Source organism: Lontra canadensis, unplaced genomic scaffold (assembly GCF_010015895.1).
Source record: "Lontra canadensis isolate GAN:19392208 unplaced genomic scaffold, GSC_riverotter_1.0 scaffold239, whole genome shotgun sequence".
NCBI classification, from domain to species: Eukaryota; Metazoa; Chordata; class Mammalia; order Carnivora; family Mustelidae; genus Lontra; species Lontra canadensis.
The window spans coordinates 23,385-149,322 of record NW_022631233.1 but is presented as its reverse complement, the minus strand read 5'-3'; the positions used below and the strand labels follow the sequence as shown (position 1 = coordinate 149,322).

Here is a 125,938-nt window from a genome sequence, read left to right as displayed (position 1 = left end):
ATCAACTGTTACTGTGATGTGATGTGCTTCTGTCCTTGGAAGTCTTTCAGGAGCCACCCTGGAAGCATCCCCCAGACAGGAGGGCAAGGAAGGGACTGTGGAGGGAGGCACAGGGTGGGGAAGGTCAGGGCGGCCCGTCCGGCGGTTTGGACTGGGTGGGGGCACGTGCAGGGCCACCTTCCCTGTGGGAAGTGGCCTGTGCGTTTACTGTTCTGGCCTCCCCCGCCCGCTTCAGGAGGCTCTGATGTGACAGGAAGTGGGGGTCTCAGGGGAGAAGGTCAGCCCCATGCTACCCCTCCCCGTTGAAGCCCTCGAGGAGGAGGATGGCAGCTGGGCCCGCAGGGCGCGCGTGGATATCAGCATGGGGGACATGGAGGCCCCCGTGTAGCCGCCGGGAGCACAGACCCACGTGATCAGCGGTGGGTGGACAGCTGGGCACTGGCGTCTCATGTCATCCCTTCCCCAGGCGGGAAACGCCAGGGTAGGGAAGGTCAAGGGGCTCGCTCCAGCCCCTTCCCTGCATCTGCCAAGCTAACGTGAGGGAGCGGGCCCTGCCTGCTTGTCGGGTCTGAAAGGAGCACTGACTGCAGAGTCTGGAGCAGCCCCTCTGCTCTTCCGCCCTTCAGGAACACCTGCCACCCGTTACCCATTGATCCGCAGCACTGATGTGTCCCGACGACGCACGCACTCTCATCCCTAGGGGGCGGGAACAGAGACTGCGCTTTGTACCTCTTTCAGTGTTAAACATTCTAAATTTACCGTTTATGTGTTTTGCGTCAGGAGAACCAATGCATGGTGGTTTTTGCTTTTTTTTTTTTTTTTAAGATTTATTTATTTTAGAGAGAGTGTGAGGGAGCAGGGAGGGGCGGAGGGAGAGGGAGAGAATCTCATGCAGGCTCCATGCTGAGCAAGGAGCCCCAATGTGGGGGTTTTGGAGGAACTCGATCCCCCCCTACCCTGAGATCAGGACCTGAGCCGAAACCAAGAGTCAGACACTTACCCCACTGAGTCACTCAGGTACCTGTGGTGATGGTTCTTTAAATCCATGAGTGGATGAACGAAACAGGAGAAGCTGTGCTGGGATTACCAGGCAGACCCCCCCAAAACTTTAATTCCTCAGTTAAGAAACCCCAGTTGTCGTGAGTCCTGACGTGAAATGGCTGAGGTCGCAGGTGAGATTCACTTTGCTTTAGGACGACTGGCCGAAACGATGGCATTTACATGGCCTGCCTTTCAAGACCCAGCATCTGTTCCCTCTGAGAAGCCTTTTTAGATCAGTTATGCCTTTATTATTTATTTATTTTCAGGTGGACAACGTAGTGATTCGACGACCATATACATCACAAAATGCTCACCACGATACGCATAGCTGCCGCTGTCACCGTGTGTCAACGCGATTATCACATTATTGACGGTACTTTTCATCCCTCTGATGCTTTTCTTTCTTTTTCGGATTCTTGAATTATGCACGTGTACGTGTTAGATAAACTGATCATCTGAGGCACCGTCCTCTGGGATGTCCTTTCTCTCTCCATCCCGCCCTGAGAGACCGGCCATGGAGGCTCTGCATGTTCCCAGGAGGGATGTCCTTGGGGTGCTGGTGAACAAGGGATAAGCAGGAAGAGAAGTGCAAGGCCACGCCCATGCGAGGAGGGGCCCCCAGGGGGGCTCAGAGCCGAGGGAGAGGGAAGAAGGGGGCAGCCCCCTGACTGCCATGTCCCCCTTGGGGCATGGAGGGACAGCTGCACCTTACCCCTCTGCACTTGTGGCGAGGGAAACACCGTAGCCCCCGTCAGCCAAGGGGCGGGGGTAAGGAGGCTGCAGAGTGACCCATGAGGACCACAGGACCAAACACCCCAAGACGCACAGAGAGAGACGCTGTAAAATGAGCCGCCAAACACGGCCACCGCCACTGCGGCTTGAAGTCCAGCCTGAGACTAGGGGTGGGGGGCGTTGGCCTGGGGGCGTCCTAAGCGGCAGGTCCGCAAGCTGTAGACAGTCTAGATAGGGGTCTGGGGAGAACCCTGAGGAAGGAGGGGGTTCAACAGGACTCCTGGATATGACTGAGTTTGAGCCCACAGTGACTAAGAAATGACCGCACGGAACTCGAATCCCCCTAGAGTGAGTTTTCTGCCAATGCAGGGCTCCAAGTCTGCAAACCAAAATGAGCTGTAGAACACACAAGGCTTTTTGGTTATATTTTGTGTACACCTGTGCAAGCCCCACCTATCAGTTATGCTGTAACACATATTCTAACTGGATGCAAGTATATGTGAGATGATTATGAGGTAGCTTTTTACCTTTTTGTTTTTTAAACAAAACTACAGACAAACATACTCAAAAGTAGAGATCACCGCATCTGCAGGGCCTCGCCCCTTCCTGGAGGCTCTGGGGAAGAACCCGCTCCCAGGTCCATTCAGGTGGTAGCAGGACCTGGTTCCTTATGGTTGTAGGTCTGAAGTCTGTTTGCTGACTGTTGGCCAGGACTTGTTCTAGCCGGTAGAGGTAACCTTGCTCCTGGCTTGTAACTGCCTTGCTCCGCTCTGAAGACACCCGATGGCCGGTGGCGTCCTTCCTACCTTTCAGCCTCATCTGGCCTGCTTTGTGCTTTTGCCTTGTTTCTTCTGCCTTCCTCCTCTGGCTGTCAGGGCCCACCTGCATTGTGCAGGATAAAAATCTCCGTTTTTAGGTCGCTAAAACTATAGGTAACTAATAACTATAACTAATTCTATCTGCAAAGTCCTTTCACAGAAGTACCCAGACCAGAATCTTGGAATCTTTTGAATGTAGCCAACTACCACGTGATCAGCACTTGGCCAATTTCAGTCACAAGCTTTTTTTTCTTTCTTTAATTATGGTGATTAAAAAAAAAAAAAAGAACTATACTGAGGTATACCTCACATGCCATACAATTGAGTTATTTAAAGTGCACATTTAGGGGCGCCTGGGTGGCTCAGTGGGTTAGGCCTCTGCCTTCAGCTCGGATCCTGATCCCAGGGTCCTGGGATGGAGCCCCGCATCAGGCTCTCTGCTCAGCAGGAAGCCTGCCTCCACCTCTCTCTCTGCCTACTTGTGATAAATAAATAGAATCTTTAAAAAAAAAAAATAAAGTGCACATTTAACAGTTCTTGGTATATTATATAAGAATATATACTATATTATTTGTATATATAATTAATATATATATATTAAGAATATATATTATATTCTTAATTTTTTGAGTTGTGGTAGAATATATATATGTGATGTGATAAAATTTGCCATTTTAACCATTTTTGAGTGTGCGTTTCAATGGCATTGAGTATCACAATGCTGTGCAACCATCACTACCATTTACATCTCAAACTCTTCCAATGACCCTGAATAAAAACTCTGAAACCATTAAGTGATTTCTCTCCCTTCTCCTGCCCTCAGCCCCGGTGACATCGAGTCTACCTTTGGTTTCCATGAACTTGCCTAATCGAGGGACCTCGCATACATGGAATCAGGTAATAGTTGCTCCTGGTGTCTGGTGTATCTCACTCAGCACAGCGACTTTGGATTTCATCCATGCTGCAACGTGCTGGGACTTCCTTCCTTTCCATGGCCAAATGTCCCATCACAGGAGTACGACACTTACTTATCCTTTCGTCTATCAGTGGCACCTGGGCTGTTTCTACCTTCGGTTATGAGAAAATGCCGCTGTGAACACTGATGGACGAGTAGCTGTTTGAGCCCGACTTCAATTCCCTCGGCTGTAGACTTAGAAGTGGAATTGCTGGATATGGTAATTCTATATTCAGATTATTAAATGGCTATCATCTCATCACAAATCACCCAACAGTAAGTCTTTTCAAACAAGATAAAGATTTTTTTAACAAAAAAAATTGTTTAATTTTCTGTACTGATATTTGTACAACTGTAAACTTAAGGAATCATCCAATACTTGTATAAATCTGGGGGAACAGTTAATAAGCACCTTCAGTGGGTTCCACAGTTTAAGAATTGACCATTTGAAACTTTTAGAATGAATCTAGTAAAATGAATAAAAGTTATAAAAACTATACAAAATCATGACAAACATTTGATATAGAGGGCTTGATATGGAATGATAAATACATTAAAAAAAAAAGCAAAACTAATTCAGGGAGCTGGGCTGGATAAAAGACCCACGTATCCCCAAATCATGTGATTCGGGGGGATATATTTGGCTCTCACAACAAACTCCAATTATCCAGGGAAAGGTTCTTTCCCCATCCAGGCACCACCGCGTTGCTGAAGCAGATGAGGACAGTGTGGGGAGGAGGGGTGGGCGGGGAGGAATGAGCTCGCTGAGCTTTGCAGATAAGGGCAAGGATCTCTGGCCCAGGGAGAAAAACAAGCAAATTCTTCCATGTCCTCAAGTGTGAGCGTTCTTTGGCAAAAGGTACCATTTCCTCTTTGGGATTATTAAGGAGCTTTCCTTGTTGCTGTTGTTAAATAGCCCTCTCTACTCTTTCCTCTTGACCAATCTCTGTGAAACCTTTCCGCTATGCCTTTGCTACTCCCTTACCCTAACCTTTCCTCTCACACCTGAAGTCCAGCTTTCAATTAAAAATTCCCGTTATTTTGCAACTCTGGGAAACAGCTGATAAAAGGTAACATTAGCTACTCATCTGGCCTGGAGATGTTTTTAAACACATCAACATGACAGATGGCCGTGGTCCCTTTAATGACACCAATGAGCAATCAAGGGTCTGGGTCAGGGGTATAAATACACAATCTGGTCCTCTTCGATGAGAAGACCGCCAGCAAGACCAGGAGCAGAGGGAGAGACAAAGGAGAAGTGAGCTCATGGTGACTGGTGGTCAGCTCTCACAAGGGTGGGGGAGGGTGAGGAAGGTCTGCGGGGAGGTCATCAACTTGGGGGAGGCGTACCAGCCCCCAGCTATGCCTAAAGTGAGGGAGGGGGGATCGGTGCCAGCCACAGGGCCAGGCCACTCAAGAGACCAGATGCTGGGATCCAAGTGCTTTGCGCAAAGAGGAATACGTTGGTCACCATTGGTGTAACTTAAGTAAGCACTTCCAAACAATCCTTACCCTCAAACACCTGACTCCACACCTTGAAATTCCTACCACCAGATACTCTTTTGACTGAAGGCTTTGCTTACCAGAGGCTACTGCTGAAATGCCAGTCACTTATCTGGGAGGGGCTTCTCCTTATGGCCCACAAGTGTCCACGCAGCCCTAAGACAGGGTGGGTTTTGAAGGAGGGGCAGGGTTTGCTCACTGTGATGGGGGCCTAGGGCAGGATGCAGGTGGGACAGAACTCAGGGAAAAGCCAGGGGTGTGGGGAGGGAAATCAGAGCACCGAGGGCAAAGAGGGGGAGGGTTAATGCCCTCCTTCATTCACAGCCTCGCCTCGGTGGCCCTGGCTGGTTTGTCAGGGAGATAACAGGATGGCAGGTGTGTCAGAGTGAGGCTGAGCTCATAAGGCCACGGAGACGGCAGTTCAGTCCTGGGGAGGCTCCCCTCACCACTGGGGTGCAAAGTTGGGGAAAGGTTCCAGAACACTGGGACGGGCATATAGTCCTCCCTTGGGAGGGTTTTCTGTGTGCAGGGGAAGAGGCTTTCCCATTCCGGAAGCCCAGGGCATATGTTTTGGGGGACAGTGAGGGGAACACAGTTGGGGCTCAGGCTGGGTAGGACCTGGGCGTGGTGGCCACCAGGTCAGAGAGTTTTCAGTCTGAACCCTTTCAAGCAGGGTGTTGAATATGTCCAGAGGGAATAAGACACTCTTGTCTTCATTTCCGCTCAATACAGTCAACCCCCAGCGTGTTGTCGGGGCAACGGCAGGTCCTGCTTCCGGGGGTGGCCAAGCAGAGGTGGGTGCAGCCACCATTGTTCACTGAGCAGTAGTTGTGACCTGGAAAAGGCAGAAATCAGCTCAAGTGCCCCCTGAGAGAGCAGCCCCCCTATGAGCCCCCTTTTTGGTTTCCAGGGGGCCGAGCACGTGGCTGCTGCAGGAACAGGGAATCCTCACTAGGATTTGCCAGGTGGGCAAGACTATCATTTCGCGGTTCCTGAGCCGGGGACCGTGCAGATTTAGCACCAAAGCTGCTGAACGGGACCCGGGAAGGCTTCTCCGGTTCAGATTATAACACGGAGCTGGGATTTCCAAGCACAAAGTGTGCAGTGTCTCTCTTGTCCCCTCGGCTTTGCACCGGGCCGAGGGGTAGGGGGTGCGGTGGTGGGAAGCTGGGGAGGACGAGCTCGGGGAGAGCAGGTTCTGGAGCCAGGCTGCCCAGCTCAGCCCCAGCCGTGCCTCTGTGAGCCCGTGGCTTGGGCTTTTCCTATGCATGAAATGGGCACAAGCCTGGTGCCCGCCTTGGGGGGCTGCTACGAGGACAAGGGAACGAAGGAGCACCCGGCCTGAGCATGTAGGGCTGCCGTGTGTGAGGCACCCGGCTCTGGCACGAAGCTCCCTGGGCGCGTTCGGGACTGTTAGGAGTAGCGATGAGTACGGTGGCTGGGGGGCCAAATGGACGGACTTTTAAAGCAGGAGATGGTAACACGGATGTTCCTGTTTGGAACCCTAAGACCACTTACTTCTAGACCAGCCCGAGATGCGCGCTTTCCCTCCCCCGGTCCACCGTCCCCGCCTCGTCCCCTAGCGTTTTCCACTTGGCTCAGCCACTAACTAATGAAGACCCATGATGGAAGGAACCGAGTCTCCCCTGCCCCGCGGTCAGGGCTGCGAGGGGCCAGACAGGTAGCGGCCGGGGCTGTGGGCTTGCAGCCAGGGCCCTCCCAGCTCCTGAACAGCAAGCACCAGCGTGGGTTACCTTGAGGACACTGAGACAGGGCCGTGGTGACTCCGTAGAGCCGGGTCTGCTTGAGGGGCTGGAAGGTATCGGCCTCTTTGGAAATCGCAAGATCTACGGTGACCACGGAATTCCTGCAGAACACCAAAAGGTGGAAGGTAAAGGCACATCTGCTGGCTCGAACCTTCTGTCTTCTGTGGTTTGGGGGACACACTGGAGGCCACACAGGGACACACTGGCCTGAGCTCCTCCCAGCCATCCCCCCTCCTCCTCTTCCGGAGGGACAAGCCTGCATCTCTCTGGCTGCTTAAAAAGGGACAAAGATTAGCGAAGCTCTCCCCTCAGCTCTAAATTCCAAGCTAGAGAAATGGCTTTCTCTCCAGATGGCCCTGGCTGCAGCCACTGGCGTGGTCTGACCCCTCCTTTGTGCAGGAAGGGGTGGGCGAGCAGGGGCTGTGAGAACACTGCAGTTTTAGAAGCGAAAGGAAGTAGGGGCATGGCGGGGGCATGGGGCCCACCCGCCGGGGGACCCCGGGCTAGCTCGCGAGGACAGAACAGACAAGCTCCAGAAGTCTGAGGAGGTGCCCATCCAGGAGCAAACAGACAAATAAAGGGCACCTCCTGCCCCCAAGGCACCCTCAGCCCCCGAAATCCTTCACCCTTCTCTCCTGACAACTGGAAGGGCAAGGCAGAGGGCGGGCATCTCTGGACTCTGGAAGGTCATGCTAAGAGTTCCCCCAGGGAAGGCTTGGCCTCCCAGAGACAGGGTGGCAGGGGAGGCTCCCCACCCCCCACTGACATACGTCTTCCAGTCTGTGTAATACAGATGCTTCCCGTAGCTGGTGACTGCGAAAGGGTACTGGAGCCCTTCGAGAACCTTGCGTCGTCCCGACTGGCCGGGCTTCAGACACTCCATCCGACTGGTGCCTGTGCGGAGCGAAAACAAGGCATTCGTTGTGTACCCGAGAAACGGCCCCTTTGTGTCAAGATGAGTAAGGAGGGCAAGGGTGAGAGGAGTCAGCACAATGATGACAGATCCTGGAGAACACATGTGACCTGCTCTTCTTGACAGTGGAAAGCTTTCTCTCTGCCCTGGTCAATCCCCACCTCTACAGGGGGTTGGGGGGAGCACCCAGATCTGGTTCTGATGTCGGCTGGAGCAGAGGGGCCTTTCCTTGCTCCCACCCACTCCTGGAGTGCCTGGGGACATAGTAGGACTGATGACACCCCCCAGCTCTCACTCAAGTCCCTGCCCCCTGAAGCCTCCCAGGCCCTCCCTCCTCGTCCTCAGAGCCCCTGCACCGGACACAAGATGCCCTCCTCGCAGCCCTCCCCAACCATGGCAGCTGACAGTGCTGCGAACAGCGCAGGAGCTCCAGAGACGCGGGGACGGCTGACCTTGCTCCCCTATGGAGCACCCGCCCACATCCCTTGCCTGAGGGACACCCCAGGGCGAGGGCGGAAAGCAGGACCAAACACTTTTCTCTTCCTTGGCTCCAAGTCCTGCCTGAGCCCGGAGGGACAGATGCGAGCGAGAGGAATGTAAGTCATGAATTGCGTAACAGATAACACTAGGATGAGGACAGGCTCCAGGGGTCAGCACACTTTTTCTCCAAGGGCCAGATGGTAATTAAGTTAGGTTTTGTGGGGCAAGAGGCAAAATTGAGGACACGGCGGAGGCATTTATGTAACCTCCTAAAATGTAACATTGAAAAATGTAAAAACCATTTATAAGACCCGGGTGGTACCAAAGCAGATGGCGGGCTGGACCCGGCCTGCGGGCTAGAGGTGCTAACCCCTGACGGAGAAGACTGAGAACTCGCCCTAGACAGTGAGCGTCAAGCCTAGAGAAACAATACGTTGCAGAGCAAAGATGGGAAGCAATTCTTGGCGGGGCGGGGAGTAAAAGAGCTCTCTCACACCGTCTTCCCCGTTACAGACACCAGCCCACAGTGGGTAAGAATAAATGTTTAAAGAAAAATAAAGCACTGTTCCAACCCCAGGAGTCAGGCCTGGGGCTTTTGGTCACCTGCGTCCACCCAGCAGAGCTGAGACGAGTAGGCATCGAACGCCAGCCCGTTAGGCAAGCCCAGGTCCTCCTGCACGAGAACCCTCCGGTTTGTGCCATCCATGTATGAAGTTTCAATTTTGGGGCTATCTCTGTTCCAATCCGTCCAGTACAGATTCCTAGAAGAGGAAAAGGAAGGGAAAGAGGCAGGCGAGTAATGACGGTGGGTGAGACGTTCACGGAAGCAGGTTTAAAAGAAACCACAACGAAGACATTAGCAGACATTCAAACACGGGATGGAGATAACAGTCTGGAGGCGGTAAGACAGGTCCTTTGCAAGGAGTCTTGGATTTGGCTCTCTGTTTGGATTTGGATACTCTGTTACCGGTGACTTCCCTTCCCTTCAACACAACTGACATGTTCCACCTCATGTTAATCTGGTTAAAGCAGTTCAAAAATAGGGCCCAAAACAGAACACCACAACCGAGACAAACATGTGGGAGTTCCTGTCTGCTGTCCCTACACAGGGTGGCACAGCACCGGCCACTAGGGAGGTGGCCATGGGGCCACAGAACTAGGGATGTGGCCTCGCAGGGAAGGGATCAAAGTGTGAAGCCACAGAGGGGCCTTGTGTGTAAGATTCAGAGCTTGCTGTAGGGAGCAAGAGAGAAAGCATCGATGGGATGACAAAACCCGGGAAGGGGTCTTCTGGGGGTCCATGGTGTGTCGGCCTGAGCCCCAGGGATATCCATGCTGCTTGATACCCTTCTGGGGCTGGTACAACTCAGGTACTGATCCACATTCAACTCAAAGGGAAATAACCAACTTCTGAGCTGCTGACTTACGGAGCCCCTTCCTAAAAGACTTAGAGGTGGAGCATGGGATCAAGTCCATAGTGGAGGGGAACAGGGATCAATGTCCTGGCATTTCCCTGTGCATATCTCTAAGCCACCTACTGGGACTTGTTCGTCCTGTGAGGCCTTCATGTCCGGAGAGCAGTGCCAGAGTTAGAGACTGACGCTTGAAACTATATTAAAGAGCAGCAGCAAATGGACTAGACGCGACCAGATTTCCACCACGTTACCCCTGCACAGAGTCGGTCACGATGCCTCTGGGATTCACCAGGTCGGTGTCAAAAAGCACCCGGCGCTGGGTGCCATCCAGCTTTGCAACTTCTATTCTGTCCAAGTGAGAATCTGTCCAGAAAATGTTGCGGCCAAGATGGTCAAGGGCGATGCCTTCTGGACTTCCAAGATCTAGAACCAAACACAGGACACTTCTGGGTTTTTTCAGCAGGTGAGATTCGGTTTTTCTGATTACTCGGTGTTATTTCACACAGTGTTCAATCCTTGGACTTTGGGAAAACAAAAGGGAATGTGGAATGCTCACTATGGCAAGTTAACCAGCATTCAAAGTGATGAATTAAAAAATGTCGCTCATTGACTTGGCAGACATCTACCCTGGGTACCACGTTGGGAACCAAGCCCACTATCACACCTCAGCTGTGGCCCTGGCTTCCGGGAGCTTGCAAGCTCTCGTAATTCAGACGGAGTTCTGGTTTTATGGGAACGTGGAGGCGGGACACCGGACTCAGCCTGGGGAGACCCAGGAAGGATTTCTAGGGGAAGTGACACGTGAAGCTGGCTCCCAAAGGACTAGTAGGAGTTTGCCAGGCAAAGATCCTAGATGAGGGCTGCCAGACAGAGGGACCAGCACATGAGTATAAAGGAAGATTGGACACAGCTTGAAGTGGACTCTATGTACTTGTGGGTGGCTGGAGTCCATGGGGGTGGGAGAACTGCCAGAGAACAAAACAGATTTGCCTTAGTCATTAGTTATTGGGGGAAAAGGGTCACCTCAGAGAAGTAATAGCAAGAAATCATAGCTTGTTATTTCTTTTCTGCAAGTATTAGAAGTACAAAGAAGGGGTGTCCATGATCACAAGTAACACTCCCAGAGTCCTTACTAGCTTGTCAGCGACTGACTTTCCAGCCAGGGTTGCCACACAACAAGCCGGCTGCGGGACGAGCCTTCAGTGCCCGTCTAACCTCACCACAAGTTCCAGGCTGCACTGATTCCCTGATGATGTATAAAAGCAAATTAAACATTAGATCCCAATCCAGGGTTTTATTTGTCACTTAGGATTCTGTCCTCTTACTGATTTGAGAGCTAAAGGTCACTTAGTACGGCTGGAAGCCAACAGGGGAAGAGGTCAAGGATGGAGCTACCCTAACCCAAGGAATCTGGGTTGGAGGAAATCCTCCCCCAGCATCTGAGGAATCATGTGCTCCTTTGTCAATGTGTAAGTGGTTCAGACCCTCAGCTCTCTCACAGCAGCCTTCCTTCGGTGCCTAACATGACCTTGACTGTGGATGTTGGAAACACCAAAGCCCCACCCCCCGGAAAGGACCCCTGCCAGGGCAAGTTTATTAAGAATGAGGAACAGCCCTTGAGCAAGGTTTTTATTATTCAAACCAGAAGTAGAGATCTGTGAGGTATTACAATATTTCCCATATCCCTAGAGAAGAAGGGGCAGCGAGTCTGACCTCTGCAGACCTCTTGTGTCTTTCAGACAAAAACCAGAATAAATCATTCTGGGGTATATCTGGGATGAGCACGTCCTCTGCCAGTGACACTGCAGAGTGTCTGGTGCACTCAGACACAAAGAAGAGTCAGGGGGAAAGGCTGTTCAATGGCACTATTTCACAAGACACCCAGGGGCACCCAGAAACCCCGTGTCATTCTGTCTCCTTATGAACAGCTCTGGTCCCTACTTCGAACCCAAGAGCAATCAATCTTCCTCCTCCAACCAGGAAAATACTTCCTTCTTCTTCTTCTTCTTTTTTATATTTTATTTATTTATTTGACAGAAAGATACAGTGAGAGACAGAACACAAGCAGAAGTAGGAGAGAGAGAAGCAGACTCCCCATGAGCAGGGAGCCGGACATGGGGCTCAATCCCAGGACCCTGGGACCCAGGCCTGAGCCAAAGGCAGTCATTTAACCAACTGAGCCACCCAGATATACCCGGAAAAATACTTCCTTTTGAACTATCATGCCAAAGAAGGGTCTGGAAAACCTCACCCTTTACTGTGCAATCAGGGCAAGAAGGCAAGACAGCAAGGCAGTATTTTCCATACTGCTTACATCAAGAGGGAACAGATTATGAGACTTATTAAAGATCTTTAGTTAGTTTAACTCAAGGAAGGAGAGAGATGCTTAGCATTTGGACAGCATGAAATAAAGAAGAGCTCCCCATTCTACCTTCACTCACTAGCGAGGCACCAACCTGTCCTGACGTGGAAATTTCTTTCTCTCTTTTTAAATAAAAGAAAATTGATCCCCAGTGATCTTGCCTCTACAAAGGTCACATTCTAGTTTCATTCTTTATTTTCACAGTGGACTTCTGCCTGGAATGTTTCTTACTGAGTTTAAAGCTTTCTCGGATGATTATCAGTTCCAGAAGCAACAGGAAATAGCAGTGATGACCTACTCCCCTCTTCCACTGGGTTCGCAAGTCCAACCAAAGATAACAGCAACATTTTTAACAGAGAGAGAGAGACAAGACACAAAAAGGCATTTTCAAAATTCTGCTCATTAAGCCAAACCACAAAAACTGGCAGACATCATTTAAGCAGCACCTTGACTTCTAGAAAAGGATGCGGGATCGATGTCCGAAGCTAGACATGTTTAACTCAGCCTCAGCTTGATTCCTGCTCCTGCCGCATCAGCTTTTGTGAAGGAGCCAAGAAAGGAAAAAAACAAAACAGAACAAAACAAAAGAAACTGCCGCACAGGCTGTTCCACACGCACAGGGACCCTTCCAGAATATCAATTTTTACAGAGATATTAAATTGGAAATTGGGAAAGCAACTGAATTCAGCCCCAAGTTGAAAGAAATACCAAATGAGGCTCAAACATTTTGAAGGTGTACCTTCGATTTGAGTGCTGTTCCTACAGAGGAAGCGAGACGATGCTATACAAGACCTATCACTGGCATGACAGCGTCTTTTGATTGAAAATACCTGCAAGTCAGCTGACGAGTTACTGATTTAGCAATACGTGACATTTGACCTTTTCAGTAAAGGGGAATTTATACAGGTCCTTGGGTCTTTATAATCTTGATAAAACATATCCACATAAAATAGTTATGACTTGTTGAAAGTAGACATTACAACAACGCACAGAGTCCTTGACTTAAATCGACCTCTGTAAGTTAAGGAATCGAGGTTAAGTGTTGAGGGGTGGGCTGTGCCAAAGTGTTAGGCGCCGTGTTATCAGTGATGCAACTAAAACTGGAAGGATACCTGTGAAAGCTCAGCCTGCTCTGCTGTACTCAGTCACAGGCGGTCTGAGCAAGTGCCATGGGGGTAAGGGAAAAAAGGCCCCTCCACCGTGATGTCACAGGTTTAAGTGATAACTTCTGACTTGAAAACTGTCTTGGGAAGAGACAACTATCAGGGATAATGTTTGCCAATATGCTTGTAATCCTCCCGACTTTATGACGCAGCTACCTAATGGAGCATATACCATAAGGCAGACATTCTGAGAATCAATTCTAGGCTCAACAGCCAGTTTTAATTTTATTCTTCTTAGGCTAGCAACAAATCCTAGATAAGGTGTTCACGATTTCATGATGAGTCCTTGGAGGGCTTTTTAGAGAAGGCTGGAAAAGGTGGTATCGAGGCCAAGAACCCAGCCCCACTCAAATCCCTATATCCTGTATGCAACCATACACCCCTTCTGCTCTTCCCCAAGAGCCACTTGGGCTGCCAGAAGCCAAACCAAGAAGGGAGAGTGGTGTTTGCTTGCCCACCTTGTCGAATGATGGTGGTTGGCTCTCCACCATGCAGACTGGCTCTCCCAATGGAAGGCTCACTGATGTCGGTCCAGTAAACGATCTTGTCCACACAGTCGAAGGCCAGTCCAATGATGACTTTATCCTGGAAGTACAGACAGCATAAGAATGGCCCACTCACTAGCATCTGAGTCACCAACGATGGTGGGAATCTTTCATGCGCTTACAGTCATCTGGACAACTTTTTTCTTTTTTTTAAGATTTTATTTATTTATTTGACAGTGAGAGAGAGACAGGGAGAGAGTGAGCACAAGCAGGAGGTGGGGCAGAAGGAGAGGGAGAAGCAGACTCTCCACTGAGCAGGGAGCCCAACGTGTGGCTTGATCCCAGGACCCTGGGATCATGACCTGAGCTGAAGGCAGGCGCCCAACTGACTGAGCCACCCAGGTGCCCCATGGACACCTTTTTTAATGAAGTTTCTTCAAGTCTTTAGTCTACTTAAAAATGTTTATTATTGAGGTGTAGTAGTTCTTTATGTAGTTCGGATGAAAATCTTTTGCATTATACATATATATATATGTGTGTGTGTGTGTAGGTGTATATATATTTCCACTCATTATGTAGTTTGTTTTCTCACTTTCTTGTTTGTTTTTGTTTTGTTTTATTTTCATTTTCTTAATGGCATCCTTCAAAAACAAAAGTTTAAAATATTTATTTAGATTTATTATTGTTTCTCTTATGACTAATGCTTTTTATATATCATCTAAGAAATTTTTATCTACCTAAAGATCTTTTTAAAAAAAGACACAAACAGGGCACCTGGGTGGCTCAGTCGGTTAAGTGTTTGCCTTCGGCTCAGATCATGGTCTCCAGGTCCTTGAATTGAGCCCTGAGGTGGGTTCCCTGCTCATCGGGGAGTCTGCTTCGCCCTGTGCCCCCCTCCCCTGCTCATGCACTCGCTCTTTCTCTCTCTCTTTTGTGCACATGTGCATACACACTCTCTCTGAAGTAAATAAATAAAATCTTTTAAAAAAAGACAGGAATATTGGAAAGGAAGAGGTGAAACCACTCTAAGACAATTTGATGGTTTATATAGAAAATCCTGGGGAATCTATAAAACTATTGTAACTACCAACTGAATTCAGTCCAAGGTTGCAGGGTACAAGGTCAATATAAAATGGTATTTCTACATAGTAGCAAAAAGTAAGGAATGTTTATAATAGCACCAAAAAAATAGCACGGAAATATTTAAGAACAAATATTTTTAAATATGTAAGATACTATACTGAATATTATAAAGCATCACAGACTGAAAATAAGGAGACTCAAATAAATGAAGAGAAAAATTAGTCTAATGGATTGTAAGGTTTAATATCGCTAAGATATCATTTTTTTCCTAAAGAGAGTTAGAGATTCAGTGCCATCGAGATCAAAATCCCAGCAGGCTTTTTTCCCCCGTTGGTAGAAACAAGCTTACTCTAAAATATCTATGGAAATGCAAAGTGAATACATAAAGAAATCCTACCACTCTGTAACAAGCCAGCCAGCCAGCTATGAAATGGGCAAAAGATATGAGTAGACATTTTTTTTTTAATTTTATTTTTTATAAACATATATTTTTTTCCCCAGGGGTACAGGTCTGTGAATCGCCAGGTTTACACACTTCACAGCACGCACCATAGCACATACCCTCCCCAATGTCCATAACCCCACCCCCCCTCTCCCAACCCCCCTCCCCCCAGCAACCCTCAGTTTGTTTTGTGAGATTAAGAGTCACTTATGGTTTATCTCCCTCCCAATCCCATCTTGCTTCATTTACTCTTCTCCTACCCCCTTAACCCCCCACGTTGCATCTCCTCTCCCTCATATCAGGGAGATCATATGATAGTTGTCTTCCTCTGATTGACTTATTTCGCTAAGCATGATACCCTCTAGTTCCATCCACGTTGTCGCAAATGGCAAGATTTCATTTCTTTTGATGGCTGCATAGTATTCCATTGTGTATATATACCACATCTTCTTTATCCATTCGTCTGTTGATGGACATCTAGGTTCTTTCCATAGTTTGGCTATTGTAGACATTGCTGCTATAAACATTCGGGTGCACGTGCCCCTTTGGATCACTACGTTTGTATCTTTAGGGTAAATACCCAGCAGTGCAATTGCTGGATCATAGGGTAGTTCTATTTTCAACATTTTGAGGAACCTCCATGCTGTTTTCCAGAGTGGTTGCACCAGCTTGCATTCCCACCAACAGTGTAGGAGGGTTCCCCTTTCTCCGCATCCTCGCCAGCATCTGTCATTTCCGGACTTGTTAATTTTAGCCATTCTGACTGGTGTGAGATGGTATCTCATTGTGGTTTTGATTTGTATTTCCCTGATGCCGAGTGATGTGGAGCACTTTTTCATGTGTCTGTTGGCCATCCTGATGTCTTCTTTGCAGAAATGTCTGTTCATGTCTTCTGCCCATTTCTTGATAGGATTATTTGTTCTTTGGGTGTTGAGTTTGCTAAGTTCTTTATAGATTCTGGACACTAGCCCTTTATCTGATATGTCGTTTGCAAATATCTTCTCCCATTCTGTCAGTTGTCTTTTGGTTTTGTTAACTGTTTCCTTTGCTGTGCAAAAGCTTTTGATCTTGATAAAATCCCAATAGTTCATTTTTGCCCTTGCTTCCCTTGCCTTTGGTGATGTTCCTAAGAAGATGTTGCTGCCTGTGTTCTCCTCAAGTATTTTGATGGATTCCTTTCTCCCATTGAGGTCCTTCATCCATTTTAAGTCTATTTTCGTGTGTGGTGTAAGGAAATGATCCAATTTCATTTTTCTGCATGTGGCTATCCAATTTTCCCAACACCATTTATTGAAGAGGCTGTCTTTTTTCCATTGGACATTCTTTCCTGCTTTGTCAAAGATTAGTTGACCATAGAGTTGAGGGTCTATTTCTGGGCTCTCTATTCTGTTCCATTGATCTGTGTGTCTGTTTTTGTGCCAGTACCATGCTGTCTTGATGATGACAGCTTTGTAATAGAGCTTGAAGTCCGGAATTGTGATGCCACCAACTTTGGCTTTCTTTTTCAATATTCCTTTGGCTATTCGTGGTCTTTTCTGGTTCCATATAAATCTTAGGATTATTTGTTCCATTTCTTTGAAAAAAATGGATGGTACTTTGATAGGAATTGCATTAAATGTGTAGATTGCTTTAGGTAGCATAGACATTTTCACAATATTTATTCTTCCAATCCAGGAGCATGGAACATTTTTCCATTTCTTTGTGTCTTCCTCAATTTCTTTCATGAGTACTTTATAGTTTTCTGTGTATAGATTCTTAGTCTCTTTGGTTAGGTTTATTCCTAGGTATCTTACGAGTAGACATTTTTCCAAAGAAGACACATGAATGGTCCATAAGTACATGAGAACATGAGACTATCCCTCATTAAAGAAACGCAAATCAAAACCACAATGAGACCCCGCTTCACTCATATTAGGATGGCTACTATTAAAAACCAGAAGATAGTTAAGTGTTGACAAGAAGGTTGAGAAATTGGAATCTTTGTACTCTGCCGGCAGAAATGTAAAATGGTGCAGCTACTAAGGAAAACAGTATGGCAGTTCCTCAAAAAATTTTTCTAAAAATTCTGCAGAATAACCATATGATTTGGAAATTCCAGGCCTGGTTTATGGTCAAAAAGAGAGACAGCAGAGACTTGAACAGAAATGTGTACACCCGTGTTCACACCAGCATTGCTCATGACAGCCAATGGGTGGAAGTGACCCAAGTGTCCATCGATGAAAAATGCATGAACCAAGTGTGCTCAGTCTGTGCCACGAATATTATTCAGCTTAAGAAGGAAGGAAATTTGGGGCGCCTGGGTGGCTCAGTGGGTTAAACCTCTGCCTTCGGCTCAGGTCATGATCCCAGGGTCCTGGGATTGAGCCCCACATTGGGCTCTCTGCTCAGCAGGGAGCCTGCCTCCCCCCTCTCTCTGCCTGCCTCTCTGCCTCCTTGTGATCTCTGTCAAATAAATAAATAAAATCTTAAAAAAAAAAAAGGGAAGGAAATTCCGACACCTGCCACACCATGGATGGATGGATAAATACCATAGGATTCCGAATGCATGAGGCACCGTAGAGGAGTCAAATCCATAGAGACAACAAGTAGACTCATGGCTGGTGAAGGATGGGGCTATTATTTAATGGGGACAGTGTTTCTGTGGGATGAAGGGTGGATGGGGGTGCCGGTTGCGTCATCGCGGTAAAGCAGTGAAAACGGTAAAACTACACCAAAGACACATACACTAGAAGAACTCAGTGAACGTTGATCCCGCTGTTTCAGGGCCCTCCCCTCCACTCGTCCTACCTCAGTGTTTTGCTTTTCACAGCCTCACTTGACATTGGGGCTCTGTCTTTGTCTTGGGCAACCATGACTGTCACAGGGGCTCAACCCCCTCCTGCACCCTGAGCACGTGCACCAGAGGACACGAAGAAAGAATGATGATTGCCCCGGAAGAGATTTATGCTTCCGAGAGGCAGCAGAAGAACACAACGGTCACTTATTCATTCTGCAAACAGTCCCCACGTGCCAAGCACTGTTTTGGCTCTAGGACCCAGCAGTGGGAAACAGGCATGTCCGTGACAGAGACAGCAGTTGCTGGTGTCGGGAGCTTACTCCCTAGTGGGAACAGATTCATCAGATACAGACATGTAAGTTGTTGTATAACTTATCCAGCAGTGCTAAGGTAAAGACAAAGCAGGACAGGGAGACAGCAGTGTGGACATGGCCAGGACAGCTTCCCAGAGAGGTGCCGTGCCAAAAGAAGTGGGATGAGGCGAGGCACGGAACTGCAAAAGTGCCGGGAAGGGTGAGGACTCCAGGCAGGGGGACGGTAAGTGCAAAGGCCCAGAGACGGGGATGTGTGTGGCGTGTCTCGGACCAGACAGAAGGCCGGACGGCTGAAGCTGGTGGGGGCCAGGGGTGGACGGTGATAGGGAATGGGGTGCGAGAAGTGGCTGGGGGCCATGGGAAGAACTGGGTTTTATTGCGGGTGAAGGGAGAACCCATCAGAGGGTTTTGTGTAGGGCAGGAATATGATCGGAATAGTCCGATCAAGGCTAATGACAACAGGTTTTGAGAAAAGCCTCTTCACTCCTTATGGGACTTGCGGGTCCCCCTCAACCCTGGCAACCCTGACCGAGTTGTGCCGGAAGCCCCCAGGTCTCAGGCCGGGTTTCTTGCCGAGGGGGTGGTCAGGATGGCAGATGAAACTAAATGGCTTTTCAGAAGCGTCCAACCCCAGAGAGCCTGGGTTAAGCATCTGCCTTTGGCTCATGTCATGATCCCAGGGTCCTGGGATCAAGCCCCACATTGGGCTCCCAGCTCAGCGGTGAGCCTGCTTCTCCCTCTACAGCACCCCATCTGGCGTGTGCTTGTCCTCTCTCTCTTGCAAAAATAGATAAATAAAATCTTAAAAAAAAAGCATCCGACCTCGAACAGACAAGTCTCCTGCTCACAAAATGCATCTTTGATGCTTTGAAAAGCTCAAAGCTGAAGGCTGTTTTTGCCTCAGGGCAGATACGAGGCTCTAGAGCTGATGTGCCAACCCCGAGCCACCGCACTAATTCGGCACAGCAAGGTGCGACCTGGGAGAGGCACCCAGATGAGACACCAACTCCTGTGATGCCCCACGCAAGGGGTCAGATGCCACGGTGGTCTCCGAAAGGCCTTCCTGCTTCTGCCTCATCCCCTCCTGGATGGGCGGGCAGCTCAAGTGGCCCCATCCAGAGATGGCAACTGGGGTCCCATGGAAATCACGAGGCTCCCGAGTCCAGGGGTCAAGGCCTGGGGCTGGTCTAACGACCCCGGGCTTGATTTTCCAGGTCCCTGAAGCCAGCTGTCGCGCAGGGCGGTTAGCCAGCACTCACCGGGGCGTGCAGCAGCGTCCTGGCTTCTGTCTTCTGTAAGCTGCTTCCTTCCAGGGGGAGACGCTCGATCTTCCCTGTCTGAGCGAAGAGTAAGTGGGTCCCAGGCGGCAGGGGGATCACCGCGGTAGGAACGGAGGGTCCTTGGTGAACCGGGGGAGCCACTGTACTCAAACCTGGGTGGCAAGAGAGGTCAGTGAGCAAGGCCTGCGTGCAGTAGGAACACACACACCAATGCACGCGCGTGGGCACACAGATGCACACACACCCGGGGTCACGCCACCTTCATGGCACCACAAATGGCACAACCACACAATGCTCACTGTACCTCTAAAAACACAAGGAGCGGAAAGACCACAGAGGGCATTTGTGAAGATGTTAAGGCAAGGCCCGAGGTTCATATTAAAGGTCATGTGGAAAGCGAAAACAAAGCAAGGGGTTAGCCTTCCCTTAGGAACAGAAATACTATAACCACTCCTGCCCTGCTTCAGACACATGAACCAAAAGGACAGCAAGAACAGCCCCCCCAAAACCCCTGCCCCCAGGCAGCTCACACCCCAGGGGAAGGTGCTGGGCTTCCCCAGGCTGGAGGGGCTCTCAGAGCAAGCTGGCCCTGCTTGCCCCCACAGACCCAGCCCCGTGAGCAGACACCCAGCCCGCCCGGTCTTTCAGGAACAGAACACGGGTCAGGGGCCCGTTCTTCCCGAGAGTCAGCCTCGCCTCTTAAGTGCTGCCCCTGAAGCCAGCATGACTCCCAACTCCCCCCAGGACGAGAGAATGTCCTGAGGAGGGACAGGCTGCCCCAGCTACAGGTTGGGGGCCCGGACGTGGGCCTTCCAGGGCTTGGGCTCTGGCTCAGGTTCTCTGACCAGAGAGAGCTGGACGGTCCTCACTGGGGCCGTTTCCCCTTCTTTTCCCTGCCCGCCTATCTTGCCCACTGGACCCAGTCAGTGACATGAACCAGACTGGCTGACCTCTTCTCTCTCTGGAATCCATCCCTCCTCTCCAAACTCCCTGCCAGCCTGCCGGCTGGTCATTCAATCGCCTGTTAGGCACCTGCCGGGGCCACTCACTCCAGCTCAGCTTCTACCCATCAGCCGCTGTATTTCTAAAACCCGAACCTGGTTGCATCAATGTCTATTCAAGACCCTCCCCAGTCTCCCGGCTGCCCTCGGGATCAAGCCCAGGCCCTCTGCTGGGCATCCCAGGCCCTCCCCCAGGCTCCCCTCCCCTCTCTGACCTCTCATTCTGCACCTGCTGCCTGAATCAGGCCCCTCAACCCCAGCCCCCCCAGAGCTCCTGCCTTTGCCTCTGCTTGGTAACCTATTGGCTCTGCAACACCTTCCCCAACTGGCCCACCGCCCATATAAGCCTCTGGGTTTCTCGGTGAGCTCCTCTCCCTGCCCTGCCCCTGTTCACCTGTCCCACCAGGTTCTGGGGGGCCGGCGCTGTGACTTACCCGTCTGGACCCCCAGGCACTGGTCCCAGCATTGGAAGCTCAGTTAATGCTGAGCTGAATTAAGACCACTTCCTACTCACTTGGCCTCTTAGCAGCTTTGCAAAAATAGCTGGTCACTAGCTGAATTGAGAATGGAGATTCAAGGACTGATTGAGTTTGATTTTGATTATGTGCAACAATGACCATCTCCTCCATCCGAGACAGAAGCAGGATTGTCGAGCTGGGATCCATCCTAGAGAGAGGCTGAGAGGTCCCAGGCAGCACAGACCCACTGGCCTCACACTCCCCGACCCTGCTCCTGGCCCTGCACCTCCCAGGGAAGGCCTTCAGGGGGCCTCTTCCAAGCTTGCCACAAAGCACGCAGCTGGAAGGCCAGGCGGCCACTGCACGGAGTGTGCCCTGGGGGACCCACAGTACACATACCCTGTGCTACCCACGCAGGATGGCTGCAGCGGGTCCCACCAGCATTTGTACACAACAGGCGTGCAGAGAGGAAGAGAACAGGTATGGGGGGTGGTGGGGATAGAGTGATGGAGGGGGTGGGTGCATGACCAGGGAGACAGAGAAGAGAGGTGCAGAGGGCAGAAAGGGAGGGGGGAGCGGGGTCCGGGCTGGCGGAGCAGTGCAGGATTTAAGGTAGACAGAACATGCCGCCTGTGCCCTGGGCAAGACCTCCAGGGATGCTCAAAGGCACTGGGACTCTGGTCCCTAAGGTCCTTCTCAGACCCAAGCCCAGTGCAGTGCTGCCCTCCGACTTACATGGGGGCCTCATCCCGGGCCTGGTCCTGGTGCCCTCCAGCTCCCGGCCGTCACGATCCACGCACCAGCACTGGCCCGTGCTGCCGTGGCACTGGGTAGGCACGTAGTGCCCATGCTCGTCACACTCAGGGACAAACAGGCCGGACCGCTGTGGGACCATCACCCCCGCTGCCCCGAGGATGTGTTCTCTCTCTAGTTGGCATCTGGTTTTCTCCATTTCTGCAACAGAGACAAGCACAGGGGAGGCGGTCAGCTGGGTCGCCCGGTGGGAGCCCCATGGCGGACGCAGACCCATGAAAACTGATCGTTGGGTTTTGTGTTGTTCACTTTCTAAAATTTAAAATATCATGTTATTTAACAGATGTCACTGTCAAGAAGATGATATTTACATTTTCTTTTCTCTCCTATGCGATTTGTTTTCAGTTTGTAAACACTGAGGCAAAACGGACAGAACATAACATTATTTCGAAGTGAGCCCTTCAGTGCCATTTAGTACAATCATGATATGACATCGAACCACTACCTCTATGGGATTCTGATCCACCGTCCTTGTCTCCAAAGGAAAGCTCACACCTAGAAACAGCATGCTCTCCACTCCCACCTCCTCCCCGCCCCTGGCAGCCAGCAACCTGCATTCTGTCTCCATGGATTGCCTCTCCTGGACATTTCCTATAAATGTGACACGTACGGTCATGCATACGGCGCATGACCCGTTGTGCCTGGTTGCTCTCACTCAGCAGGTTTTCCCGAAATCATTCACAGTGTAGGATCCAGCAGTGTATCATTTCCTTTTATGCCTGAACAGTGTTCCACGGGATGGCTAGACCACATCTTGTTTATCCATTCATCACTTGGTGGGCATCACAGAAATTTGTTTTAAGAGACTTCGTTTCTTTGTATTTCTTTAAGAGAAATTCACCCTTTGTATCATCTCAAGCTTCTTGATTATCCATGCTGAGTCGAGATCAAAGATTTGGGAGACCAAACACCCCAGGGCACATTTTCCAAATCTGTGCTTCCTTTCAAAGATGACCTTGTGTTTGGCAGGAAACATGGCCTTTTAACCGTGCAACTAGGATCCCCAGGTAAGGAAATCCTTCTCTATCTGTGGGAAATGGCCTAGAATCAACGATCCCCCAGTACACAGAGCTGTAGCTGGTTCCACACTGGCTGGAGGGCGGCCACACCTCTGCAGTTGTGGCACGGAAGCAACCAAATTTAATACGTAAATGAATGAGAGTTACAAAAACAGACAGTGGGCCAGATTTGGCCTGTGGGGATGGTAGCTATCAACATGTACTCTAGGGCATTACCAGTTATGTTAGGGAGAAATTTTATATAAATATGCTCATTCACATATGAATACATGTTAACTAATATAATGTATTAGTAATAAGATACATTGTAACATAATAAATAATAATCTGTTTCACAGAACTTTGTGTCTGAAAAGTGTTTTCGACTCCTGGTTCCACAACTTTTGGTGTTATCTTGGGCGCGTCCGCAATGCTGGATGTGCCACACTCCTCACCGGAGGACCACAATGGCGCCAGTAACTAATCTCATGCGTTATTGTGAGGAGTAAGGGAAATATGACGGGACAACACGTACAGACAGAATTTGAAATTCCACACTCAAATGTTCATTTGTCACTGCAACATGGCCTCCATGGTGATATTGTGTGCGTGTTGCCAGCAAATATTTAAAGTACCTTCTGTCTTTGCTGCCAGTTCTCACACTAGCCTGCTTCATGGGGCTGCTCCCATGATCGGAAGCAGTGAGTGAGGCCAGGAAAGCGTGTGCTGAACCTGGCAAGGGAAAGAGTGGGTATGCTTTCCCTTTTGTCCTGGGGGCTAATACTAAAAAACAAACAAACAAACAAACAAACAACATATTTGATGTAGGAAGAGCCAAGCGAAGATACAAATAAGCCATCTGCTTGAGAATAAGATACTGGGTTTTGTTGGCTCTTGGATGTAGAATTTGTTCCTTCCTCAGTATCTTGCACGTACACAGGGTTTGCAAGTTTCCCGTATGAACTGTCTCCATTCACACGTGTTTCATTTAATTCTCTACCAGAACAGTATGCAACAGGCAACTCCATTTTTATACCACATGAGAGAGCCAAGGCTGGTAAGGAAGGGGGTTCCCAGGCCACAGAACTAGGAAAGGGCTCAGCGCAAGCTAGAACCTGGGTCATTGGATTCCTGGCTCAGCCCCTCTGTATCCACAAGCCCAGAGCCCAGAACAGCTCATTAACACCAGACATGTTATGTCATTGGTGATATATACAAGCTAGCTTAATGCACACACTGAAATTATCTGTGGTCCACAGACTCAGTTTCCTTTTTTTTTTATAAAGATTTTATCTATTTATTAGATCACAGGTAAGCAGAGAGGCAGGCAGAGAGAGAGAGAGGAGGAAGCAGGCTCCCCGCTGAGCAGAGAGACAGATGCAGGGCTCTATCCTAGGACCCTGGGATCATGACCTGAGTGAAAGGCAGAGGCTTTAACCCACTGAGTCAGCCAGGTGCCCCCAGACTGTTTCCTTCCACCAGCGTCTGTATATGGTGCTGCCTTTCCAACTAGAGAACAGGCCTGGTGTTGAGCTTGTGCTGTCAACAACACCTAACTTTTAAGGAAGTAGGGGTGACTCCATTTTATGTGGCTGACAGTTTTGTGTTGACATGGTGTTTGGCCAACACACAGAGTCTCAAGTGATCTACAATTTATAGAGGAACTTTTAAGTTGTTGTATCTTGAACTTACAAAGAGGAGGAGAAAACTACCAACTGGGACTCAGGATATGGAATTTCAAGTGTGTTTACGGAAAGCTGCGATGTCACTGGGTTTCCTGGGATGGCTTCCCAGCCCGGCTAGCAGGAGCAGCCCCAGTGGGAGCCCCCTGCTGAGGGTCTCAGCCCTCCATGGGGAATTTTCCATTGTGGGCGGGATGGGAGGGGTAATAAAGACACATTTCCTGGCCCTGTTCCTGCCTGATAAAATGACGACTCGGGCAAGATTCTTTTTACTCATCTGCTCTGAGCAAGCAGCCAAGACCCGATATTTATCCAGGGATGAGCAGGAAGTCTGGGGTGACTTTCTCAAGGTTGTGGAAAAAGAAAATGAGAGAAAAATGATAAAGAGAAATAGGGGGAAAAAAGCACCTTTTAAATCTCTTCACTTGCATTTCATTTCCTTACCTGATTAAATTTCTTTCTCCGTGTTAATCCAAAATAAGTAACTAGTGTAGTCTCTGATATAGTTGGGGTGGAGGAACTCGTTTTGGGGGGGCCTTCCTTATGTATCCTCTTCCTGTCTACTCTGCCCCCACCAGGGGCCAACTACTCCTAGGGGCTCTTTCCCGCACATGGATTTATCTATAATAAAAATAATCTAACACCAGAGACCACAGGAATATTTTTTAAAGGTCTTACTCAATTTTGAGAAAAACTGCCATAGAAAATTCTCTTACATAAGGAGTTCAAGGAACTTTTTGTAAACCAAAAAATTATTCAGGCCTCATGTTCTTTGTTTATAAAACAAAGGAGATGAATTATAGAATTTCTAGAGGCCTTCTAGCTCTCACTGGGAAATTCAAGTTTTCTAACACTGGGTTTGTTTGAAGCAAAGTGCACAGGGAAACAGAAACGTTAAGACACAAACAAAAAGTGTCCATTAAATTGCTTCTCAGTTTTCCTTAAGTTGTATTATCCTAAATGTTTTCATCTTTCCTTGAAGCCCTGCTCTCTGATCTCCTGAATTCCTTTGTGTCTAAAGATGTGTACTGTGTCTGCTGGCGCAACACGCTGGTAAGCGTGACGGGTGCCGAGCGTGAAGAGACGCAATCCAACATCGGCAGGCGTGGTATGTGCCCTTAAGGACCAGGCTTTATGACTCTAGCCAGGACTTTGTAGATGCCTCTTTGATCTGCTACTAATCCAGTCTCTTACTTTCCAACACTCTAGACAATTGCATTCCCCCAGACAAGGCTGGTGGCTGTGGTAGGCAGCCTCCAAGATGGCCCCAGTCTCCTGCCTCCTGGCATTCTCATATTAGGCAATTCCCTTTCACACTGTCGGAGGGTTGCCCTGTGACTAAGAGTATCACAAGTGACAGCCTATCACTTCCCAGATGAGGTTACAAAAGACTGGCTTCCATCTTGGATGTAGTCACGCTCTCTCTTACCACCTGCTCTGGAGGAAGACAGCTGCCAGGTCTTGAAGTCACTGAGGCAGCCCTGTGAGACCCAGGCCGTGAGGACCTGCAGTCCTCAGTCTGGCGGCCTGTGAGGCGCAGGGGCTTGCCAGCAACCACATGGCTCCCTCAGCCCCTGGTGAACCTTAGAGAAGACCAGAGCCCCAGCGAATGCCTTGACGACAATCCAATGAGAGACCCTGAACCAAGACCACCCAGCTAAGCTGCCCCTGAGTTCCTGACCCTCAGAGCTGTGAGATAACAAGTATTTATGTCTTCAGCTGCTAACTCTGGGGATCCTTTATTACAATACAATAGATAACTACCATTAACCCTTGAGCAACACAGGTCTGAACTGTGGTTTTTTTTGTTTGTTTGTTTGTTTTTTTTTTTTTAAGATTGATTTATTGAGGGGCGCCTGGGTGGCTCAGTGGGTTAAAGCCTCTGCCTTCGGCTCAGGTCATGATCCCAGGGTCCTGGGATCAAGCCCCGAATCGGGTTCTCTGCTCAGCGAGGAGCCTGCTTCCTCCTCTCTCTGCCTGCCTCTCTGCCCACTTGTGATCTCGGTCTATCAAATAAATAAATAAAATCTTTAAAAAAAAAGATTGATTTATTGAGAGAGAGAGAGAGATTAGGGGAGGGACTGGAAGAGAGAGAAAATGCACGAGTGGTGGAGAGGGGCAGAGGGAAAGGGAAAATCTCAAGCAGACTCAGCTAAACGTGGAGATCGACGCAGGGATTGACCCTGTGACCTTGAGATCATGACCTGACCTGAAACCAAGAGTCGGACGCTTAACCAACTGAGTCATGCTGGCACCCTGAACTGTGGATTTTTTTTTTTTTTACTATATTTTCTCTTCCTTATGATTTTCTTAATAACATTTTCTTTCCTCTAGCTCACTTTATAGTTGGAATACAGTATATAAGACATATATAACATACCAACTATGTGTTCACTGACTGTTTATGTTATTAGTAAGGCTTCCGGTCAACAGTAGGCTATGAGTAGTGAAGTTCTGGGGCAGTCAAAAGTTATACACTATTTTCAACTTTTCATGTCTGCAGGGTGGGAGGGTGGGGTGGGGCACGAGTCAGTGCCCCTAACCCCACATTGTTCAAGAGTCAACTGTAATATGGTGGCCCTCAAACTTTCTGCCCATGACCCACAGAAATACACTTCACTCAGCAACTACACACACACACACACACACACACACACACACTTATGCGCCTGCACACATACTCATCCACACACAGAGACGAGCATCATTTCACCAAAAGGCACTTTTTCCTACTATGCACACTCTACCTACTCTGTTGTTTTCCTGATTGTTTTCTGTTCTATTCCGTTGAAAAGGAATGATAGCAGTCTGCTGAACTGATGCCACAGTCCACACACGGGTTGTGGGCAAGAGTGCAGAGGCGCGGGGGGACAAATCCGAGTTTCTTGTCTTGTCATCGGGTGACACTGCTGTAGCCGTGACCTTAACTGGCTGACTCACCCTCAAAGCCAGTTTAGTTTATTTAAAAAAATTGTCCCCACTGTATACAGTAGGACCAAGCTAAGTGCTGACTGTTTGATTCCCTGTACCTCACTGTGCTTGGCAATAGGAGTTGGGATGACACACATATTATTTTTCTCTCTGTTAATATTTCACAGAATATTTTAGTCAAAGTTTAGAAAAATATGATGAAAACCTCTGTGTTCATTTTCCAGCTGAAAAAAAAAATTAGAAATACAAAGGCGGGGTGCCTGGGTGGCTCAGTGGGCTAAAGCCTCTGCCTTTGGCTCAGGTCATGATCCCAGGGTCCTGGGATAGAGCCCCACATTGGGCTCTCTGCTCAGCAGGGGGCCTGCTTCCTCCTTTCTCTCTGCCTGCCTCTTTGCCTACTTGTGATCTCTGTCTGTCACATAAATAAAATCTTTTAAAAAAGAAAAGAAAAAAGAAGAAAAAAAAGAAATACAAAGGCAGCCCCTGTGTAGCCCTCCTCGGTCCCAACCTCCTCTCTCACCGCGTAGGCAACCTTGAGCCCCGATTTTTGTTTTTCATTCCTATATGTGCATTTTGTAGCTTTCTTACATATGTATACACACATGGCTTTATTTTCATAGTGTTATATTTACATAAATGGCATCATGCTGTATATATCCTTCTGTCACTTTTTTCCTGCTTACCATGTTTTTGAGAATTACCCATTGATTCTGGCTCACTTATTTTAACTGCTGTACATTATTTCATTGTAGGAATTGTACCAAAACTCACTGGTCCAGCACTCCTGTTGACAATCATTTGGTTTGCTGTTGTCGTTACCAGCCATACTCAACAAAACACTCATGTACATTTCTAGTGCACTCCTCTCTTGACGACATAACTAGATGCTGAATTTCTTGAGAGAACGGGATTGAGTCCATCAGCAATCCTAGCAGATAGCTCTGATTGGTTTTGTCCTTGTCCCATCTTCCTATCCCAGCCTGCAGGTCTGAATTTGTTTCTGTTTCGTTAACAGAACCTTAGGGAAGGGGCAAGGAGTGAGGTTAAAAATAAAAAACAAAAACCAAAAAATGAAACATCTGCTGCTTCTTGAACCGGCGATATGAAGCAAGCCTAAGGAAATAACGAGCGTTAGTCATTTTTAGTAGCTGCTGGAATGTTTGAGATTATCACGAATTCTTCTGTACATAACCTGCTTATTAGAATCTATGGGCAGTGAGATGGTTTTTACCCACAACTTCAAGAATAAAAGATTGGCTCTTCCTCGGTTTATCTTGGCTGGGGGTTGGGAAACACTTCCTGTCAAGGGCCGAGTGGCAGAGATTTTAGGTTTTGTATGCCTCATAGTCTTGGCCACAACTACTGAACTCAGCCTGTGTCAAATGAAAGAAGCCACTGGCTCTACATAAGCTAATGAGCATGGCTGTTCTCCAATAAAACTTCATTTACAAAAACAGGAGCTGGGCCAATTTTGACGTGCAAATGACAGGACGCAGATCCTTGTTCTAATCAGAAGAAAACAATGTAGATGAGAAACGTACAGTATTATATGTTCAAATTTTAACCTTAAATTTATTATTTTTCTTTTTGATGGGCGACTATCCTAAAAACTGGTCACACCTAGCCCTGTTGAGAGGGTGGAAAATAAATACTTTCCTACACTGATAGTAGGAGGGGAGACTGGTGACGGGGAGCACCGTCATGGGCCACATCCTCCACCGGATATTGGGGACATAGGAATAAAACGCAAGTGCAGGGCGCCTGGGTGGCTCTGTGGGTTAACCCTTTGCCTTCGGCTCAGGTCATGATCTCAGGGTCCTGGGATTGAGCCCTGCATTGGGCTCTCAGCTCAGCAGGGAGCCTGCCTCCCTGCCTCTCTGCCTACTTGTGATCTCTGTCAAATAAATAAATAAAATCTTTAAAAAAAAAAAAGTAAAACGCATATGCAGCCTACACTCACAGGCTAGTGTAGATAGGCATTGATATAGTTACTAATTGCTTAACAAGGTGGTGGTAAAATGGCTATTTTGTTGAAACGTTATATAATTGTGCATATACAGGACATATTTACAGTGGCATAAATACGTCTGGCAATAACAGCGGCAATAATTACAAATAAGTAACCACATGACTCCAGGCTGAGGCGTCCGGCATATTCTTGATCTCATGACAGAACAGCGTGTGGTTCCGGGGACTGAATCCAGGCTGGAGTCCATCCGACAGAACTGGGTTTGGGTCTTGGTTCCAGCACTTACTACCAGTGGGAACTTGATTACACCTTTATCTTTTTCAGCTCAGGATCCTCGGTGTAAATGGAGATTGTAATTGTGTTCATTTTAAAAAGACGATTATGAGGCACCATCGGTTAAGCATCGGATTCTTGATTTCGGGTCCGTCGTGATCTCAGGGTCATGAGCTCGAGCCTCTTGTCAGGCTCTGGCTGGGCGTGGAGTCTGCTTGGGATTCTCTCTCTCCTTTGCCCCTTCCCTCGCCCCTCCCCCAGTTGCCCTCTCTCGGAAAAAGAAGATCACGAACATCACGTGAAACGGTACAGGTGAGGCACCTACACAAACGGCCGTCAATTACGGGTATTCGTTCGGCAGCACCTGCGGAGGCCTCCTACCTTCCCAGACAGGCTCCAGATAGGGACCTAGGACTACCGTTACCTTTACTGTCTAATGAGACGCCACGCAAGCCTCGGGTCACCAGGTCACTTCAGAAACCACACAGTCAGGTGTCATAGGTAGCCATGTGGACAGTTCTGTTAGGGTCTTTAGCCAGCATCTTCCCCCAGTGGTGGCCCTTCGACCCTGCTCCCCACCCCCGCCCGAGCTCTATTCCCTATGACTCCCAGGAAGCTGGGATGGCTTAATTTTATGTGTGAACTTGGCTGGACCGCAGGGTAGAGATATGCTAGATATCTGGTCAAACACTGTAGGTCTTTCCGTGAGGACATTTTGGATGAGATCACCCTTTAACTTCATGGACTGAGGAAAGCAGATGGGCCTCATCTAATCAGTGGAAGGCTAGACTAGAACACAAAGGCTGGCCCTTCCCTGAGTAAGAGAGAATCCATCCTTCCCAACGATCAATGACCTGGGACACCAGCTTTTCTCTGCCTTCACACTCAGATGGAAACATGGGCTGTCCTGGGCCAGTTCGCTAACTGCAGATCTTGGACTCGCAAGGCTTTATAATTGGGAAAACCAATTCCTTATAATCTCTTTATAACACACATGTACATACACACACACACACATCCTATTAGCTCTGTTTCTCTGGAGAACCCTGACTAGTACAGAGCATTTTTACCCTGAACTGCTTGCTCAAGTTACAAGGATGCCCAGACTTGAGGTCACCAGTATAGTTATGGTCTGCGTGGTACCCCCTAGCGTTGTGCAGTGCACAACCGGTTGTACACTGCAGCTGTGCTCTCGTTTCCTACCTTAACATCCCTTAAGACTCTCCATACAGACTCCAACTTCCCTACCTTAGCGCTTCTCCAAGGGCCATGTGCTCAGTAGCAGAAACATGGCAAGGCCTACCAGTTCCAAGTGTCTCCAATACCTTACCTCCGGGCACACAATGGAAGCCATCTCCATGATAACCAGGTTTGCACTGGCACTTGAAGGAGCCTGGAGTGTTGTAGCAGAAGGCGTCGGGGTGACATCGGGTTGACTGACACTCATCCACATCTGCAAAACAGCCACCAAGCCCAGGAGACAGTGAAATTTCTTCGGAATTCATCGTTGACACAGTAATTTAAACCACTTGCTCAGCTCTAGGGGGACTCTGTTTCTGATCTGGGAATAGCGATTTAAAATTTACAAAACGTGACTCATCAAAACACGAGCTCTCTAAATTCTATCCAGTGTATTTATAAATGTGTTTCATTCCAACGCTAGTGTTTTCATGGAAAATCAAGCATGAAAAATGAAAACAGAGAAGTTTCATTTGCATTATAAAATGAGTCTTCTCATCACAAGAGAGGGATTCAAAAACCTCTGAGTTTGGAGATATCATTAAGGGTGGAGAGAAAAACCTCAGAGATAAGAGAAAATTCATGTGTTCAGTAGAAAAGAAAGTATCTCAGAATTTATAATCTTAGAAAAGCTTGGACTTTTCAGGAATACTGTTGGCTGTGCTTTTAAGCAATTTTGCAAATCAAGGGGTGGGGGTAATTTTCTCATAGTTCTCTTTCCTGAAATAATCTTTAAGAACATCTTGGGAGCCAATGAAGGACTGACCGCAGATCTAAAAGAATTCTGGGTAATCATTTATTCTTTGACTGTAGTCATTTATTCAGTAAGGGGACTGGGCTTGTTTCAGAGCAGAAGGTGAGAGCAGGCCAGGTGAATTATATATACACATTTATATATTTATATATCTCTTACTAAACAAAAAGCCGGACCTCAAGCCCCATGTATCCAAGAGTTGTTTGCCTTTTCCCCAAAGAAAATCTCCTCAGTTCCTAGTAAACAACAGGAGTCTAATTGTTGCCTGAGTGAGCAAGTCACGTAGAACAAAGTAGTAGGGGGAGGATAAGCGTTTTCTCCAATGACAACAGCCCCCAAAGGAAAATGCAGGGTTCACACTACGCAGAGAGACAAAACACAGCCCATATACTCAACAGAGTTGAAAGAGTAATTTTCTTAATTTCAGGGTGAGTCGGTAATTGGCAGATGGGATTTCTCTTTCAGGTTCCATGGAAAGAAAAATCAGAGCAAGCACGCACCTTGGCAGGCTCGGCCGTCCCCAGAGAAGCCCGGCAGACAGGAACAGGTGTAGGAGGACCCTCCCATGTAGACACACTGAGCCCGCTGGGGTATGTCGCAGTCGTGGAGGCCAGTCTCGCAGTAGTTGATAGGGCGCTGGTCCACGACAGCTTCAAACAAAAGGTTGACACACAGTGTTTGGAGAGAGGCCCCAAGCGGTCACGGTAGCCTTCTAAGCAAGTTCCCTCTACATCAGTGGTTTAGTCCACTAAGGGGACTGTGCCTAGACCCCGGACCTCCAGACATCCTGTCAGGCTTCCTCCTCTGCCCCCCCAGTGGGTTAGTACCCCTGGATTTTCTGTTTTCTGCCACCTGCCTCCAATCAGTCTTCAGAGACAGACACCATGGCTGTTCATCCCACCTGGTACTTAACCTTGGCAAAACCCTGGGGCTCCGTCTCAGGCCACTCTCTATACCGGCTCCCTCAAACCCAACTTTCCGTTCACCGAGACACGGAGGTGGGCATGTGTGGGTGTATGTACACACTTGCTGCGGCAACACTGCTGGGGCACCTGGAGCCGAGGACCTGAGACTTCTGCATGGTGGCTTGACCCCTGGCCCACCAGGCAGGTCGAGCACCGACTACAAATGCGGAAGGCATTTCCCGTGACAGAAGAAGTAAATGTTTCCAGGGCGGTGAGACAGGTGTAGAGATACTGTGGGTTCTGGGGTGTAAGCATCCCCGAGTGTCTACCAGGTACACACGTGTCCGCCACATGGCTTTGAATACGTCACTTCTCAGAGTCTCACATTCTTCCTCTGTGGGGAGGCCGGTGGATGAGCTGTCCTTCTTTACAGGGTCCCAAAGATAGAACCCACAGAACCAGGGCTTGGGAAGCGGGTGAGTGACCAAGGGGGTGGCTGGTAATAACGTCTTGTGCTCTTGCCTCAAGATGGAAGTCAAGGGCTGAGGTCTCGGGGGTACTTTCAGTGGCGGGTGAGGGTTCTCTGGTGTTCCCAAGGCACCATTTAGCTTCTGGTTTTAAAGCTCTAAGACCCATGACAGAATTCTGTCCCTCAGGACTGATGTTCCTCTCCTTCCCTTCAAGGAGGCCCTTGGTGTCTGGACTATCCCAAGCAAGGAGGGCTTCTCTTCCTTCTCCTCCTCACTGAGTCTTTCCAAGACTGATTCCAGTTTTTCTTGTCCGTGAGAGGAGAGCGAGCTCTAAGCACTGTCAGGGGACAGGTCAAGGAGAGGGTATTCCTCAAGGCTCCAAATTTCTGGAAAACAGTCACCCAGATGATACCTAACAAGTCCAAGAACACACTCGGCTTCCTTGGGCCCTTCTGTCTTCTCTCCCGTCCCCTCATCTCTAAGGCTCTTCTCTTCTCTAGGGTCCCCCTCCTCCCCCACAACTCCTTCAGCTTAGCTGCCCGACTTTCAACAAATGAGGGTCCCTCAAAGGTCGGGAAAGTACCCGCAGACAAAACCACCAGGAAATGAGTCTCACTCAGCTTTCTTTTCTCTATCTCTTCCGACACATATTTATGTCATTTATACCTCGTAGGTGGCCATTTTACAAGTGACATTTGCTCACAGCTTCATTTGCTCCACCCCAATTAACAGAGACCCTCCATACGGGACAAGCATGGGTAGGTCTCGACATTCCCACCTGGCCATTGTTGTTGCACACGCATTTCTATAATCCTCAAATCATTTCTAGAAAAAGGCAATTTAGAACTGCGTTTTTTTACATCACTTTTTTTTTAACGGAAGACCACTTTTCCATGCCAAAGCCATTTGCTTCTTAAAGAAGTTTTAAAAGCCAGCCCTACCATTCCCAACTGTTTAGTTCGACCTGTTTCATTTTCAAAAATACATGAGGCATTTTTTAGGGAGGTTTCATGTCAGTTAAGAGGAAAAGTCTCTTCTACATTTCTTGACAATGAGCACACAGCCCACAGCCCTGGCAGTGCATCTCAGTTCTCACACAATTGGAATTTCTAGATGGCTTTGCTGACAACATTCATTCAGACAGGGGTCAGGACAGTCACAGAGGACAGAGGCTGCCCCGAGAACCTAAGCCACTGGAGGGGACACTGGGGCACCCCGCTGTGCTCTCCTCAAAGGCTTCTGACCTTGCTGAGCTGGCAATTTCTCTACAACTCTGATCCCACCCCTTCCACAAATGGGAAACGACATGCTGGGAGGAAGGGGGTGCATTCTGGAAAGGAGAGAAAACCAGGCTCAAATGAGAATTAAAATTTAACTAGAATCCCGGGCAGACTGTAAGTGGGGTTGTGCTTTCCTAGTGCCGCCTTTTCTGAAGAGAAGCATGGAAAAGGACCCTTCCCTGACCTGGAAGGAGCAAAGCGGGCTGCTGGTCCTGAGCCGCTGCCGCCCTCCTGGCAGCGGTCCCCCAGAACGACCTGCAGGCTGGTTGGGCTGGAAATGAGGTGACAGGAGAGAAGGGGGAGATTCCAAGAAGGAAAGAGAACCAAGAGTAAGAAGTCACAGGTTAGAAGGAGGGAAAGGTGTACAGGGTGTAAAGAGCTCTAAGGAAGGTGGTTTCCCTAGTTACTTTTAAGTTCTGAACATAAAGTCACAAAAGTGAATGTTTTACATTAATTTTTCCCAACAATACGACAGGCAGGGAAGGGAGAACACTGGGTGAAGCAAGCCCTCTTCCTGGCATGTGGGATGGGCAGGTACATGGTGTTGTGCACTGCACAAAGACACCCACTTGAGGGGGTCAGTGGAACCTCAAATCTCCCCACGTTCCACACATAGAGCCGTGTATCCTAGGGCTATGGCCATGCAGAGGGTGGTTGTCTGTGTCTTCACAAAAAGGTGATTTATGGCCTGTTTTCATACTTTGCACATTCTAATTAACTGTAAAAGCTGGCATGCAGTGGAAAAGAGAAAGGTCGCAGGTTTACAGAAAATGCCAAACACGGAAGTCCACGAGGCAGTTCCCCACGGGAAACCGAACCTCACAGAAAGAGGCCCGCAGCCCCTGCATGAGCCCCAGCCCTTCACTGTCGGCGACCACCGCACTGGCCTCCTCGGCTGTCCCAACTCTCTTCTCTCCCTTCCCTGCTGAGACCTGGGATAAATCTTTCCAACCCGGGCTTTCTGTGCAGCATACAGTTGTGACGGAGAATTTCGGCAGAGGTGACCCAGCGACAAGCCAGAGCGACTGGCTGGAACGCGTTTAGGCCGACGCGGTTTTCCCTGTGAGCCGCCTCTCCGCGCTGCGGCTCTCAAAGGAGCTGGGCAATGGGGGCTGGCGGCCGGGCTTGCGGGCAGTGGGGACTCAGGAGGCCTCACGAGGCCTAGACCCGGTGGCAAGGCTTCAGGTGACTGTCACATGTGTTCCCGAGCGGTGGGATCCCCGGTTCAGACAAAATCTCACCCAGAATGTGACATGCAGGGAAATGAAAGGCTGGAGGTCGTGGCGGGGGACAGAAGGGCCCCGGCTCCTACGGCTCCTCCCCAGCAGCTCCCAAGGGACCTCCGAGGGCTCTAGGCAACCCTGTGAGCCCACGATCCAGCCCGAGGAACCGAGGTCCAGACACGTGAGGTGTCCTCCTCAAACTCCAACACCTCGGAGCAGACATCTGCCTCCCCTGCCCTGCGGTGAGTGCGCTCAGCAGAGGGACATCGCGCCTCCCAGCCACCGACCCTGGAGCCGCATTCTCCCACCAGCCAGGGCTGAGTCCAGACGTAATGGAAACGGGGCTGTCATGAAAAATAAACGTTCAAGTTGCCTCCATCTCCAAAAAGCAGGGAAGGAAGTTGGGCCAAACACACAGAAATGGTTGTTCTCTATCGAGAGAGAAAAAAATGACCTTAGCAGGGCCGGGATCTGCACTCCGTGCAAGGGGACCGGCTTCCCAAAATGTGCAGATGTTTGGGTCACGTTCAAAACCCGAGAACGGCCTGTTCCCTTCCGCCCTCAGGCCGTCACCTCGCCCTGGGACCTCGGCAGCCCTGCCTGAGCGTCAGGGCGGAGGGAAGGGAGCACGCCTGGCTCCAGCGAGCAGCCAGGCAGCAGGAAGGGGGCGGCTCCGTGATGCGACACAAGAATCTGTTTTAAAACTGGGACCACAAGGCACCTGGGTGGCTCAGTCGATTAAGCCTCTGCCTTCCGCTCAGGTCATGGTCCCAGGGTCATGGGATCGAGCCCCGCATCGGGCTCTCTGCTTGGCGGGGCACTTGCTCCCCCCGCCCCCCACCGCCTGCCTCACTGCCTACTTGTCTGTCAAATAAATAAATAAAATCTTTAAAAAATAAATAAATAAAATTGGGAGGACAAGTTGAGCTTGGAGGCCCATTCAGCACGCTGCCTGCCGGACCCGGACATCTCCAAGAATCTTTGAACTTAAACTTCTTGGCCCCCGCCAGGTCCAAGTGTGGCAGCAGGAAAAAATGGAAACGTCTGAACAGTCTGGCCCTTGGGGCTGGCCCACGAGCACCAGTCCCCACAGCACCGGCCTGCAGCATGGTGAGCCCCACAAACAGCTTCTCCTCACCTCCTCTGACAGGGCCAAGAAGTTCTGCTAAGGCTCGTGGCTTATTCTAGCACTGCTTCTGCTTAGGTGTGCGACCCTTGGGTAGGTGGAGGGAAGGGACAAAGTCTGGTCAGTCTTCCAAAACGGCTTCCCCGAACAACAGAAGGCGGGGCCCCCATGTTAGCCAGATGATGACTGGGCGGCGCCTGCACTCAGACTGTGGGCAACACACCCCGCGTGCACGAGCGGAGTGACAAGTCATCCTAAGAACTTACCCAATTTGACAAGTCGCCCGCAGAACTTACCCACACAGGCTCCTGCCTCTGAGAACTGATAGCCGTCCACACACTCGCAGCGGAAGGTTCCAGGCTGATTATTGCAGACGGCGTGGCTCCCACACACCGAGGGCTGTTCTGAACATTCATCGATATCTACAACAAATTTTTTTAAAAATCCACACTTTAAAAAAAAAACAACACTTCAAATATGGGTAAATACAATGAAATAGAGTATTTTGGCCTGCACATGGATCAATTCTAAGACAAACTCTTTTATGGTCCAAAAGTTACATGAATACGACTTTTTTCCTATTTATTTATTTTTATTTCATCATCAGGAGGAGAGCAGATGGAGAGAGAACCTCAAGCAGACGCCACGCGGGACGCAAAGCTCAGTCTCACGACCCTCAGATCGTAAGCTGACCTGAAACGAAGGGTCGGACGCTTCACTGAGCCACCCGGGCGCCCCAGTAAGAGTTTTCTTCCTGTGTGTCACTTTCGAGAGTGACCCCAAGGCCCTCCTACGTAACCACGTGCTTCCCCTGCGCGTCCCGGAGGCAGCCGCTGAGTCTGGGGCTCACTAACACCAGGCTGGCCCGAGCACGTCGGAAAGCCGGGTGCGCGCACGTCGGGAAGCCGGGTGCGCGCACGTCGGAAAGCTGGGTGCGCACGCGTCCAGACTGTGAACACGGCTCCTGAGGCCACAGAGCGTACTTAAATGCGCTACTCAAAAATATTACCTTGTCCCATTACAGGTACAAAGCGAAGCTGAACAATGTCAGGCCTAACTGTGAATTTATGAATGTTGTCTAGAGCTTAATGCACTAAAAGGGAGCTTGTCAGTGAACCGGCAGGGTGATGTCCTCTCATGACAACAAACACCAAAGCTATCACAAAAAACCATATGCTTTGGAGCTGGTCATAGCTAGGCTCCAATCTGCCTCCTTTAGTTACCAGCTTGCGTGGTCTTGGGCAAGCTACTAACTACTCAGCCTCAGTTTCCCCGTTGGCAAGTGAAGCACAGTATCACTGACCTTGAGGGGTTCTGAGGACTACAGGAGTTGGATGTAAGCCAGAGGAATGCCTAGTATGCTCAAGAAACGTAGCTATTATTATAATTTTCAGGGGTTCATCCTATAGCCGTGGGGATGTATTGGGCCGATCTAGGGACATGGCCCTCAGATGGCCACCAGGCATCAGGGTCCAATCTGTAGCTAACCCCACAGCAAGGCGGGTTGGCCCAGACAAGAAGCTGAGCTAACTTGTCATCGCCCTGATTACCTGTCCACTAATGGACTGAAATAAACACAATCACACGAGGTTCTTCCTATGCCAGCCTCATCCTCCGAGTATGCTGAGTATGAGTATTCTAGAAATGCCGGCATTTCTAGAACCTTGAGACATGGGGACGTCATTTCATGGTGGGCTGAGATCATACAAGTCCCCTCCTCTTCTCACCCTCCTCCAACGCCTTCACGGAACTTTCACACTTGGAAGACAAAGCCTCATGCGTCTATCTCCAATGGCCAACCTCGCCCATCTCTTCCCTGGTGAGACATATACCCTGCTGGTCTATCGAACCACATTGCCCAAGAGAGGCACTTCTGCCACATCTGCCCCAGAGCCTGACCTCTACCCGTGCAAACACCCAAACCAAATGGTATTCAGCTTTTTAAATATGTACCGCCAATGTCACGTTCCTGTGCAATGTTTAAGATACGAGATCTCACACCAGAGGACCGCTCCAGGCACAGGTGGGAGGTCACAGCACACAGCCCCTCCCTTTGGGGGCTTCGCGGCCCTTTCCACGAACTGGAGCTGGCGTGCGGCTGTGGGATACTCAGCACGGCCCCATCCGCCAGCTGCTCCTCCGACAACACAGGAAGAAAAAAAAATCGGTCCAGTTTCCACGGTCTCTGTGCCCTGACTCTCAGAGGACACTCCCTGCACAGATGTCTGCACGCCCTGTTCAGACTGCAGGGCTCCGGAGCTCGGACTCCACTGCCAAAGTTCAAGAGCCCAGAGCAAGAATTTTCAGTCAAAGGGACACAGCAAAATCACCCAGGGAAGTGTTCCAAGTTCCAGTCCTCCCCCCGCAGTTTGTGGACAGGAATGCTGCTTGGGTGATTAGGAGGGTGAGCACTCCCTTAGCCCCTACCTACTGCTGCCCAGTAGGACCTGCGGGCCTGTGGGATGAGGAAGGGGATGGTCCCCTGGCACGCGAAGGTCCCTCTCTCTCTATACACCCAAGCAGTTGACACCTTTTCTGTAGGGCAAGACTCTAGGAGTTTCGTCCTTATCGTGAAATTCTTCCGAATGTCTAATCTAAAACCTCCCTTCTGTAAACCAAGGGTGGGACTTTAAACCTTCCTTTAGTCCAAACAATAAACTGGTGGTAACTGCCCCCTCATAAAATATCACAAAATCTCCTTCAAGTTTGTTGTTTTTCTCCCTGGGAAGAGATCTCCTTGCACATAGATCAGTCTCTAGCCCAACAGGAAAGTCCTGGATAATTTGTGTAATTATTGCTTCCTAACTTTTTTCAGAGTGGCAACTTTTCATGTATTTTCAGCAAATCTAAATTTGCCCCTTTTCTGAGGGCCAGGCTCTCTGAGGAGAAGAGTCTCATGACTGATTTGTTACGTGCCTGTGTGTGCCCAACATTACCCGAAGAGGTCATCCAAAACCATCTCTACAGACTCCCCGCTGAGGAATGTATGGGAGTCATCCTGCCAGGCAGCAGAACTCTGCGATTCGTCTGGAAACCTTCTCCAAGCTATGCTGGAGGGACACCATGCAACGTGTCGCCAACACCGGGCTTGCTGGGGATGTCCTCTATCATCACATCAGTGTTACACAAACTGAGTTGCAAAGGCTCATTCTCATTCTCTTCTAAGTCACTTTCCAGGTCAAAATCACACACAACGTGATTTGCCTAATGCAATTTCCTACCAACAGCCTCACGTCTCGATGCATTAACACTCCAAGGCATGTTCTAGTGACCCCGAACAAAACAGTAGCCTGACCGGGAATATACTCACATTCCATGGTGCTAATCCCCCAGAACAAGGACTAGCCAGAGAACAAAAGCAAGTCCACACACGACCACCTGTCTTCCTGAGCGAGCACAGCGAGAGTTCTCTGTAACAGCAACAGAGTAGGGAAGGTATGGCCGGGTCGTGCGCTGGGAGGTGAAGCAAGCATTCCCACTACGGTCCGCTCAGGTGCCGGGAGTGGACAAATCAGCCGGAGGTCACGGCTCAGCAGCAGTGGGTTGGGGTGTCTCCATGCTTTACTCACATGTGTTCGTCTTACGAAGTCGAGGTAGGGCCATGTAAAGACCAAGAAGGTATACGCTTCCAGCACAGAAGTGAGGGAGCCCCCTCACTGCATGGTCTCCAAAACCATCTTCCTGGCCCTGGGAGGGCTCTGCCCCCCACTCCCCAGCTACCATGCTGCTTCAAACTGGCCTGAGCCAGCTCAGCCATGTAGGACTGTTGGGCCTGTGGGGGAAATTCTGGAACACTCTGATGATTAGAGGCACGTAGGAACTCTGTCCCCTTCCCAGTCGTCTGTTACAAGGAAGGAGAGCGTCGGACTGGATTCTACCACCTGTACAAAGCCATCAGCAGGCTAAAGGGTTACACGGTCTGTTCCTGCAAGCACATTTCCTGCTCCCCATTATTTCAGATGCCCCAGTGAGCCCCTTACTCTGAGCCAAATACAGGAACATACTGACAGTAGGACCTGCCAACCTTTATGTTAAATCAGCACACGAAATCTGCCACTCGTCAGAGGGCTGGATGCCAGACCCTAGGCATCACCCCTCGATTTCATGGCTCACCGGATTCTCAGACCCCAATCCTTCAAGGGGACTGGTCATCTTTCTGGCCAAACATACAGTGCATGCCACTCTTTCACGGGGGGCACATCCTTCTAGCATCTGCGACACCTGCTAGCGAGCCCTCGGCTGCAGAAGTGCTTGACACTCCCGCGCTGCTTGCTTCTGCTGGATGGACTCGTCACTGAGTCAGGAATCAACTAACTGACCCTCGGTAGTGCCCTAAAACTTAGTCACAAACACATGGGTAAGTATGCAAAATTATACTATAATCAGGAGCGCCTAAGGGGGCTCAGTCAGTTAAGTGTCTGCCTTTGGCTCAGGTCATGATCCCAGGGTTCTGGAATCGAGTCCTGTGCCAGGTTCTGTGTTCAGCGGAGAGCCTGCTTCTCTCTCTGCCTGCTGCTCCCACTCTCTGACAAAGAATAAGTAAATAAATAATAAATAAATAAAATCTTTTTAAAGACTCTTAAAAAAAGAACGTATTAGTATGCAGCTGTCATGGTAAGTATTCGAAGTTGAACTACAATCAAGTAAGTCTGGTGAGAAGGCAGTGAGCATAATGCTCGCGCGTGAGTCAGATCCCCGGTCCGACATTCCGGTGTCACCAGCTCGCTGGGGTGAGCCGCAGCATTTCTCAGCTTCAGACAAAGGAACGAACCTGCCGCCAGTGGAACAGCCACGACCAAAGTAAATATATAAATAAAGCGCATTAGCAAGTGTTGGCCAGGACGTGGCCGAGGGCAGCCCCCGTGCGCTGCCGGTGGGAATGTGAAACGGGACCGCCGAGGGGAGAAGTGTGGAGGTGCTCGAAGAGCCAAACCGGGAATCACCCTGTGGCCCAGCGACTCCACTTCTGAGTGCGGCCCCGGAGACTTGAAGGCAGGGACTCAGACAGGTACTTCGTACACTTGGGTTCACAGCGGCATCACCCACACCAGCCAAAAAATCGAAGCAACCCAAGGGTCCGCAGAGAGACGAAGCAGTTGAACAGATGGCAGCGAGTGCACCAACGGGATCGACTCCCACCTTCAGCAGGAAGTGATCTGGGCCCAGGCTACCACGTGGTGAGCCCTGAGGACACTATGCTCAGGGAACTGAGCCAGTCATGGAAGGACAGGACCGTGTAAGGCCACACTATGAAGTATTTAAAGAGTCACATTCATGGAAGTAGGGGCTGGGGGGACAAGGGAATGGGGAGTTGTTTAATGGGGACAGTGTTTCAGTTCTGCAAGACGACCACAAGAACCCGCTGTGGCGCCTGGCACACGCCCTGGTGCTCCCCTCGCCCCTCCCTCTCTTCACCTAGCCCTCTGGTCTGCTGACTTCGGACACCTCCTCCTGGCCTCTTCCCCAGCCCCCACAAGTCAGAAGGGATGGTTGTACCAGAGCAGATCCTTCCGTCCCCTCGGAAGCCTATGGAACACTCGCAGGTGAACTGAACCCCAGGGCCAGGGCGACAGGCAGCGTTGGTGTCACACCCGTGAGTGCCGATGTAGCAAGGGTTCTGCAGGGCATCCGGGGAGCCATCTGTGAAGGAGAGACACGGAAGCCAAGTGAGTGATCCAGGGATGCCTGCGGGTTTCCTCCTTCCACAGAGAGCAAGGCCCAGCTCATGACCCAGAGGGTCCTGGAACTAGAAACCGGCTGATTCCCATGTCACCCTCAGGCGGCATCAGCAAAGCACGTCCCTCCAGATCCATGCTTGTTTTTGTAAATAAAGTTTTATTGGGAACCAGCCGCATCCATTCACTTGCAAATAGTCTATGGCTGCTTCCGTGCCACAATGGCAGAACTGAGATCTTCAGGCACTATAGGGCTGGCAAAGCCTAGAATGTTTAATGCGGAGCCTTTTAAGAAAAAAAAAAAAGTACCACCCCCCAATGCCCAGGGCCCAGCTGTCACAGGAGGGAGAAAGACACCTGTCTTCCTCCTGCTTTATAGAGCTAAGCAAGGACAAACACGGCCGTCCAGGGAGGTGGCCTGGGTATGCAGGGAGCACCAAAAAGAATTAAAAAAGAGAAAGGCCTAATGCCGGATCCCAAGCATATAGAGCCCATGGGGTTGGAAGATTTGGGTGACACGCAGACGGCATACGAGCTCTCCAAATGCCAGCTCACCGCACGCAGCCCGGAGCAGCCCCAGACTGGACCTCGGAGCCAGTGATGTGCTGCCCCTGGGCAGGGGTGCGGAGGCTCCGTGCCGGACCTGCCCTGGCTTTACCTGGAGCCTCAGACCCTGAGCACACGCTCCTTTCACGGCCAAGCACGAGCGCGCTCAAATGCCCCGCCAAAGCCGGCCGTGGCCTTCAACAGTTCGCTCCGCCCCACATGGAAGGATGAGGAGAGAGGTTAGGTCCGGGCTGCCACTCCTACCCCTCACGGGACCGATGGAGTTGCTCAGCGCAAAGCGCAAGATCTTCTCCTCGCGGTTGTACAGGACAAACACGCTATCCACGGACAGCTGCTGGGTGCTGGGCAGGCCCGGCCGGGAGGGGTCGTGGGCGCACTCCTGGAAGGTGATGGTCTGGCGCCACTGGTAAGCGTGGATGTCGGAGGGGGTGGCGCCGTCCTGCTCCGGGCCCATCACGGTGTACTCCCGGGATGAGGACGACGTGATCACTGCGATGCAGCGGCCAGAGAAGGGAGACAAAGCAGGGCGACAAACGGGGCCAGAGGTTTAGTCGAGGGCTTTCAAACCGCGGGCAGCGGTCTCTGCCCAGATGAGCGACCCGATGGAACAGGTACCTAAGGCCATTTACTTGTGTGTTGGGACTCCTTGTGCTACCTCGGTCTCCCATACTGTTATGGTCTTGCTGTCACTGGTAATATTTCCCACTTTCTCTCCTCAAGGGCTCTTTATAACTTCTGAAGCCACCCAGAATCAACCGAGAGATCGAGTCTGGTGGAAAGGGCACACACAGGAAAGCAGGTTCACCTGAACCTACACCAGCACGCACAAGCTGTGCAATCGCGGGCCACTTACAACTTCTTTAGCCCCCATTTCTTTTACAAGTAGGTTGGGGTGAGAATGAGATAATGTGTATCAAATTTCTGGACCCACGCAGGCTAACGCTACTAAGATAAACTACCACTGATGTAGCATTGACCTCGTGACTAGCAGAGTGCTGGCGGCTTTCTATAGTTTCTTGCATCTGGGATTCAACAAATAGTGGCTGCTATGTATCACCCTAGATGAAGCAGTTCTCTGATACAAAAAAAAATAAAAAATAAAAAGAAGACACTATGTGGGTTTCATGTAGACAATTTCTGGAAAATTACTAAAATGCTGTGAGCAAACCTCAAGAGAGGAGAAGAGAGACAGTCTTCCCCGCTCAGGAGAGAGCCTGATTTTCAACCAGACGATGAAACTCTCAACTTCCTATTAAAAAAAAAAAAAAGAAAGAATAAAAGGCTCTTTATATTTGTGTGCTCTGCTATAGTTCATAACAAAAGCCAGAGGATAAATAAAAGATTAGTATAAGCTGCCTCTTGTCCAGCTCCCACGTGCTACACTGCCAGAAACACCATCTGGTCGCAGGCTGACTGCAGCCGGGGTCCCGCTGCTCATTCCAGCTCCCATTTACCAAGCCCCGTGGTCTCCAGGGGAGCCTGATCAGGCCACAAGCCATGGTAATTAGTACAACCTCGCTGGATGGCGATTTAATGAGAGACTTCAAAAAGCTCCTATTGTTTGGCTCAGCAACTCTACTTCTAGGAATTGAATCTTAGGAAAGAATCAGAAATTTGGTCAAGATTTATGATGAAGATGGTCCTTGGAACTCATTGTGGGATGGGAAAATTGGAAATAACATAAGCTTTAGAGAAGAGAATGGTTTAAATTAATGGCCATATAAGAGAGTAGTGCCGATTCATTAAAAAGGATTTTCAAAGCCTATTGAATGAACTATAAAGTATTCAGGATTTTAAATTAACTGGAAAATGAAGATATAATAATGGGGTACCACTGCGATTCTATTTAAATAAAAAACTGTATACCCAACTGTAGAGAACATGATAATACTGCATCAATGTCAAGTTTCCTGACGGTGATCATTGTGCTGTGTCCACATAACAGAATATTTTTGTTCTTAAGAAAAATGGGGGACTTATTCAAGGGGTGGACAATCACAATGGCTACAACTTACTTTCCAAAAATATATTATTTGCAAAAAAAAAATATATATATATATATCTATCTATCTATCTCTAGGTAAGAGAATGGTAAAATAAATATGGCAAAATCTTAACAATTGGTGAAACTGGGTAAACGGCAGGTGGAAATTGTGTTACTTTCAACTCTTATGTAAGTGTGAAATTATGTGAAATACTAAATTAAAATATAGGTGTATACATATATACATATGCACATATATTTACATACGGATACAACAGCCATGCTGTAGGTTATATCCCTAGGACTTACAAGATCTATATTGAAATATTATATATATATATATTTATTTATTTATTTACTTACTTATTTATTTATAATGGGGTATTTTTCAAGATTTTTATTTTTAAATAATCTTTACACCCAAGGGGGGGCTCAAATCCTCCAGTCCACCCCCCACCTACCACCCAGACAGCCAGGAGCCTCTGCTGGGGTATTTTATATGTAAATGGAGAAAAGGCTGAAAGGAAATAATTTAAACCTAATAATAATTATGCCCCAGTTTTACCATTATGCATAATTTCTCTTTTTGGGGCACTATTTTTCTATATCTGTATTATGTCTGTGCATTATGTCTGTAATTAGAGGAAAAGGTGATTTTAATAAGCTAGCGCCCATCTGTTTCCCGCTAGGAAGCCCAGGGGACTGCCCTGGCATAGGGCCGCTGGAGCGGTGGGTGGGTCTGGAGTCAGTGGGGAGCTGGGGTTGTCCCCACAACCCTCTCCCCCGGCCCCTGCCCCCTCCCCCCATCTCCTTACCCCCATCCCCCCTGCACCCCATGCAGCGCTGGTGGCTCACCCCCACGGGAGTAGTGGTAGAGCTCCGTGTAGGGCTCGATGTGCACGGAGGAGCCAAACGGGATGTGGGGCACGTGGCCCTCCAGCTCCGTGTCGATGGTCAGGTGTCCGTGCTCGTCAATGCCGCTGAACTGCTGCTTGATGATCAGCTTGCCCGGGGACCCCACGAAGGTCACCTCAGCCTGGCGGGTGAACTCGCCTCCTGGAAAGCAAGGCCCGTCATTCTACCATCTGGGAAGTCCCCCTCAGGCCAGCCCCAGGCTTGGGGGTGCTGCCCAAGGAGACTCGCACCTCCTCCATGAGGGCTTTAGTTGGGTCGGGAGACACAGAGATGGTGACGCTGAGGGCAGAGCCGGGACCTCCACGCGGCCCCGCTGAACACAAACAGAGGAGAGAAGCTGCTTCCCAGCCCCACAGCAGCCTCTGGGACATGGCGGGTCAGAGCTGGGAGACTCAAAGGACAGGAGTCTGACTCCCAGCTGTGCCAGGTACTGACTGAGAGAACCGGAACAAGTTACCCAACCGCCAAGCCTCCGTGTCTTGATGATAAAGACTGATGCAGGCTACCTTGTGGAGACTGGATGAGATAAAGCATGTTACAAAAGTGCTCTGTCAAACATCAAGGGCTCCAAGATGCCAAGTGGTGGTGACAACTGTTGGAACAGTTCAGTGTGCTGCACACCATCACTGGTCCCCCAAAACCGCCCAGGGAGCACTCACGACGGGGGTTGGCGCAGCAGCTCCCCTCAGCCTGTGCAGGCCCAGACAGCGGCAGAAACACTTGCCCTACTACCAGCTTCTTCTCTTTTCCACATGTGCACACCCCCAGGACGGTGGGGATGCTGGCAAACTACAGCACCGGCGCGAACTCTGGCCGGCAGCCCTGGGGCCAAGAATGATGTTTACGTTTTTAAATGGTTTATTAAAAAGCCAAAAGAATAACATTTCATAGTACGTATATTATCATACGTATTTCACATATATGTGAAAATTATATGAATATTGAGTTTTAGTGCCCACTAGCAAAGTTTCATCAGCCACACTAACTCATTTACATACTAGCTACGGTGCTTTTGCTCCCGAGTTGCAACGGAGATGTATAGACAAGAATATTTAGGCAAGGGGCGCATGGGTGGCTCAGCAGGTTAAAGCCTCTGCCTCCGGCTCAGGTCATGATCCCAGGGTCCTGGGATCAAGCCCCGCATTGGGCTCTCTGCTCAGCAGGGAGCCTGCTTCCTCCTCTCTGCCTACTTGTGATCTCTGTCTGTCAAATGAATAAATAAAATCTTAAAAAAAAAAAAAAAAAGAATATTTAGGCAAAGCAAATATTTACAATCTGCCCCTTGGCAGGGAATGGGACAACCCCTGCTTTATAGTAAGGACCCAAGTCCCAGGCAGATATCCAAGTGCTAATCCAGTTCCCAGGGCAGTTAAGAGCCACTGTAGTAACACAGATTTGCTGTGGCAGGGAATTTGTCAAGTTTCCCTCGGCCTGGCTGATGATAGTGGTTACGAAATATTGCCAGTTTAAATGAACCCACAGACAAAGCAACACCACGTTGAAAAGCTGTGCAGGGAAGGAGCAGCATCTGTGGTCTGACTGCAAAGCTCCGCTGTGTGTGCAAAGGAAGGAGCGTGTTTGCATAAGAACATGAACTCAGTAATAATACTCGGGATATATGCGCCTGGGGGAGAGAGGGAAAAAATATTGGGCCATGCATTTGGTATCTTATGGGTAGATGCCCCCCTTTCCAAATATATATCCTCTCCTTTCTTAAAATGATCATATTTCCGGAAGCCTCTGTAGCTGTTGGAGGGTTACCCTTGCAAAGCCTAGAGACCCTGCCTCACCTTGTCTCCGCGATAAAGTCTGGCTGAGGTTCCGGCCAGGCAAGGCAGTGGGGAGATAACAGACTGAGGCGCTCAGAGGCAGCGATGAGTACTGTGACCCAAAGCAGGCTCCAGGTCCTGCGAATGGCCAGAGGGGAAGGACACAGTCTCTCGTATCCAAGCTGTTCCAGGAAAGGGCCTCCAGCATGCACAGGGTTGCTGGCCTCAGCAGAACGTGGGAGAGGCCATGGCCACACTATGGAAATGCCCCCCGCCACCGAACCTGACCATCTGTCCACGTGTTTACTAAAGACTGAACTGTCCCTGACAGGGTAGAGCCTCTAAAAAGCTCCAAGGAAAGTCAGGTTTTCTAAGACTTGAGAGGATTATGTTTCTCAGGTTTAATTTTCCAGCTAGAAATGAAAAGTTCCTGTTCTCCAAGCAGATACCGAAGCAATGTCAAATATCAGATCAGGTTGGCTGGGAATTTGGAGGCAGGACTGAGAAACAGAATGAGGGATGGGAGGCTTGAGAAACACTTCGGGGTGGGATGCTGGAAGAGATGACCTCATGTACCCCGCTGGAGACTTCTAAAACCTCCACCACGAAATCACTCCCTGATCAAAATGCAATTCTAGATGGCCTTAGTGAGTACATACTAATGAAAAAATTAATGATGGTTTTACCTCAACATCTTCTTTCTGGAGCCCCCAAATGCTCATCAGTAAGTTGTCTGCAGACCTGGAGTTCCCCTTCCATTCACATCCAGGCTCCCCAGGCACCCCCGGGAGGCCCACTGACTATAATGTCTGAGACAGTTTACCTGTGATGCTGAACCCATTCTTGAATCCATCCTGTTCCACCGCAAACATCCATCCAATGATGCCTCCGACAGGGGCCAGGGGAAGCAGAGAGTAGCCAACGGTCTCGGGAATGGTGCTGATGGCCGTGTAGGAGCGTCCATGGTTCATCACCACGTAAGAGTGGAGGTCGGTGTTCTCAAAGACGATGGGGACCGGGCTGTTCCCCACAAAGATCCTTCCTTTCACCTTGCCATTAACTCGCTGGGGGGAGCCTGAGCAAGAAACAAAGAAGCCAGCCTTTTCAAAAAGAAGAACGTGCCTGGTAGGACCTATACCTGTATTTAAAAATAAATTTTTTTAAGATTTTATTTATTAATTTTTTAAAAAGATTTTATTTATTTATCTGTCACAGAGAGAGAGTGAGAGAGAGAGAGTACCAGCAGGCAGAGTGGCAGGCAGAGGAGGAGGAAGCAGCAGGCTCCCCACTGAGCAAGGAGCCCGTTGCGGGAGTCAATCCCAGGACCCTGGGATCATGACCTGAGCTGAAGGCAGATGCTTAGCTGACTGAGCCACCCAGGCATCCTGGACCTGTACCTATAAAGCAAAGAGACAGAACAGCATTGGGGTAAAGGGCTTTGGGTTAACTCAAAGTAGTTGTCCCCAAGAGGACAGTACATACAACCGTCTGTGAGCCTTAGAAATTCCAGTATCCTGCCTCTCTCCCATGCTGATGGATAACAGCACGGAAGGAGCTCCGACGGGAGCCACGTGTGATGGAGGAACTTCGGGGACAAATGAAATAATCTTAGGATAAGAACAGTGTCACGGGTGATGCAGAAGTAGGTGATCCCATCACTGATCACTTTTGAGTGTCTAAGGGACAGAATGAGCAATTTGGGTGGGACAGAGGGCCAGAAGGGATGGTCCTGGGGATCTGGGAAATTTGGCGGCCTGATCTATCACACATCCTAACACACAGATTGGGCTCAATTACGGTCCTCTCGCCAAGCGTGAGGACTGTCCATCGGCCCAAGAGCCAACAGCCATAGGCACCGCAGATGTCATGCACCACACAAATGTGGCCAATGGCTCCGACCGGCTTGTAGGCTGGGGCGTGTTCACGGCTGACTGTTCCATTCAGACAACTGGGAAAGATATGCAACATACTATGGAAATTTAAAAGCTTTTGCCATTAATTACCTAATAATATATAAAGAATAATATTTTTGTTTTAAAAAACACGTTAATAATAATTGTCAGCATATACCTGGGGGAAAATACCAGAAGAGATATACACAAAACTGCCAGGAGGGGTTAACTCGGGGCAATACAGTAAACTTTCATTTGCTATAACATATGCCTCTATGTTTCATGAAGATCTAGGAGGTGCATATGTTCCTGTTTAATCAGGAAAATGTCAGATCTAAAGAAATGAAGTTGTTCTTGCATTCAAGTAAGAAAACTTGGGGCGCCTGGGGGCTCAGTGGGGTAAGCCTCTGCCTTCAGCTCAGGTCATGATCTCAGGGTCCTGGGATGGAGCCCCGAATTGGGCTCTCTGCTCAGCAGGGAGCCTGCTTCCTCCTCTCTCTCTGCCTGCTTTCTGCCTACTTGTGATCTCTGTCTGTGTCAAATAAATAAATAAAATCTTCCAAAAAATTTTTAAAAAATAAGAAAACTGAAGGTTACCATATGATCCAGAAATTCCAACTCCTGGATATATTCCCCAAAGAACAGGAAAGCTAGGTCCACACAAAAACTTGAATGCAAATGTTGTTCGTAGCCTTGTTCATCACGGCCAGAACGCCCATCATTGGTATAACGGCGCAACAGAACACATAGCTAGAAGAAAGGAACCAAATACTGACGGATGCCAAAACACGGACGGACCCTAGAAACACCTGCTAAGTGAAAGAAGTCAGACTTGGAAGGTTACATATTGTATGATTCCGTGGAATGAAATGGAAAGGTTTCCGAAGAAGACAACCCATCAGGAGAGGGCGTGGATCAATTGCGGACAGGGGCGGGGGACCCGGGGGAAGTGGGGAAGAGGGCTAGTGGATACAGCGTTTCTTTCTGGACTGATAAAAGTGTTCTACAACCAAACAGAGGTGATAGTTGCCCAAACGAGTGAAGAGCCGGAAACCCACCGAACTCTATGCTTTAAACAAGGGTGTTAATTATATCTTTAAGAAAACTGAAAGACCAAAGAGTTGAGCATCTATTTCTGGGCTCTCTATTCCGTTCCATTGATCTATATGTCTGTTTTTGTGATGTCCACAATAGCCAAACTATGGAAAGAACCTAGAACAGATGAATGGATAAAGAAGATGTGGTTCATATACACAATGGAATACTACGCAGCCATCAAAGGAAATGAAATCTTGCCATTTGCAATGACATGGATGGAACTAGAGGGTATTATGCTGAGTGAAATAAGTCAATCGGAGAAAGAGAATGATCATATGATCTCTCTGATATGAGGAATTTGAGAGGCAAAGTGGGGGGTTTAGAGGGTAGGGAAGAGAAAAAATGAAACAAGATGGGATCGGGAGGGAGACAAACCATAAGAGACTCTTAATCTCACAAAACAAACTGAGGGTTGCCGGGGGAAGGAGTGGGGAGGTTATGGACATTGGGGAGGGCATGTGCTATGGTGAGTGCTGGGAAGTATGTAAGCCTGATGATTCACAGACCTGTACCCCTGGGGCTAATAATACATTATATGTTAGTTTAAAAAAAAGGTAATAAAAAACAAAGAAAACTGAAGGAAGAGGTCAACAGGTCACCTTGGGCTGTTCAGGTCTGATGCAGAATTAAATTCGATCAGTTATCAATTGCACATACATTGGTTCTCTTCCTAGATTACCAGGGACAGGATATTCATGCCCAGCTCCTTCCCTTGGGACTCAGCAGAGTTTTCGGAATGCAGTAAGTTCCCAGTGAAGTCTGTTGAGTAACCCTGGACAGACAGGCTCACCCTTGAGCACCATCACCCGTGTGCAGATCTTTTGCTGTGTTCAGTACACCCAAGCCATTATGCAGGGTCACTGACCAGACAAGGCATGCTTGATACACACAGTGCTTCTGCACACAGATTGTGTCATTACACCGGGGAGTGCTATGCAGTTGGAAGACTAATAGCGAAAAAATGCATCCCCCAAACAATTACAGAAACAAGCAGGAAAGCCAAGCAAAGGAAACCAAACAAATTTTTTCCACCAAACCTTGAGCCAGAAAAAAGTTTTAAAAGTAGCAAGAATCCAACAAATATTTAAACCACAGAACTATTATGGGGCGTGTATATAATGTCAAAATATGCAGCTGGACAGTCTGTTATAGCTGAGCTTGCCACCAAACAAACTGCTCGGCATTTCCAGCTCTGATACTGGCGTGGGAAGAGCTAAGAGGTTGCTCTTTGAGAATGAGCTCTCCTTGCAGATTCTGGAAGCTTCTCTCAGGCCGAGAGAAGTACAAAAGCCAAGCCTGAAACAAAGAAGCAAAGGCACATCATACCTGGGGTGGTGGGATTTCAAAGAAAACAGAACATATTTACAGAAGTTCAGAACATCCCCCCGAATTTACATGAGACGGAGACATAATTTTCTTTCATTTCTTCAGATGGTATTTAGCAAAACTGACTTTATCTCACTGTGACCCAGAAGGAAACTTTTTTTAGCAAATTGAAATAACTGATTTAACTACAGCTATGGCTGGTGATGTGAAAAACAAACCATTCCTTCTACTGAGTTTAATTTAGTCAAATTTTGCGGAACAGTTGAGGTTCCTCGTTCAACACGAGGAAAATGACCAGTGAGTGACAAGTGAGGTGACTTGGTGTCTGAGGGGTCAAAGGTACAGTAGGGTCGGGTTTTTGTTGCTCTTGTTTTAATTTTAGTTTATAGCCCCAGGCTCCCGGAGGTCTCACTCTCTGAGTATCATTATCCTGACCCTCTAGGCTTTCACCCAGATTCTCCTGCTCACCCGAGAGCATCAACACCGGTTGGTCCTCTTGGGGGCAAAGCTCGGACTGACGCCGGCCTACAGCCGAACAGGTTTTGGCGTCGGCCCCACAATGGGTCTGGTGCTCCAGAATTAAGCGGCGCGCCCCTCATGTCCCGCCATCATCATGCTGTGACTTCAGGGGCACGACGAGAGGACAGCCTGAGGGGAAGGGTGCTGGAACACACTTTCCCCACTATGAACTTTGGTCCACGCCTGCCCACTGTGGCCCCGCTGGGGTTTCACAAGCTCTCGGGTCTGTGAACAACGCCACGGAGGAGGTTGGAAAGAAACAGAGGAAAACGAGAGGCATTAACTATGCCTGGTCCGGGTTGTGTTCTTTCAACACTTCAGCCTTTGTCCCACACAAGGGGCAGCTGTGAAGCTGGGCTCCCACAGGCAGTCATTTCCAAGACGGTGAAGGACAGAGCACAGGAAAGAAAGAGACCTCACCATAGTGCTAAAGTGGGCCTTCCCTGAGAAATGGGCTTTAGAGAAGGATGAGAAAGAATGGTAACGAGAGATTAAATATCACTTAAAATCTAGTACCTACAAAAAACACTACTCCCCCTTCGGAGAGCTGGGTAGAGGCCAACATTTCAAAACAAACCTCAAAACAAAAACTCCACTTCCTCCTTCTCCCTGCACAAATGGAACACATAAAAGCCAAATGCCTTCTTTCCTTTCCTGAGAGAGAGAGAGAGAGAGAGAGAGGGCGCACGCAGACGGAGAAGGAGAGAGGGAATCCAAAGCAGGCCCCACGCCCAGTGTGGAACCCAACACTGGGCCCAATTTCACAACCTGAGATCATGACCCTGAGTCGAAACCAGGAATGGGACTGTTAATGGACTGAGCCCCCCAGGCACCCCCAAAGCCAATTACCTTCCGCAACACACTGCCGGCCGTTGCCAGTGTAGCCGGCCACACAGCTGCAGCAGAAGCCGGTGGCGAAGTCCCTGCACTCGGCGTGCACAGAGCACTGGTGTCTGTTGTTGGCGCACGTCTGGCGGGAGTCCGTGTTGTAGCTGAACACTGTTCAGAGAAAACACAGCACGCTGTCAGCACTTTGCACAGTGGGGGGCCAGGCTTCCCTGTACTGTGCGTGCCCAAGCCTTGCAGGAATTCCCATCTGCGAGGGGCATTCTGGGCCAGGCTCACCGCCGATAGCCACCTAGGTCCTGCAGTGACTCCTGCAGTCCAACCACCAAGGCCAGTGGATCTAGAAGGAGTCTGAGAAGTCACAGTGGTGTTATTTAAAAATGCTATAATCCAAGGGGTTGGATCACTGAATCCGTATTATCACTATATCAATACTAGGTCACCGCCACCCAATATCAACATTAATATGGTACCCGGGTAATGGGGTCAGATTAGCTTCACATTTTGGGACAGAACACAAATTTTTTTTTTTTTTACTATCTTTTAATTGTGGTTAAAAATAATTATATATGTATATACATATATCTTAAAATTTGTCATTTTGATGACCTGAAAATATTTTAAAACTTTCCCCTTTTTCTCCCCCAGGGGAAAATTCAGAAGCTCTTACACGCAGAAACTGATTAGAAATAATTCCCTGGTCACACTTGGTCTAAAGCTCTTTGACCGAAGAAACAAAAAGAATTTCTATTTCAAATTCCTACCTCCCAGCTTCATTTTGTGAGAATTATGAATCATCTCATTAAATTTTATAATCCAGAGCAAATTAACTTAGAATGAAGTTCAAAAGCTCACGGAGCCGGAGGGGGGATGGGCTTTTCGAGGGGATAATGATCCGATTTATAATTGCGTGTTATGAGGGAAGAAAAAAGTAAAAGTTTAACCTAGGTAGATGGGATTCGTCTACACAGGCGGGAATTTGTCTACACAGGCGGGAATTTCCAGTGCGTATAAAGGAGGCATTTGGCGCTGGGAACACTTGGGCCCTAAGCTGAGCACACGACGTGACTGACGGCTTTGGCTCCAGCTGTGGCCCGGCTCCCAGCGGGTCCCTGACGGCCTGCGAACCTGCAGGCGACTTTTCAAGTAACACCAGGAATGTACGGCTGCCTACAGAAAACTGACCTTTCTCATAAATACAGTGAAAGAAAGCCATGGGACAGAGGAACAGAAAAACATCTGTCTTAGACACATTGGGGGTTCAAATCTAGGCTTTCATCAGGACCAAGTACTATCTATATACCTCCCTAAGTCGTTAGTGCTAGCTGTGATCTCATGTCAAAGCGATGGCTTCACAGATAAGAATCCCACAGACACCTAGATAGGGGAAAAGCAGAATAAGACTCCAGACTCCACATGGGCAAGTCAACATACTCCTCATATCTGGGGGGATTAGTCTGGAACCAGCTACTTAAGGGCAGAGAACTGTGCGCTAAGAGCTGTTAGCGTCACCCCAGGAAATCCGGGATGTGGAGGGGAGCTCTGAGTCCTGAACCCAAGTCCTCCTCATGCCATAAAGGGTAACCTCGCCATGTCTGTGCCTTGGAAGTTGAGCAAGCACAGTTCCCGGGGCCACCAGATCCTGTCCGAGCTTTGGGATACTCAAAGAAGAACAGACATTGAGAATGACTGCTGTGAAGCAAATCAGAAGTAAAGAGAAATAAAAATTGAGTGAATCTTGTGGATGGAGTTGATTTCTCTGGGGGTCTTATAACCTCATACTAGAGTCAAAGCATTATATGGACGCTTGGACCATCTCACGTACGTGGATGTTAGAGGTTACAGGTCAGCCTGAAGCTGAATCAGTCCTTCAGCTCAGTTTGAACATCTGTTATAAGACAAATCAAAGCACGCTGGTGCGCCAATGGTTTTTCCATCAAAAACGTAACAAAAATTCGACAGAATATGGTTGACAAGAAAAGATTGTATTTTAAAACTATCTTTCAAAAAAAGGCATCTCTAAAAGGGTAACTCCATTTTATAGCTTCACAAACCAACTCTGAAGCTGACAGGACCTGGGAGGAAAAAATAATCAACCACCCTCATTCCAAAACCAAGAGGAAACAAACGTCAAAGATAAACAGGGTAAATAGCCAAAGAAATTTCTAAACTGTTTTTTCAGGTGGGTGAATCTATTTCTGATCCCAGAAGTCACAAACAAGAAAATCTGACTTTCAAAATAACTCCAAGGCAATTTTCTCTTTAAAACAGGACCAAAAGGGAGTCAGGAGACACTTGAAAGAGCGCCGGCTCAGCAGCCTTGTAGCCGCAGCCCTGATCCCCAAAGATCCCTCGGAGTCTTTGAAGCCATCAGGCCCATCCAGCTAAGCCCCACAGCCGCAAGGGCTGCCCCTCTGTCCCCAGCTGTCATCCTCCCAAACCATCACGTAAGGCGACAGACACCCTCCAGCGGAACTCCCATTGGGAGACCCAATTGCCCCTGGACAGACCCGCTGGGCAGCAAATGGCCTCACCCACTCCCGTCTCCTCGACTTCGTCCACGTCTATGACCTGCGCGGGCTGCCGGGGAAATGTCTCCGCGGGCGGCTGGAACGACCTGGTCCTCTCCGTGGGAGGCCTGGGGAGTCTCTCGGTGGGCAGGCGGCGGGGGGCAAGGACACGGGGCGCACTGTGCATGTCTGGGTCTCCCCTCCCCCGGGCCTCGTTGGGGAAAGGTGTCATGCTCGTGTCCTCCAGGTCCAGCTGTGTCACCGGCTCATAGTCCTCGTCATCGTACTCTGCTCCGTCGTCCAGTCCGAGGCCCACATCAGACGGCACCACTCCGCTGGCTGTGGCGGGGCTCCCGATCTCAAACACCCAGACGCCCTGCTGCCCTGAGTTGCTGCTCCTGGAGGAAGGACAGGTTTCTTAGAAACCGGCCAGAAACCCACAAACCGCCCCCACTACGCAAGCAGGAGTAGTCCTGGGGATCTGGGTGTCAACCTGAAACCCACTGCCTACTCTGTCTTGGTCTCTGGTTCTGGCAGATAAGTTCCTAAAATCCTCGTAATCTCCGTCTCTTGCATGCGCGTGAGAGGACAGGTGGCTGGGACCCTAGGGAGCTTCAGGATGAACACTTCCATCCAGTGGGGCACGATGAGAGGGTTGGAACTTTCAGCCCCACGACCTGACTTCCAGAGACGGGAGAGGGGTTGGAGACGGAGTTAACAGCCAATGGCCAAGGAGTCCATCAAACATGTTTATGTAATAAAAGCACCTAAACGATGAGGTTGGGAGAGCTCTGGCATTGGTGAGCACAGGAGGATGGGGTGCCCAGAGCCAGCACGGAAGATTGAAGCTCCCTCACCCTCCAATACCTTGTCATATGCATTCCTTCTATTTGCCTGTTCCTGAGTTGCACCCTTTAAAATAAACTGGTGATAGTAAGAAAACTGCTTTCCTGAGTTCTGTGAGCCATACCAGCAAAGTTATAGAACCTGGGGTGGGGGGTGTTCCAGAAACCCCTGACTTACAGCTGGCAGACCAGACGTGCAGGAAATACAGCACCTGGAAGGGCTGGCTTCTGAAGTGGGGGCAGTCTCGTGGGGTCTGTGCTCAGCTGGGGCTGTCTGCATCAGAACCCAGCTGAATTTTAGGACAGCGAAGGGATGCCCGGAGAGTGAGAGAATCGGTAGGTATTGGGAAAAAAAAAACCCATCCACGTGGTGTCAGAAGTGTTGTGAGTGAACATAGTACAGACTTGGATTATCAGAAATGCCAGCTCTATCAGCTGTGGAATCTCGGACACGTCTCAGTTAACCTTTTCCTGTCCCTATAGTGAAGTGCAAAGGACATTCAGATCCAAAAGGCCTTGTGTAATTAAAAATCACAGTAGAATGACCCTAATCTCTCCTTCCTTCTCCACCATTTTTACTGTGCGTCTGTGTCTGTGATTGGAAGCTCTCCTCCCGCAAACAATGGAAAATAACCAGCTTCTACATGGGAAAAGAGAGGACAGACCTTACCCAGTGGAGAACCCTGAGCAGAACATCGGGGGTGGGACAGGGGATGAGGAATCGAGAAAGCCTGCAGGAGAGGGGTGCGTGCTCAGTCTGCCTGTCCAAGGACTCCGGGAAAGGTAGTGGTGTGCAGGGACCCGTCAGCCAGCTCAAGAGATCCAACGGCTAAATTTTAGTAATTTTGCAAGCCAGTTATTAAATAGAGCCACTGCAAAAAATTAAAATCACAGAAACTTACAATCCCATAAATGATTATAAAAAACGAAGGCCATGAACACTTGAAACTCATCACATTGAATTATTTTACTATTATCTGTGTTCTGGAAGTTAGTTAAGTCTACTGCATCTGTGTGGTGTGAAGAACGGTTCTCTTCTCAGCTTCCTGTGGAGCAAGACAATATGTGAAGCTGGCACCCAGCCAGGCGAGGAGTGATCACACCAGTGAAACAGGCAAGCACCAGAGACGAGGGCTCTCCCCACCATACAGAGTCCCTTACTAAGCACACCACTAAGCCAAGGGCAGACGGGTTTTAGACTTAGTTGGACTATATGAAATTGGGAGGGAGGCTGTTCTCTCTTCACTTTTTAAGGCACAATGGGAGGGGAAAGATTCTAGTTTTAGAAGAAAGCAGTCCAGCTTTCCCCACTTTTCCCAGATTCTGCAAAATAGCCCAAGAGAAGCCTAATTCTTTTTTTTTTTTAAAGATTTTATTTATTTGTTTGACAGACAGAGATCACAAGTAGGCAGAGAGGCAGGCAGAGAGAGAGAGGGGGGAAGCAGGCTCCCCGCTGAGCAGAGAGCCCAATTTGGGGCTCGATCCCAGGACCCTGGGATCGTGACCTGAGCCGAAGGCAGAGGCTTAACACACTGAGCCACCCAGGTGCCCCGAGAACCCTAATTCTGTTTTAAGAATTTCTCCCCTAGTCCATGTGGAGGGAGAAGGTTTTTCTCAGCCTGGGTTCACAGCAGGAGACAGGGTTTGAATAGCATTTATTTCTAATTGTAGACTCACAGAGGAGCTGGTAGAAACTTCCAGATGAGCATGGTATCTGAAAAAGGGGATGTCTGTTCATTCTGAGAGTATATTACTTTGAGTTCATCAGGAAAAAAGCACTACATAATATAAAAACTATATACAACATTTAAATCTCTGGGAACATTTTTAGGTAATGTTCTTTAGCGCCCATTATATCATCCTTAATAAAATAATAAAATGATCATCTTAACAATAAAATGATTATTAAGGGGAGAATCTACTGGAGAACAAAGAAAGCATACTTGGCCAAATTTCCAATTGATTCTCTGTCGTTAGCAAATATGTTATAAGCTCCTTCGCTCTTCCAGAATAATCCCTGTACACCTTGACTGAATGCAACCACAGCGGGAACTTGGCTCTCGTCCTTCTTCGAGAACGTCGTATAGAACTGCAGACCGTCTTCAGGATAGAGGAAAATGGCATAGGAGCTGGAGTCAGAGGAGGCCAGAACAGCCTGGAATGTATTTCTCTGTGAAGATGAGTTGAGATTCAGTTACTCGGGAACATATCGATACATTTAAATCGTTCAATTCACCAGACTATACAGAGAAAGCCCAGAGGTGGCAGAGGTCTCACCTCATTCTAGAAGTATTTTTGTAGCAAGAACCAGGTACTCCAGGACGGCTCCACTTAAATATCTCTAAGGCTTTGTCAACATGAAATTTTCCAGTCATTTAATGAATCACCTTCTGCACGAAGGGTAGCCAAAAATTCCAGAGATGGTACCTCTGGACGGTGGCCTAAATCTCATGCCACTTAGCAAATTCTTACCCTTAGAATTTGTTTCCGTGGCCATTAAACATATTAACCACACTCACCATTCGTCATACATTTACTGAGCCCAAGCAACATACAGTAAGTGCCCGAAGCTGGGGGGGTGGGAGCAGAGGAGGTTGTGCGAGTCTAGAGGATCAAGTATGGGTTGGACACCAGTAGTGGGGGTCAGGGAGGAGATGCTGCAAGCAGAGAGGGCAGCAAATACAAGTTCCTGGGGCCGGGAGGGGCCGGATTCCTGATCAGAGAGCTGCAGACAATTTGATACAGCTATGGCAAAGGGTGTGTAGAAAAGGAAGGGTAAGGGGAGATGAGGCCCAAGAGGGGCAAGTGCTCTGTACACGGGGCTGGGTCCTCACTACTGAAGTAGAAGGGACACACAGTTGGGAAACTGAAGTTTTTAAGCAGTTTTCAAATAGAGCATCAGACAGATAAAAGAGCAAGATGTGTCCTGCAGGCCCATAACAGGCTTTCCCAAAGGGTGTTCTGCGGGATATAATGTATCTTATTTGGGAGGGAAAAAAGAGTATGGCCAAAAGGTTTGGGGATGGCTAAATTTTTTTTTCTTTAAAATTAAGCAGGTTTGGCGCGCCTGGGTGGCTCATTGGGTTAAAGCCTCTGCTTTTGGCTCAGGTCATGATCCCAGGGTCCTGGGATCGAGCCCCGCATCGGGCTCTCTGCTCAGCTGGGAGCCTGCTTCCTCCTCTCTCTCTGCCTGCTTCTCTGCCTACTTGTGATCTCTGTCTGTCAAATAAATAAATGGAATCTTTAAAAAAAATAAAATTAAATTAAGCAGGTTTCTTTATTGCAGGGCTTTTCAGAGTGAGTCATCAAGGGGGAGATCAAGTTTTGCATTTCCCGAACTTATCTGAGCATGGGAGGGCTTTTTTCCAAGGACTATATTGTAGGACTGGTGATCTGTGGTACGCACTTTGGGACATCCCCTGTCCCAAACCTGGAACATCCTCTGTTTAAATGGAGTGCTTTTGGCCCTTTCCAGTTTCTCTCTACTCTGTAATGCTATAAAAATTAAATAATGGTAGAGTGAAATTATTTTTTCTAAGGAGAAAGAGAGGCATGTCCCAGAAAGTTACCTTAGACCTAGAGATGACTTTTTGACCTACTCAAGTGTCCCCCTTCTTTCAAGGAAGACCAAAGTGTGCAAAACCAACCTGTTGACTATTTGCCCTTGTACCTGGGAGAGCCTTACCTTGCCTTCCTGGTCGGGGTCCTTGCTGGGTCCCTGGTAGGGAGCCACAGATTCCCAAGTGACAACCACCGCGCTACTGGACTGGAAAGGGACTTCTGGGAACCCCCTCTGGACACACTCTGCAGCCAGCTGAGTGATGGATGGGGATAAGTCCTCCCGATAATAAACCTTCCCGAGGCCATCTGTCGTGTCCAAGTCCGCCAGGAAAGGTGCCACTGCTCCGAAGGTTGGTGGGAAGAAGCCCAGAGAGGACTCTTTGGCTGGGGGTTCACTCATGGCAATGATGCCATTTGTGGTGACCTGTACAAAACAAAGCATAATTAGGAGGAGAGTGAGAAAAAACGTCTTTCTTGGGGACTCTGAACGCACAGAATGCTGTCACAGGTACTCCCAGTCTGTCAGATACAATAGAACTGGAGAAAGACATGATCCCGAATTATGAAATTCAGCTCCTCTCCTACGCAGGATGGGCTGGTGGAGGGGGCGTGGGGCAACAGTCACAGGACCTGACTCTGGCACATACATAGCCGTCACTGGACCATGGATATGTGTCTTGAACTTCGAGTCTTGGGTTTCCCATGTGTGCCTGCTTTACACGCAAAGCACCACTCAAACCTAAGCCATTACTGAAGCTTCACTAGGAGCACCTGGGTGGCTCAGTTGTTAAGCCTCTGCCTTCGGCTCTGATCATGATCCCAGGGTCCTGGGATCAAGCCCTGCGTCGGGTTCCCTGCTCAGCTGGAAGCCTGCTTCCTCCCTCTCCCACTCCCTATGCTTTTGTTCCCCCTCTCACTCTCTCTCTCTCTCTGTCAAATAAATAAATAAAATTTTTAAAAAAGTGGAGTGTTCACTAATTTACCCAACAAACTGATAACCATTACAAACCAGAGCTGTGCTAAGTGGTGTGGGTCCCACGATGGATAGTACACGTCTCTCACTTCAAGGAACCCACAATCCAGAAGAATATGGGAAAGGACTGACACACACAGATGATGATATAATGAGTCATAGGGTCAGGAAGTCACTTTGGGGGCACCTGGCTGGCTCGGTTGGTAAAGCATGAGACTCTTGATCTCACAGTCGTGAATTCAAACCCCACTATGGGTGTAGATCTTACTTAAAATAATAACAATAAATAAATAAATAAATTGAAAGGGTATCTGTTAAAAGGAGGAAGTAAATTTGAATGGGACCTTAGGGTATCATTTTATTGTGAATAGTTTAATGTGTCAGAATAAGAGCTAACACTGAATGTTTACCAAGTTCCAGACATCTTATTAGCATTTAATTTTCCGAAGAACTCCGTAAGACTAGAAACTACTATTATCCACATTTTCCTGATGGAGAAAATTAAGTAAGTTAAATTTATCCAAAGTTACCAGTAACTGTCAGCACTGGGATTCATACCCAGGGAGCCGGACTCCAAAGCTGGCCTCGTAATCACTACACACAACCTTCTTGAAATCAGTTCTAACTGCCTATAAAAAAGAGATTGGTGTTCTTACCCAGCTAACCCCCACACTGCTGGGAAAAAGGGAAGGGGACAAAGACCCCCTTGATTGTTGGAGGGTACTCAGGGGTGGGGGTACTTGGGTTCCCTACAAAGCCATGCTAAGAATGAGGCTTTGAGCCCCCCCCCTTTCTTTTTAGTGCACAACCCGCTGATGACATAGATCACCACTTCAGTGCCCCTTTTACTTCGAGAATCTGTGAATTAAAAAGAAAAAAAAAAAACAAAAACCCAAATCAAATGGGAGAGACTTTGCAAATGGCCCCTGGTCTGCACTTTTAAGAGGCAGGGGATCAGAAGAACATGAAAGCAGAAAAGGGGCTTGTTCCGTGCAGGGGTTGGTTGGAAGGCCTGTGGGTTTTCCAAGTCACTTACTTCCCTCCCCGCTCCTCCCACACAGCCTTCTCCCCTCCTCCCTTCGGACCTCATCCTTAGAGGAGGGGGTGGGGTGGACACAAAGAGGAGGAACTTAAAAAGCAAACCCTGCAACAGGCCAAGAACTGGGTGACAAGGTTCAAGGGGGTGGTGTGGATCTGGGCCCAAGGAAGGGAAAGGAACGAGAGTCCGGGGGGTTGCAGAGTTGGTGTGGGGACTTAGCAGAAGCCCTGCTGCTCCCTTTCCACCCGTATGCTGGCGATTTTCTGGAGTCAGGGAAGGAGCTCGGCCTGCTCTTCCCCATCCCATCCCCGGTCCCCGTCCCGCCAGCCCATCCACACCTCTCCCTGATGCGGGGACATCCCAGTGGGGCTGCCGTGCGGGGGCGTGGGAAACAGCTCGTTTCCCAAACCAGCAGAAGCTGGCCGACCCGCCGCTGATGGGAAGCGAGCACGCGGAGGCCACAGATGGAAAACTCGGTTTTAAAAAAGCTGTTTTCCAGTGAGATTTAAGTCAGTTCAACAGTTCTGAAAACACGGGTGTCTTTTACGATTTCGAATCTGGGTACAGGACTGTGTCTCTTCTCACAAGGAATGCTTTGGGAATCGAGTTTTGAGACAAGTATCGAGAAGCAAATGCTTTTGGACACAGACCACCTAACCCTCATTAGTATTAGTGCTGGAAAATTATTTTTCAGCCTTTTTTTATGGCATTTGCAACTCAGCTGTTGGTGATAAAGATGACGGCAGAGACAGATGTCAGAGACAGAACACCCGGAAGGTTCATTTGACTCTGAGCTTTAAACTTTTCCCCAGTCAGTGTTCATTTGTTTGTCTGAGATCGACAAAAGCCCGGCTGACTTGAATAATACTCTTACACTTGGGGGCCAATCCCACCGCACACATCTGTCGAGCGTGTGATGCTCCTGTCGTCTTATTCCTTTTCTCCATCTTCTCAAAGTTGAGCAAATTGACAGAAGCGCGGGGAGCACAAAGGGAAGGGCCTATTAAGTACTTAGGAGGACAGGAGGACAGACTCCCTTTCTCCCCCATGTCCTGTGTGTCCCACCTCTGAGGTACCTGGCACTTGCTCCATCCCCACGGCCAGCGGCACCTGCTCCCAAGGGCCTCACGCTGCCACGCGACCAGCCCAGTTAAGTACAGACTCTAAGAGAGCCTTCTCGTCTACCCAGTGTGGCTCTGCCTGCTCAACCCTCCTCCCTTCCCTCACTCCTTGAGCCCCCATTTCTGTCTCCACTTCCTGTTTCCCTCGAGGCGCAGACCACCAAGTGTAATGACCTTACTTGCCCCCCCAGGCGGTATGTCCCTTCAAAAGCTGGGACCATGGCCACCTTAGTCACTGCTGGAGCTTCAAAGCCTCTACACCACCCGGTGTGTGTCAGTCCTCTCCCTTCCCGACCTCCTCCAGAAGTTGGGGGTGGGGAGGTTCAGACAGAATAAGGCCCAAATACCAAGGCTGTGTGAGAAATAGCGCCTGAAAATGTGTGAGTTCCATTCATGAGCCCATGAAAGATCCCGCATTATGCATCACGGCTCCTTCCCACTGGAGCCCCACGCCGGTCACTAAAACAGAGTCTGCACAATGACCCGATGACTCAAATCCAAGCAAGTCTCCAGATCTAACTCCCAGTTTACAGGAAATAGATGGGACAGAAGGACATGTTCAGTGATACTATAGGGACATGACCAGCCAAACCCAGAACATGGGACACGGTGAAGGACAAATACATAGTTTCTTCAATAAATAGATTTCCAGGAAAAAAGGTGGTGAGGGGGACCTGTAGATTTAAGAAGTCCTAAGAAAACTATATGCCAGATCTGGGTCCAGGGTCAGACTGGATCTGACTTAAGCTGGACTGGGTCCAGTAGGAGGCTTTGAGTGAATAAAATTTTGTTTCAAGGCTGAACAAACAGGTTAACCCTACCAAAGATAATCTTGAAATAAAGGCCACAGTGCAGACCTTTTAACCTAGATAAGCTTAGCCATTTATGAGGTATCCTAGAGAAAAAGGGGTCCCAGCCAAGCGCTCACCATAAAAAGTAGAGAGAAAATGATTTCTCCTGCCCTCCCGCCTCTGGTGACTGGGATGTGACCTGCCAGGACACCCCACTCGCTCCAGAACATGCAGATGGGATCCTGGGAAAACTGGCAAAAGCCGGGAAAGGGTGAGAATTCTTGCCAAAGTCAGCTCTCCCAGATCTCTATCTGCACAGCCTGCTTGAGAGAGGAAGGTCAAATTTCATGTTTTCCTTTCCTTTCCAGATTCAGATTGGCAGGCAAAAACATTAGTAACAATTCGGTCTTTGAATTGTGACTTGCAGATTTACTTTTGGGTACCCATTGCTGGTTGATGCTTTGTCTCTCTAAGGAATATCTACTGCCTTCTTATTTATCTGGTTTTGTGTCAGGTGGGGGGGCCCCCCAAAGCTGGCCAGACAGAGATGTGTGTTGCCCTCCGTTTGCAGCTAGGGTCCTATCAACTATTGCCAACTCTTCGGGAGAATTGTCTAAGTCTTCCTTTCTTTTGGTTATCTTTGGGAGTGGCGAGGGGAGTTACCTTGTGGAGGCAGTATTCTTTGTACCCCCTTTGGGGGACGCCTCTGGCATCCAAGGGGTTGTTCAGTTCTGCCGACAATATTGTTTCTGCCAGCTGAAACCTGATGAGATACTGGAAGGGATTTTTTTAAGTAGCTCTATGGTCAGAAGTTGGCTGAGTGAAGCTGATATCCAGAGATGATAGCAATATGTTTTTAGGATTTCTCACCTAAGCTACAATCAAACTATGGACCCAGAGGAAAAGAAAAACATTCTGAAGTCTTTTGTGGAAGGATTTGCTGCAGCTCCAAATCTAGAACACGAAAACCTTTTGATTTTCACCTTGGTAGAAGACCTTCACCCTGATACAAAGAAGCAAACTGAAGATAATATATATAGATGGGAGGTTCAGCCCCTTGATATCTTTAAGGCTAGATCCCAATTGTTTGTGGAATTAGAGCAACTGTCCTTATCTCACAAATCTTTGCAAAACCAGCAACACAGCTCTAGAAACAATCCAAGTCTACCTATCATTATCATCCCCCAAAACTCCCTATTCATCTCTGAATGCCTGCAGGTATTGTAAAAGATCAGAACTTTGGAAAAAGAACTCGCCTGCTTTAGAGAAAATGAAGGAAAAATTTAAATAGCAAAGGCCCTACACTTCTGATAACAGAAAAATATACCCTAAAACTCCTAGAAGAAAACTTGCATTTCTTCTCTGTCCCTAGAAGATGAAAATATTACCTCATCCTTGAAATATAAAACACAGCCCACATTCACCTGAGACTGAAGGAAAAAAGGTGGGGAGAAGGAGGCTTTTTCAAAATATAAACACTTAAAAAATCTCACTCACCCCAAATCTAGCCCACAGCCTCCGTAAGATTACTTGCCAAGGACAAATACAAGTTTGAAGTCTCTTCCACAAATATTACTAAAAAACGTTAGCCACCTGCCGTCGGACCAGATAAAGTTTCCATCTGCCAGAAACAAAATGTGGATCCAACTGTCCTTCCATAAACTAGTGCCTTTTGTAGTATCATACCAGTCCCACAGTTAAAATTTTAAAATAAAAGCTAGGAGATCTCTGTGTGCATTTGTCTGCATGTTTATGTATGTATATTACAAGTGTGTGATTCGTCTTCTACCTCCAGATGGTAATGCCAAAATGAACTTGTAAAAAGCTCTATTTAATTGGTTAAAGACAAACATGCATTATATCAATCAAGTGTACTCTCAGAAATATAGAAACTAACCCAAATGTTTTTAAAGCTTATGAAGATTAAACCAGAAATCAATGAAACAGAAACCAAAAGAACAGTAGAACAGATCAACAAAACTAGGAGCTGGTTCTTTGAAAGAATTAACAATATTAAGAAACTCCTAGCGAGACTTATCAAAAAGAAAAGAGAATGGACCCAAATAAATAAAATCATGAATGAAAGACGAGAGATCACAACCAATACCGAAGAAATATCAACAATTTAAAGAACATATTATGAGCAACTATATGCCAACAAATTAAACAATCTGGAAGAAATGGATGCATTCCTAGAGAAGAATCAATTACAAAAATTGAAACAAGAGGAAATAGAAAACCTGAACAGACCCATCACCAGCAAGGAAACTAAAGCAGTCATCCAAAATCTTCTAACAAACAAGGGTCCAGGGCTGGTTGGTTTCCCAAGGGGAATTCTACCAAACATTAAAGGAAGAATTAATACCTATTCTTCAGAAACGGTTTCAAAAAATAGAAATGGAAGGGAAACTTCTAAAGTCATTCTGTGAGGCTAGCATTACCTTGCTCCCCAAACCAGACAAAAACCCCACCAAAAAGGAGAATTACAGACCAATATCCCTGATGAACATGGGTGCCAAAATTCTCATCAAGATACTAGCCAACAGGATACAAGAGTACATTGAAAGGATTGCTCACCACGACCAAGTGGGATTTTTCCCGGGCTGCAAGGGTGGCTCAACATCTCCAAATCAATGTGATAGAGTACATTAATAAAAGAAAGGACAAGAACCATAAGATCCTTTCAATAGATGCAAAAGAAGCGTTTGACCAAGTACAGCATCCTTTCTTGATTAAAACTCTTCACAGTGTAGGGATAGAGGGAACATACCTCAATATCATAAAAGCCATCTATGAAAAACCCATGGCAAATATCATTCTCAATGGGGGGAAAACTGTGAGCTTTCCCCCCTAAGGTCAGGAACATAAAAGGGATGTCCACTATCACCACTGTTGTTCAACATAGTACTAGAAATCTTAGTCTCAGCGACCAGACAACAAAAAAGAAATAAAAGGCATCTGAATCAGCAAAAGAAAAGTCAAGCTGTCACTCTTCACAGATGACATGATACTTGGAGAACCCAAAAGACTCCACCTCACAATTGCTAGAACTCACACAGGAATTCAGCATCACGGAAGGATAGAAAGCAGTTGCATTTCTATACACTAACAATGAGACAGAAAAAAGAGAAATTAAGGAGTTGATCCCATTTACAATTGCACCCAAAACTACAAAGGTACCTAGGAATAAACCTAACCAACAAGGCAAAGTATCTGTACTGAGAAAATGATAGAACGCTCATGAAAGAAATCAAAGAAGACATAAAGAAATGGAAAAACATTCCATGCTTACAGACTGGAAGAACAAATATTATTAAAACATCTATTCTCCCGGGGCACCTGGGTGGCTCAGTGGGTTAAGCCTCTGTCTTCGGCTCGGGTCGTGATCTCAAGGTTCTGGGATCGAGCCCTGCATCGGGCTCTCTGCTCAGCAGGGAGCCTGCTTCCTCCTCTCTCTCTGCATGCCTCTCTGCCTACTTGTGATCTCTATCTGTCAAATAAATAAATAAAATCTTAAAAAAAAAAATCTATTCTCCCTAGAGCAATCTATACATTTAAAGCAATCCCTATCAAAATACCATCAACTTTTTCACAGAGCTGGAACAAACAATCTCAAAATTTGTATGGTACCAGAAAAGACCCCAAATAGACAAAGAAATGTTGAAAAAGAAAACCAGAACTGGTGGACTTCAAGCTCTGCTAGACAGTATGGTACTGGCACAAAAACAGACACACAGATCAATGGAACAGAATAGAGAACCCAGAAATGGACCCCCAACTCTATGGTCAACTAATTTTTGACAAAGCAGGAAACAATATCCAATGGAAAAAAGACCGTCTCTTCAACAAATGGGTGTGGGAACACTGGGCAGCCACATGCAGAAGAATGAAACTGGACCATTTTCTTACACCATACAAAAAAATAGAGTCAAAATGGATGCAAAACTTAAGTGTGAGAAAGGAATCCATCAAAATCCTAGAGGGGAACACAGGCAGCAACCCTATGATCTCGTCTGTAAGAACTTCTTGCTAGACAGGTCTCTAAAGGCAAGGGAAACAAAGGCAAAAATGAACTCTTGGGACTTCATCAAGATAAAAAACTTTTGCACAGCAAAGGAAACAGTCAACTAAACCAAAAGACAACCAACAGAATGGGAGAAGATATTTGCAAATGACATACCACATAAAGGGCCAGTATCCCAAATCTATAAAGAATTTATCAAACTCAACACCCAAAGAACAAACAATCCAATCAAGAAATGGGCAGAAGACATGAACAGACATTTCTCCAAAGAAAACATTCAAATGGCAACAGACACATGAAAACGTGCTCCACATCACTCAGCATCAGGGAAATACAAATCAAAACCACAGTGAGATACCACCTCACACCAGTCAGAATGGCTAAAATTAACAAATCAGGAAACAATAAATGGGGGCAGGGATGCAGAGAAAGGGGATCCCTCTTACACTGTTGGTGGAAATGCGAGCTGGTTCAGCCACTCTAGGAAACAGTATGGAGGGTCTTCAAATAGTTGAAAATAGAGCTACCCTATGACCCAGCAATTGCACTACTAGGGATTTATCCTGAAGATACAAATGCAGTGATCCAAAGGGAAGCCTGCACCCCAATATTCACAGCAGCAATGTCCTCAAGAGCCAAACTATGGAAAGAACCCAGATGTCCATCAACAGATGAATGGATAAAGAAGATGTGGTATACATATACAAGTGAATGCTATTCAACCATCAAAAAAAAGGAAATCTTGCCATTTGCAACGACGTGGATGGAACTAGAGGGTATTATGCTAAATGAAATAAGTCTGCCAGAGAAAGACAATTATCATATGACCTCACTCATATATGGAATTTAAGAAACAAAACAGAGGATCATAGGGGAAGGGAGGAGAAAAAGAAAACAATAGGAGACCAGGGAGGGAGAAGATGCATGAGACTCTTAATCATAGGAAACAAACTGAGGGTTGCTGGAGGAGAGAGGGTGGGGGGATGGAGTAACTGGGTGATGGACATTAAGGAAGGCACGTAATGTAATGAGTACTGGGTGTTATAGAAGACTGATGAGTCACTGAACTCTACTTCTGAAACTAGTAATACATTGTATGTTAATCAATTGAATTTAAATTAAAATAAAATAAATACAGGGCGCCTGGGTGGCTCAGTGGGTTAAGCCGCTGCCTTCGGCTCGGGTCATGATCTCAGGGTCCTGGGATCGAGTCCCGCGTCGGGCTCTCTGCTCAGCAGGGAGCCTGCTTCCTCCTCTCTCTCCACCTGCCTCTCTGCCTACTTGTGATCTCTCTCTGTCAAGTAAATAAATAAAACCTTAAAAAAAAAAAAAAGATTTTTTAAAATTAGGCCCTGCATGGAGCTCTGCACTGAACATTGGGCCTGCTTGGGATTTCTCTCACTCCCTCTGCTCACCCCCCCCTCCTTAATCTCCCTCCCACTCCCTCCTGGCACGGGTGCACACATCCTCTCTCTAATTAAAAAAAAAAGTTCCTAAAATCTTTTTGATAACTGGAAACCTTAGTTATACTGAGAAGAGCAAAATAATGGATATTCATTGACTATCTAGATCACTTTCAAATAAAAGGAAATACTGAAACTAATTACTGAACCCAAGTTTATTTACCTGTGGTTTTCTTTTACAGAGGAACTCAAGATATTTGGGTCTATTTGTAAATATGTTCCAGGCCACACTGGGGGCCTGGGTGCGGGCATCTGGATGGGGCATCTGGATGGCTTAGTCCATTAAGCATCTGCCTTCGGCTCAGGTCATGATCCTGGGGTCTTGGTATTGAGCCCCACATCAGGCTCCCTGCTCAGAGGGGAGGCTGCTTCTCCCTCTCCCTCTGCCCTTCTCCCCTGCTTGTGCTCACTCTCTCTCATGCTGTCTCTCTCTCTCTCAAATAAATAAATAAATACAATCTTAAAAAAAAAAAGGAGCATTTACTATTAGGAAGACTATCTGGAAATTATGAAATGAATTTACAAATTTGTCAGTCTAGAATTGCTTACTTCTTAGTTTTCAATAGGAATTAAGGATTCCAATAATTAAGAATTCTAATTAATATATGTAATTAAGACTACTAGAAATAATAAGGTTTTTTAAAGCATGCTATAATATCAACGTATTCTGATCTTGACAAGAGATTGTGAATGGTTTTTCTTTACCTTTTAAGTAATCTACCTGGAAAGCAAAGATTTTTGTCTTGCTAAAATAACTCACTGTGCTTAATGTTATCTTTCTCATGACTTTGATTACTTAAGAAAATACAGTCTTCTCAACAGTAAGAGAGTGAAGTTTTGTTCACAACTATGTAACCTTCTATATTTGCCCTTAACATTGTCTATTGTCACTTTGACTAAATAATGAAGTATTAAATCATGATGATCTGTGATCCTACTTAATCAGATATTCAAGCCTTTTGACATCTTCTAAAAAACAAATTCTTTAAAAGATTTTATTTATTTATTTGACAGAGATCACAAGTAGGCAGAGAGGCAAGCAGAGAGAGAGAGGAAGCAGGCTCCCTGCCGAGCAGAGAGCCCGATGTGGGGCTCAATCCCAGGACCCTGAGACCATGACCTGAGCCAAAGGCAGAGGCTTAACCCACTGAGCCACCCAGGTGCCCCTAAAAACCAAATTCTTTTGGTTTGGAGTTTTTTTTGACCCCAAAGTAATTTTAAGATTTCCCAGAGGGTCCCTTTCAAATCTCAAAGGACTTGTCTCTCCCCTTGTAAAAGAGAGATGTTAAATTGCTTAGGTTTACTTGGTATGTTAAAGTACGTGGGGTTCGTTGTCAAATAAGTGACAGCCCAACCAGGTGGTTAAGGACAGTCACTTGCTGGTAGCCCCAGGAAACTCCGGATGTCCTGGGGAACCTCATGAAGAGAGAAATTCACCCAAATCAATGGGTATTTTCAGGCTAAGTCTGACAGTGAGTCTGGCTTCTTAGTCTGGAAAGGCTTTTAAAAGTCCAACCTAAGATTCCTTATGAAAAGTTCCAGCAGAGGTGCGTGGGTGGCTCAGTCAGTTAAGTAAGTGTCTGACTCTTGGTTTAGGCTCAGGTCATGATTTCAGGGTCAGGTCATCATTTGGAGGTCAGGTCATGATTTCAGGGTCGTGAGATCAAGCCCTGCCTTGAGCTCTGTGCTCAGTGGAGACTTTGCTTGAGATTCCCTCTCCCTATGCCTCCCCGCCTCCGACAACTCATGGGAGCAAGCTTTCTCTCTCAAATAAATAAATCTTAAAACAACAACAACAACAACAACAACAAAAAGTTCCAGCAAAGCAGATTTAAAAGGAGCCGATATAGTCAATCACTCCTCTTGCTGCGCTTTACACAAATAATCCGGTCAAATTTAATTTTTCAACTTATTTTGCAAACAGTTTAGTTTGCATGATTACCTTTGATAGAAATACGGGTGACTGGTTCAGAGAAACTAGTAACACAATCTTGTGGATGTCACATTCTACTCTTGTTCATTGTGTCTGAGGATTTGTTACATCCCTATACACTGTACTGAATCCTCGATTCTTTGTGTTTCTTCAAATGTCTGGCTACACTTCCAGACTAACGTTTCCAATCTTCTCTCCCCCTTCTGATTTGGAATCACTACAAAGAAAGACTGCCTTTGAATATCCCTGTAAGGGACCATACCAGGTCCTCCATACTGCCAAGAGAGCAGTTAAACTTCAGGGACTTGAACCACGGGTCTCCCAGTTAAAAAGAGTTCCTCCAGACCCTTGGAACTGCACCCCAGCTGGAGATATAAAATTAATATCAACAAGGGACACAGATGGCATCTTGAGGTGGAAAGACCTCCCAAGGTCATGGATCAAGATCTTCACCTCCTGGGGGGCCTTTTTGTCTTAGTCAGTGAAGTGTATGACTCTTAATTTCAGCTCAGGTCTGAATCTCAGATTCAGGGTCATGAGGTCAAGCCCTGCACCGGGTTCCACGCTAGGTGTGGAGTCTATTAAAGAAAAAAAAAAAAAAAAGATTTTCATCTCCGATATGAAGTCTTTATTCCTTTTTCCTTTTCATCACTTGTGTGTTCTCTCTGAATGCATGGGAAGGCAATGCTTCCCGGGTGTGGTCCCTGTCTCTGAATGTGTTGTTAAAGTAGCGCCTACCCAACAAAACCCTTAGACTCCCTCCCCAAAATTGTTCTTGATAAGAGGACAGCCCTTGATTATCTTTTAGCCGAGCAAGAAGGTGTCTGTGCCATGGCCAACACCACTTGCTGCACTTGGCTTGAGAAAGTGGCTCCTTCAAGGGGGTCTTTCTTTGACTTACTTGATGCTGACTGGTTTGCTTCTTGGATGCCATCGCTCCAAAGTACCCTCTAGACATTGGGAATTATCCTGCTTGTAATAATCATGGCGGTCTCCCTGAAACACTGTGGTGTTCTCTCTAAAGCTTTAAATGTATGTTTGCAGCCACTAACCACCAAGCAAATGATCTTCTTAAGACTGATTCATCAGAGGGGCACTTGGGTGGCTCATTCGTTAGGCGTGAGTCTTCGGCTCAGGTCATGATCCCAGGGTCCTGGGTCCTGGCCCCGCATCTGCATCCGGCTCCCTGCTCAGCAGGAAGCCTGCTTCTCCCTCTCCCACTCCCCCTGCTGTGTTCCCTCTTTCTCTGTCAAATAAATAAATAAGATCTTAAAAAAAACAAAAAAAAGACTAACTCATCAGAAAAGAAACAAAGGGAACAACTGACTTCAAGAATGTAAACCCAAGGTCATGACCTGCAAATACTCTGGAAAGATTCAGCAAAAAGACATATAATCTGTGAATACCATACAGAGCATGAGAAAAAAAAACAAAACAAAACAAGAACTCCAGAGCTGGGAAAAGGGCTAATGCCTTCAGTTTTGATCACATCTCTTAGGCTCAGAGCCTGATCAAAAGGGGAGAATTGCTGAAAACAAAACAAATCCCCACAAGATAACATGACCAAATGGAGTCGCTTATGCCAGGCTCCACATCACCAAACCAAGACTTACCTTTTTTTTTTTTTTTTTTTTTTAGCTTCAGAGGCAGACGTTAGTGATTCATCAGTCTCATATCATAACCGGTGCTCAGTATGTCATGTGCCCTCCTTAATGCGCATGACCGGTTACCCCATCCCCCCACCCATCACCCCTCCGGCAACCTTCAGTTTGTTTCCTATAGTTAAGAGTCTCTTACTGGGGCGCCTGGGTGGCTCAGTGGGTTAAAGCCTCTGGGATTCGAGCCCCTCACTGGGCTCTCTGCTCGGCGGAGCGCCTGCTTCCCTTCCTCTCTCTCTGCCTCCCTCTCTGCCTGCTTGCGATCTCTGTCTGTCAAATAAATAAATAAAATCTTAAAAAAAAAAAAAAGAGTCTCTTATGAACCAAGATTTAACTAAATTACAGTTTTGGCTTTCCCAAAAATGGAATCTGAAACCAGTCAGGACTCGCCTGACCGGTACTAGCCAGAAGATCTGCCGGACGGACCCTTCCCATCTTCTCAAGGAAAGGGACCTTGCAACGACCCAATTCCCTTTTGTACACAGTGTAACTTCCTTGTTCCTCTCCCTTCTGGCTATGAAAGTCTCCCGTGTTGTAAAGCTCCTCAGAGCTCATTGCTACCTGCTACTTTGGATACTGCCCAATTAGAACTGATTTTTGTTGGAGTAAACTCTTAAAAGTTTTCAATAAGCCTCAGTTCATATTTTAACAACAGTTCGCGATTAGCACGTTGGAACCCGGACTCAGGCGCCCTGACTCCCTAAGGTCCCGCACACTCTCTGCGTAGATTACACCACAGAACTGTTACGGATTGAATGTATTCCCGAGAAAGCCTTTCTGAAATATTGAGAGGAGAATAATAATAATAATAATGTTGTATTATTGTCTACACCACTTCTTTATTGAAAATAGCTACTTCCAGTCCACTGACCAATGTAAATACTGCCCTGAGATCTTACTTTAGAGTTTACACTGGGGAAAAAGACGCTCCTTTGGCAAAACTAAACTTCAGTTCAGTGTGCTCGTAGCACAGCTTAATGCGCCCTTGACTGAGCACATCGAGGGGCCCCTGACTGCCTCAGTCGGTGGGGCTGGCGACTCTCGATCTCAGGGTTGTGTGTTCGAGCCCCACATTGGGTGTAGAGCTTACTTTCAATAAATAAAAGAAAGAAGGCACATACCTATTCTCTCACTGCAAGGAACACACCAGGCAATAGGCCGTGCATCCAGCTGCACAGGGCAGAACACGTCACTCCTATCACAAAACACCCGGGGGAAAATGCCCAGCCCCACACGGCTGGGCTGACAGCTGGAGCCACTTACATATGATTGTTTGAACTCAGCTGACATGGTGAGGAGGGAGGACAGAGCAACTAACTCGTGACGGGGAGTGTTTCGTGATCATCCTTAAAGACGGCAGGGATAACTGGGGAAAGTCATTCAGTAAACTGCACGTTAGACTCTACATTTCACGTGCTCACTGCGGACGTTGAAACGCCCCTCTTTGTAGGCTTCCGTCAGTCTAGTAGCAGTGCCGAGGGCAGAAAGCAGCCAGCAAGAGTGGGGGATTCTTCAAAACAGATGTGGTTCAGAATACTTGAGGCAGACACAAATAAGAAACAAATGGGGTCGTTTTTACAAATGCAAACGGCTCCACTGAGAAGACAATGAAATCGCCTGCTGTTGCAAAAGCAAACTCCACGGGTGGGAGGAAGCAGGAATTTAAGGTAAAATTAGTTGGGGTAGAGAATGGAAAGGCAACAAACATTTATGGAGCGGCTGCTGAGTCTGAGGTCCTTTACTAAAGCGGTCCACCTTTTTCAACATGTAATACAAACATCCTTCTTTTCACATATATAAAAAAGACAAGAAAATGAGACTCAATTTAGCTTAATATCATATAGCCAGCAAGCCATGCAACCAAGATTTGAACCCACTCCTGCTCTTTCTGTTATATTTGGCTGCTAGTGCAGAAGATTCTTGAGCCAAAGTCATGGAAATTGCAGTTTCATTGGAAAGCCTGGGTAGCTAGAAACAGTGAAAAAACTAAAAGGGCCTAAGGAAAGAAAAGCTTGAGAAAGAAGCCCAGGAAACAGCCAGATCCATAATACCATCAAGAAAGAGGTTGACAGGGGTGCCTGGGTGGCTCAGTGGGTTAAGCCTCTTGGTCGGCTCAGGTCATGATCTCAGGGTCCTGGGATTGAGCCTGCTTCTCCCTCTCTCTGCCTGCCTCTCTGCCTACTTGTGATCTCTCTCTGTCAAATAAATTAAATAAATAAATAAATAAATAAATAAATATCTTTTTTAAAGAAAGAAAGGAAGAAGTTGACTGATTTCAAGCCTAGGACAACTAAGGGCAAGCCTAGGACAACTAAGGGACCTGGGGTCTGACCCACTTTCACGGTACTTTCCAGTTTATGAAGCACCTTTATTCCAGGTATTGGAGTCAATCTAGTAAAGTAGGCATTAATATCATCTTCATTCTCCATTTCAGAAAAACTGAGTTTCAGTTTATAGGTCTTGCCTAAGATCATACACTAGAAATGCCAGAACAAAACTCTTGAATCCAAATTGCAAATTTTTTCCGTTAACCCCACAGAGCCAGAGAAATGGCTCTGGCTTGAATTAGAAATAAAAACAAAAGTCTTAGCATTTAAAAACAAGGGACAACCTAGGGGTAATAGTTAAGAGATGTGTCAGTGTTTTTAACTTAATCCAGTTAACATCTAATGAGAGACTTTGGATCGATCACCCATCTCTTCTGTATGAAATTACCTAAGTACCTTCCAACATTTAAAAATGGTGGAATCTTTAAATGTCCACTTCTAGTGTGTCTATCAAAAAGGGGGGAGAGGGGCACCTGGGTGGCTCAGTGGGTTATATAAAAGATATATAAAAGCCTCTGCCTTCGGCTCAGGTCGTGATCAAGCCCCGCATCGGGCTCTCTGCTCAGCGGGGAACCTGCTTCCTCCTCTCTCTCTGCCTGCCTCTCTGCCTACTTGTGATCTCTGTCTGTCAAATAAATAAATAAAATCTTTAAAAAAAAAGGGGGGGGGGGAGAAATGTCCCTCAGGATTCCAGAACAGAAGTCGGTCAGGGAAAGGGGTGAAGGGCTTGTCTAAACTCTCAGTCGCTGGGGAGAAGCAGGCTCCTCTTTTGACACTTTGGAGGTAGATATCTGAAGTTGACCAAGTGGAGCCTCAGAAACTCCCCTAATGTGGATTACACCACTACTTAAATTGAACACTAATCCCTTCGTTTGAACATTAGAAATTACAGAGAAAGAATTAAGTCTCCGCCTGCCTTTCCAGAATGAGCCCTATGTCAGTATCACCCAAAAGCCCCAGCCGATGAGGGCAAGCTTCCCTTTACAAAAGTACAGCAACTAATAAATGTAGAAAGCATGACAGAAACAAAAAAGCCAACAACAAAACAAACTAAAACAACACTTGGCAGCCCTTAATGTAATAACTGACTCAAGCAAAAATCATCAATGGATACTAAGATTAATTGAAAGGTGGTGGGAGAGGGGCAGCTGCATAAGGCTGAAGTTTTATCCCACAGCTTGCTCGGTGTTCGCAAGGGGGAAAACCTGACAGACATGATCCGGCCGTCATCTCATTAGCAGGAGCAGCTAGTACAGTAATAACCAGACATCACTTGTTTCCTGATGTTATAACATACGTGACTTCACTCATAAAATATCCTAAGTAAAGTTTAACCTACTCTGTAATAAAAATACTAATATCCCAAATAAAAAATGATCAAAGGACTTGAATAAATGTTCTCCAAAGATATATAAATGGCCAATAAGCACATGAAAAGATGCTCAACCTCACCATCCATCAGGGAAATGCAAATCAAAACCATAGTGAGATACCACTTCACACCCATTAAGTTGACTAGGATCAAAAAATCGAGTAGTAAGTTCAACAGAAGACACAGATACATTGGAACATTGTTGGTGGGAACGTAAAGTGGTGCAGCCACTTTGGAAAACAGTTTGATAGCCCCCAAAATGTTAAACAGAGTTACCATATTGATGAAGTTCTAGAACATCGGTGAGGTTCGGTTGGGTGGAGTCTGGAGCCGATGACCAAAAAAGAATTCTTGAGACATCTTTGGTGCAAAATGGTGGTTTATTAAAGCACGGGGACAGGACCCGTGGGCAGGAAGAGCTGCTGCCCCGGGGTTGTGAAGGGTGGCAGTTATGTACCCTGGAGTTGGGAGAGGTAAGGAAAAGGGAGGTTTCAACAGAACTTTCATATGCTGAAGAAGACCAACAAGACACCAGAGCCTTTGCCATTGCCAAGGTCGTTTTGCCCTTTTAAGCAAGCTATTAACATTAAGGTAGTTGGGAGATTCCTAAAGAATGTCACATGTGTCCCACCCAGGAGTGGGGGTGGGGAAAGGCTGCAGGTGTCAACTTTTGCTTTGTCCTCAGCCAGCCTTCTGTTCCTGCATCAACATGACCTTAGTTTGGGGAAGTGAAATTTACCTCTACCCTCAAAATTTCTTCTGACTGGTCTAAGAATAAAATTGACACAAGACACACTAACAGGATAAAATTAATTTCGAATGAACAGGAGCACCATATGTGGGGGTCATGTTCCCAGACAGGAAGGTAAAATGAGGCATATATGCCATTCTGCACTAAGGAACGAGATAGCAGAGTGAGGACATTCACAGGACAATGAGAGCAGATGTTTGATCATTGGACGTTTGTCTTCCATGTAGATGGGTCACTCAGAAAAAAAGTTATCTCTGATAAAAACTCTCATTCTGGGAAAGACTGCCAACTTACTTTCTTCTAGGTCATTAAAGCGGGGACGAACGCTTTTCTCAAGCCCATTTGATCTTGATAGCTTTCTGCTCAAAATAACCCACGTGCTAAGGCACACACCTTTAGGGAGACTTGTTTTGAACCCCACCACTTGCAATTCCGCTCCTTAGTACAGACCCAGGAGAACTGTAAACAGATGTCCACACACAAACTTGTGCACAGATATTAATGACGGTATTATTCATGAATCGCCAAAAAAGAGAAACAACCTGGATATCCATTAACTCATGAATGGACAAAACAGCAATATTATTCAGCCATAAAGAATAAAGTACTGATCTATGCTACAACATGGAAGAACCTTGAAAATGCTACTCTAAGTGAAAGAAGCCAGTAACGAAAGATCACATATTTTATGACTCCATTTATGTGAAATGTCCAGAACAGGCAAATCCATAGAGATGGACAGTAGATGTAGGGGGGACATGGGGTGTGACCGCTAAAGGATATGAGGTTTGTTTTGAGGGCAATCAAGATATTCCACAGCTAGACAGTGGTGGTGATTGTACAACTTTCTGAATATATGAAAAATCACTGAATTGTATACTTTAAAGGGGTGAATTTTACGGTATGTGAATCATATGTCACTAAAGCTGGTATTCAAAACGTCAAGGAGATATATAAAATCAGGGAGTGGCTATACATGTACCTATGTTTGTACATTTGAGAATCTCTTTGCAAGGAGATGAAAAGACAATCATCAACAGTGATTGTCTCTAGGGAGGGAAGTATGGGGCTCAAAGCCAGGGTGGGATGGAAATTTCCCTTTTCCCTGTTTTTACAAGTTATTATTATTATTTTTAACCATTTGCATCTAGTTCCAAAATTAATTAAAAAAAAATTGTGGGGCGCCTGGGTGGCTCAGTGGGTTAAAGCCTCTGCCTTCGGCTCAGGTCATGATCTCAGGGTCCTGGGATCGAGCCCCATATCAGGCTCTCTGCTCAGCGGGGAGCCTGCTTCCTCCCCTCTCTCTCTCTCTCTCTCTCTCTCTCTGCCTATTTGTGATCTCTGTCAAGTAAATAAATAAAATCTTTAAAAAAAATAAAATAAAACTGTAAGTGTTTTCTAAAGGAAAAAAAGAGTTTAACCTGAGTATTTTCAAGATGGCCAGCTTTCAGGAAATACAGAGATGGAATTAACAAGCCAAACCCTGTTCCAGAGAAACAGTGGAATGCAGAAGGTGGGGCATCCTACAGGACAACAGGCAGTGATTCTTAAATAAACCAACGAATCAAATGGGGGAGGTCAAGATTAAAACAGACTAAAGAGGGACCCCTAGGTGGCACAGTCAGTTGAGCCTCCTACTTCTGGTTTCCACTCAGGTCGTGATCTCAGGGTCGTGAGATGGAACCTCTGTCCGGCTCCGCACTCAGTGCAGAATCTGCCTTGGATTCTTCCTCCCTCCCCCGCTGCCATCCCCCTTGTGTACACGAGAGCCCATGCTTTCTGTCTCTTTTGAATAAATAAAATCTTAAAAAAAAACAAAAAACAAAAACCAGACTACAGAGACATAGTCACATGGAATGCTTGTCTTTCTGTAGACCCGTCTGAGTAAGTCTAGCTGTAAAGGGCAGCTTCGGGACTACTGGAGAGCTCTGACATGGAATGGACATAAACTGATAATAGGGAATTATTATTGATTTTGTTATGTGTGACTGTGGTAGGCTGGTTATATAGAGAAATGCTTATTATTTTAGGACCGCATACTAAAACATTCAGCGATGTAAATCACGAAGACTGTAATTTACCTTAGATACACCAGCAAAGGGAAATTAATGAAACAAATATGGAAACTGCAAACAACTGCTATTAGGTAATGTGCCTGTGGGTGCCCATGGTATTATTTTCCCCCCTTTATGTGTGTGTTTGAAACATTTATAATTAAAAACTAAATGGAAGAAAAAAAATTTACTTGAGGACAAAAGCAGTTATGAAACCTCCTCCCAAGGGGCTAAGAACCAGCTTCCCTCACACGCAATGCGGAGGTGAGAAGGGGTCATTGCATGGGGAGGAGTTGGATGCATGAGTGGGTCCTCTTGTGCACTCGTGAGCCGTGGATGCACGTGTGACCTTCAGAGACCATTGCACAATGCCCCGCAGCACTGCAGCCCCACAATCCTACCCCACAATTCTGTACAGAACAGGGGCTCTTAAGATAACGTCAAATAAATAAATGAATGGAAAGAAAAAGAAAGGAAAAGAAGGGCGCCTGGGTGGCTCAGTGGGTTAAGCCGCTGCCTTCGGCTCAGGTCATGATCTCAGGGTCCTGGGATCGAGTCCCGCATTGGGCTCTCTGCTCAGCAGGGAGCCTACTTCCCTCTCTCTCTCTCTGCCTGCCTCTCCGTCTACTTGTGATCTCTCTCTGTCAAATAAATAAATAAAAATCTTAAAAAAAAAAAAAAAAAAAAGAAAGGAAAAGAAGATAGCGTTATCCAATGTGGCACAGTATAAAGACCACAGAACTGGCAGCCAGAGGATCAGAGTTCAAGCGCCAGCCCATACTCGGTAAGTGAATTCTGACAAGTGCCTTAGCTGTGCAGGTCACTTTGCTTCTCTACAATAGGACGCTCGTCCCATGACCCGCCTGAGCTACCTCGCAGGGCTGCTGTGTGTCTCAGATGAGATAACACACAAGCAAGACCCCTCGTTCCCACCTTCCAGAGAGGTCTGGAACCTACCACTGCCACCATCTCTCATCTGGAATTCTCTGTTCCTCCTCCACCCCGTCCCCCCAGATCCTCCGCCTGGGAGACGACATAAATTTCTAAAACTTTTTATAACCAGATGACTCACACCAGAAAATTTCAACACCCAAAGGAGACCAGCAGCCGCACGCCCGGACGCTCATCCATCAGCTCCTGCGATCAGCAACAGCCTCCCGTTCCCTATTCACCCATCCCTCCCACATGTGTGCATGTTTATTTTTTCTTTTTTGAAGTATTTTAGATTTTATTTAAAAAATAAATTTTATTTTATTTATTTAATAAAATCTCAGACATCAAATCATTTCACTTGTCAATCTTTCCCTAAGCATCTCTTCTAGAAAAGCAATGGGTCTCAAAGATGTCCTTCATGGCTACTTTGTTTCAATCGGGATCCAACAAGGGCCACTTGGTTAACATGTTTCTCAAATCTCTTTTAATATATATGGGTTCTCCCTCCTTTTTCTCCCGTGCCATTTTTTTGTTAAAGAAAGTGGGAATCTGGGACGCCTGGGTGGCTCAGTTGGTTGGACGACTGCCTTCGGCTCAGGTCATGATCCTGGAGTCCCGGGATCGAGTCCCACATCGGGCTCCCAGCTCCATGGGGAGTCCGCTTCTCCCTCTGACCTTCTCCTTGCTCATGCTCTCTCTCACTGCCTCTCTCTCAAATAAATAAATAAAATCTTTAAAAAAAAAAAAAAAGAAAAGAAAGTGGGAATCTTCTCAGAATAAATCATGTCTCTCCTCTACTTAGAGAGCTCTAATGGCAGCCCCCTGCTTAACAGAATAAGATGAAAAATGCCTAGCATTCGTTCACTCATTCATTCAATAAATCGTAACAGAGTGCCCACTGTGTGCCACGGGCTGCTAGCAAACCAGGGAACGGGGGCGAATATGGCAGGCCAAACCCTGCCTTCCTCGGGCTCAGGCTCTAGGGAAAAAGAGAGCCAACAAACGGGTAAGCGAATAAATGAACGGCCTGGTTTTTAGAAAGGGACGCATGTCATGATGAAAATAAGGCAGGATGGAAAAACAATCACAAAGGGGGTCCGCGTGTGAGCAGAGCCCGCAGGACAGGAAAGTGCGGCCACGGGACATCAGGGCCATGTGCCCAGGCAGAGGGAAGCCGAGTACCAAGACCCAGATGGGACAAGCTGACTGTGTGGTGGGGGGCAGAGAAGGCAAGCGGGTGCGGCTGGAGCCTGGCTGGCGTGGAGAACCGAGAAAGGGGTGGGGGCTGGAGACCAGCTGGGTGGGGCCACGTGAGGCTTTGGGGGCACAGTGGGAAGTTTGGAAGCCCTGCCCTGAGCAGTGCCCCTCGGGGAGGGCTCCAACCAGGGTGACAAAGTCTCATTTAGCTCTGCCGGGTCCTTCTGCAGGCCTGCCCTCTCACACTCTGGGTTTCGTGTCATTCCTGTGATGTGACAAGCTCCTTCTCTCGACACTCACGATCTCATACACAGTTAGTTTTCCTCCGTTTGAACCACAGTCCTGAGCCTGCCTTCTTCACAAGGCTCAGCTCTACTCATCCTGTAGTTCCAGCTGGGTTGGGAAAGTTCTTCCCTCCAGCTAGCTCAGGTGCCACCACAACATAAGGACAGACTTCTCCCTTGTAGCACACGTCACAGGGGCAATTGGCCAGTTACCGGTTTAATGTCCGTCTTCCCCAGCGGGCTGAAAACGCCGTGAGAGCAGAAACAAGCTGATGTTTCGGTCTGCATCTCTGAAGCCTCGCACAGTGCCTGGAACAGCAGGCAGCAGATGAAGTGTTTGCTGCATGAACAGGTGGCCTATCCTAACATTGCACCGCATCTTACAAGAAATAATATCCAGTGTCTTGAAATAGTGCCTGTAACTATTCAACACCAGGTCACCCAAAGAATATTAAAAATCCAAAATCTGGGGCTCCTGGGTGCCTCACTCATTAAGCATCTGCCTTCTGCTCGGGTCATGATCCCAGCATCCTGGGATGGAGCCTGGCATTGGGCTCCCTGCTCAGCAGGAAGCCTGCTTCTCCCTCTCCCACTCCCCCTGCATCTATTTTTTTTTTTTTTTAAGATTTTATTTATTTGACAGCAGAGATCACAAGCAGGCAGAGAGGCAGGCAGAGAGAGAGAGGAAGCAGGCTCCCCGCTGAACAGAGAGACCGATGCCGGGCTCGATCCCAGGACCCTGGGATCATGACCTGAGGAGAAGGCAGAGGCTTAACCCACTGAGCCATCCAGATGCCCCTCCCCCTGCTTCTGCTCCCTCTCTTGCTATCAAAAAATAAAGTGAAATCGTTTAAAAAAATCCAGAATTAGATGGGGCTCAGAGCTAATCTTGTCAAGCCTCTCCATTTTATAAATAACAAGGCCAGAAACAAGAGGGTGAGAAATGAAGGGATCTGACCTCAATTATAAGTTGAACAACGGGGTGCCTGGCTGGCTCAGTTGGTAGAGCACGTGACTCCTGATCTCGTGGTTGGGGGTTCAAGGTGCCACCAGCACCAACGTTACCTCCATGGAACAGATTGGCTTGTTTATGAAATCGAGAGTAATTTAAAGAGCTGGTGCTTCTGGTCTGTGTTTATATAGGTAAGTTGCACTCCAGTTACACTAGAAACACAGTGTATGGCCTAAAAGCTGAAACACTATTTGTACAGGATGCTTTCTCTTGCCTTGCTGTACGTCTCCATACATTAAGAAATTCCAGGGAGCTGGGGAGCCTGGGGGCTCAGTTGGTTAAGCCTCTGCCTTCGATCAGGTCATGATCCCAGGGTCCTGGGATGGAGTCCCATGTCGGGTTCCTTGCTCAGTGGGAGGCTGCTTCTCCCTCTGCCTCTGCCCCTCCCCATGTTTGTGCTCTCTTTCGTGCACCCACGTGCGAGCTCTCAAATAAATAAATAAATAAAATCTGAAAAAAAAAAAAATCCAGAGAGTTTTCATCTTGACAGACTTTATGGTTCTGCACATTTGTGTGTTAAAGTACAAGAGGCACGTTTTTGTAGAAGCGACAGAGCCAGCATGAGCCTGTTACATACGAAATGTCCTTCTCAAAAGTTACATCAAAAATATAGCACCAAAGTACTACAAGAATAAAAGAGAGAATGAAGGTTTTGACTTTAAACACACACACACACACACACACATACACACACACACACTCAGCTATCAATGAAGAAGAAAGCCCATAGTTTAAGAGTACATTACCACACATAAGCAGTTTAAATACATTAATTCAGGGATATTCAAAACTCCACGAGAAAGGCAGTGATATCTCTGTTTTCCAGATGAACAAACCACGGCTTTCAGAGGTTGGATAACTTATCCAAGATCCACAAGTCAGTGGCAGAAGGGAGAGTCAAGACCACAAATATCGGGCTGCAGAGACCTCCATTTTTCTACATCACCTACTGATAGTCCAGGTGAACAGCTAAAATGAAAATGAAAATGAAGGCAGACGAACATCTGTCAGTAGTTAAGCTCCAAATCAGACAGCACCAGCGTTCAGAGAGTTTAAGGACTGAGAGATGAATGCAGTAGTTGGCACGAGTCAGGTGAGGAGGAGGAAGGACTTAGGTTGACTCTGAGAGAATGGGAGAGAATCTGAGAGGAAAGAGGTAAATTAAGTGGAAGAATAAAAGAATAAGCAAAGGGCAAAAGTAAGGCACAACTTCCTCTCTGCAAAGGGTTAAGACAAAGCTAGAAATGAAGCCACAGGCGGTTCCATGGTGCATGGTGAGCACTCTGGACTCTGAATCAAGAAATGAAGCCACAGTGGTAGTAGGCTGAGGCTCTGAACCCAAGCCAAAGAGCCCACGGTCTCCTTAAGTCAGCATGGGGGGGAGAGCACTAAAGAAGCTGAAAAGAAGTTGGCAAGCGTCACTGCCAACACGACAAGAAAGATATAAATGGGAGGGCCTGCCATGAACGTGAAGGCATCATGGGGAACCGAGCACCATGTTATTCAAGCCAATGGGCGACTCACAGTCCCCATCTTTGGGGCCCATTTAACATGACGGTTCACTCTCCCCCCCCTTGACACACTTTCCTCACTTGGCTTCCAGGACTCCTCCTCGTTGCATTGCCCTGTCAGCCTCCATTGCCGTCTCCTCTTCTCCCTGATCTGTTGGAGGCCCCCTGGGACCTTCTCCATCTACATATTCTCCCGTGGTGGGGTTCATTTAGTTGTCTTGTTTTAGATACCATCTATGTGCCAAGGACTTCCAAGTTTATATTCAAAGTCTAGGATTTTCTTCTAAATTCCGGACTCCTACCCAACTGCCCACTCCATCCCAGACCCCTGACATTTGTGGTATATCACCTACTAAAATCCTATATAATTTACTTTATTGTGTCTGCCGTTTATTTTCTTGGTCCCATTCCCTTGCTAGAACGGAAACTACTCGAGGATAGGATTCTTTGTTTTGGTCACTTGCATTTTAAGTGCCTAAAATAGTGCCTGGCTCTTGATAAGTATTTGCAGAATAAATGGATAAAGGGATGGCATAAGGCAGCCTCGAGGCAATGTAAGAACCCTCACAAGGCACTGCGAGCAAGGAAAGGGATGGTAGCTGGCGGGGAGGAGGAACGTGAGTACTTCTCGGTTTACCACGTGGAACCTCAAGTGACCAGACAGGCATTTGGGTGGAAACATCTGGTAGGATTTTGGAATTCTGGGACCAGTGTTTATTATTATTTCTTCATCTGAAAAGAAGGGCGGGTTGTTTTGAGGAGTAAATAACCTAAAACTAGCAAGTCCCTGACACACGGAGATATTCACCCAATAATTGTTTTCCTTCTTGGGGACCGTTCATTCCCTCAGCCAGGTGCCCAGGATGGCACAGACCACCTAGCTCCTGTGCACATTCCCATCCATTCCCCTGTCCACTCCGGCCATCACACTGGGTCCCCCTGGACTCATGTAGCCCTCCCTTGTCAGCCCTCTTTGAGGACTGCCTCGCCCGGGCCACACTTCCTTCCGGGCCAGCCCTCATCCAAGGACTGACTGGCCAACCGACCGATCACTGTGAAGCACCGTGAGTCCCCTCATACCTCAAAGCTTGGGAAAGCCATCCCACTTCAGAGCTCCGGTTGGCTGAGCCCTGTGCCTGGACTGCCCAGCCACTCAGCGTCAGCCTCCGCTTAGTCCTTCTGCACCTCCCTCCCCTCCAGAGGTGCGGATGTGAGGGGCTCACCCCTCCCACTGAAATAACCTGCCTGCTGATCTCCATTTCAGACTCAGTTTCCTGGCAACCCAACCCGTGGCAGATAGCAACAGAGCTTGGGATTCTTTCTCATTGAAATGCAGATTAAACCTGGGGGGACCTGGAAGGTATGGTTTGACCGGATATCCTTTTTTAGCAATAGATTTTTCTAGGTTTTTAGAATGCGATGTGGTTAGTCTGATGCCACAAATAAAGGGGGAGGAGGCCCCAAATTTAACAAAAGAATTCAGTGGGTCTGTTAAGAAGGAAAAAAAAATTATTTTTATTTTCAATAACCCCTAACTGGTATTTAGCATTTCCTTCCATTATGAATGCAGGCAACAAAATATAGCAGTAACTCTTAATGACCTCACCACTAAGAGAAGTCCCAGATATTCGCACGTCAGGTTTTAGTCACGGCATGTGTCTTCAAATATTGTTTACTGTCCAGACAATGTTGAAAATAAAGTAATTATCTGACACCCCCACTGGACACATTGTTACACCTATTTAATAACGTTAGAAATAACCACATATAGGGTGCCTGGGTGGCACAGCTGGTTAAGGGTCTGCCTTGGGCCCGGGGCATGATCTGGGAGTCCTGGGATGGAGTCCCGCATCCGGCTCCCCGCTCAGCGCAGAGGCTGGTTCTCCCTCTCCCTCTGCTCCTCCTCCGCTCCTGATTGCGCGCTCTCTCTCTCGCTCTTGCTCACTCTCTCAAATAAAAATCTTTTTTTTTTAAGTAAGCACATATATTATTACTTCAGGCACTTTTTGTTTTAATATTTTTATGTGGATTTCAACATAATGACTTCCTGGGCAAGCCTGCAGATTTTAGTTTATGTAATTAAAAATATAATGGCAGGACAGACTCCAGCCTATGTCTGTCCCCCCCGCCCCGTCTCTGGAATGCGCATCGCGTTCTGTGAAATCCACATGGCGCGCGGCTGGGGAAGGCGGCGGCACGGAAGACTTCACCGAGGTGACAGCGTCCCCGGGCCCGGCCAGTCCCGAGAGGGCTCCAGAGAGCTAAAGGCCACCCGGGCCCGCTCCCCGGCGGGGCTCCCCATGGTGACAACGCTCGCTACAGGAGACTGGACCTCCGGGTCGCCCTGCTTTCCCAGCCCGAAACTCTGGACTGAAACGAGCTCAGCGGGGAGCGGACTCGCAGCCAGGACAGGTCCGGGGTCCGCGCGCAGACGCCGGCTCCCGCGGTCTTTCCCTGCCCCCACACCACGCAAGTCCCAGGGCCCGCGCGCCGCCCGGGACCCCGCTCCGGCCTCTGCCCTGCGAAGGCTCCGCGCCCGCGCCGGGCTCCTCCCGGGCCGCGTCCGGTCCCTGCAGGCCCAGGACGGCGGCAAGACGAGGCCCGACTTCCCGGCGGCGGTTCCGCCCACAGCTGCCGGAGGGGAGACTCCGCCCGGGGTCCCGGGGTCCCGCGATGCCTGCGTTTCCCGGTCGGGCACGGCGCGCGCGAGGCCGCGCAGATGGGGGCTCCCCACACCCGCGTGCTCCTCGGCGGCAGCGGCCAGGCGGCGCGGAGACGTCGGCCGCCCGGGGGAGGCGGGGAGCCAGCGAGGGCCGGGAGACCCCGCGCCCCCGCCCACGACGCCCACGTCCGTCCAGCCCCGCGAGCGTCCCCGTCTGCCCCCGCCTCCCTTCCGACGGCGGCTCGGCCCCGCGCCTTCCTCCCCCGCCGCCCCCGCCGCCGGCCCCGGAGGTCGCACTCACGTAGACCGAGTCGATGCCGGATTTGTCGAAGAAGCGGAGCGGCCGCCTCAGCTCCAAGGCTGGGGAGACGCGGTCGTCCCCCGCCTCCAGCTCCCGGTCCCCGTGTCCCGGGCCGAACGGGAAGAGCTCCTGGCGGCTCAGGCAGCCCCCGGGCCCCGCCAGCAGCAGCTGCAGGAGCAGCGCCCGCGTCCACGCAGCCCCGCTCCGGCGCATCGCGGCCAGCACGTTCCCGAACCGAAGTCCTGCAAAGCTGGCGGCTCCACGGGCCAGTCTGGGGAAGGCGGAGACGTAACCGGACGCCCCTCGGCAGCCCCTACGCGCCTCCCGCCTCCCGACGTCCCCACCCCGGGAACTAGGGGAGGGGAGCGAGGGGAGATGGGGAGCGCCCCGCCCCGTCCACAGGGCGCGCCGCTTAGGCTGCCCAATGGCCGCGAGGGGGAGGGCGAGGGGCGCAGCCGAATCCCCCTGCGGCTCTGGTGGCGTGTCCCTCGACCCCGCGGGGTCACGGGCGCTGGTGGCCGCGATTCCCGAAACCAGCCCGGTTGCCACGGAAGAGCAGGGCGCGGGGCTTTGGGCCACGGAAGAGCAGGGCGCGGGGCTTTGCGCCACGGTCCTCGGGTCAGGGTTAAGGCAGAGGGCGGGCTGCGTGGAAATGCTCCGGATTCAGGAACACTGTCGCCCCCGGTGCTGCTGGCGGTGTCCGGAGGTCGGACTCGCTGGGTCAAACTCTGGTGGGCAGAGGGAGTAGGGGCCGGAGTGAGTAAGAAGGGGCTGGACCAGGAGCGTCTTCCTTTATCCATCCCGTTTCTCAACGTTATTGAGCGCCAGATCTCTGCTTGGTGACGTGGAAGTTCGGCCAAAACATGGGGTCTCACCCTCCGAGACCAAGTCACGAGTGTGTAAGATGATGTGGTGTGAGGGGGGGTGGGGCCCCCAAGTAATAAAGGATATTAGGGCTGGAATAATGCCAAGGAGAGCTTCCTGGAGGATGTGGGGATCAAACCAGGTTTTCTGGAAGGGACGGAATTTCATCAGGAGCCTGGGGAAGGGGCATTCTGGAAGGTGGAGCTGTGGGTGGGTTGCCTTGAGTCAAGGCACCATCCCCCAGTTGAGAATTTGGAGAATGGCTGTTGGACGGGAAGCCTTAATACCAAACCTAGCAATCTGGCTCTAACACTCAGAGAGCCAGGATTGAGAATTCCCGACCAAGGGAGATAAGGCACGTCAGTGGTGTCCTAACTAACGGGTTGATCATTAATTTGGCTTTGGGAAGTCATCAGAGAGCTGTTGAAAGGGAAACAGGGGTGGGGTCCCTGAGAAAGGAAAAAGTGGAAATTGAGAAGTATTGAACCTAAGAGCCATTACAATGAAAGAAAGACTGAGACCTGGTTATGATTTTGATGTGGGGGTTAGGGAGAGAAGTTAGAATTGGGTGTAAGGTTTTAAGCCCGCAGGACTGCAACACGGGGCTGTCTTTTGAAGTCAGGCTGGACGAACAGGAACAGTGCAAGCTGGATATTTGTTTGCTGCCAGACCTCTTAACCTGGAGAGGTCAACAGGACACTTTTGCTGCCTGTCACCATCTAAAATTAAGGACCTAGGGCCCAATTTTGAAAGAAGTCTCCCAATAAACAGCAAATGCAATATAATATTTAAGGAGCATGAGTCCCGAACCAATAAAAAACATAAAACGCAAATGAAATCCACCCTCGAAACACAGAGTCTTTGATCGACTCTGGGCGTCTTTTTCTTTTAAGTTCATTAGCCAGCACGGAAAACATTTATTAAGTTTCTGCATGTATCAATTTGTTTTGCAACCTTAATAACCCTAGGAGACAGAGACCATCCCCATTTGACTGAGGAGGGGCGCAGAGATTCAGAGAGGTTTATATCATTTTGCTAAGGTTGCACAGCTGAAGCCTGCAGGTGACCCACATGGTTCAGCTCCAGGACCACCTTAACCACTACATTCAATGGCTTTGTATTGCATTTTTTCCTCTCGTTAAAAAGTGACTAATGCTGCCCTCAATCTGTTTCCTTCGACTTCCTCCCGGAACTGCAGCGCTGGGAGCCCTTGTCCCCCGCCCCAGAAGCACTTCCTGACTACCCCACGCCGTCCGGAGCTTCAACTGCCGCATTTCTGGGCTTCCAGGCCCCAGCACTGCTCATTCCAATTGCCAAGGACTCTGTCTGGAGGCTCCTCTCGTCCTTTATGCTCACCTGCATACAGCGCGGACCCAGAACACCCCTCCAGCCTCTAACGGCCTGGGCCTCAGACTCTCCTCCTTCAAACCCCCACCTTCTGCCTCACTTCAGAGCTGCCGAAGCAGAAGCTGTTGCTTGGGCCTGGAATGCTCTCACCCCTCTCACGAATTTTCTCCGTTTTTGGTGCTCAGACAGCTTCCGAAGCTCCTATTGGCTCATGGAATTTTCCTCGGCTCATGCAAGAGTGAGAGCGGTTCTCCAGTGTCCTGGTTCAAAGCACCAAGCCCATTAGGACAAAATCCCTTTTGCGAGCAGCTTGGGAGCTGCTTCTATTGAAGAAGGAAGAGAGACTAACAGTTACACGGTGAGATGTTAACTCGTTTTAACAGAATTAATGCTCGTATCAGCTGCTGAGGTTAGTAACCTCAAGCAGATGTGGGGAGATGAAATTTGCAGAAGTTAGATAATGCACCCAGTTTTGTAGTTAGTGGAAGAGCCCGGATTTGAAAGTTTTCAAATTTCACTGTACCTGAAACCAAAGCCAATAGTCTTTCTGCCACACCCTTCTGACTTTCTAGAAAAGGAGAGGTTTCTCCCTCAGTTGCCATCCAAAGCTATATCGACTTTGTTGTTTCTACATTATGTTCATGCTCCGTTTACGTGTTCATTTATTTCATCAGAATGGTCTTGCTCAACTAAGTCTAGTAGATACTGTAAACTGTCTGCCTTTTCCTATTTATAGCCCGCACTCATTGCATGTCACTTGGGACTGGGGAATGTGACATCTACAATGTGCCTCTGACTGGGACAATGTGGCTGGATGCCAGCCACTCCTTTAGGATTTCTAGTTTTAAATACATTTAAATACAAAATCTTCATCACAGAATACTTCATTTTATGTCATGCCCTGGTCATTTTCTAAGTGTATATAATAATTATGTGTTTTTCTGTAGTTGTTTCATGTGCCCCCCCCACCATAAGCTCTTTGGGGGAAGGCTCACGTGTTCTGTTCTTTTCCAGAGTTCACAGAACCTCATTTAATGCTGTGTTCACATTGATAAAAGTTAATAGTTTGAAAACTCAGTAGTACTTTTAAAAGACATTTGATATCTGGCGTAGCATGACACCAGGGGTTTTTAAAATTATCTTTTATTAAACCCAGCACTTGAGAGACTCGTCCTTTTTCACTGAGTGCTATCTTCTGGGTGAGACAGGAAGACAAAATTCAGGAAGCAGGCTATATCTATAAGTTAAACTTTCTGTGTGCTTTATTCAGACAAAAGTCCAGGCAACTGAGTGGGGAAATAGCTCAACTAGCTATTTCACTGAAAAAGACATCTGTTGTAATCTCATTCTCCTGTGAGCTTTGGCCACTGACCACATATGGTCACGGAGGATTCCTTTATTTACTAGATGTTATGTAGAAATAAATTTGTTAGTGTTCCAATTCCAGGGAAATTCACCTAATTTGTGAGTAAGATGATCACTATTTTAAACAATTTAACCTCAATTCTTATCTCAGATAAAGATGACATAAAAGAAATAACCATCCTCTAACAAAGGAAGACAATGATATAGTTACAATTATCTGTAACTATATCAGGTTCCAAAACAATGTTCATTGCAAGGCGATATCATAGGAAACTATTAGGAGATTGATCCAAAAAGTTTGTATTTATGGCTTCTCAGCTCCTATTCTTAATTATCACTTTCTAACAATGGATTTTCATATGATAATCACTTTTCCCCAACCTTTATTGGGGTAAAATTGGCAAATAAAAATTGTATACATTTAAGGTGTACAGTGTAATGATTTGACATACAAAGGGGAAATGATTACCCGAACTGAGGTAATTAACACATCTATCATTTCACAGTTACCCTTTTTTGTGTGTGCAATGAGAACACTACTATCTACTATCTTAGTGGGTTGCCTGGATGGCTGTTGGTTAAACATCTGACTCTTGGTCTCATCTCTGGTCTTACTTCAGCATCTTGAGTTCATGCCCCCTTCATGCCCAGCATGAAGCCTACTTACACACACACACACACACACACACACACACACAATACAGCATTATTAACTCCTGTCACCTTGCGGTACATTATATCCCCAGAATTTATCTTACAAACTGAAATTTTGTGCCTTTTTTTGACCAACACTTTCCCATTTCCTCCACTCTCCAGGCCCTGGCAACCACCATTCTACTCTCCCTGTATGAAAGAATAGCAAAGATTTTTGATATTGTAACCCATATTCATTTTAAAGGCCTCACATGAATTTTCATTGAAAATAATACTGATTTAGCCACAGCAGTTAGACAAGAAAAATTAGAGGCATCCATATTGGTAGAGAAGTTAAACTGCCACTATTTGCAGACAACGTGATGCTATATAGAAGACTCCACCAAAAAACTACTAGAACCGATAAATTAATTCAGTAAAGTCACAGGATACAAAATAAATATACAGAAATCTGTTGCACTTTTATACACTAATAATGCAGTAGCAGAAAGAAGAATTTAAAAACAATACCATTTACTATTGCACCAAAAGGAATAAAATACCTAGGAATAAACTTAGCCAGAGGTGAAAGACCTATATGCTGAAAATTATGAAACACTGATGAAAGAAACTGAAGGTGACAAAAACAATGGAGAAATATTCCATACTCGTGGACGGGGAGACTCAATAATGCTAAAATGTCCATATTACCCAAAGCGATCTACAGGTTCAATGCAACCCCTATCAAAATACCAACAGCATTTTTCACAGAATTAGAACAACAACAACAACAACAACAACAAATCCTAAACCTGTATGGAACCACAAAAGACCCTGAGTAGTCAAGAACTCCTCAGAAAGAAAAACAAAACTGGAGGTATCACAATACCAGGTTTCAACATACACTACGAAGCTGTCATAATGAAAACAAGAGGGTGTGGACACAAATACAGACATATAGAGCAATGGGACAGAAAAGAAAGCCCAGAAATAAAGCCCACAACTATGTGATTATTATCACAATTAATCTATGACAAAGGAGTCAAGAATATAGAATGGAGAAAATATAATCTCTTCAATAAATAGGGCTGGGAAAACTGGATAGCTATGTGTAAAAGAATGAATAAAGAAACACTTTCTAAAAACCACACACAAAAATAAACTCAAGATGAATTAAAGATCTAAATGTGAGAACTGAAACTATAAAAACTCTGGGAGAGAACACAAGCAGCAATTTCTAACATCAGTCATGGAAACGTTTTTCTAGATATGTCTTCTAAAGCAAGGGAAACAAAAGCAAAATTAAACTGTCAAGATTATACCAGAATAAAAAGCTTTTGCACAGCAAAAGGAACCATCAACAAAACAAAAAGACAAGCTACTGAATAGGAAAAGATATTTGCAAATGTCATATTGGAAAAGGGGCTAATATCCAAAATACATAAAGAACATACACAACTCAACACCAAAAAAAAAAAAAAAAAATCTGATTTAAAAATGGGCAGAAAATCTGAATAGACACTTTTCCAAAGACATACAGATGGTCAAGACATGTGAAAAGATGCTTGATACCACCAGTCATGAGAGAAATGCAAATAAAACCACAATGAGATATCATCTTACACCAGTTAGAAAAGCTAATATCGAAATGACAAGAAATAACAAGTGTTGGTGAGAATATGGAGAAAAAGAAACCCTTGTGCACTGTTGATAGGAAAGTAAACTGGTACAGTCACTGTGGAAAACAGTGTGGAGCTTCCTCAAATAATTAAAAATAGAATTATCATATGATCTAGTAATTCCACTACTGGCTATTTATCCAAAGAAAACAAAAACACTAATTTGAAAAGATATATGTACCCCTATGTTTAATACAGCCTTATTTATAATAGCCAAGATATGGAAGCAACCCAAGTGTCCATCAATAGACAAATGGATAAGGAAAGTGTAACACCCATGCACATGCTGGAATATTATACAGTCATAAAAAAGGACAAGATCCTGCCATTTGAGCCAACATGGGTGGACTTAGAGGATATTATACTAACTGAAATAAGCCAGACTGAGAAAGACAAGTACCATATGACTCTGCATATAAGTATGATCTTTAAAAAAAAACCCAAATGAATAAACAAACAAAAGCAGAATCACACCTATAAGTACAGAAAACAAACTGATGGTTGCCAGAGGGAAGAGGGATGGGGAGTTGGGAAAAATGGATGAAGGGAAGAGGGAGATACCAGCTTCTGTCTATGGAATGAATAACTCATGGAAATAAAAGGCATAATATAAGGAATACAGTCAATGATATGTAGTAGTGATTTAACAGGACAGATGGTAGCTGTGCTTGTGATGAACACAGCATAATGCATAAATTTGTCAAATCACTAAGGTGTACACCTGAAACAAATGTAATATTGTGTGTCGACTATACTCAATAAATAAAAAAATAGAAAATAATAGAGATTTGTGATGGGTCATACATATGGCCTAAGATTGTCAAATAGCATTCAATCTGAGTCAAATGTAAATAAAGGTATTATTTCTTCTTAATTTTCTTTTTAAGTAGGCTCCACATCGAGCATGGAGCTCAACACAGGGCGTGAACTCACAACCTTGAGGTGAAGACCTGAGCTGAGATCAAGTGTTGGACACTTGCCGACTGAGTCACCCAGGCACCCTTCTTAATTTTATTTTGTTATTAAACCTTCATCAAGTCTTTTTTTTTTTTTAATCTTCATCAAGTCTTATTTCCACATGGCAAATTCAGTGTAACCAAACTTGAACATGTCAAATTTGCATAAATAAATAAATTCAGTATAAATTGTGGTAACTGAATGATTGTAAGGTACATCGCTATAACTGAACGCACTTAGTCATAGAGCAAGAAGGTTGTTAGACCATGATGACTCATTACTTTGTCTTAACTTAGGTCACAAGTATCTACAAAACTGTATTTGTAAAAATTTCGTTGTTTTTCTGTGATTGAGCAATAGTCATCATTTGGCTTCTGGTTCTGTTTGATGCTGAGACCCGCTAGCCACTTAACAAAGTGGGTAAGGACAAGATCTTCCAAAATTAAGAAAAAAATTGTAACACATTTACTTGTAAGATCTTTCTGAGATCAAGTGCACTTAGCAGGGTAAAGTAAGTGAGTATGTTGAACTAAAACATTTTCAGACAATCTAGGCCAGAGGAATGGGCTGCATGTCACCTCTTAGTGCTTGAATGCTGTGCTTAGAATCTGTACCTTGTGGGGCTAGGTTGCATTAGATAGTGTCTCTGGATATTTTACCTTTCAGTAAAGTGGATTAGACAACTGCCTTCAGGGGATTATCTTAGAGTATACAAAAGACTTCTTCAACTGATTTACCCACTGGTTTTAATTTTGTCTAACTTCAGGTTTTTCTTCCAATTAAAATCAGAGGGCACCTAAGTTTGTGAGTTATGTAAAAGTGTGTTTTGCTACAGCAGAGAGAATTTCAGGGGACTAGAAGAGGTAGAAGGATACAAGTGAAGACTGAAAAATTACAAGAGATTGGGAAAACCAGGATACTTAAGACACAATTGGTCCACTTCACAATCCCCCTAGGGTCATCCGTTCAAGTATCTGGCACATATCTGATGCTTGACTTTTTTGGTGGGTTAATTGACCCCTCAATAATTTTATCTAGCATTTATATTCATACCTTCAGAACCCTATACTGATCATGTGTTCATCAATTACTATTTATTGAGTACCTACTATGTACGTGACACTGTTCTAGGCATTGGGACACACCCAAGAACAAAATCTTCTAGTGGGGGGAGATGGACAATAAAGGAATAAATAAGCAATTAGATATTGTGTGAAGTGGTGATGGGTAGAAGTGCTATGAATAAAAATAAATAGGAAAAAACTGAAGAGTAGAGTGATGTGGGTGGGTGTGAGAATCATTCTATTTATTCTAGAAGATCAGGGAAGTCCTCCTCAGTGCCTTTTCTCCTGGAACAGGGGCCTGAAGAAGTGAGGGAGCCATATGTGGACAGGAAGAAGGAGCATTGTTAGTAGAGGTCTGGTCAACCCGGGGGCTGCATTCAGGGTGTGGGCGTTAGGTCGGTGGGCTCCAGAAGTGCAGGAGGAACAACAGAAATGACCGCTGGGTCCTGCCGTTTTCCAGCCCCCCCCCCTTCCTTCACCCTTCACTCTCCCGCCAAAAGGATGTATGCCCAGGTCACGTCTCCATAGGTAACCCGATACCTATGCAGGAAACAGATAAAAGACCCCCCCCTCCCCCGCTGCCAACCCCTTCCAGTGCGACTTCCCCCACTCCCCTTTCCAGAGTCGAGGAACCTCGCCTGAGGGTGCCCACCTCCTCCCGGCGCAACTTTCCTGGCTCCCCTTCTCCTGAGCCCTGAAACTTCGCAGGAGAGTGCCTTTAATAAATCTTGCCTCGCGCCTACTTCGCCTGGTGTCATGTTTATCTATAAAACCTTACAGTGGGGACCACAGATACAAAGTTCCTCAGCAAGAATGGGCTTCCTCTGTTTAAGACCGGCAGGGTCGGGTGGGTAGAGCTGGGTGAGCAGGGGTAGACCTGTTGCCCCTACTGACCAGAGTAAGAGCTTTTGACAGTTAGCAAGCACCTGAACGTCATTCAGAAGGCTCATCAAAACCGGAAGGAACCAACCAAATTAACATAATATTTCTATCACTGAACTAGAAGATTGTCTCTGGTTTTGGAAAACATTGAAAATGGAACGAATCTAGTACAAGAGAGCCAAGAAGGAAAATGATTCCCGTGTGAGACTAAATAAGATATCATTACTGGAAAGGTGTAAGTACAAAGAGTAAAATTCTGTTGTCTTCTCATCGAATTAGGTATGCTCACTTTTGCTGTAACGCTTGTTTCGAAACGCAGAACTATCCAACATGAAATATTAGCGAACAATTTCAGCATAACGTGTTTTTGTATTTGCACGTGCAAAATTTTGTCTTCGAGAAACACTAGGTGAACCCAGAGCACCGCACCCACTTGAGCTGAGCCATGCAGGATGCACACAAGCTCAGCCCTCGCCCAGACAGTGGGCCACGCCCTTCCCCATCTGGGGTTTCGCTCGACTTTCTGTCCAATTTCACATACTTCTTCCGCCCCTTACACTAACCTGCAAACAGCCCCTTCCGCGAGGGCTAACCTAGCCCTCTGGTCCTGGTGACCCTCTCTTTAATTCCCACCTAGCCTCCTTTGTATTCTCCCTCTGTTCTCTGTTTTTTTTCCTCCCTTTATCTAGTTTCTTTCATTTTTCTCCTTTTTGTTCTCGTCTTCTCACACCCTGGCAGTGGGCCTGGGAGCAGGGCACACACTTCCACAGAGGTTTCAGATGTTTTTCAAGGGCAGGTGCCACAGGTACTGTGGTATGTATGCTTTCTCAGCTATTTAACATACGTTAAGCAGCTATTATATGCAAATTTCTATAGTGTTGCCACTAAAGTACTATACGCTGTTTTGTATTCACCTTTTTTCCAGTTAACGCTATGATATAATGATTTTCCATATTGTGACATAGCTTTCATAATTATTTCCTACACACTGCATTTGTTAGAGCGTAATTAATCTGACCATTTCCTGTTAGCCTTTAGGTTGTTTCTAATTTTTTTTTGGCTATTTGTTAATCACATCCGCAGTAAATATTGCTCTTTCTCTCTGGGAATTATTTCCTGAAGTCCTCTTCCCCAAAGTGGGATCACTGGGTCAAAGGATGTGATCTTTTGTTTTAAAAATCAACTTTATTAAAATGTGAATTAATTTATTAAAATGTAATTTATTATTATTACTTTATAAGTAATAAACTGTAATAAGGATGTGAACATTTTCATGGTCCTTGGTATGTCAGTGTTGGGAGTGAGGGCAAAGGGAGATGAGAGGTGGGACGTGGACAAAAGTCACCAGCACTGAAGGAATAAGCTGCATGTCTTTTCACCTTTCTACAGATCCAGCTCTGATGGACTTCCTACAAATATCCTTCCCAGATCCCCCCGGCAGAACTCATCTCTTTTCTATACCCTACTCGTCAGTGATTTTAACTACACCTCATCTTGGCTGAGAAGTCTGGTCTGCAAAGTGTAGGTACAATCTCATTTATTCTGCGGTATTTTTATCCCCATTTTATAGACAAGGAAACTCAGACTCAGAGTAAATGCCTTCCCCAAGGACACTGAAGGAGCAGGAGGCAAGACCAGGTATTTAAACACAGGTCGTCTCCATTACAGAGATATAAAAGGACAACTCCCATTAATGGTGAACCTTTTATTTTGGCTTTTGAAATAATGCTGATTTTCTTACACAGCCTCCCTAAGCAGCCGGGAGCTTCTTCAGCTTTCAGAAACTCCACAGGGCCAAGAACAGTGATTCCCGACAGGAAGGACTGAGAGGTGGGAGGCAGGGAGGAGGGGAGGAGAGTCAGAATCGCCTTCCACAGATTCTGATAAGCCCTGGGGGTGGGGTAGGGTGGGGTGACAGGATCTGGGAAGGTGGTGGGGAGGCAAGTATAGCTTGCAATTTAAAAGATAATTTGGTAAACTGCCTAGGTAGAGATAATCATTGATCAGAATTTAAGATTTGCAACTGTTCATGTGATCATGTTTGCTCCTCTGGTTCCTGGTTCCATTCCATTCAGGATAATTCCCATTACAGTGGGATTTCCTACCTACAGAACTCGTGTGTGTGTGTGTGTGTGTGTGTGTGTGTGTGTGTGTGTGTGTATTTATGTGTTTTATTTTATTTTTTTAAATTTAAATTTAATTAATTAGCATAAAATGTTTTATTTGATTCAGGGGTACAGGTCTATGATTCATGAGTCTTATATAATACCCATGCTCATTACAACATATATCCTCCCCACTGTGCATAACCAAGTTACCTCATCCCTCAACCCCCCAATTACCCAAACAACCCTCAGTTTGTTCCCTAAGATTAAGAGTCTCTTATGGTTTGTCTCCCTATTTTCATCTTGTTTCATTTTTCCCTCTCTTCCCCTATGATCCTCTGCCTTGTTTCTTAAATTCCACGTATCAGTGAGATCATATGATAATTGTCTTTCTCTGATTGACTTATTTCACTTAGCATAATACCCTCCAGTTCCATCCATGTCACTGCAAATGTAAGATTTCATTTTTGATGGCTGCATAATATTCGTGTGCACGTGCACGTGTGTGTGTGTACACCACATCTTCTTTATCCATTCAACTGTTGATAGACATCTGGGCTCTTTCCATAGTTTGACAATTGTGGACATTGCTGCTATAAACATTGGGGTGCACGTGCCCTTTTGGATCACTACATTTGTACCTTTGGGGTAAATCCCTAGTAATGCAATTGCTGGGAGGAACCTTTTTGAGGTTCCTCTTTGAGGAACCTCCACGCTGTTTTTTCCAGAGTGGCTGCACCAGCTTGCAGTTGGTTGGGAACACCAACAGTGCAGGAGGGCTCCCCTTTGTCCACATTCTTTTCAACATCTGTCATTTCCTGACTTGTTAATTTTAGCCATTCTGACTGGTGTGAGATAGCATCTCATTGTGGTTTTGATTTGCATTTCCCTGATGCCGAGTGATGTTGAGCATCATTTCATATGTCTCTTGGCCATCTGGATGTCTTCTTTGGAGAAGTGTGTCTGTTCATGTCTTCTACCCCATTTTGATTAGATTATTTGTTCTTTGGGCGTTGAGTTTGATAAGTTCTTTACAGATTTTGGACTAGCCCTTCATTTGATGTGACTACAGACCATTTAATTCTGGTTACAAACTCTTCATTCCCATACGCACACAAAAATTTATAAGAATAAAGAAAATGTGAACCCATACAATGGAAGCAGATCAAGGAAGGGGCATTTTAGTCCCTCTTCATTATAATCCTGGGAAGCCGTATGTTCTACCTGGCTGAATGGCCCAGTGGGAAAAGGACTGGCCTAGAAATCATGCATGCCAATAAATATGAAAACCAAAGGGTTCCTAAAAGTATTCTCTATATAGGGGCGCCTGGGTGGCTCAGTGGGTTAAAGCCTCTGCCTTCGGCTCAGGTCATGATCCCAGGGTCCTGGGATCAAGCCCCTCATCGGGCTCTCTGCTCAGCAGGGAGCCTGCTTCCCTTCCTCTTTCTGCCTGCCTCTCTGCCTACCTGTGATCTCTGTCAAATAAATAAATAAAATCTTTAAAAAAAAAAAGTATTCTCTATATATACATAGGGAAAGACTCCTGGGGAGTTCCCCTTCCTTCCTTCATCTGCTGCCTGGGATGCAGATGTGTTAACCAGAGCTCAGCAGCTGATTGAAACCATGAGGCACACACAGGGAGAGTGTTGTAGCATTCTGCAAGGGCCCGGAAGAGCTCATGGAGCTGCCCCACTGCCCGCACTGGTGACCTCCAGATTTCTCTTACGTGAGAGAAGCATCATTGTGAAGGGTCAAGCACAACACAGGGGACCAATCACAGAGAGTCCCTCTACAGAATATACCCCAAACCCTCCGAGCTGATGGCGCAAGCTTCCCCAGCAGGGTACACCCGGATTCCCTGCTTTTCCAATGCTTGAGGTTGGATCTAGATTTTGCTCTGACAGGAGCCCTTATATGGAATCCGGTCTGGAACAAGGGTATGGGAGAGAGGACTCTACACCTACACTGTCACTAACACACTAGTGCAGGTGCCACCTGGAGGCGTGCTTCTCAATCTGCGCATCGTGAAGGATTTCGCCCAATTTATCATGGACTGATACTTTTATAAAATACAATTAAAATGAAAAATACAATTAAAATAAAAAAATTTTAAACCACTAAATCTCACATTATTTAATTATTAGATTGAACAGACATAAAATCACTCTATCAGAATGCTTTAAAACTTTCTAATCACAGATGCTCTCAGATTCTGTACTTGCCTGGCTGAGTCTGGTATTAACCAACAGATTAGCTCTGGTCTGTAGACCACACTTTGGGTAGCATGGACATTTAACCTATACCCCAAGGAATTTTATGGGTGTGATATGTATATTAATTGAAATGTCTAGTCTAGATAGAGTGAATAATTCTACTTTAGATAATTTTTACCCTGAACAATGTTTGTATAAACGTAAGTTATTTGAAAAGGTCACTGCTGGTTAGTTTTCCCCAAGTTGTTGGAGGCGGTGGAGTGGAAAGCAATTCACTGACGTTCTTAGATGCTCTGCTCCCATCTATATTGTTGTCATTCTCCATTTTAAAATGTTACAATTTTATTTGTAAATTCCTCAAATCATATCTGTGAACCCTCTTTTCATTGTCTGACTACAGATTGAATTAGATTAATATGAAATTCAAGGGCAGGTTTGAAAGAAAAAAATAATTCATAAAGAAAAGGGAGCCTTAAGGATGTACGGAGGGCAAAGAGGTATTTTTTGGTGATGGGAGGGGAAGGAAGAAAGATGTCAGGGGAAAAGCAGAAGCCGTCCTCTACCAAAGAATCAGAAACCATTTGGTGGGCGAATGGGTTTGTTATATATAGCGGAAGCTGCAGGCTTTCTCCACACCACACTAGTGTGCCCAGAAGGTGTTCATGCTCCAAGTCAATGCACCAAAGCAGGGTTTGGTTTGGGTGAGGAGAATGCATTTCTTTTGTAAAGTGTGAGGAGGGTACTTTTGAAAAGATTGCTAGAAAAGGAAAATAGTGTGTATGGGCTGAATTGTAACTTCCCCGAACATCCTATGTTGAAGTCCTAAGCGCCCGTACATCAGATGTGACTATATTTGGAAACAGGACCTTTAAAGAAATAAGCTGAAGTGTAGCCATTAGGATAGACCATTATAAGAAGAGGAAATCCGGACACACAGGAAATACCAGGGGTGCATACACACTGAAAAAACGACCAAGTTGGAAGGCATCAGGACAGCAGCCATCTTTAAGCCAAGGACAAAGCCTTCGGGGGGAACTAAGCCCCACTGATGCCGTGAACTTGGGCATCCAGCCTCCGGCGCTGTGAGACATAAACATCTGATGTTTAAGCCGCCCAGTGTGTGGTACTTTGTTATGGTAGCCCTAGCAGACCAAGACACAGTGGGACGCCTCAGATTTCTGAGTTTTCTCAGCCATATTTTTCTTTTTAAGTCTGTGCATCATGTTTATGACTACGTAGGAACATACACCCAGGCAAAGAAAGACTGGAAGGAAGTCAGCAACATGCTAGCGATACATGCATTAGGATGAGTCTATCATAAATGACTTTTGTATCCTCTATTTTAAGAATGTGACATAATTCTATTCTTTTCCCATTTTTAAATAACTTTTATTTTGAAATAGGTGAGACTCACAGGAAATAGGTGGATCATTTTATTTATTTTAAGATATATTTGTTTATTTATTTTGGAGAGAGAGTGAGAGAGATCGAGTGAGAGGAGGGGCAGAGGGAGAAAATCATCCAGCAGACTCCCCATGAAGCATGAAGCGGGACACGGGGCTCGATTTCACACCCCATGTGATCCATGAGATCACAACCTGAGCTGAAATCAAGAGTTGGGTGCTTAACTGATTGAGCCACCCAGGCCCTCCTAGGTGGATCATTTTAAAGTAGGAATGCAACAGGGGCGCCTGGGTGGCTCAGTCATTAAGCGTCTGCCTTCGGCTTGGTCATGATCCCAGGGTCCTGGGACGGAGCCCCACATTGTGGGGGGGGGTGTCCCTGCACAGTGGGGAGTCTGCTTCTCCCTCTCCCACTCCCCCTGCTGTGTCCCTCTCTCACTGTATCTCTCTCTCTCTGCCAAATAAATAAAATCTTAAAAAGAAAAAAAAGAAGGAATGCAGTAGACCTTAAGGATCTAGAAATGGATTCCTTTGAAACTACCCAAGTTTGTGTGGCCATTGCAGGGTATAGCCAACACAAACTCCCGTTGGAGCCCCTACCAGTTACATGATTCTCATTTGACTCATTTGCTTGTTATACCCCATTCTGCATCGATCTGATAATAATAACTACTTGAAGAAGACCTCTCTAATGACAGGAAACTAGCCCAGTGGTTCTGAAAATGTGGGACCAGCAGCATCAGCCCCATTTGGGAACTTGTTAAAATGTACATTCTCATGACTACCCCAGACCTACTGAATCAGACACCCTAGGAGTAGGCCCCATATCTGTATTTTAACAAGCCTTCAGGGGATTCTGATGTGGGCCCAAGTCCGAGACCCCCTAAATATGTCCATAAGACTCTGGTCAAATGGCGTTTGGACGATCATTTCTAAATTCTCCTCTAGAGCCTGGTGTAGGGCCTTGCACACATTAGTTGATGAAGGAATGTCTTTTGACCAGAGTAGACGCTTCTCTTTGCTGGAATTGTTTACCACAACCTCCATGAGGAATAGTGAAGCCTTGGTTTCATACTTTCTTCTCACTTTTCCTTGCCCGCTTGCCAGTAAATAATAATATCACTATTATTTATTCTCTATTTTATTTTTCCTTTTCCTTTGTCCTATGTATACCTTCTCTTTCCTCCTGTATCCTGTAATAAACCAGAGAAAAACCAGGTACCTCCCCTTCAGTCCACATAACACTGACAAATTCTTCCTAAACACAGCCACATAGTTCCTACTTGAGTTCTTCCAAATGAAAGTAAAATGGTGGTCATTCACTCTGTCATTCCTTTATTCCTTCAGGATCTACCATGTGCTGGACATTGCTTTGAGCAGGGATAGGTAAAATCTTTCTGTAAAGGGCCAAATAGTAAATATTATAGGCTTTGTAGGCCAAGAAATGATGTTCTCAACTCTTTTTTTAAAAAAGATTTTTAGGGGTGCCTGGGTGGCTCAGTGGGTTAAAGCCTCTGCCTTTGGCTCAAGTCATGATCTCAGGGTCCTGGGATCGAGCCCCATATTGGGCTCTCTGCTCAGCAGGGAGCCTGCTTCCTCCTCTTTCTCTGCCTGCCTCTCTGCCTACTTGTGATCTTCGTCTGTCAAATAAATAAATAAAATCTTTAAAAAAATTAAAAAAAAAAGATTTTTATTTTTAAGTAATCTCTACACCCAATGTGGGGCTTAAATTTACAATCCTGAGATCAAAAGTCACATGCTGTATCCACTGAGCCAGCCAGGTGCCCTGGAAATGTCCTCAACTCTTAAAGCAGCTTCTCTCACGAAAAAGCTAGTAATGATTTTTGGTTTTTGGGTGCTTTTTCACATTTTAAAATGTAAAAAACAGTCTTAGCTTGTTGGCTATACGAATACTAAGGTTGAGCTGGATTTGGCCCTGGGCTATTGTCTGCTGACTTCTGGTTTTAGGCATTGGGCATACAGCACTGAATGGAATAGATGCACATTCCTTCTGTCATGGAACTTACATTGTGGTTGAGGGAGACAGAAAATATATATAATTATATGATATGAAAGAAAGGTTAGTGTTGTGGGGAAAATGTAAGAAAGTGGGGACATAGTGGGAGGGAAGGAGGAATGGTAAGGGAAAGCATCGATGAAAAAGATGTCAATTGAGCAAAGACTAAAAGAAAGTCAAGGAATGATCCATGACCCTGTGCAGAGGAAGAGTATTCTTTTTTTTTTTTTTAAAGATTTTATTTATTTACTTGACAGACACAGATCATAAGCAGGCAGAAAGGCAGGCAGAGAGAAAGAGGAGGAAAGCAGGCTCCCCGCTGAGCAGAGAGCCCAATGTGGGTCTCGATCCCAGGACCCTGGGATTATGACCCGGGCCGAAGGCAGAGGATTTAACCCACTGAGCCACCCAGGCGCCCCGAGGAAGAGTATTCTAAGCAGAGGGAACAGTCAGTGCAAAGGTCCTGAGGTCAGAGTATGCCTGTACGTGAAGTGGCCAGTGGGGTTAAAGACAGTGAGAGAGGGGAGTCGTAGGTGGGGTCAGTGTGTGTACTTATATGTTGTACATGTGCACATGTGTATGTACTCTTGTGTGGTGTTTGGGATATGAGGAAGCAGCAGCTGTTGCTAAGGAATGTTCAGGGGCATCACCTGGTCCTGGAACTCTGCCTCATGTCCTGAGCCTGATTCCATTCTGTTCCTCCCAATAAAACCAGAAAGGATCTGATATCAGCCCCTGTCCAGAGTCATTCCACCTGATTCTTGGCCTGCCACTGAGTCAGTTTGTCTGTCACTGCTGTCTGCCACTGCTCCTAACCAGAGATAGGAATACAGGCTGATAAGCAGCTCAGGGCCTTGGTTCTCAGGGAGAACTGAAAACTCCGCTAGAACATTCGGGTAACCTCTCAGATTTGAAATGAAGGAAAGAAATAAAGGCTTTCCTGTTAGAGTTGAAAGGTTCCGGCTTTGAAAGGACCACATCAGAAAGGGCTGGATGTTTGGGATGGTTGTTTTCAGGATCTCTACTGCAAAATAAAGCACTTCCTGGGAAAGGAAGGGAAAAAAGCAGTTCCTCCCCACCATCCCCCAATCAGTGCGTATCAAGAGGAAGGGAATGCAGGTGACTCTGTTCTAGGGTACCCGCAGGCATATCCAGGTCAGCTGTGACTTGGGTTGCCAAAATTCAGGCTGAAGAGGGTGCATTCTGTGCTGAAATAGAAGTAGAAATTGACTTTGGGAGGCAGGCCTCCTTAACTCTTGTCTTGATCCCCGGTTCTCTCCAGTGGGCCTGCTACCTCCCATCCTCCAAAGTACTGCCAGTGTGAACTTCCAGAAAGCACAATCCAATTCCCTCTTGTCACTCTCTCTCTCTTTTTTTTTTTTTTAGATTTTATTCATTCATTTGACAGAGATCGATCACAAGTAGGCAGAGAAGCAGGCAGAGAGAGAGGGGGAAGCAGGCTCCCCACTGAGCAGAGAGCCTGTTGCAGGGCTCGATCCCAAGACCCTGGGATCATGACCTGAGAGAAGGCAGGAGCTTTAACCCACTGAGCCACCCAGGCGCCCCCTCTCTTGGCTCTTAGTGACTCGCAGAACTGTGGAATCCCTGGACCCAAGAGATTTTAAGTAAAAATTGAGGGGGCCTATGTTGAATTGCCAACTTTTTATTGTTACTATTGCTTAATGATGAGACATTTTAACACCAAAATGTAGGAGTGACATAGTTTCAGAATAAAAAATTGTTTAATTGAACGTGATTATCTATTAAAAACTCACTTTATATAAATATGCCTCATACAAAATTCACTTCATATTTATAAGTGTAATTATAGATTGTGTTCATATGCATATAATATGCAATTATAACGCATGTGCTCTTAGACAATCTTACTGCTGGAGCAGGCGGTTAGAAAGGAGCTGCAGGCAAGGATGGTGATCAAGAGGATACACAGTAGTAGTTCGGGGACACAACATCCTGACTTTGTGGCTTCCAAGTCCCCTCAACACCATGGCCTTGCGGCTTCCAAGACCCCAGGCCTAAAAGACCAAGAGCCACAGGTGCAGAGCATGCAGCCTCCTCTCCAAGCTCTGTCCTAGGTAACCCGTCCCTTCGCTAGACTGTATTTACGTTGTGGTTTCCACCCCTCCATGGGGGAAGATGGCCATGACCGTTCAGGCAAGAACCTTGTAGGACCAAAAACTTCCCCTGCCACCTGGCAGGAGTCCCTTAGAGGATCGGAAACCTCAGTCGGAGACCGCCCTTCCTATGACCCGTAGTCTACGCGGACACAGACTGCGTATACGGCGCAGTTGCCACCTCTGGGCCTGCCGGTTCTCCCGCCCTGCGTGTGTCCCATCCAGAAACGGCTCTGTCTTGCTGCCTTCCTTCTGGCTGTCTTGTCTGAGCGCGGATCTCACCTAAATCTTTCATGTGGAATCCAAGAACCACTGAGGCCTGCATCCACACGGCACAGACCCTCACACTGGCAACATTACCTCAGACTGACGAGAGGTGTGTCACAGCACGGAGAGGGCCCCAGGACCGTGCCTGTGAGCACCAGAAGGAGCCCGAGCTCTGCGAAGGCCCCGAGGCCGTCCCCGCCCCCTGAAGCCCCACTTCCCGGCAGGCCGCTCCAGCGCTCTAGCCGTTCTGCGTTGAGGCCCAGCCCCTCTCGCCCCAGCCCTTGTGACCTCCTGTCCTTCTCTCAAATTCTGCTCAGTTGCTTCCTCTCTCGGGTTTTCTTTGTCCTTCTGCCTCTTAGAAGACAGACTTGATAGGGCCAGTGGATGGCCAGGGGCTCCCAGCAGGCTATGTCCTCCTTCTGTCCCTGCACTTGAGGGTCCCTGGTCAGTGATGAGTACATGAGGCCACATCACGTAGGAAGGTACAGTCCTAAATGCAGGTAGGGGAAGTAGACAGATGGCTGGTGCCTGCCAAACCCTTTGGACCAACTTCCTGGGGAAACTCAGGGCCTCTCCCAGTCCAAGCCGCTGCCGCCGAGTATGGTTCCCTGGGACGCTGCCCTGGTGTAGAACAGTGAGCTGCAAACACGGCTGCCACCCGCTGGATGCTGGGCAACGCAAATGTCCCCAGCTTTACCAGCTGTCCCCAAACCGCTCCATCACCAGGAGGACGGCTGTGGTGAGGTGAGGCAGGGCCATAACCCGCTGGTAGGAGCTACTGGTGGTGAACTTTCCAGCTTGGCGGGGTAGTGCTGGTCTAAATCCACTGGCGATACCAAGAAACATGCATTGAACTTCTGTCATTAGCTGTACAACCCTGTGAAGTGGGCACTGGCATGTTTTATACAAATGAGGAGGAAAACTAGCCTGACACCCTTAAATCAACCAAGAAACTTGCTGAAGACTGTGCAAGGCTACTTCTCATCTCCCATCTTTGTCCTCCTGCTTTTGAGCACCCCGAAGTGTAACCAGGGGTGGAAACCTATGTCCCAAGTCAGGCATTAAGACTTTTATATGAATGTAACATTATTCTAAGATGTTAGGAAAGAGTTTTTTTTTTTTTTTTTTTTGCAATATGACTAGTTTCCATGTATCATTTCTTTATCATCTAAAATATGCATGTTTCAGGGCATCTGGGTGGCTCAGTGGGTTAAGCCTCTGCCTTCGGCTCAGGTCATGATCTCAGGGTCCTGGGATCGAGCCCGGAAGGCTTCTCTCTGCTCAACGGGGAGCCTGCTTCCCCACCCCCCTGCCTGCCTCTCTGCCTACTTGTAATCTCTCTATCTCTGTCAAATAAATAAATAAAATCTTTTAAAAAAATATGCATGTTTGGAACCTATTGTGTTCCACAACCTGGAAGTAATGGTATACCTGCATACTTCAAAAAACAATTATACAAAACTGCATACCTCATTGCACATTTTTTGGGTATATTTTGCAAATGAAACAGTGGCACAATTAGTGGCCTTGTCTCTTCTTGTGAGGCAGGGCATGGTAACCAAGGCAGGAGACCCCTTTACATGCCATTCTGCAACCCTCATTTAGTATCACAACTCTGCTGAGGGGTCTTGTATGAAGTCCTACCTAGAGTCTCCTGAGAACACACCTCCTCCTACACCAACAGCTCCATCATCTGGGTCGCAGCACTCAGGAAAAAAAAAAAAATCACATCAGGATCCCTAGGGAATGGGAGTGCTGGACAAGAGTCAGCTAAAACCAACCAAAGGAAAAGAAAAAAAGAGCACTGTGGCCTGTGGCGTTGAGGCTTAACAGCGGTGTCATCCAGCCTTGCCACATCAGAGAGGCTGTTCGATGCTATGGCCACAAGATTGGCCCCTTTTCCCCATTCACAAGTGCCTACCGCAGGGATGGGATGACTTTTCTGGCCTGCTGATGGACTGTGACTGCAACAACAGGAAAGGCAATGTTATATTAAGGTGATTCTGGTTCCCCTTTTTGGACAAAATAAAATATAAGTTTATCTTCTCTATAAAAACAAAAGGAAAAAACCATAAAGCTTTGATAATAAATGTATATAGTAGCAAAGTATGTAACATCCAGAGTGTCATAAATGTTGGCATTCTAAAATGTTACATGACTCCTTGAAAAGTAATGAGAGCAATCTAAATTTGATAGTAGTTGAAAGCCATCAACATCTATTTTAAATTATATGAGTAAACTAATTAAAAGATGGGGAAAAAGGCAGATTTTATCACTTTTATATCTTTGTCATTGTGTAGATAAAAAAAGAGAGTCCTTCTTCCTTACTAGACTCACTATTTCTGGTTTACTTCTAGGTCCTACCACAGAACAAAGCACATAGTAGGTGCTTGTGAAATTCTTACCAAACTAGCCAATTTTAAGCAAAAGCTATCCTGTTCAAAGCAAAGTCTCCTTAATGAGAACATGAGCCAACTAGATAACAGAACCTGGGGTATTAGCATCAAATACCACATGGGAGATTCCATCATTATTCTCAGTTTCCAGAAAGGTCTTGGGAGGGGAATGATAGCTATAGATACATGTTTAAAACAAGCACAATTTTTCATTATTGCCCACAAAATGGAGTCTTCATTCATTCAGAAGACATTATTCCACAGATAATACTAAGAAAAAAACACAGCTGATTGTCATATTGTTAAAAGGAAAAAAAAGCAAATGAGTAAAATACTGTGGTTATGAAACTGTTAATAACATATTATCTTTAAAAATGGAAAAAAATAAAAAAATGGGACATAATGTATTATGGGTAGATTTTTTAACCTAATATGGAAGAAAATACTTTCTATAAGTGGCCTGAGGTGCAAAATGCACTTTTCACTTAAAATCTGCTGACTTTGGGGCTTACGTGGGGTTCTGTGTAATGCACACACATTTCTTTTAAGCCTGGCCTCTTTGCAGATAAGTAAAAGGACAGAAACTCCCGAATCCTTTTAGTCTTGCAAACCCTGTATTGCATGGACCTGATACCCTTCATTCCAGTTACAAGAGTGGAAACTGAAACAGTCAGCAAGCCGCTCATTTCAGTTCAAATATGGTGCGACATTTTGGCTCAGCACACACACCCCACAGAGTAGTTATGCAGCACAGGAAGGTTTACGAAAGTCAAGACTCATTTTCTTCCAGGAACTAGAGGGCTAAATATTTACAAATGTAAAGAGAGACTATACGCCTGAGACCCTCTCAAGAGAGGAGTGGTTGACTGAGAGGGTCTTTTTTCCTTTCTAGGTTTACACTGAAGATGTATTACGGCAAAACAAATGATGAAAAATGAGAAATGTGTCCATCTGGTTGTTTGGACAGCAGCATCGGCTGGCTATTTTGGCCCATCTGCAGAGAATTTTCAGACCTATTCTGCTATCTTTGCATCAGACCCATCCTTTACCACTGTCTTGTAATAGTATGGCTCACCACATGGCAGCTTTCCTGCTCTGAGGCTGAGCAATTAGGCCTGAAAAGTGAATTTTTTCTTTTTTTTAAAGTTGTGTTTTAAGTTAATGGTACCACTCTTCATTGTGGTAATTTTTCACCAAAATATCTAGATTTAGGAAAAGTCCTTTCTTTTATAAATTAGAAAAATAATGCTTGACTGTTATATAAACTTCAAACATTCAGAAATGTATAATATAAAAAGGAAACTTTCTCCTTCCCCATGTGTATATTCCATATCCAGAGGTAATCTGGGATTTACATTAGGATTGTAGCCTCTGGAGTACATGTCCCAACTCTGCCATTTTCATTGGAAGACCTTGGGCAAGTTCCTTGACCTCCTTGTGTCTTAATAGGGACAGTTATGGAACTCACGTTACGGGGTCATTGTGAGGATTAAACGAGTTATGGCACGTGAAGTGTCTACAACAGGGACCGGCACATAATAAGCACTAGATGTGTGATAATTATGATTATCAGTAGTGGTAAGACTATACGCCCATACTGTGTTACTTAGGATCTAGAATTAGCTGCTCTAATATAAACTCCAGACTATAATGGCACAAGCAGCATAGAATTTTCTTCCTCTTTCTAGAAGCAGTGAGAGGACTGGGCAGGTAACCTTTATTCCATAAAGTTTCATCTCCTAGAAGGGGTCCTTGTCTGCATTAAAATGTTATCTCTGGGGTCCAGCACAGGAAGGGAACAGGGGATACGAACGATGGGAAACTTCCTTTTGAAGGATGTGACCATTTCATTGCATATGTAGCTTCTGCTCACATCCCATTGGCCAGAATATGGACCCTCCGCCACACCTGGCTAAAAAGGAGCTTTTGGCTGTCCATGTACATGTAGGATTGAGCTACGTTGCCCCTTGGGGTCTTCATACCCACCCAAGCTAATGTAGTCTTTAGGTGCCCACTTAGAATGGACAGGAGTGGCAGGAGGCCAGAATCCTATCACCAAATGAAATAAAGCAGGGATCCTGAAAAACTAGCAAGCCCGTCCCCACGCTTTCTTTTTTTGATGGTATCATTTCATGCATATTGCTTTACACAGAGATTTTTCTCTTGGCAACATGTGGGGTAGGTCGCCCTGTGTCAGCATACACACATCTCATTTACATTGCCTGTCAGCACCTCGTATTCCAGGGAAAGGAGGTCTCACAACTCACAGAACAAAGCCCGAGATTGTTTTTGATTTTGCTCTTACAAAGCTTCCATGTGCATCCTTCTATGGAGATATGTTTGCAATTTTTTGCCAAAGCTTCTGCAACATAGGTTTATAGAAGTGAGTTGTTAAGGAAAAACATGTGCATTTAAACTTTGTTACTTACTATAAAATTCCACTCTGAAAACACTGTGTCCATTTGGGCTTCCTCAATCATGTATGACAGTCTTCTTATCTACAGAGGAGAAAAATCTCCTTTACAGGGAAAACAATTTCCGTTTGACAACCTCGGGGAGAAAGGTTGTAGCAAGAACCCCTGTCTCACCCATAAATGATAGGCTTCATTTATAGCTGGCTCAGTCGGAGTATGGAAAGGGGACAAAAGAAGGAAAGAAGAAACCCAACATTTATTGCAGATTAGGTATTATCATTCTTACCTTATATGTATGGAAATAGAGGCGTAGAGCTGTTCTGTACTTTGTTGAGTTCACCTAGCTAGTAAGGCCTTGTTCCCCTCTCTTTGCTACCTCTTCTTGGAAGCGTTCCTCATTTTTCCTTCTTTTAATTAACTTTATTGATGTATTACATACAGTATAATTCACCGACCCTACATATGCGATTTGGCAGATTTTAACAAATGGATACAATCATGTAACCACTATCAAAATTATGCTGTGGAACATTTCCAACACTCCAAAAAGATCCTTTGTGGTCCCCCCCGCCCAGTCAATCCAGTCTTCCACTCAGCCGCTATCAGTTTCCCCATTTGTTAAATTGGCTAATAATAACACTTACCTTCTGCGGTTTTTGTGAGGATTGAGTTACTGCATGTAAACTACTTAAAACCATGCCCGGTCTGTTGAGTATTGGGTTGTGTTTGCTCTCCCTTCACAATCATCTTCATCGCTCATTACTGTGTACCTACCTATAAGTTAACTAAACTGGATTTCACTGGCACTCGGATTTTCTTGCCCAGTACCAAAAATAACTGTCCTGATTATGTACAGAGTAGGTAGCCTCAGGAGAACGGGGCAGAAGAGCTATCCTAGGGCAACTACCCCAGCCTTTGATTCTGGGACAAAGTTGTCTAATCCATAGAGGGAACTGTTGGGAGCATTGTTTGCAGATTTGCACTGTTGTGCCCTTTCATCACAGTGGGGGAGGATTTGGCAGCGGAGGTACAGCTCTACGCTGAGCTGAGAGTATGGACAAATATTGTGTTCCCGTCCACCAGTTCCCACTCGGTCTTCCAACATGTATCTCTCTTTGACCCATGGAATTTCACAGATACAGCTTCTTGCGTACCCTGACGTGTATAGCACATTGTTGCAAAACAAGACATGCTTTAAAGTTAACTTGAAATCCACGTATCTTTTGCAAAGCCCAAGATTGTTAAAGTAGCTGCAACCTCCAACACTTCCTTCCTTCCTGGCCAGAGGGTTTGACTCACTTCTTAAAGGACTGGCTGGCCCAAGCGAGGTGCCACAGCAGTCTGGGAGGAAGCCCTGCAGCGCTGGGCGGCGACACAGGACATCTGGTCTGACCTGGCCTGGCCAAAATAATGGTTTCAGCAGGCCTGCTGTCTACATAGGGCTTGAAACCCTGGGATCGCACAGCTTCTATCCTGTAAGCAAAGATAGGGGTTGGCAGAGAAATTACAAGTGAAAATTGTTTATTCATAAAGAATAAGAAAGGAAAGAGGTAACTAAGAATTGTGGTCCATTGCAGGTCGTGTTTTGAAGCTCCTGGAGCTCTCTCGTAAGTTCCGTGAGGGCCAAGCTGGTGTCTCATTTACCTTTGTGAGCTCCTCCGCAGAAAGCAGGCACCCGGTGGTTCTGCGTGAACACTCCCCTCCTGTGGGAGCATTGTTAGTGGACAGCCCCCCTCTTCCATCTGCTAAAGTTCCCAGGATCCTTTTCGGGCGCCTTTCTTAGTATCCCCGCTGCCTGCTGGTATCCTCTGAGTTCTCTCCTCTTCCTACGAATGAGTCTCTCCTCTTCTCTCTTCCTCTTCCTGCAAATGATTTCATGTCCTCTACTGGTTTCAGTGTCCTTGTTTGTGCCGTGAATCCCCGAAATCTCCAGTTCCAGCCCAGAGCTCTCTACTGAATGCCCAATAGACATTTCCACTGCTGTCCCGTAAACATTTTTTTTTTTTAAAGATTTTATCTATCTGAGAGATAGTGAGAGAGAGAGCAGAGCAAGGGTAGCGGCAAAGGGAGACGAAGCAGACCTCCCACTGAGTGGGGAGCCTGATGTGGGGCTCAATCTCAGGACCTCGGGATCATGACCCGAGCTGAAGGCAGATGCTAACCCACCAAGCCACCAAGGCACCCCTCATAGACATCTTAAATTCAACATTTCCAAAACTGGAAATCGAAATTCTTTCCTGCAAGTGGCTCTTCCACCTGCTTCCTTATCTATGTCCACGAAACCAACTTTCCCTACCTGCTTTGTTTAGAAACCCAAGTCTTCTTCGATTCCTCTTTTTCCATCTCCCCCCACCCCATGCCTAATCCGTAGTAGTAATTATAGCTAACATTTGTTTAGAAGGTCCTATGTGCCAGACTTATACTAATCCCTAATATTTTAACTTAATGTACCAACGGTATGAGGTAGGTACTCTTAGCTGTGTTTTGTAGATGTAGAAACCAAGGCCCATGTTGCTTGCTCAAGATCATACGTGAATAGATAGCAGAACTGGACCCTGGATCTGTTAAATTCTAAAGCTTGAGTCTTTGAGTGCCACCTTTGATCATATGTCTTAAACACTCCTCACTTCTGCATCTTTCCATCCCCCTGTCCTGGACTGGCCTTTTTGGTACTGTGCTATTCCTCACATGGACAAATGCTACCCCCTCTTACTGTCTGTGGCTTCTAGCCTGCATCTTCATGTTGCTAGCACAGTGAGTTTGAAAACTGTTCAATGGCTTGGTATTGTTTGTAGGAGAAAGCCAGACCTACTAAGGATGGCAGAAGGAAAACAAAACCCTTTGCCCAGATTTTTGCTATCACCTCTCTGCTTGCCCACACGTATCCTGTATCCATCTCTTCCATGATGGGTTGTGATCTTTCATTTCTTAGGGACTTTGTCCATGTTGTTCTTTAATGGGGACTGGCCTTTCCACCTTAGACATTTGTGAATTCTACTTGTCCCTTAAAATTCAGCTTAAATGGCAACTTCCCTATGAAGACGTCTGTGATGCTGTGATTTATAATAAGAAATATAATTTGGTATTTTCCTTGCACAGGAAAAGTCCAGTTCCTGGCACAGAGCTCCTAAAACCCTGGGAATTTTCTAGGTGATAGAGCCATAAAGATCTCTTTTGTTAGTCATAATAAACTCCTCTGAACTCCACTGAGTTTATGTTAATAAGGTGACTTTTTGAAAGCACCCTAAGATTGGGGGCTGGATGCTAGGGCAAGCAACTATAACTACAGTTGGAACTTTCACTCCCCACTTCAGACCTGGGGATGGGAGTGGGGCTAGAGGTTGAATTAATTACCAGTGGCCAGTGATTTAATCAATCATGTCAACATAATGAAGCCTCCATAAAAATTCCAAAATTAGTGTTTGTTCATTCATCTGACAAACGTTTATTTAATACTTGTCCTGAACATGCTTTATACTAGGCATTTAGAGAGCTTCTGGGTTGGAGGTGGTGGGAGGGTAGCCTTTTTAGAGAGGGTGTGGAAGCTCCATGTCCCTTCTTCCATACCTTGTACTGATCCTCTCTTTCATCTGGCTGTTCCTGAGTCATATCCTATTAGAATAAACCAGTAATATAATAGCGACCTGTTTTCCTATTCTTCAAGCTATCCTAGCAAATTATCAAACTTGAGAAGGGGGTGGTGGGAACTTCTGATTTTATGGTTGATCAGTAGTACAGGTGATGAGGAGGGCTTGCAACTGATGTCTGATGTGAGGGCAGTCATGTGGGATGGAGCCCTTAACCTGTGGGATCTGATACTATCTCCAGGTAGACAGTGTCAGCATTGAGTTGAATTGTAGGACACCCAGCTAGTGCTGGACAATTGCTTGGTGTGCGAACCACCACTCTCATCCCCTCAATGTTTGATGCCAGAAATATTGGGAGTAGAGTGGTAAATAAAGGAGAAACAATGAGTTTTCCCCTTTCAACATCGCAGCCCTCCTAGGCAGAATTAAATGTTCTTTCCTCTGTGCCTATGTTACTTTTTTAATTTCTTTAATAAGCTATAGCAATAATTTCTTTATTTGCATGTTACCATAGAGTCCTTGCTGACAACATACCGTTGCCACCTCTCTTCTAAAGTGGACACGTGGGGCACCTGGGTGGCTCAGAGGGTTAAGCCTCTGCCTTCAGCTCAGGTCATGATCTCAGGGTCCTGGGATCGAGTCCTGCATTGGGCTGTCTACTCAGCAGGGAGCCTGCTTCCCCCTCTCTCTACGCCTGCTTCCCCCTCTCTCTACGCCTGCTTCTCTGCCTACTTGTGATCTCTCTCAAATAAATAAATTAAAAAAATTAAAAAAAAATAAAGTGGACACGTTGCCATTGTTGCAAGTAGATGATTAATGATTGACTCTTACTCATTCAGTGAAGACTTACTGAGGTCTTTCTCTTAAATCTCAGATACTATACTAAATGCAAGGGATGGAAAATAGTAAGACAGGGAACCACGCATTGAAGAGCTCTGAGCTCGCAGTAAATGCACTTTTATTATGTATCTTATCTCCTAGGGCAGGGACCAGGTTCTAATCACATGTTTATTTCTCATGCCTAATATAAGGTGTGCTCAGTGCAAGTGTAAAATAAATGTTTGTCAAGTGAATGAATGAACTTCAATTCTGTTTCTTGTCTAATTTTTGGATTGAAACTAGAAGTGAGGAGTGAGGATAAAATCTCTCACAAGAGCCTGACCTCTTGCTTTCCAACTAACATCCTCAGAGAATTCCAAAACCCCAAAGCACACTTTTAGAACCAGCACTCTGCAGGCAGCAGTGGACCTCCATGATCTAGTTAGAGGGCCCTGGATTAAGGCCCAGATAAAATTATTGTGATCATGATGCCAATTGATAGAACTTTCACAGACCATGGACAGGTAGGATTTTGCTTTCTCCTATATAGAATATTTATTAACCTCTGTGAAGCCTGGAACATAAAAATGGGAACTGTAGTTTACTTCCAAACCCTTGAAATTACTTCCTTAGTTCTCATGTTCTGAAAACCAAAAGGAATTACTCATTGGTATTTGTGGGAAACCTCCACAGGGCTTGTTAAGCAGTCATTATTGGAGGAGGACAAAGAACAGCATGTGATAGGACAGTGTGGGTCGCAGGCAGAGTGTCTTCTAAGCTGAGCCAGTTGAAGAATTTCTGCCGTTAACATGGAGCAATTTCAGTGATCACCGTCCTATCTCCAGGAAGGCTGGGACACCCTACAAAACAGAACTAGCTCCCAGGATGATATTTAACCATTAGGTATGATTCCAGAAACCAGGGAAAGTTGCCACACTCGCCCAGGCCAATGACACTGTACAGCCTCTGGCTTCCCACAGCTTGGTCCCAGCAAGTTTAGAGTATGAAAAAATGGGAAGAGACAGTCCTTTGTGAACCCTCAGGTTTGGAGAAAACCTTCATGAATCTTGGCATCTTTAATACCTGTGTGACTTGCTCCTCAGGGTTTTAGGTGGCGCAGGCCTCTGGGGCAGCCCTGGGAAACCTGAGGGGTAAAGAGGGTCTGGGAGTCTCTGTCAGTGTGTGTGTGAGTGTGTGTGAGTGTATGTGTGTGTGTGTGATTATGAACTATTTCTGATCTCAAACCATCCCTCACATCTGCTATCTCATTTGAGGCTGGTGAAAAACCACCCGAGCTCTCCTCTCTTCACCCCTCCTCTGTATCTCATAGCATACTTTCTTTATGATAACGACCATTTCTCGGTTGTATGGTAGTCATTAGTCATACTGACCTGACTGAAAAACCCCTGAGGAGCATACAGGAGCCAGTCTGGCTTAGAGTTCTTAGCATATAGTGGGTATTTAACAAGTATTTCATGACATCTGAACCAATCCCATGCTCAGCTCAAGGTGTCCTTTAGTATGTCCTTGGAGAGCTTTCTCTCCCTCATCCCTCCGTTCAGCTCCACAGAGCACCTCTCAGGCAGCCTGGGTGGGATGGGAGCAGCAGCTCACCTAGGCTTTGTCCCAGTGGACTCTGTTGCCACTCCACACACTGTAAGCCCAACCTGGCCCGTGGGTCCCTACGAGTCACCACAGAGTGACTGAAGGCACAACCTGGGGGCCAGAGGTGCTGGTGTATGGGGTCTGAACAGCACCTCAGCTCTCCTGGAACCTCAGTTTCTCATTGGTGGCATGAGGAGGGACACCTTTCTACCCACCTCACAGTGTGTCGGGAGGTGACAGCAATGATAGCCTTTGAAAAGCACAAGTAATGTACAAATACCAAGTAATAACATGATGAAAAAAGGTCTGGTCTTTTGGGGAGAGAAAAATGTGTTATCTGTGTCCTACAAATAGCCATTAAAAATGATTGTGAATGAAGTAAAACTCAAAAGAGGAAAGGAGAAGGTATCCTGAGCCTTTCTGAAGCTGCTCCGTGTTGTGGAAATGAAGTTGTGGGGCTTGGCATTGGCAAATCAGGCTCCACAGGTGTAACTTGCCCAGGGCAATTGCGAAGGCTTCTGTCCCCAACCCAGGAGGCCTAGACTACAGTGGGAAGCAGCTTTCCAGCAGGGCTGCTTCTAGGTGTGTGGCTTGTTGCTGCATGCAGCTGGCATATCTTTTCTTGTTTTCATTTTGCTATGGTTATCTGATTTTAGTAGTTGCTGGAGGTACATTTCTCTCCTGAGGGAGAGGGTTGTCCTGGCTTTGCATATAGAATCACTTCTTAATTTCTTCAGACCAGTGGACTTGCTTTTCTTATTTTCCCTTCGCTAGCCTTTGGCTATTCTACTAGATGTTAGTATTTGAAGGGAGAGTAGATTGGAGGGGGAAAGTAAGTACAGTCAAAATTCAGGACATCTGAGTAGTCCCAGGTGGCAGAGGAGTAGGAAACCTTAGTTTTGTCTGATCCCAGGGATTTAGCTAGATAGCCATTAAATTACTCTGAACACCTGCGAATTCAGTAAGAGATCTAAGAAAATAATAGCCACAACTCTACAAATAGAAAAGCAACCACTTTCTGCACAAATGAAAAGATGGAAAAACTCATCTCAAAGAAGAGAACAAGAGGCAGTACTGACTGCCAGAGACCTAATCAGTATGGATATAAGTAAGATGTCAGAACTAGAGTTCAGAATAATGATTATGAAGACACTAGCTTGACTTTAAGAAAACACTAGAGAATCCCTTTCTGGAGAAATAAAAGAACTGAGATCTAATCAATCAAAATAAAAAAGGCTATTAATGAGATGAAATAAAAAATGGAAGTTCTAACTGCTAGAATAAATGAGGCAGAAGAGAGAATTAGTGATGCAGAAGACAAAATGATAGAGAATAAAGGAGCTGAGAAAGACAACCACTGTATCATGAGGGGAGAATTCAAGAGATAAGTGATACCATAAAGTGAAACAATATTAAAATAATTGGGATTTCAGAAGAAAAGGAAAAAGAGAGAGGGCAGAGGTATATTGGAGAAAATTTTAGTGGAGAACTGTCCTAATCCTGGAAAGGAAAGGCATCCAAGTCCAGGAAGCACAGAGAACGCACCTCAAAATCAATAAAGATAGGTTATCACCTTCACATACAATAGTGAAGTTTGCAAATCTCAGAGACAAATAGAAAATCCTGAAAGCAGCTCAGGAGAAGGGAGCCAAACCTACAAGGGTAGAAACATTAGACTGGCAAAAGACCTATCCACAGAGACCTGGCAGGCCAGAAAAGACTGGTATAATATATTCAGGGTGCTAAATAAGAAAAATATGCAATGAAGAATACTTTATCCAGCTAGGATATCAATTCAAAATAGAGATAAAATATCTCTCCTATTCAAAATAGGAGAGGTAAAAAGCTTCCAGGACAAGCAGAAACGGAAAGAATTTGTGATCACTAAACCAGCCCTGTAAGAAATACTAAAGGGGATTCTAAAGCAAAGAGAGAGCCCAAGGTAACACAGACCAGAAAGGAACAGAGACAATATACAGAAACAGTGACTTTACAGATAATACAATGGCACTAAATTCATATCTTTCCATAGTTACTCTGAATGTAAACGGGCTAAATGCCCCAATCAAAAGACATGGGGCATCATATTGGATTAAAAAAGGTAAGATCCACTGATATGCTGTCTGCAAGAGACTCATTTTAGACCCATAGACACCTCTAGATTGAAAGTGAGGGGATGGAAAACCATTTATCATTCTAATGGCCATCAAAAGAAAGCTGGGCTGTCAATCCTTATACCAGACAAATTAGATTTTAAACCAAAGACTGTAATAGAAGATGAGGAAGGACACTATATCATAACTAAAGTGTTATCCAACAAGAAGATCTCACAATTATAAATATTTATGCCCCTAACATGGCAGTAGCTAATTATATACACCAATTAATAACAAAATTAAATAAACGCATTAATAATAATACAATAATAGTAGGGGACTTTAACACCCATCTCACCGCAATGGACAGATCATCTAAGCAGAAGAGCAACAAGGAAACAAGGGCTTTGAATGACACACTGGACCAGATCATCCTAAAGCAGGAGAATACACATTCTACTTAAGTGTGCATGGAACATTCTCCAGAATAGATCATGTGCTGGTTCACAAATCAGGTCTCAATTGGTACCAAAGAATGGGATCATTCTCTGTATAATTTCAGACCACAATGCTTTGAAACTGGAACTCAATCACAAGAGGAAATTTGGAAAGAACTAAAATACATGGAGGTTAAAAAGCATCTTACTACAGAATGAATGGATCAATCAAGAAATTAAAGAATTTTATGGGGCGCCTGGGTGGCTCAGTGGGTTAAGCCGCTGCCTTCGGCTCAGGTCATGATCTCAGGGTCCTGGGATCGAGTCCCACATCGGGCTCTCTGCTTAGCAGGGAGCCTGCTTCTCTCTCTCTCTCTCTCTCTCTCTCTCTCTCTGCCTGCCTCTCCATCTACTTGTGATCTCTCTCTGTCAAATAAATAAATAAAATCTAAAAAAAAAAAAAGAAAGAAAGAAATTAAAGAATTTTAAAAATCATGGGAACAAATGAAGATGAAAACACAACTGTTCAAAACCTTTGGGATGCAGCAAAGGCAGTCCTAGAAGGGAAGTATATAACACCATAAGCCTTTCTCAAGAAACAAGAAAGATCTCAAATATGCAACCTAACCTTACACCCAAAGGAGTTGGAGAAAGAACCGCAGATAAAGCCTAAACCCAGCAGGAGAAGAGAATTCATAAAGATTAGAGGAGATCAATGAAACTAGGAGCTGGTTCTTTGAAAGAATTAACAAGATCAAGAAACTCCTAGCCAGACTTATTAAAAAGAAAAGAGAAAGGACCTAAATAAATAAAATCATGAATGAAAGACGAGAGATCACAACCAACACTGAAGAAATGCCAATAATTATAAGAACATATTATAAGCAAATATATGCCAACAAATTAGGGAATCTGGAAGAAATGGATGCATTCCTAGAGATGTATCAACTACCAAAACTGAAACAGAAGAAATAGAAAACCTGAACAGACCCATCACAAGCAAGGAAATCGAAGCAGTAATCCAAAATCTTCTAACAAACAAGGGTCCAGGGCTTGTTGGTTTCCCAGGGGAATTCTACCAAACATTTAAGGAAGAATTAATACATATTCTTCTGAAATTGTTTCTTTTTTAAAAAAAATATTTTATTTATTTATTTGACAGACAAAGATCACAAGTAGGCAGAGAGGCAGGCAGAGAGAGAGGGGTAAACAGGCTCCCTGCTGAGCAGAGAGCCCCATGCGGGACTTGATCCCAGGACCCTGGGATCATGACCTGAGCCAAAGGCAGAGGCTTAACCCATTGGGCCACCCAGGCGCCCCCTGAAATTTTTTCTAAAAATAGAAATGGAAAGGGAACTTCCAACGTCTTTCTATGAGCTAGGCATTACCTTGCTCAGAAAACCTGACAAAGACCCCACCAAAAAGAATTACAGACCAATATCCCTGATGATCATGGATGCTAAAATTTTCATCAAGATACTAGCCAATAGGATGCAACAGTACATTAAAAGGATTGTTCAACACGACCAAGTGGGGTTCAATCTGGGGCTGCAAGGGTGACTCAACATCCCCAAATCAATGTGATATAGTACATTAACAAAAGAAAGGACAAGAACCATAAGAGCCTTTCAATAGATGCAGAAAAAGCATTTGACCAAGTACAGCATCCTTTCTTGATTAAAACTCTTCACAGTATAGGGGTAGAAGGAACATACCTCAATATCATAAAATCCATATACAGAAAGGCCATAGCAAATATTCGCAATTGGGGAAAAACTGAGAGCTTTCCCCTAAAGTCAGAAACACGACAGGGCTGTCCACTATCACCACTGTTGTTCAACATAGTACTAGAAGTCTTAACCTCAGCAACCAGACAACAAAAAGAAATAAAAGGCATCTGAATCAGAAAAGGAGAAGTCAAGCTCTCACTCTTTGCAGATGACATGATACTCTATGAGGAGAACCCAAAAGACTCCACCTTAAAATTGCTAGAACTTACACAGGAATTCAGCAATGTGGCAGGATAGAAAATCAATGCACAGAAAGCAGTCGCATTTCTAGGCACTAACAATGAGACAGAAGAAAGAGAAATTATGGAGTTGATCCCATTTGTAACTGCACCCAAAACCGTACAATACCAAGGAATAAACCTAAGCAACAAGGTAAAGGATCTGTACAGAGAAAACAATACAATGCTCATAAAAGAAATTAAGAAAGATATAAAGAAATGGAAAAACGTTCCATGCTTAAGGGTTAGAAGAACAAATCTTGTTAAAATGTCTATGCTCCCTAGAGCGATCTATATATTCAATGAAATCCCTATCAAAATACCATCAACTTTTTTTTCACAGAGCTGGAACAAAGAATCCTAAAATTTGTATGGAACCAGAAAAGACCCTAAATAGCTGAAGCAATGTTGAAAAAAAGAAAACCAAAACTGGTGGCATTAGGATCCCAGACTTAAAGCTCTCTTACAAAGCTGTAGTCATCAAGACAGTATGATACTGGCACTAAAACAGACACATAGATCAATGGAACAGAGTAGAGGACCCAGAAATGGACCCCTAACTCTATGGTCAACTAATCTTTGACAAAGCAGGAAAGAATGTCCAGTGGAAAAAAGACAGTCTCTTCAACAAATGGTGTTGGGAACACTGGGCAACCACATGCAGAAGAATGAAGCTGGACCATTTTCTTACACCATACACAAAAATGGACTCAAGAAATGGATAGAAGAGCTAAATGTGAGATGGCAGTCCATCAAAATCCTAAAGGAGAACACAGGCAGCAACCTTATGATCTTGTCTGCAAGAACTTCTTGCTAGACAGGTCTCCAAAGGCAAGGGAAACAAAGGCAAAATGAACTATTGGGACTTCATCAAGATAAGATACAGGCACCAGCCTGTATCCCCAGCGAAGGAAATACTAGACAAAACTAAAAGACAACCAACAGAATGGGAGAAGATATTTGCAAATGACATATCAGATAAAGGGCTAGTATCCAAAATCTATCAAGAACTTACCAAACTCAACACCCAAAGAACAAATAATCCAATCATGAAATGGGCAGAAGACATGACAGACATTTCTGCAAAGAACACATCCAAATGGCCAATAGACTTGAAAAAACACTCAACATCTCTTGGCATCAGGGAAATACAAATCAAACCATGATGAGGGGTTGCCAGTTGGCTCAGCAGTTAAGCATCTGCTGTTGGCTCAGGTCAAGATGAAACTTGCATTGGGCTCCCTGCTCAACCAGAAGCCTGCTTCTCCCTCTCCCACTCCTCCTGCTTGTGTTCCCTCTCGCTGTCTCTCTCTGTCAAATAAATAAATAAATAAATAAATAAATAAATAAATAAATAAAATCTTTAAAAAAACCCCATGATGATATACCACCTCACACCAGTCAGAATGGTTAACATTAACAAGTCAGGAAATGACAGATGTTGGCAAGGATGAGGAGAAAGGGGATCCCTCTTACACTTTTGTTAATGATAAAGGCTGGTGCAGTCACTGTGGAAAACAGTATGGAGGTTCCTCAAAAAGTTGAAAATAGAGCTACCTTATGACCCAGCAATTGCACTACTAAGGATTTACCCCAAAGATATAAGAATAGTGATCTGAAGGGGCACCTGCACCCCAAAATTATAGCAGCAATGTCCACAATAGCCAAACTATGGAAAGAACCCAGATGTCCGTCGACACATGAATGGATAAAGAAGATGTGGTATATGTATACAATGGAATACTACTCAGCCATCAAAAATGGTATCTTGCCTTTTGCAATGACATGGATGGACCTAGAGAGTATTATGCCAAGCAAAATAAGTCAATCAGAGAAAGACAATTATCGTATGATCACATTCATATGTGGAATTTGAGAAACAAAAGAGGAGATCATAGGAGGAGAGAGGGAAAAATAAAACACGACGAAACCAGAGAGGGAGACAAGCCATAAGAGACTCTTAATCATAGGAAACAAACTGAGGGTTGCTGGAGGGGAGGGGCATTGGGGAATGGAGTAACTGGATGATGGACATTAAGGAGGGCACATGATGTGATTATATAAGACTGATGAATCACAGATCTGTACTCCTGAAACTAAAAATACATTATATGTTAATCAATTGAATTTAAATTAAAAAATTAAAAAATTGAGGACACCTGTCCGGCTCAGTTGGTGGAGCACGACTCTTGATCTCAGGATTGTGAGTTCAAGCCCCAGTAATAGTGTAGTAATATAGTAAAAAAATAGTAATATTTTAGGTAACAGAAATTACTTAAAAATAAAATATTAAAAAATATAGAGTTAAAATTTAGTCTAACAGCAGATTTGATAAATATTTTAGTACAGGAGAAGTTAGTATTTAAGTAATGTTTTATTAAATTTGTTTTCCACATTTCTTCTTTTAAGAAAATTTCAAAATTGACCATGTATCAGAGAACAGAGTACAAAATATCTATCTCATTTTTATTACATTCGTAGACGGCATGTAAGAACCAGAAGCTTCCAGAAGGTGGTGCTAACGTGTCTCTTTTCTCCACTTTCTCCTCATTCTTGTTGTTTCGAGTCTGCACATTTCACTCTCAGAAAATTAAGTTTCTCTATCAGCAGAGACCAACTCCAGTTAAGATGCACAACAAAACATTACCAGTAAGATGCTGAGGGGGAAGAAATAGCCCAAGAGCTGTAGCCTTGGTTGGTATAATTAACAACGTCCAGGATTCTGAATTGTTTATGGATTTTGTACCAATTTTGGTTTGAAGAAATATACCAATATACTAGCGAGGTCAGCCTCTCTTCCTGTTTGCCACCTCCACCTCCCACTGCTCTCTTTGAAGCAACAAACCAGGTGTTTTGGTTAGTGTGAGGCACTGGGTCCCCATGACAGAATGAGACTCTAAACTCAGCATTAAAAGACTAGAAATATAAACCTGGAGATTCTGAGCCCCCATGGCTGCTGCTTCTCTCTTTAGGGTCATGACTGTGTCCCAGGCCATGACAAAGACACAAGTTGGGATTAAAGAAAGGGAAACCATCCAAGTGACAGAATTGTCTCTATGCTTTCTCCCAAGTCTGGGGAAAAGGACTGTACAAGTGAGAAAATCAAAGAGAATGGGAAACTGAAATTGCAAAGCTAGGCTAAACATTTACGCCAAGCCTAAGCATCTATTTTTTAAAAAAGATGTATATATTGGGGCGCCTGAGTGGCTCAGTGGGTTAAAGCCTCTGCCTTCAGCTCAGGTCCTGGATCCCAGGGTCCTGGGATCGAGCCCCGCATCGGGCTCTCTGCTCACCGGGGACCCTGCTTCCTCCTCTCTCTCTGCCTGCCTCTCTGCCTACTTGTGATCTCTGTCTGTTAAATAAATAAAATCTTTTAAAAAAGTATATATTTATTTTAGAAAGAGAGAGAGAGAGAGAATGAGCAACCAAGGTGAGGGGTAGGGGTTGAGGGAGAGGGAGAGAGAGTCCTTAAACAGAATCTCCCCTTTGGGCAGATCCCGGTGCAGGGCTTGATCCCATGATCCAGAGATCATGACTTGAGCTGAAATCAAGGCAGATGCTTAACTGACTGAGCCACCCTGGTACCCTAAGCCTAAACATATATTAATTACTGTCTAGGTATGTGGCATTGTGAAAACTGAGAAGAGATCTAGTCCTCAGGAATTAATAATTCGGTGGAAGGAAAGATTATCGTGTCCAGGAGTACATTAGAGCCAGCTGGCACTTGTAAGTGTTAGTAGTGGACATCTCCCATATCTGTGCTCAGTAACATCTCATTAGCAGCCTCAGATCAGCCCTGGTGGGAGTATTTACACCAAGGAAATCAGTAAGTGCTACAAATCAGGACTCCCCCTCTCCCAGAGTTGAGTGTTAACCATTCACCAGCACACAGATGATATGTCTCACAACACAAACTCCTTCAATGAAAGGGGACAGGACATGTCAAGGCTGGAAAGCAACGGAGAGTGTTGCAGGTTTGCATTTAAGGTCAAGCTCTCCCACATGGTGACCAACTATCCCTACGCTCAGTTTCCATCTTTCTTTAATGGGAATGAAATCCTATGCTCTAATGAGAGGGATTT

At 46.4% G+C, this 125,938-nt stretch overlaps 1 protein-coding gene across 1 annotated transcript; it reads right to left on the bottom strand.

The window, feature by feature from the left end:
- Nucleotides 1-4,849: 4,849 nt before the first annotated feature.
- NID1 (nidogen 1) lies at nt 4,850-87,912 on the bottom strand. Its single transcript, XM_032849676.1, has 20 exons — nt 87,564-87,912; nt 60,282-60,581; nt 58,540-58,766; nt 55,776-56,149; nt 53,245-53,394; nt 48,384-48,635; nt 45,732-45,932; nt 43,136-43,381; nt 42,147-42,290; nt 36,947-37,072; nt 32,147-32,296; nt 30,984-31,106; nt 21,723-21,941; nt 19,508-19,680; nt 13,607-13,733; nt 9,875-10,046; nt 8,812-8,969; nt 7,586-7,709; nt 6,804-6,916; nt 4,850-5,884 (listed from the first exon to the last, which is right to left on the bottom strand). Exons 1-20 carry the CDS (start codon nt 87,774-87,776, stop codon nt 5,763-5,765), a joined length of 3,714 nt encoding a protein of 1,237 aa, XP_032705567.1. The 5' UTR covers nt 87,777-87,912; the 3' UTR covers nt 4,850-5,762.
- Between the last annotated feature and the right edge of the window lie 38,026 nt (nt 87,913-125,938).

Excerpts from the sequence above, each read along its gene's own strand:
- NID1 (XM_032849676.1), bottom strand. The coding sequence starts at position 87,776 with ATGCGCCGGAGCGGGGCTGCGTGGACGCGGGCGCTGCTCCTGCAGCTG. Across the intron at positions 58,767-60,281 it reads ACCCCGACCAGGAAGGCAAG|AGAAATACATTCCAGGCTGT; the intron begins GTAAGGCTCTCC and ends TCATCTTCACAG. Across the intron at positions 56,150-58,539 it reads TCAATTGGAAATTTGGCCAA|GAGCAGCAACTCAGGGCAGC; the intron begins GTATGCTTTCTT and ends TCCTTCCTCCAG.